The sequence below is a fragment of the Chelmon rostratus genome, chromosome 3, assembly GCF_017976325.1.
Source record: "Chelmon rostratus isolate fCheRos1 chromosome 3, fCheRos1.pri, whole genome shotgun sequence".
Lineage (NCBI taxonomy): Eukaryota > Metazoa > Chordata > Actinopteri > Chaetodontiformes > Chaetodontidae > Chelmon > Chelmon rostratus.
This window is the reverse complement of record NC_055660.1, coordinates 2,312,947-2,456,216: the sequence shown is the minus strand read 5'-3', so window position 1 is coordinate 2,456,216 and position 143,270 is coordinate 2,312,947. Positions and strand designations below refer to the sequence as shown.

Below are 143,270 nucleotides of genomic sequence, written 5' to 3'. Positions count from 1 at the left end.
TGCGTGTTGTGCCTGTTCATGCATGTGTGTGTGTGTGTGTGTGTCATGTGTCTGTGTGTCAGTGTTGCAAGTGGGGTTGTGGGGTTGTGGGGGGGGGGGGGGGGGGGGGGGTCAGGCTCATTCTCAGTTGCATTAGCACAGGAGCAGGACTGGGACACATCAACATCTTAATCAATATGCGAGAGTCAATTACTGAGGAAGCGCGTGCTTAAGCAAGATCTGATTATTGGGTTCATGTTCAGTCCACCAAATGGACCGAATCAATGCGATGCGATATGTGCTATATGCCCCCCCCACCCTCGACACACACACACTCTCATCCCTCCTGTCACCTCACCCCGTGCTCCCTCTCCTCCCGCTGTCCCCCACCCTCTCACATTCCTCATGGACACTTGAGGGAAGGAAGGGGGGCTGATCAAAGTGACAAAGAGGAAGGATTTATGCTCTGGCAGCTAACAGGACTGCACTGAACTTGTCTAGACAGCACAAGTGTATTAGGATGAAAAGGCTGCAGGAGCTTCAAGCTCTCAACGAACCTCTGAATAAGTCATATTTGGACATGATTCATGAAGTTATAAGAGGGTTAAAAAAAAAAATCACCTTGGAGGATATCTGAATGTGGTCACTGCACTCGACTAAACCCAAACACTTTATGGTGAGTCCCACCACCCAGACGCTGGCTTTGATGAGCCCTGTTCTTTCTAGTGGAGGCACGTTGAATCTTAATCACACTTTGCATGCACTGTTTCAAACTGTGGATTTGAATTTGTCTGCCTCTGATGCTTGCTGCTGATGTTTGGGAGTGCAGCGGCTTCTGTTGCTTTTCATCATGTCACTCCAGCACAGTGTAATGATATCCTACATTCTGCACCTCTTCTCAACCACCCCGGTTCAATAACGAGTGAAACACTAGTGCTGAGATCTGCCTTTCACTGTAGTATTTTCAAGGGCTTTGTCTTTGTGTTTTAGATATCGGTGGGTGTGTTTTTTTCTCTTTTCAACATTTGGCTGTCATATTTGCTTTTATTGAGGATTCCGTTTGGTGTGCTGCTCCTGTCTAAAGCCCGTCAACTCATCAACATGGATCACACGGCGGGTTTTGCCGAGCTTCCTCGCAGAGAAACCCCCGCCACACCTCAGGCCCCTCCTTGGCCCGGAACCCCACCTCGCTGTCGGACCACTTCTTTATTTACCTGACTGAAAAATTACACCTGGAACACGGAGGACACAACAAAGGAGAGAGTGAGGAAAAAGAGGGCGATGAGAAGCCAGGTGGTAGGGAGAGGACCAACAAGGCAAGAAATCAATAGCCCACAGATTTTTAACTAAGGGTTTTTTTTTCCTCTCACTCTCTGTCTTTTTTTATCTCGTAAGCTGCCAAACATCACCAGTGAAACTTGCACGAGGCAGTCGTTGCCAGAGGGTGAATCATAGCAATATTGATTTGATTATGTAAAAGCTCGGTGGAACCTCAAGCCAGATGCAGAAATAACTCCTCACCTAGGTCCTGCGGGAGAGTACACACACTGGTTTGGAGGAGAAAGAGAGAGACCGAGAGAAAGACAGAGAGGAGAGAATGAGAAAAGAAAAAAATATTGTTGAGGATAAAAGCATAATTACTTCCCTCACAGCTAAAATACATTTTTCTTATTTTCTGAATAGCTCTTCCTTTTGTGGCCCCCTGCCTCCCTTTCTCCAGCCTTGCTGGATGATAATTAACACTGCTCTACTGTACTGAATTAGGAGCTGACAGTTATTAACTCTGCAGAATAATAGGCAGCTACCTGGAAGCGTGCTACCCTGCTCTATCAGATCTGTGCATGAGTGTGTGTGCTACCAGACAGCACCGCGGCAGATAGAAAGGAAGGCAAAAGAAAAGGCAGAGCGTGCTTGGATTCTGATCTATGGCACCCTCTTCTGGACCCACTATCTCTGACTATCCTCTCCACAGAGAGCACAACTAAATTTGATGATTTGCAATGCTTTTCCTATTGAGTGTGAAGACTCTTCATATAGGAATAAGAAGCTCAATGTATTTTTCCTTTTTTTGATGAGGAGGACTAAAATCCTGTCAAATGTTCAGATCTAAGCACACGTGTAATCTTATAAAATGTGCTGTGTGATCTTTCAGGATAACGTAAGCGTGACAATGTGTTTGCCGTTAAAGGAAAAGAAAAGGAAACAACATCTTGGTTTGCAACTTATAGCAATCATGTTGTGAAATTACGAGGGCTGTGATGGGCTACGAAAGATTAAGAAACCTCCGTGTAGGATTTGGCGACTAATAATTTTGCTGCCGCACTTAAAGCCAGGTTAGAATAAAAGCGCTCCTGGGCAGGCACTAATTGGGCCACCCTTTTTTTCTTACAGTGCATTATGGGAGCCACTGATCCAGGGGTCTGTCTTTAACTGGCCTAAATTATGATTCCACCTCACTGAACCTCCACCCCATCGAATGACTGGAACATTGTGGTCAGCTCTCATAATTGGCCTGGGCTGGTATCTCATGTAAAATACTAATCAGATCACATGAGTGGTGGGAGTGTCTTCAAAGGGAGATGGGGTTTCACAGAATCTATCTGAGCGTGTGATTAGGTGGGTATAAAATGGGCCAGAATAACAGATCTCATTAGACTGAGACTGCATGCCTACCCTCGCTTTTTTTTTTCCTTCCTGAGCATTTTGCTCATCTGGACTTCCTGTGAATTTTAAAACGCATCTGTGCTTGTTGGTACTGTAATGCAAAGCAGATACGTCTGAAATGCTAGTGTACCCTGTTCTCCTGTGCTCTCTGCAGGGCTCGTACAGTAAAAGATAAAAATGAGGCACAGACACAAAAGATGTGCTGTTTGAGAACAATAGATGGTCTTCACTCCGATTTAATGGATATTTTAAAAATGTGGTGCACAGATTATCTCAGGCTTTTTGACCACTGAATCACCTGGACTTTAATGGGTCATTTAAATTACATGTGCTCCACAGTTGTTTCACACATTCTTCTCTCCAATAAAAGCCCCAATTAGAATAACAAGTGCTAAGACTTGAACTGACCAAAGAGGCAAACCGAGTTATTTTGTTAAAGCAACGGAGGATCATTTTGTTAGAGGTTTGGCTTATTTTGCTTTGCAATTACAATAAACAGAAACACCACAAACAAAATTCTGATTCCTTTTTTCTTTTTGATATTTTTGCAGGCCCATTTATTCACACAAATATCAACCTGAGTCCAACATGCTATTTAGTTTAGAAAGGAAAATTGTAAAAGCTACCAGTAGCTTAAACTGAGTTTGTCACCAATTGAATTTCTCCCTCATTCTGGATGATTAGGTATTAATGTGATTTAGTGTGAAGGAATGCATGGTTTCATACCTAAATGGCATTGACTGGTTTAAGAGTAAACGTCAATTCCAGATGCACATAATCATATTACCGGGCTAATCGGCATTGATTTTTACTCGAATCAAGACAATAGAAAAGGTTGCATGCAAATAAAATAAAAAGCATTTTAACCATGAGAAGCAGCGCACACAGACACTCTGAAGGACAGACTGCACTTGAGGTTTGAGGTGTGGACATAAAAAAAAAAAACTGTTCCTTTGTTCAAAAGGATAAAAATGAACAAACCCTCCGTTTCAGCCCAGCAAAAATCAAATTTACCTACTACTGTCTCCAAGTAACTTTAGTGTGAGAGGAATCCTCGTGTAGCAGAGACTCTTTGCTTCTGCTTGATAATAATATCGGAGCACTTAATTAAGGTCTGTTTCAGTGAGAAGCCCTCACTCCTGTAAGCCCCCTCTTCAGAATAAGGATAATTCCCATTCATTCGGAGGATCTCTTAATGATCACTCCCACACTGGACTCAACCCCCAAATAATACCACACCTCAATCAGCATATTCCACAATCAATTCTGAATGGATTTCCTTTGCTGCTGATTGCTTTAATAACTTCAACATATCTATTAGCACATGTGCATGTGAATCTATGTGATGATTATCATTTAGGTATGAAAGGGGAGGGGTATAATTTAATTAGGTTCCAATATTGCTTTGCTCAATTATGGTACAGCAATGCATGTTCCTTTTTATTATCTAAATTGTTGTTTCAATATAGTCAAATATTGTGGGGGAAAAAAGCATGGGAGTAAAATCACTTAGATTATAATGTCAGACCGACTTGCTTTTGCTGCTTGGCCCACAAAGGAAAGACCACTATAATGTGCTATGTGAACCAATCTCTAATTACATCAGTGGTGCTCCGAAGATTTGAGCTCTGCGAGGGCTCGCACACTCCAGTGGGTACAAACTCTTCTAATGAGTTCCGAGCACACGATAGAGACATATTTTACAAGGAACTGAAACCTTGGAGGGAGGGAGGAATTTCTTGGATAAAATCCCACCCATCATAGATTTGTTTCGAGCTCTGAATACCTGTGTGACATACCGACTGGAAAAAGGGTGTTAGCGTTCAAATTCACACAACGCAAATTCAACTGTAGTATAAATGTTTACAGCAAAACCTTACGTGACATCTGGTATGAAAGAAACATAACATTGTAAGGAATATGAAAAAAGGTTAATCAGTGCCAATTTAGTATTACTGATTTAGATTATTATTGATGTAGTATGTAAATGTAAGCTACACACATAGCACAAGTTTGCATTTATGGATAATGACAAAATGTCACACATGTTTTAGGTAGATTAAGGTCTTAAAATCTTCATCAAAGAAATCTGTTTGTGCAGATTTTAATAACATGAGATATGACTTGAAACTGATTATGTCTCGTAGAAGTCTCCATAATCTGCATACTTTGTGATTTCAGACTGTATGGTTTGGATTCATCGTGCAGAAATCATCATCAGTTTATTTAACACATATCTTCATAGCATGATGTGACACCAGCTTGAAAGAACGAACAAACATTAAATATTTCAACAACTTTATCCTTTTCCGCTCAAATCTGACGTTGATCTTTTCTGTCATTGTTACCGTCTGAATATTTAGAAGGGCTAAAGGAGAGATTACTCAGTCTAAATGTGATCCAGCAACACCATCGCATTACATTTGACGAAACGTGCCAAATAACCAGAAGCGGACAGTTACTGAGGACTTCACTCTACATTCATGCATCGGCTCCACCGCATACAAACACACAGCTACATTTGTCATCCCTGCTGACAGAAGCAACTGGAGAGTGTCATAAAATGTGCATTTGTCATGGCACATACTGATTTGTCAGGAGAGCATCATTCACGGTTCATAATGCTCTCCCTTTCTCTGCCTATCCAGCAACGTTAATGTTGTTTAAATGCCCCACGGAGCTGCACCACACCAGATAGCATCCATCTCCACCAATCAGTCAATCAGTACCTGGGAGAGCCCCAGAGAGCCTCTGGATTAGGTCAGTTAGGGTGCTCTTTGGTCTGGTTAGTGGATTAAGGCCTTCTCTCAAAAGACTCAATAGGGCAAGCCACACAAGAAAGGTAGCGTAGCTGAAAAGTAGTATTTCCTCTGAAACATATTTTGTGGCTTGTGGTCTCAAATGTGTTCTTAATTCCTAGGACAGATGTAATTGTTGTACTGTTGGCTGAATGTGGTCTGGTTCTGTGTGGAGAAAGTCTGTGTTTTGTTACACTTCGTCGCAGAAAAGCTGGGAGAAATGTGTTGTATTTACAGAGTAGCTCTGCTGCTCGTGGATGTAATCACATGGAGGCGACGTGTGGAATTCCAATTATTCTCCATTAATCATACAAATAAACCAAAGCAAATACAAATGCTCTGGTCTGACCCTTCAACCTGAGCTGTTATCATTTCTGATCCAGAGATCTTTATCGTATCATCTTACAGCAAACCCTGTGTGCTGCACTTAGCTGTGGAATAAACAATTCATGTCTTGCTGCAAAGAAAAAAAGACACTGAAAGAAAGACTGAAGGGTCAGCAAGTGAACACATTCAGACTGCCAGCCGCTCCCCCTGTGAAATTAGTACCAATTATGAGTATAACATTTTGATGGCAGAGGGTTTAAGATAGGACACATCATTCTGTTGGGGGAACTCATGGGGTCATTGAAGGTACACTGGCTTTTTCCCCCTGATGCACACAAGCATTCAGAAATTAAAAAACACTGCAAGGAAAAACAAGCAAATGCTGCAATTAAAGGCCAATCCTCCTCATATAAAGCAAAATAAAAGCACTGTACAAATGGCAATAAACTGCGGATAATGACCTCAGGATGCCAAAGTAATATTTTTTCCCCCCTTTTTAATTGTAGTTGTATTCGCCCTCACCGTTTCATGTTATGGGGTCGGCTTTTTAAACTTTTCACAGCTGTGTGGAAGGGAAGGGGACAGCATCCTGAGGCGCTTTCAGACCCTGGTGAGGGGAGTCGCTGTGCCAGCTCCCAAGACTTGGATTCATTAGCCGCTTTAGCAGTGCAAACATTACCTTAAATGGTGAGGCCATGTGCTGGCAAGGACCCACTCTCGCCTTGTTTCAATTACATGGAATCAAACATTGCAGGTATGCTAGGCACAGGGTCTTTATTGAAAGAGGGGAAGGGAGGGAAAAAGTGGTTTACAAAGCCCTTGCCCTCCCTTGCCTGTGAATGCCGGCCGTGTTTTATTTGAAAACTATTGTAAAACAAAAGAAAGTGGTAGTTTGGCAAACAGTCGTGTTTTCAGTAACAATGTGATTTCTTTTCTTTTATCTTTAACAAAGCTGTGCTAACTATTATATGCAGAATTTTATAGTGAGGTTCCTTTGATTTTATGTGACTTGTCAGCCTTGTTAAAATGTCTGAAAAGATTAGGGTTGGATTATACGTGTCACTCCCCACATGTATGTGTTTCATTATGAAACTTGGACCGATCCTCGATATGCAGAGCAGCATTCGGGCTGTTTGCATCGTTCCTGGGACTCCTGGAGTGCCCACAGCTGGTGCCAGAACAAGGCCTTGTACCTCATTGCCCATACTCCACTAAACAGCTCTAATGTGCTCACACAACCACTACAGGTCTTTACAGGTAATGAGGTCACCGCATTGGAAAGGGATCACGAACACATTTCTGTAATGTGACCCAACTGGAAGGAATTAGATGGTGTGGCAGGTCAGTACACTGAAAAACAAGAAAACTCACACTCAAATAGAGGGTAAGGTGCAAAGCTGAGGAGTTCAGAAAATATAAAAATGACAGCCAAGTTTAAGATACGGTGGTGAGACCATTACAGCGCATACATTTGCCATGTGTTTGTGGAGCCAATCTATCATCACAACCTGCAAGACGAAGCATGTGCTGGTCTGAAGTGAGCAGAGGTTTCTGATATATGCCCCGTGTATGACGGTAAAATTAAAAAAGGTAATGTGTTCTCTATTAATTCTTATTACATTAACTTGGACTGTCTGAGGAATGAACCCCTCCATGAACTCAAGTCAAGCACGCTCCCTACTGTGCAAGCATTACTCTCCACTCCCCTGTTGGGTAAAACTGCATCACCTGCAGTGTGCAGACTCAAAGAAGCTAAAACCAACTATAGAAAACACTCACACACAGAAGAGCATTTATCCTGTTCACATAGTGCATATTGTATAGCAATGCTTTGCTAACACTCAATTCCCACCTAGCATCACTCTCCAGTTGTTTGACAGGACTTTAAATAGAGCATAAAAGAGGACTGAAAAATGTGGACGCTTTGATGCAAACACATTCAAATTGGTGAGAGCTCTATTGATGGCCTGAAAGTTTGAATTCACTCATTAGGCTTGGGACTAAGACTGAAAACAAAGTAAGTTTTCAGTCAATTGTATGAGCCTTTAAACATTCATCAGGGCCACAGTTTTTATAAGTAATGACTGAGTGCTGGTCTTTCCTCGCTGAGACACTGACATGAAGCATTCCTACATCTGACTGTGTAAATGCATCGCTCACTCACTGGGCTGTGGCTTGCATTCATTCGGTTTTTGAAAGCAGAAACCTTGTGGAATATCTCTGAGGTTTCTTCTGGCTATGGACCGAATATTGTGACAACACGCTAACGAAGCATAAATGTGCTGCTTTACGTTGAAGTCACAGCAGTGCTGCGAAGAAGTAAAATCTGGCAGCATTAAGATTCACGTTTGTGATTCCCTGCAATGCAGTTATTCTCTGTCCCACATTATATTCAAACGTGTTAATTTTATGTGAGCAAAGTACGGCTATGACACTGTTATAAAAGTTTATAGAGTGTCTTGTCAGCTCTTTAGCAACATCACTTATACCTCAGCGTGCCATCCAAAATCAATACAATATTTTTCTCCCAATAAATAATGTAGGCCTGAAAAAGGTCCAAATGCACGCATCGACAGTTGGCTGCAATTAGGGGGCGGCGGCAGCAGTAACTGATGACAGTCCCTCCCTCCCTCCGGCTCACACAGGATCAGCAGAAAATGAAGACGCGGAGACCACTTTGTCACCGGCTGAGGGTGGACCTGGAAATGACTCCTAATGGAAAAAGGGCTCCCTGAGCCGCCACTGCATCTGCTGCTCCAAGCACTTTCTCCGGGCCGATGGGCCAGCCCCAACCAGTTTCCAGCTCCCTTTATCTAAGCCTTTAATATGCTCTGGGCAGCCAGCAGCGACCGCAAGCTGAGGTCAGGAGGCACCGGTGGCTGAGTGTGTGTGTGTGTGTGTGTGTGTGTGTGTGTGTAGTCTCCACACATGTGTGTTGTGAGAGCAGATGATGGCAGAAAATACTCTTGATACAAGGCTACCAGACTGGGGGAAATGATAAAAGTAAACTGTTGTGATGTCAACACCAAACAAGAGATATGAAAAAGGGAGGAGCAAGATGGTAGATCAATTAAAGAAGCAGAAAACAAAGGAGCAACTTATATCTTTACGACTACACGGGCAACAAAATGTAAAGCTTGGTATGAGGCCCACGTCAGAATAAGAGCATCTAAATCAAAGGGATTCTCCAGCTCTGTCTGTCAAGCTCAGCTCTACATTCAGACGTTAAACAGTCATCATGCTAACATTCAAATGCTATAATGCAAGTTAACGAGTGGGAATGATAGCACAGTGTCTGTGTGTGTTCACGTCGGTCTAACAGAACTTCCTGTTTACACTCGCCCATGCAGCTGGGTGTAAAGACCCCGACACGGCCGTGTTATCAACAGTCTGCCTAGTCTTTATATGAAGAGCCTTTCAATGGGACACACACTGACTGCCCAATATAACATCACTGGGAACAACATGATAAACTCTTGTTAGCTTTTGTATACACCATCGCTGCTCTGTCCTCCACACCACTGTCATGAGGCTTTAGCGTTACGGTTGGCGTGTTAGCCTGCCATGTTGGCATTAAGTACAGCTGAGTTTGAGTCAATCATTACTTTTACATGCATGTTTAGGGCATCCTTTCTGCTGGCCTCTCAGGGACCACCAAAATTACATCCTCTGTTGGCCATAAATGTCTGTTGCGCATTTCATGACAATCCATCGGGACATTTTAAGCAATGTGCCAATCAGAGACCCACATTCCACTCCCTGAAGCCGTGCCGCTGGTGTGGCTGAAAAAGAAGGTACTGCTGGATAAAACTGCTCCTGTCACTTGGGATGCTGTGTATACTTTTTCAGTTTTCAAGACATGTTATCTAACTCCTGTGGCTCCCCAGCATATTACTCTCAACGGACTTTTTTTAGCTCTTCAATTACTTCAGGAAATTCGGCGAGAGATAAAAGTAAGTAGCAAAGATAGGAGCCACACTTGCAGCGCCGCACAGGCTACATTCTTGGACAAAGTTTCTGAGGAGGCAGCTCTGGGGGGGGGGGGGGTGACGGAGATGGTAGAATAGAGCCTCCCTTTGTGTCACTGTGCCCGAGCCTGCAGGTGTCTCCAAGTGATGGAGAGGGCTCTGGGAAACATTTATATCTCAAATCCACTTTATCGACCGTGCCCCTGTCAGAGCGGAGCTGGGGGGGGGGCGGTCGGAGGAGAGCAAGTGGCTCTTAGTACACACACTGACACCGAAGGAGCCTCCAGCACTCACTCTTCAGCTGTGAGCCTGGAACTCTTTATGGTGATTGTTTTATCAGCGTTCCTGTCCGTCCCCCGGGAGGCTGGGGCCCAAGGAGGATGACCCTCATTTTCTGAAAGCAAAGTGTTCAGTATTGATCAGTAGGAATGAGCGGCCCGTGACATGGGTTAATTTACTGGACCTGGGAAGGTTCATTGTTTCCTGTCATTCCTGAACTCATCGCACTGACCTTTACCGCCCTGTCCTGCCACGCGCTGTGTGTGGGTACACATGGACACACACACACACACACACACACACACACACACACACACACACACACACACACACACACACACACACAGAACTACAGATACATACTGCTCACATGACTCCACTGCTCACTGCCGAACCACAGAAAGAGAAAAAGTGAGACAGACACATTGACAAACAGATGGACGGATAAAGACAAAGAGCAAACATGCTTCCAGCTGTGCAAAAGCAACCTTGAATTAAATAAAGTTTCACGTCGTTTTCCATAAAAGTCTCTTACCACAATACCCCAACGGGACAAAGAAGTCCAGTATTATTGCAGCAGGTGTAACTCTGCCTGTTGGTAAACTCTTAAATCAAAATAATGAGGTTGATGCTTGATTAACGGATGAGACCCAACTCACAAACTTACATCATAGACCTAATGCGCCTTTATTATGACACATTGTCTAGGTCAGACTTAATTCACTGAATATATAATCTCCCATTCCATCCAACAAACTGAAAAGGGCTCGATATGTGAACATCTTGAAGACAAGATATAATCAATACTCAATTCATAACCTGTGCTCAGAGTACTGTGAATGACAGGGGTCAAAGGTGAATGTCTGTGGGTGAAAAGGCCAGTTTAGTTACACTGAAAGGTCAAAGCCTTAATGTGAGGCTCAATTGCAAAACTTATTAGGGGCATGGCCTAACAACAAAACGCACAGTGTGGGGTTAGATCACTTTGGATAATGCAAACTACACCTGAACAATAGAACAAAAGAGGGAAGATTTTTCAGTGAGTAGCCCCAAGGCTGTAATTTCATAACAAACAGGAAAATGTTCAGCTTCCTTCAGAAGGCCAATATAGTTTTACACAAATGCGTTTTCTTCCCATACGACTTTTTAAACCGTGTGCCTATCCACAGTATTACTTTCTGAGTGTTAGTGTGCACTGAGCATTTAAAGTCTAGATGGCTAATGTATTTACTTTGCGGCTGAAACAGCACTAATTGGCAGCTATTTTGATTTTAAGTCAAAATACCATATATCCCATGCTTCTGGGCTGATAAGATTTGCTGCTTTTCTTTATCTTATGTGATCTTTACTGAACATCTTTTGAATTTGAATGGTTGATCAGACAAAACAAGGAGTGTTATGAGACCACTTTAAGCTTTAGAACAGGAAATTATATATACTGTCATTTACTCTATTTACCGATTACTTTTCACCCAGGCCAAGGAACAAATTAATCACATTTTGTTGGTGCACAGTAGAGAAAATCCAAACGATGAAGGAGCAGTAACAACACATTGATAATAATTCATATATGCAAAACAGCTAAATACAAATAGCTTCAGCGCAAAGGCGAAACTCAAGAGGTGTCTCTTGATGCTGAATTTCCAGGGCTCACGTTTGCCATGTTTGGTTAACATGGCGGTTAGCTTTATTTATTTTGCCCATGTTATGCAGGATTCTCCCAGCTCAGGATGGAGACTGGGAGGTAATAAATCCGTGAGGTGTCATCTCGCTCCCCTCCCCTTTGCCTGGCATCTGCGAGTGCTACGCCACTTCTGATTAGTGCCGCTTTTCCCTCCCAGAAAGCCAGCAGACAGGAACAAACTGATTACTGCCCATCTTCAGGGGATAGGAGACACCTAACAGGAGGATTACATTAACATATTAACGGACGCCCCTCACCTGCAACTCTCCTAATATCAGTTCCATGCTCCTTTATTTTTTGTGGAGGGGGTGTGGTGTACGCGTGGTGTATTTCATCTTCAGATGGAGAGCAAATAAATAAAGAAGGATAGTGATTCCCTCTCTCTCCCAGGGTGCGCAGTCTGTCATTGATGATAGGTGAAGAGGAGAGGGGCGCCTTTGAAGTTTTTCGACATAAAAGGCGCAAATAAACGCAAACACATCCTTTCAGCTACTCACATGAAATTAGGACCTGCTGAAGACGGGGGTAGGAAGCTGGCCTCCGCAGCCACACCTAATCACTCTGACGGCAGCAAAGACTTCAGTCTCTGCTCTACTGGGAACGGCGGAATTAAGAATGAGGAAAAAAAAGAGAGTGCTTTAATCTGCCTCAGCTACTTTTCCACTGTTTTTAACAATGTTCTGTTGAAACAAAACAACAAACAACAAGCAGAAAAAGAGAAAAGTTCTGCCGCCCTCTGAAATAAATATGAGGAAACTTCGAGTTGGTTGACAGAAGTGTGGATGAAGTTGACTCTGGCTGTGATATCTTCAGCCTTTGATATTTTCACTGTGGAAAAATTATAGCCTGACCCCATGTATCAATTAGAAAGGTGGACGGGATAGTCCCTCCTATGAACTACCTCAGAGTACAGAGCAACGGCACAGACAGTGATCGCTATCAGAACTGTAAGTGTGAGGGGGCTCTTTCCACATTATTATTTGAAGCACTGCTCCAGACAAAATGAGCTAACTGCCAAAGGAGATGAAGGGATTTAGAGATTCAAAAGAATAGAGATTTAAAAATTAATGGTGGAAAGGATTTGCCTTCATGTTTCAACAACTTGTAAGCGGAACATGACTTATAAAGAGTCAAGGAGACAAATTGCTTTTTAGAATAAAGTGATGGTGAAAGGGAAAAAACAAGCAGTGAATATTTAATGGGCACCACAGCCTCTTCACAAACAAATCAATATGGGGATAGTAAACATAAGGAGACTCATACTGTGGCATGCAGGCCAGGAAAGGAGGGAGGACAGGTGTCAGCGGCCCAACCACAGCGTTTAGGTTTATCTTGACATTTCTGAAGGTTAAAGATTGTAACTGTCTATCTGTGTCAATCACTTGGCTCAAAGGTCACAGCTAGTCTATTTTTCATTAATTATACCCCCAGATGTCTTCAGAATGCACAGACACCTAACAATCCCAACTCCCTAAACAACGGCCGCAGAAAGGTTGTAAGAGAGGAATACATACATAAATTTGTAATTCAGCATTATTTATTTGAGAGCTTGGTCACATCTGATTTCAGGCAATGATTTATATTTGCTCCCTGCAATTAAAAATCACATCCTTGCTGCTGCATCTACATTATAAAACAATTAATGATTAATACTTTCAATGATACCATCTGATCAGAACCAGTCTGAACCCATTCTGCCACTTTCTCTGTGGTTATAAAAGGTGCAGCTGCTGGTTTTCTTTTAGTGGTCAACATGGCCAAAGCAGCATTTTATTTCATTTTGTTCTATTTTAAACAGCTGTGCAGATTTGTAGGGCACACAGCCTGGGAAACTAAATAATAGAAAATAAGCTCTAATGTGTCATCATTCACATTCTTATACATCTGGATGAAAAAACATTTGAAGAAAAGACTCTACAAACATGATGCTGGATCTATGATGATATCAACTGCCATCTACGAGGAGCCATTAGCCCTAATGACTGCTGTGCAGTGTCATACAGCAGAACTCCGTAAAGAACTAGAAAACCATTTTACACCATCAGTTACACCTCTTGATGCTCTTCCAGGAATTCAATTACAAGGGTGGTGTAATGACCACAATGCCTTCCACAGCCTCCCAAGTAATCAGATGTAAATATCAATACACTTGTATTAGATGCTCTGGAGAATGGCCATTGTACATACAAAAGAAAATCCACGCATGCTGAAACTGGACCATCAGCATTCTGAGCCTAGTTTTTAGAAACGCATTAGTTGCAGTGGACAAGCCTGTAGAGGAAAAAAATAGCAATGTGAGGCACAATGCAAACTTTCACTCACATGATCGTTGCGTACAGAGTAAGGCTTTGACGAACATGAAGTTGTCCATGGGACTGTAGATAGTGACACAACATCTGAAAGGAAACTGGTTTCTAAGTTCTGCAAACTGGTCTGAACCCTGGGTTTGACAGAATCAGACCGTAACAGGTGGACTGATATTCTAGGGAGCCTCATGGAGGCTAAATGCCCTCTGGAGAAAAGGCAGGACTCCACTGAAACTTGTGCTTTATTTGGGTCCACCTGTCCTTCTATTGTCACTTTGTCACCAGACATTCTCCAAAGTGTTGGGAGTCATGCTGGGCGATTAATTCCTTTTTATTTTTTATTGCAATTTTGTCTTCCAACTATAACAAAAACAAGATAAACAGGATAAAACAATTATTGTACCGCATTCTGTTTTGTAATGACGCTCTTGTTTTTCTCGTGTTATAAAGCCTCTTTCCTTTGAAGCGGTGCGTTTTTGTCCCTCCCCAAAAGCCCAAAGTCACTCTGAGCCCAGCTGCGACATGTTTAGTTCAGATTGAGCCACGATGACGGAAAGAGACCCTTTTGTCAACAAGAAAGGTAAAACCAATTCAGCGGTTTGGAAACACTTTGGTTTCAGGAAGTCAGATGAGGAACAAAAACAAATACTGTGCAAGATTTGTTACACGGTGGTGTCTGCACCACCAGACAATACAAGCGATTTGTTTAATCATTTGAAATTCAATCACAGAGTGGTCTATGACCAAACAATAAAGGATTGAAATAAAGGAACAAAAAACAGAAAATTAAAGCTCCCTCGACTTTCCACTGCTTTCCCATCCAGCTCTCAAAAACATAAAGAAATGAGATCCCATCATCTTCTTCCGAGCAAACGACATGTGCCCAATTAGCACTGCTGGCAACCAGGGGCAACCATCACATCACCATTTCACCAGAACTGCACTCCAGGCAGACACACTGTACGCTGAGGAGGACCCGGTTGTTTTTCCTCTTCAAAGAGTCTTTAGCACAGGTGAGAATGTTGTCACCTGTCTGAACTCATTTCTGAAGCCACTTTGGATCTCATGAAAAAGTCACAGTGTGGACAATCCAGAGCCTCTTTCATCACAAAGAACGCTCAATCTTGACCAAGTTAGAAGGATGTCTGCAGACAGGACAAGCTTGAGATGCTGTAGTTAGTTAACGTGGGATTTTAGATTTGCACAGTTGTCTTTCCTCCTGGCTTTAATTGCATTCTGTCTTTTTGGATGTGATTTATTTGCCAGCTGGATGTGACAGTCACAGACAGTAATCAGAATATTACTGACTGTATTGTGCTTTGGAGTCTTGTTTTTGAGTCTACTTTGTTAGCGGCTGCGTGAAACTCAGAGTTGTTTAGTAATCAGATTAATGTGCCTCACAGAAACTTTAAGAAAAGTCTTTGTTGGTATGCGTGCTGGGACCAAATAATCCGATGGAACGCATGTGTGTTTTTCACGATGTCCCTCCCTTCAGCCACAATCTCTCCTCCCCAGCACTCTGCATTGCCCTCTCTCCTTCCCTTGCTTGCCCAGGCTTTGTACTTCCCTCTTACTCGGCCAGATGCCCTCAGATTTTTTCTCCTTCCTCACTCCCACTCCCAGCCACTCCTTCCTGCCCTGCACTCGCATGGCTTCCCCGCCCACCTCTTCACCTGCATCTCATTTCCACGTCAGCCCTGCAGACAATTAACTGGTCCGTTCCCACTCTGTCTGCTCATCCCCAGTTGCTATGTCGGTTTCTTTCCTTGTGTTTTACCTTTCAAGCTTCTGCAACCTGTAACCTGAGCTTTAACTTGGGTCTGCCTGCCTGCACCTGCCTGTACAGCTTCTGTATCAATAAATCACTGAAGTCATCCTGCTGCCGCCTCTGTCTGCATTTGAATGCTATCCATGTAGCCCCTCATAATCAACCGAGACATGCACCGTCTTGCAAAAAGGCCTTTGTAATACTTTAAAGTTCGTGAACACAGTCATAAAATTTACATTTAAGCACTTGCAGTTTTCATATTGTTGTTGTAATTTAGACTTTATTTTGTTTTACTTATTGAAGGTAGGCCTTGTGAACAGGGTTTTACAGTTTGCTTGTCCATTACTCCTCCTGTCACCTCTGACCTCCTCTGGAGCACTAAATGCTTTTCTTGTCTTACCATGCGAAACAAGGCTGAAATAACAACGCGTCTCTTCCGCTCAGGGGGCATGTAAGAAAATGGCACACAACCTGAAGTGAACAATAGTATGTGCACTCAGAGCACCTCTCAGAGCATTCCCCGAGCAGGATGCTCCACCGCTGTGACCAAGCCCTAAAGTGAGCACTGGACTCTTCTGAGGCATGAAATAATAATAACATCCCACTTCCGTCTCCCTGCTAGAGAGGTGGGGAGGAAAGTATATGAGGGCCTTCTATTGTCACCATCCACTAGAGAGATACCAGTATCCCTGAGACTTTAATGGGAAAGACAATAGGGCTGGCCTAAAAAGGCTTCCCATTAAAATTTAATCAGAGACTTTTGTCTCTCACTATATGTGACGATGTGTGTGTCTCTGTGTGTATCTCAGTGTAAACGACTACAGGGACAGGTAGCTGCACTCACGGCCCATCTTCATTCCCTCTCGTGTTGTTTGTTTCAAGTTCATCCCTCTCCCGTACCTTGGGAGAGTTATTTCACTTTCTCCCAGGTGTGTCACTATCCTCCTTTAACCACCCGACCACATGGCAACTGCTCGAAAAAATGTTAAGGGCAAATTGGATTAACACCACGGTCTATGGTCTGGGCACTTAACAAACACAGATGCACTTAAGGGAGCCCACAGAATGATTTGTGACTGAACAAAGAACTGGAGAGATGGAGCCTGGGCATGACCACAGGACTGGTGTAATATGTCATCTACCGGAAGAGCTATCAGCTCAGCCTACTGGAAAAGGAGTAAACTCCCAAGTGCTGAAGGTAAATTATATTGTGTCAAGTGCTCACGTCCTACTTTTGTGGCGGAGACAAACATATTTTTTTGTCATCAAATCACAAGGCTTTTGCCTAGTGAAGTTTTGGAGTTTGAAGCTTTCTCTCTACGACAGACAGTTTCCACGGAAGAATACGTCTCAGCTAAACTATAAAGGTGAAGTGAAATAGAAACTTTTTATTTGAGCAACAAAAGTTTGTCCTTGAATTTAGTGGTTTTCAGATGGTCTGATGGTTATTTGCTAAAACTTTTTTTTTTTTCATTTTTAGACTTTTATCATACATTTTCTTCTGGGGCAAACAGCGTAACAAATCAATAGTGGAGGTTAACATATTAGTATGATGAGCGCGTTGACTTACAGTAGGGAGGCCTGACCCAGTGAATAAATTCTAACATTATGCAGTTGTGGCCTGTTGCATCAGAAGAATTCAGAAAAAAAAAAAATCAAGCTCATTACTCTCGCTCTCTCCCCGCGTAACGATCAAGCTGTAGGTGTGTTTAGAGAATGCATTATTGCATATGATTGTGTCAGCCAGTTCCAGTATCATTCTAATATTTTAAAGGGGTGATTAGATGAAACACTGTATTAACAGCGGAGGGTTAATCGGTAAAGAAGAGAGTGCTGTAAGACAGCAGCTGCTAAAGGGAATTGATCATTCATTAACTGAGGTTCTGCTCACTACAAGTGAGGTTTAATTTACATACACATATATGTTTAAGCTGAAATGGAACGTGCAACTCTTCACTGCCTTTTGTGCAATCTGTATTCATACATTAATTCCTTCATACTTTGGCAAAAAGCCATTAATAAATGCTGATACTACAGGGCCACATCAGTTCCATCTGGTGACATTTCATGGCGAGGCTTAGCCATTGATTACCTCTCTATGCTTTGTAATTGTTTCTTCAAGGTACTGTGATCCTGCGCACAAGTGAAGTTCCATGTATGGATTTCTTTCCAATTAAGGCTGGAATTATTCACTGGGGGCTCACCCTTGACGGCCTGCAAACAATGACATAACATTGGAAAAACATTTTTGAACCAATCGATGAGAAACAACCAAATGATGTTGGCTGAATGATAAACAGCTCTTCTCCCTGGATCTACACCATCAGGCTCTTAAGAGGTTTGATGTCAAGTAAAGTGACACACACACACACACACAAACACACACACACACACACACTTCCAGCAGGACTGATCTTGCAGTCTCAGAGGCAGCTCGTTCTGCAAGGATTCTGCACCGCCCGGAGATGGAGAATGAGCAGGTAGGGAGTCGAGACCTGCGGGGAACACTGTTCCAAAGGAATGGCTTTATGGAAATGAGGGTTAAAGGGAGCATCGTCCGTCCTCTGATACGAAGCCTATGAAGCGCTGACACATGCCCCCCCCCTCCCACCAATCTCCAACATGAAACCATGTTATATGAGAGGGGGTCACCGTTCACCCTAATCACGGCCGTGACATGACATGCTGTAGGTTGCCCCTCTGTGTTAAATATTTATGTCAGCACCGCCGTATTGCCTTGATGGCTGTCAAGACTTTGACACGTGCTCTCTCTCTCTTTTTCTGTTTCCATTAAAATTCAACAAAAAAGAAAAACAGCAGAAAAAAAACACAAAAACACAAAGGCATAAGCTAAAGGTAGAAGCTTTCACGTATTTATAACAGCAACCGGCCATTATTCTGATGAGGCACTGTCTTAATCAAAACTCTATGCATCAGTGTGTGTGGCTAAAGACCGACTGGAGACCGTCCCAAAGACTGTGGACAAAAATGATCTGTCCAGCCATATCCATTTACAATTCACCAGACTTATTGTACTGCAAGTCTGTGTTTTAATTAATGCTGTCTCTGTGAAATAAACTACAATAAACCAAACTGCGTATGCAACATATACATAAAACCCCTTTGATTAACTTCCGCTGTTTAGCGAGGAGTGATTTCGCTCACATGACACAATCCAAAAGATTTTGGGGGTGACTGAGATCACTGGAGACAGTGTTCTCCTCCTCTAGCCTTGCTGGCTCCCCCATGATAGGTGTCAAAGATATTCTAATGAATGTCAGAGTACATTTCAGGGGGCCATGCTCCGTACAAACCACTGGAGTGGCCCATCTTATGGGGCTGCCAAACCCCCTCCACTCCAAGCTCCCCACTACTCTCTTCATGTTGAAGAGGGTTAAGAAGATTAATCAATGTCAATGTCTTTTCCCTTTTGAAGCCAATAAGGTGCACACTGTCTGGCCATGCCCAACAGAACATCACTTTGTTCCGTCGCACAGCCGCCCCTTCGCTGCCCTCACTGACCCCCCAGCAGTCCCACTTGTCAAAGTCAAGGGGGCGTTTGGCGTTTGGTAGAGACTGGCCTTCCGGATAGCACTCAGCTCCGCCCTGCTTGACCTATTCTCTGATATTTGACCACTCGGTTGCAAGACACTTGCTCTTTCGAGCTGAAATGTCACTGGGGCATCTTGTCAGCTCACAGACACCTCGGCCTGACAAGCGATTTTACTTTGGTGTGCTACAAGGCAGAAAATACAGGGCCGTGGCCTTGACGCGCACAAACTGTCAGCTAGCCAGCGGGGCTACTTGATACTGACTTACTGGCCCAGTGTTAAGACACAGGAAGTGTTTAAAAAACTGTGTGGCCGGGACACCATATCAATATCTGCAACATGATGCAGGCCATGCATGAGACATGAAAGCTTGCTTCAACAGCATGAGTTGAGAGAGTACACAAGTCTAATTGGGGTGTTCGGTTTAATTAATATGATGACAACAATCTTAAAAAGCGGGTGTCCTGGTAGCTGGACATATGGTTCAAAAGGTCAACTGATAACCTTTGACTTCCTCTGCCCTGAGCTTCTACCTCCTTTTACCTACTCTTTCTCCATACGTTCACCCTCGACTCCTCATCCTCTCTTTTCTTGTCATTTCAATGCCCCTCTTGTCTATTCACCTTTAGGGTTTTTACTAAATCAGCATGTTCTTCAGTTAAATGAGGGAAAGCACACTCCTCTCCCCTTTCTTTGACCGCCAGTGGCATTGCAGCATGAAAGAGAAGGATGGGGATTGGAAGTAGCAGTCACATCATTTCTGGTTTGCGCAACCTGCTCAAAGTTTGCAACTAAATGCTTGTCTTCAGTCGAGCTGACAGGGGAGAAGTGGGCGCTCAGTGAACCATGGCCGGGCTGCCATGAAATGACAGGAATCATTGGCATACATTTCAAACAGCCTCGCGCTATCCTATTAAAGTGCCACATCCCCACTTTAAAACAGACAAGAAGGAATCCGCTTTGATAGATAGAGACTAAAATGGCTTATTGATTTTCTCACCCCTTTTTCTTTGTTAGGAACTTTTCAAAATTAGGCCAAAAAACTTCTTTTCTTTTTTTTTTAATTACAACAGATTGGAAAAATAAGAAAGGTGGTCTCTCGTGACATCACAGCTTCAGTATAATCACATTCATTGAAATGCTTAAATTGTTACATAATTAAAGAAATACCACAGCACAGTGTTCTAACTATGGATTGTCCTGAAATTACAGAATCTACATATTAAATTAAATGTTGGGCAGTAGGATAAAGAAACCATAGCACAACCTTATTATTAATGATGATGATGATTGTTAATGTTCAATTATGGTGACCTTAAAATTATTTTTTAATTGTTTGTACTTTTACATTGTTATGTGGTACTTTGTGTACAGTTTCAGTGGTATTTTGGCTTTAGTAAATTTAGAGTGCAGAATAATGTTTTTTATTATGCTTTAATTAGTAAATTCCCCTAAAGACAAGGACTGATCCAGTGTGTCAAAATACAATCACATGAGTAACTGAGAGACAAGGTGAACTGCTGAGGTTAAAACAACCGTACAAAATATCTACTTTTATGTGATAATTATCATTAATAATGAGCTTTATCATGTAATGTTAATGATTCATCAGATTATGGAGCTACTTGGTCTACTGTGAATATTCCATGTACTGTCCAAATAGATATTATGCACACTGAGGGGAATTTGCTTTTTCATAAGGTCTAGATTTCTAGTTGTTTCTATTAATATCTGCATTATAAAAAATGCATAGAATACAGAGCTGGCAATGAAAAAGAACTTTATCACAAAGGTACTGATCACGACTTGACTGCTTATAGCCTTTTAACTTGACTCCTTATAGTACATTTAACCCATTATGGCAGAGGAAGTAAGGAGACGTAATGGTCCTTTAAGCAGTTTACAAAGCTGTTAGCAGAGGAGCAGGGAGTCTTGAGGTAGAATCAGACAGGGAGCAAACATCTGAACAATGCTAGAAATGTTTGAAGAATTAGATTTTAAAAGTGTATCTGATTACATTAAGCTGATGCTCAGGTTTTAGGTGATACTCGTGAGGCTATCGTAGGAACAACTGCACAGTTTATACGAAACGTTCAGTAATGGCTAAAGACCAATTAGAGGACTTCTCCAATGAAGCTGATCCAACTATTTTGTTCCAAAAAATATTTTCAGGATCACATTTACCTTTAAAATTCAGCAATGTGGTTCACTTAGATGTGTTGCTTTGTAAATATTGTACTGTTGGAAGGATAATCAAATTAACATAATTATTTCAGAGCTGCCGGAGGCAAGTGGTGGTTCATTCAGTGTCAAAGGGCTTGTGTCTAGCTGCAGGGTTGGACCTGATCAGTAATATCCCAAACATCCTTATGCTAAAATCAACTACCTAAATTTTGATAAAAAAAAAAAAATATTGCATTCATGACTTTTTGATTAAATTGAAAATTTAGAAACACCTTGACGCAGAGCATGTAGATTTAAACTTGGGGGCAGAGCTCTGAATGTCTCTTCTATGCTTGTGCACTGCTTGATACAAACATGAATCCACAGGATTAGCCTAATCGGTGACTGTGGCCGGACAAAGTCTTAACAACCTTGTCAAATGCTTTGTGCCTTTCAGAATAGAGACTGTGTTCTGGCCCATCAGTTTCATAAGGCCTACATTATGGATCGTTGAGTATGTTGAGACACCCATAGCAGGGGATCTGCTGCCATGCTTGATTCCCACACTGCTCAGGACAAATATTACAGCCATGGACATAACATGATGTAAAATGATCTCGGGGCCACGGCCATATTCCTCTCATCTATCATTCAATCCTCTCTAATTAGGGTCTTTTTTGTCATACTGAGAGAGGGGCACGGTGTAGTACTTCTGGGGATGTGAATGGTACAAAAGAGAGGGTCTCATTTCCATCTGACAGTGTGATGGAGATTGAATGTGAGCTTTAGGAAGATAAATGGGCATCCCGCAACCCTCCGACACTATCTGCAAAGCTGTTCTATAACCCTCCCCAGGGAATCGCTTAACGGTGAATATTTGGGGCCTCTTTCGTTAAGTTCTGCTTAGGTTTGTCAATAACTTGTCAGACCCGCCACTCATTGCCTTTAAATTAGTGAATGCATTGAGGGGAAACCAGTGAAAATGGGGGTAATACAGTCAGTGTCATTAGTATTCAATTACAGTTTTGGAATTACAGAAAAAAAATGATGATAAATGAAATGAAATGAGAATTTACAGAAAGTCACATGGTATGTCGAATTTTCTAAGTTATTTTTTTGGAGATATTATGAGTATTTGACATAATTATCTTTATAAATAATCTTGTAGAAGTACTTCAAAACTATTTTTCTGTTTCCCTTATGCACCAGGAACTGCACATGGCACAAATCGTTCTTTAAAAAAAAAAAATACTTGTTAAAATATGACATTTATATACAAATTTAAGAAAATAACTTAATTCAATAACTCCAAAATAATTGCTCAACAGTCAGTTATTACAACAATCACTTTATGATCACGGCAATATGAACACTTTACGATATCGAGTTAATTCTTTAACGTAAGAATAGGTCGTTATTTAACTCTTTCAAATAACCTTTACTTGTGACAGTGTGCACCAGAGGCAATGAGTGAATGTAACTGGGTGTGCGTGTCAGTGTGTGGAGTGTAGTCTGTGTGTGCGTGTGTGTGCATGTGTGTGTGTGCGTGTCTGTGTGGGGAGGGGTCGGTCTCTCTCCCTAACAGCCCCAGCGGCCCTGCTTTAGGCCCGGTGACAGGGCTCTGTCTCTCAGCCACACTTGACTGGGTCCCGCTGACACTCAACTGTCAAGCCGGCAAGCCCTCAACCACCGCCCTAACATGCTCTACAGCTTCACCCAATTAACTTGCTTTCACTTGACATCGCGGCAAAGAGCTTCATAATAGGTGGTCAAGGTGCAGTGTGTCTGCTTTCGCCCCTCTCTGACAACTAGCAGTGCGCATACACACACATTCAAGCGTTGCCCCCACCGTCCACCCCCCCCCCCTCTACTGCCTCTCAATGCTTTTGTGCCTCTGTAGGTCTAGCAGGCCTCCCTTGGCTGCCTCTGCCTGCTCACTGCACTGTGACAGCAGGAGAGCATTGATCCAGGAGAGGGGCTGCAGTGGGGTACAAACAGACTTGCATGGAAATCTACGTACACTAATCCTACCGGACACAACTCAGTCTTTTCACTTTAGAATATAAAACCGCGTATGCAGATGTGCACATCTGTGCGCATTTGTCCTTGCATGATCGCTTGCAAGCACGTGTTAACATGCGTCCGTGCACGCTTTGTAGTTTGGAATGCGTATGTGCATGGTATCGGTGTGTATTTCCAAATGCGACTGGGCGAGTGTGTGTGTGTTTGTGAAGCATTGTGTGGCTATCTCCGGCTCTCTCTCTATTAGACATTCAGCAAGTTGGACACCAAGCCAGACCGGGCGAAGGAAGGAAAGCGATTTGACCCCCAACTGTGCGTTTGGGGAAGAGGGTCTTGAAGCATGTCAGCTCCGCTCAGGCTCCACTTCCCCTCTGTGTCCTTCCTATTTTTTCCCTAGTGCCAGGCCCAAACTTTGAAAACATCCACCTTAATAGGACCTAGTCAGTGAGAGCTACTCTTCCGTCTATCAAACTGTGATCCGAGGTGTCAGCCTGGGCTGGCTTTGACAGAATGTCTCCAAACGAACAGTACAATGGTGTTTCCCTCCCCAGCACTCGGCTACTCTAGTGTAGCCCCTTGGCTGCCTGGCCTCTCCATCTCACTACACCACCTCTCCCCTAGTTCGCCTGCTTGATTTCACCTCATAGAACACCTTGCAACAGCGGGTTGACTGACAGCCACAAGCCGGTCTAATTGTCTTCTTTCCCAATTTAGAGTCCATTGGAACACTTCAGTCTTATTTCCCCTCTTAAGGAGATGAACTGTTTCCTGAAGACGGAGTAAGTGCGAAGTAGCTCATCATTATTTAATCACAATGCCTTAACAAACATGTACTGTTTTGCCAGAAAGTGCATTGATAGGTAAAAGTAAAAACAGAAGTCTTACGTAGCTGGCATTGTATATTTCTACATTTTATGTGGAGTTGTTACAGAATTTAGGAGCTAAAGTTTGAGCGCCTGCAGTGATTTGACCCAAAACAAATGCCTCATACCCCAAACTCCAAATCGTGTACGTACAGAAAATAAATATTGGGCTTAAATTCCCACTACATAACAATCCCACTCCATCCATTCTTCACTCTACCCAAAATAATACAATTCATAGCTGTCAGGCCCTATGGCATCCCAAATTTGAACAGCATCGATCGAGGATATTGACCATTCACAAGATGCAACTCCCTGTGTCTTAACACGGTGTGCTGAAATTATATCTGCCCTCCCTATTAAACAATAGGCTCCCCAGCGGTCCACATTACTGCATGATAAGTAAAAACAAATATGAGGGGTGAAAATTAACATTAGTAACTATGAGACATGCATAAATTTGTACCGCTTGCAATACCCAAATGGAAATTAGAAAAATGTTAATGAAGATAAGTATTCCATGCAATTACACCACCTCATTTTGTTTGGATTTTGTAACACTTAATGCTCCTGAACCTTTACATCTTCAATGCTGCGCCTCTAGGCATGCTGTTCACTGTGGACGTCCGCTGAAAACACTGAGAGAGCAGAATAAGAGACCCGGAGAGCTGACTGTTACTGAGGCCTAAGTGTTGTTTGGTTTGGTGATCTGATTGTGCTGTCGAGTTTTAACTATTAATACAAAGTCCCGGCTGCATTAGAGTACGCTTGAACCGCCAGAATCTCTCTGATGACTTCCACAGCTGAGGCTTTGTCCAATAAATTAAAAATAACACAGCCAGCTATGTGTGAATCAGAGCTTCTTTTGCACCACAGACCATTTTAGGTAAGGGAAAATAAAGTCCTTTCTCAAGGCCCAGAGTCCAGGAGCACAACTGGAGAACAGGCATGTGGTTTCATCCAGAGTCTCGCAGCACACCTGAGCTGCAGTATAGTGCTGGTCCCAGTCTCACTCCTCTCCTCAAACAAATGTGCCCTAGTTGGCCCTTTGGCTGTCAGTGAAGTTTGTCATTCAAATTGTATGAAACTACTGTGGATTACCATGAACAGGAGGCAAACTGCACTCCAGCTATACACTGCAGCCTCTTAAAAGCACTATTTGATGTTGTTTTCTCAGTGTGTGTGTGTGTGTGTCTGTCTGTCTGTCTCCCACTCGGCTGTGCTGGTGTTAAGATGGCAACACTTGCCCCTCTAACCATCACTGAGTCAACAAATGAGTCCACACTAGGTACTACTGGAAAAGCTCCCAGTGGTTTCCCAAGTTCCTGCCAGAGTTTGTGGAGACACACATACACATACTTACACACACACTTGTCCAGGCACACGCACACACACACGCACACACTAAAGAACTCGCTGGTTCCAAGGACACTCATGCGGTTTCACATCTAGTCAACCACCCAAACAGACCATTTTGGTCTTCCAGCTCACTTAAACATCCATATCCACAAAGAGAGCACTGGCACAATATTGTTAACACTTAATCATTTCCTCTGACCTAAATGATTTCTTGATGGCGCTGTGGAAAGAGCAGCCAGAGTCATGAATTGGGTTTTAATCTGGCTGAATGTCAGAAGTGTCTTCGGCGAGCACACAGGCACATGAACACACGCAATGGCACACACAGTCGTCGCATAATGAAATACGCTCCTGACGGGCTACTATGCATTTTAGTTTCTGTTGCACTTTCCCTCTAGCTTCTCTCAGACTCAAACATGTAATATAAGTGAACCTTGCTCATATGTATATTAATAATAAAACTGGAACTTAGTGTAAATATTTCTGCATCGCCCCCTCAAGTATTACTCGCTGTTTTATGTTTCAAATTTCATGCCATGGCTGCTTCCTTTAGTGAATTTTCAATTCATATCAGGATAAGCGGTCTTTTCTCAGGAGTACCATTAGAATAAGATAAGTATTTAGCTTCAAGGAAAAAGCCTTTGAAATGAAGCCCTCGCTGTAATGGTAGAAGTAGCAACATATCTGAGAGGGAAAGACTCATTATTTGTTGGAGCGGGATGTGGCTAAGAACAATTTCAGGACAGATGTTACATCCAGCTGCCTGTATTTGTTTGTGGTCCCAGTGTTTCTCACGAATCACGTTGTTCACTTCATCCATTGCATTAAATGTCATTTTAGTCCAGCTGAATTAATTATTCAGTTCCACATTTAATTAAAATATGACCATGTACTATACATATCTTAACCGAGACTTGGCTGTAACCCTGTTTTCAAAGAAGAAATAGTCTGGAAAAGAATTGAGCAAGAGAGGGAGTACGGAACAGAGACGGGTGTGAACGGGGAAGGGGAAAGCGGGGGGGGGGCAGTATTTTAATGCCTGTTGTCACCACGTAATGTCCTCACTACGACAAAATGCTGAACCAGAGAAACCGGAGAAGACTTTTATAAAATCCCCCTGCTGCCTCCAACATATCTCTGGGATATTCCAAGAGCAAAACGTATAAATCTGGGTCTTTCCACATCCAAGTCCCTCTCCTGAACACTGAACTCACACACATTCACACACACTGAGACGAACAAAGTCCCTCAGGGCCTATGACTGCAGTTTGAATGCATACTGCACACTACTGGGCCCCAGTCGGAGGCAACGTTGGCTGGGTTATACTTGGACTACAATAATGTGCTTTCAGTAAGATAAGGTGTCGGTCCTCTTCAGACTGTCCTGTTACCACGTTAAATTAAGAATCTCATGTCTTCTTTACTAGTACGAGAGTCAGCAGAATGAGGCACATGTCTCAGGTTAAATCTGGACTATTCCTGATTATTGTTTAACACAGATGGGGGAGCCAGAGAATCCCATGGCCGTTGTTTAGTCAGTTGTCTCCGCCGTTCGGCAGTTGCATTCCATGGTCGTGCCATGATTTGTTTTTAATTTACTTTCTCTTCCCACAGCTTACATTTTCTCTCCATCTCTCATCTTGTTATGTGCTTGTGGGGTGTGCGCCGACCGTTTGTGAATGGATGCGTGTTCTCGTGGATTTATTTATTTGTTTCGGTCAACCACAAGCCGGCGAGCTGAGGAGGAACCGTCATTTTGCGTAAACAGTCGTGGAACGCGAGGGAGGGGAGCGAGGAGAAGACAGAGGGAGGGGAGGGATAGGAACAAAAGGAAGACAGAGGTGTAGCGTGTTCGGTAAAGACAGCGACTCTCCTGCAGGGCCTGGGGGCACGGCGACGGCGAACGTGGCCCGTTTCCCCACCTGGAGCTTGTCAGCAGGAATTTAATGCCGGCTCTAACGTCTGAACCGCACAGCAGGAAACGGAGGAGGAGGGAGGAAATACTCTCCCCACCTTCTTCATGTCAAACACAAGTCTGTGTGTGACTGTGCTGCTGCTGCCACCTGAGGGACACATTAACATCCTCCCTGCTCCCCGTCAGCCTCGTTCCCCTCCTCAAGTCACACTCACACACACACACACACAGAGACACAGATAGAAAAACATAAACAGACTCTCGTTCTCGGACTCACTGACAGTCTTTGTTGCCTGCCCACGGGTTCAATTAGGTCGCAGGACCAGGCCTGTCCCCATATGGAGGCTTTTGGTCCCACGCCCAGTTTGATTTCCCCTCTGCCTCCCTGATTAAATCAAGCTGGACATTTCTGTGGAGGTGGGAGAGAAGGAGGGGGAAAAACAAGGGAGGGAGAGAGGAGCTACTGCCAAACTTTAGGCGAGCAGCGACACACTGTTCCAGACAAGTCACACAAACTCGTCTTCCTCTTTCTCCGTCCGTCTTTCCCTCCCTTCCCTCTATCCTTTCTTTCATTTCCTCAAAGCGTTCCACACTTGAAAAATGAATCGATGTATACTATATGACTCGGAGAAGCAAAAATGTCATCTGCAGAGGAAGGGAATGGCAAAGTCTTTAAAAAGGATATAAATCTAAATTAGCCCGAAGGACGTGGTGAAAGGACTCAGTAGTTGCTAACACATTCATGGTCACCAAGCTGGGCGACGCGGCAGGGGTGCAGGAATGTGGAACAAAATCTGCCAGCTGGCCTCAGGCTGCAGGACGTTCAGCAAACTCCGCTCAAGTGTCCAGTCTAATATACTGACTTCAGTGGCTCGACGTTTCAGGCACGTCTATCGACGCCAAGATATTTTTGCACGGACATCGATAATGCTGCCATACAGGCACTGATGCTGCTGATAATCAATATAAGCAAAAGGGATCCATCTATCTAGCTTTGTTTCTCTGCACGGTCCATCAGACGAGCCCCATGTAATGCCAGTGAGTGATGAGTCAGAAAGCTGTGGTTTTTGTGGGGATGTAAAAAAACAACAACAAGCTGCTGCAGCCCAGTATTGTGTGTCTCAGGATGATGACATCATGACACAGTGAGTAGGAGGTAAAGAGCAGAACAATAATCATTCATCCCCATCAACCTCTGGCTCTGTTACACATACCCTCATTGATCTTCCTTCCCACTTTCTGACAGCCACACTGGAATAAACAACTAGATAATGCTGTTAATGCACACATACCTTGATAGAGTGAACTATCGCACTGTAATTTCCTGTTCTCAAACATACACAGGTCAAGAAAAGCGCATGCAGATGTCCACACAATTAAATTATAAGCTTTGTGACATTATAGAGATATTTGCAAGTGCATGTGACGTATGTGCATAGAACTCTATGGGTCCGTGTGTGCACTTGCAGATAAGATGAAACTCTAAACAGCCTCCCATTGTCTGGCTTTTTTTTTACTCTGGAGGCCTTAAACCAATTTACACACCAACTCCTTCCACCTCCTCACATACAGCCCCATGATGTTTAAATTAAAGAGGGGGGGGCAGTGTAAAGGAGAGAAAGAAAAAAAAGTTTCCTGAACATAGTAGAAAATTATTTTCTCTGGACAGTTTTAAGAGTCGACATCCTGTGCTGGAGTTCTCTAATCATCACCAGCGCAATTTACAATCAGAACACACAGCAAGCCAGTTCAGACCAGCTCATCTGTTGACTTTGGCCCCAGCTGAGCTCCGCGTCCTGCTCTGCATGTGTGTGTATGTGTGTCTGTGTGGGCCTGTCTATGCGCTGTTGCCATTTGAGACTTGGTGACTCGGCACTGGGCCTTGACAAGGGTGGGGTGAACCTCTGTGGGGCTGAGGCGACCGCACACATGCACATGTTCAGTCTCTCTTTCATATACCCATTTGCACGCAGTTCGTTTTTGTACAAAAGGCGCACACCATGAAACGTCCACTGAACAAACATGGAAATGCACTTGAGCACACATGCGTGCATAAGTAAGATTTGGGCATAATTGAGCACTTGATAAACACAGATATTCACGCCATCAGAGTCTATTGCAACACACACAGCCTCAAACACAATTTGAACAGAACCACAAAAATCCCCCCCCACATACACATAAATATACTATAGATCTATACACACGTGCAGAAATGCTCCCTCTGCATATCTGTGCTCACTGTGGCCCTGGCTCACAATGCACAGCCCTTGTGAACATTTGTGTATATGTGTGTGCATGTGTGTGTGTGTGTGTCGCACTCAGGATGCTCTCCCACCCACAGTTCCCTTGGCTGGCCTCCACCAAGCCCAAGCCCAGTGCGGTGCTGCTGCCTTGCCGCAGGGCTGAACACAGCTCACTGTGTGTCTGCCCCCTCACAGGCCCAGACTGTCCCGACCAATGTGCTTCTGATTAGGTGGCTTAATTACAGCTGTAAAAACAATGTTGATATAAGCCTCAAAATTGCAGTGTGTCAGATACTATTAGCCAACCTTGGACTCCAGCCATTGTTATCCAACTCCTCCAGCGACCCTCCCCACCTCACCCTCCCTCCCTCCCTCTGGTTCCTCCCATACTTTTCCTCACCCCTATGATTTTTTCTCTCCCTTTCACATTTTCTTCACTCTTTCATGTCACAAGCTGCAACACAGGCAAACTCTGAGAGGCCCTTAAATACACAGCAGTGGCGTGTCCACTGACCTCGACAGCCAGGAAAGTCAGAGAAATCACTCTGGCATACCAGCATGCTAAAAACACATGACAATAAAAGCAAAAAAGAAAGAAAAACCATCCACTTCAGGTGATCAGGTGCGAATTGCACTTCATGTGTTTAACTGGCTCTTTGGCCTGGGGTGCTTGACCTTTTTTAGTGGTCTGTGGTCGTTCAGAATAAGGGCTCTGGTCCTGAGGCAGAGTAAGAGGATATTCTATTAGCAAACATTGCAAGGCAGTGATGGCTTCCAGAGAGGAAGGTCAGACAGTCTGGGACAGGACACAAGGCTGCGTGTTGGGCTCTTTGTGTTTCAGCGACAGTGACTAAGGAGCGGGAGTGCTAAGCATGCCAGAAGTCTGGTCCAGGGAAAACTCAGCAACACCGTTGAGTGGAGGCAAGGAAGAAAAGCAAAGTTAAAACCTCAAGTATGCAAATCCTGGGTGGTCCAATTTTTGGACTGGCCTAAGAGAAAGTCCCCTTTTTCCTTCTGTCTCCATCCTTGAGGCAACTTCAGCAGTGATTCTCCTGAGAACCAGGTGTTGTGGATGAACTGTGGACATTCATCAGATTCACTTACAACTAATCATGTGAGTTAGGACAACAGGCAATGGAGAGACCAGCGGGAGTTGGTAGAATTTGACAAAAAGTCAGCGGAGTGAACTGGGGGACATGCCAAGGGCGTGTTTCCAAACCCCTCAGGCCTCCATGGTGGCCTGCCTTAGCCCTGTGGCCTTCTCAGCAGCTGGCACTTCAAGGTTTCCCAAATGTGTAATGCCAGGGCCACAAATTCACATTGGTATGAAGAGCGAGACAGACTGAAACGAAAGCGAGAACGCTAACAACCCAGGCCTGTATTGATTCTTGCGGACCGGGCAGGGTGTGTCTCTGCACTTCCCAGCCTTGAAAGGCCGTCTTGTCACTAAAGGTGGAGGCAATACAGTATGCCATCGTTTGAATAATTGATGACTGATTCCTAAGTAATCAGTGTCCTCACAAGACAATGCATTCTCTCTCTCCCTGGTGGAGAGAAAGAGCTCGGCCTGTTTTTGTCCCGATGCCTTTAGAAGCAAAAGGTAAAAGCTTTAATGCACTGAAGCCACTGGAAGTGCTGCCTCTGAAGGACTCCCCCTGGAATCAGCCGGGATGGTGTGTCTCTCCTTATGAGGGGGCCTATCAGAGTGGCCTTCCAGTAAAGGGAGTGAGAAAGAAAGAGAGAGAGAGAGAGACAAAGTAGGAGAGGAAGATATAGTCACTGAGTGTTGGAGCAGGAAGGCATGTGCATGCATTTAGATATGCGAGTGCACGCTCATGCATTTGTGCCGTAAAATGTATACTAAGTATAAAGTTTGTTCAGGTGGTACATGTGAAAGTATTTGTGCTCGTGTGCAAGAATGTCTTCACAAGTGCCCATGTGTTAGTGTGGCCTGGAATGTGCAGCCCCTTCCCCTAAACAGGAAAGGAGTGCAGCTAATAGCATCACCACCCTTTCCCCTCGTACAGAACGGTGGCCAGACCAGAAGAGCTTCCACTGCGAGCCAATCTGATCCTGTCCTCAACCCTTTTCACAGTGAAATCCCACACGACGTCTGACTTCCTCAAATTTCCGTCATATTAGCTCTCTACAAAGCACCTGGCGGAAGGCATGAAAACATCCCTATCAATCTCTTTGCAAACAATTTCCCTGCAAGTTACGTGAACAAGGCAACAGAAAATAGAAGAAGCCACAATAACTCCGCTAGAGCTTATCTAGACAACGGCAGGTAATTAGTAAGTCAGTGTGTTGCTTCTTCAGGAGAGTCGGGTCGCAAGGTCGGTGCTGCTGTGTCTGTTGCACTGGTACTCACACTGGGCCTGTGTGCATTTACCATGTGGACTCCATGTAACACAAAGACACTTTTATCCACAGATAAACGGTGCTGTTATCACCTCATAGAGTAACCCCGAGGGTCACACAACATGCGTCCTGAAAAGACACTAAGCGTGAAAAAACATGCAACGCTGTGACTCCTGGGAACCAAACATTATTACATGTGCGGTGTAATCACTGTATTTGTCCTGTCTGAGCACATATCCAACAAAAAGTATGACTGAATTCCTGCATTTACAAACCCCGGCAGAAACAAACTTTTGTAAAGAACAAAATACAAAAACTGTCAAGCACCTAAAGCTGGAATCAAAGGCTCGCTCAGATTCTTACTCAGATTCAGCTCTGACTCTTTACTTTTCATTTGATCAGATAATTTCTGATTAAAAATGTGAATTTTGCCAAGACTGCATTGTAATTTGCTGTCGGTCTTGTACAGCTGCTTGTGTTTGGACATTCAACATTTGAGTTTTTTGTTAAATGAAGAAAAAGGGATTTTGTAGAAAAAGATGTTCATATTCCTATACGAGACTGAAAAATATTGTTTTATAGCTGAAACAATTAGCCTACTAATCAAGAGAAAATCATCTGCAAATATTTTGATAATTGGTTATTCATTTAAGAATGTGACGGTTCCAGCTTCTCGAGTGTGAGAGCTTGTTTTTTCTTGTCCTACATTATAGTGAAGGAGTCTTGGACTGTTGGTTGGACAAACAGAGACATGTGAAGGTGGAAATTGTGATGTTTGATAAAACCAGTCGATTCATCCAGAAATAATCCAAAGATGAATCTGTAATGAAAATAATGGTTAACTGCAGACTTATAATGGTTTGGTATGTTATCCAACTGTTATACTTTGATGTAACGTGAGTGAACCCGTCTTGAACTTGTTTTAACATTTCACAAAACAAAAAAAAAAAAACAGCATAATTCTGCTTTTTGGTTATTTGTAGCTATAATATTAGTTGTTTTTCCAAAAAAAAAACCATTAACTCAGGGTCCCGATGAAGCTCGTGGCCGTAGTGAGGTAAATGTAACTCACAGTGAGAAAGTGCACACACAGTTCCAATTTGTCTGCTGAAATGTTTGTAGGAAAGCAGTAAGATCATTTCAATATCAAAGGCACATATTCACTTCATTTGCATTAAACAGGGGAGGGGGGAGGCACTTTTGGAGCTAAGAGGAGGTCCTTATCCCAATCAATCAAGACATGTTACTCGTGCAAAATCGCATAATTAAAAAATGCACAAATATCGTAACTTTTCAAAAATATCCAATTATGATTTCTTTTTATCCCTTAGCACATGCCTCTCCTGTTTTCATTATGTTGTGACAGTAAAGTGAAACATTATTTAATATTTAGTGATGAAACAGGCAAGAAACTCTCTCCTCTAACTCGTGCTCGAGAAATAAAATTGGAGAGACAGTGAGACTCTCAGAGAAATATGCTGAAAGTGTCAGCGCTGCTGCTGGAATATGGCAAAATTGCTTATTTTCAGATTCAGCCACATCAAGCAGTTTTTTTCCCGAGCTGTTTGTGGAAGAGCTTGCATATTCATGGCCCGCCTGTTTTGAGAACCTGTCACTGAGCCTGTTATATAGCTCTCCCTGCCTTTCTGTTCAGGATGGCTTCGGAGGCAAAAACACTCCATCAGACTTAACGCTGTCCAGCTGACACAGTCAGGCAGTAAAACTGACAGCCAATGGGTTCTGGCCTAGCAAATGAACCGGACATAATAAACCACTGACACAGGGGTCACCTTCTGTCACTGCCTATGTATCCACTCATTCATACGCGCACATAGAAAAGCACATATACACATCAAAAGGACAATGCACCCCACATCCTACTGCTATTAAATACCCACACACTCACACACACACAGACACAGATCATCACTTGCATCCTCCCACTTCTCTCCTTTGGCTGGGTTAAATCCAGCAAAACCCCAGCCTTGTATTTGACCTGCCTCCCACCTCAGCTGTAAAAGAGCGAGTGCAGGAAGGAGGAGCTGGTGAGCACCGGGCTGCCCACTTCTCAGACAAGAGCAACTATGGATTTATGACTTAAACTCGGCTAGTTATAAGGTCAATATAATATTGAAATGCATGGGAATAATTCCCCTTCTGCGTGGACAGCTACCTTCATAAGTCTGAAGGATTAATAAAACAACTGGGTGAGTGTTTTTGCTGCTATGAAAGTTCTCACTGACAGCATATCCCCCCGTGGCTCTGAGAAACAGAATAGGTGTTCGATGGGAGATTTATCAGCACGGCTAACACTCGGGTCAGGAGCCCTTCATGTTAAAACCGTTCGCTGACAACATTGTATGTGAATATGTGTTTGCGTTTCTGTGCGTGTAGGTATATATTTACTTTCCATGTGAAGACAGCATTGTGTAAATGGTGTGCGTTATCAATCCAGCTTCCTCCTCCCACGCTATATGACTGCTGTGTTCCCCCTCCTCCCAACCCTTCCCTCTGCTGCACAGCCTCTGTACACCGAGAGCTCTGCACAGTCCCCGTGGAATCTCCCGTGTCAGTACATTACCTTATAAGTGGAGGCACTGACTGTGGGGACTCTTTGATACGCATTCACATACAGTACAAACACAATTGATCTTCAGCGGGGCATTGAGAGGAGGGGGATGCGGAAGAAAGATCTACACACGTATAGCAGATCACAGGCCTTCTTGTGGAATAAGAACTCTGCGTGCAAGAAGGAACAAAACACTCCTTTGATAAGGATGTGACAAGGAGCAATCTTTCCCTGGAGCCAGCCGCTGAGCACTGAACACTATCAGCAATCTGGTAAAGGCTCAGAGTGCCACAGCAAAAATGTAATATTACCCTATTATCTGTGCAGCCTCACATCGGGCATAATGCCACTAGCTGTATTAATTATACATTTCTTTTTCTTTTTGCATGAGCAGATTTGCCCCTAAGGAATGCTAAAATAATGACTCTATCTTTTGACATAATTTGCAGCTCAATTAAAAAGTGTTTATGTCAATATTCTCCTGTGTGGGCGCTGCCGGTTCACCATGTACACGCCGGTAGTAGTGGGATGCTGTCATCTACTAGCCATGGAGTGTTAGAGACCTTGGGTTGTCATGACAATACACAGGGTTCAAACTTCAGCACTGACTTTCTCTAAAGGCAAAATAAATATTCCATCCAATCCCCGCACTTATTGGTAAAAGGAATTATTTACTCGTTTTATGTTTTTTCAGAGATGGGGGAAAAACATACAAAAATCAGCGAGTGACTAATCGATCCCTCCTCCATTTATATTTAAAACTGTTGAGGAGAGGGCGTTTGTTAGGTTCAAATAAATACTTTCTCTTAGATGTGGATGCGAGCTCAGACAGCAGTCAATGATATGTTTGAAATAAAAATAAATGAATTGGAGTGTTTTTGCTCTCAGTGAGAGGAGAGCCCTAATGAGAGTGATCACAGATGCCAAGACCAAACACTTCAAACAAAGGCAGCTTGTTCTTTCATACATGAACTGAAAAAACCTTTAAAGATATTCTCTTTAAAGAAAAACAAAACAAAGAGAGTGACAGAAAGAGAGATAGTGGAATTATATTGTCTGGTGAAAAAAGTCTGAACTGAAGAATCACAACCTATTTGCTATCTTTCTGGGAAATGGTCATAATTACATAATTTGTAAGTGTTAAAGCAGAGGAATTTAGAAAATTACGAACAACAATTTGCTGTAATTATGGGTCTCCCCTCACAGTACTTACTCTGCACCCGCACACTGCTGCATGCAATGCACACTATATTCTAAATGCTTTAGCTGTCCATATTTAGATGAGTTCTGCATATAAACAAGTGAGTGAAAAGTCCTTCTTGGTCTATTTAAACCCTCCCCTGCAGGCAACAGTATTTACAAGGAAACGGTTATCATTTAGTCTCTGTTGCGGATCAAAATGTCAAGCTCCACAGAGAATCTGAGCAGTGCTGTTAGGGCCAAAAGTGCAGTTTTAGAGCCCCAGGATCTGAGGGAAAAAATGATTTGCAAATGCCCAAATATGTCTAATTGACCTGAAATATAGCCTGTGTGCAGGAACTGTTTGAAATCAATACGAACAGCGAAAAGAATATCCTTGAAGGAACATTTCAGAAGATCACACCGCATGTCTTTCGGAGCAGCATTATGAAGTATGCAAGAATTATGAAAACAATCAAGAAGTCATGAAAGGTCATGTGAATTAAAATTACAACGGTTGCAGCAAATTAAGAGAGAGTGAGGAACAGCAGTTTTTCACCTCGAAGACCAGCATAATAGGAGTACACTGAGCGCTACTGTAGATTATATGAATATTCTGCGGACATGGAAGCCATTTGTGAGTGAATTTACACATAATGTATTCCCTCTGTATTTATTTATTGTGTGTGTTTAGTGAGGTAAATCAATAGGCAGTGTTCCCAGCCTTGATTGGATTCACAATTAGCCCTAGTAAGAGCCTCCCAGACAGTGGGCATGTTAGATTCAGCACAGCCAACCAACCTGATTGTCTTTCCCTCACATCAACCGCCACTCCACGCCATCCTCGCTGCCGTCCAGGTGACTTGTGGGTAACGAGGAGGACTGCAGGGAAGTTCCTCCCGTGTGGCAGGCGGGCCGTGACAGCTCCCAGATGCTCTTTGACCTGAGAGGAAGGGAAAACAACATCAATGGTAATTCCCCTTCAAACACATTAACTGGGATGAACTGGGTCCCACCGAGCCCCTCTGAGTGGACTCGCATTGATCGCAGAAATCCATGAATAAATTTAGCACTAATTGATTTTTTTTCCTCCTCGGAAAATAAATCTCTAATTCTGAACAGAGGCAGTGAAGGTAGCAGATTGTGCAGCCACCTTCCTTTTTTTGTGAATCTGTAGGAAATACATTTTGAGAACTAACTTAATAAGCTACAAAAATATTCAGCGTCGTCTCGTACCATCTGATCCGGGGTGCCTGTTGTTTCCATCGCAGCCACAAAGTTTTACCATTTTGTGACTTTACAAGAGTCAATAAAAAAAACTCCACCTTGAGCTCCGTTGCTAAACAAACAAAGAGAATTCGCTGTGTTAGGATTGCCGAAGCAACAAGCCCAGAAATTAACCCATTAGATCCTCTGGATTTCAGCTACCATTTAATTGCTTTCAGTGGGGATTGAAGTAATAGTTGGAGGGGAAATGGTGTCACATATGCATTTACAAGCGCTCCCTATGCCTTCACCCTGCCAGCTGGAAGAGTGATACCGTCAATATCAGAAGAGAGAATCTGCAAAAGATTCCAAGCATTAAGTGTAAATGCTGCACTGTTGTTACAACGTGGAAGAAGACGTTAAAAATAAGCCCTCGTGAAGGTGAACTGTCGAGGCAGAAATTGACAGAAGGAAGGTGGTTTAAGATCAGGGAGCATTTCTTTATATTTACAAAGGGCAAGAAAATTCCCTTACTGTTTTTGACCAGAAAAAGAGCAAAAACTAAACGTCAAATATTTTCTAGAATTGTGGCCAATTCAAGAAAAGTATTCTAAATATCTTAAACTATAAGAACCTCTTTAAGTTATATTTAAAAGATACAGCCTAAAGACAGGTGTGGTTTTTAAACAGAGTACTTTAGTCTTACTATATAAAGCTGACTGGAAACACTCTGGAGCGTGCCGTTCAGTTTAATCACTAAACCCTAAAGTTTAGGTATTTTATTTTATATGTTTTTTTTCCCTTGACTTTTCAATTCATTGCTACAGCTGATATCACTGCACAGTAAAAAATATCATAACTTTGTGGATAGAAAGAGCATGTTTATATTCCACACTGTGATAAAAATGCTAAAAAACTTTGAGTTTGAATATTGATGTTTGATCTGTAATAGTATATAACAATGACTGTTCAATATACAACTTTGTATATAACAACTGCAGCAGATTTTATTGTATATTTCAAGTTGTCAATTGAAATGGTCAGTGGTGCTTATTCTTAGTAATGATTGAGGAGTCTTGATTCGGGAAGTTGCAGATTCAGGTATCATACTGCCACCTACTGGTTGAGACTTGTCTAAAAGATGTTCAGTTTGTGCACTCAAATGAGTTCCTCATGATTAAAAATTATTCTGTAATTTCAGGAAGGACAACTTCCATTTCAACGACATCTATGGAAATGGAATATTACATTTAGTTTTACTTAAAATGATAGATAATATCCTCAGACATCTGCATTAACTAGGAGGGGAAATGTCCCATGGGTGCCCTGACTAAACATCGTGCCCTGGGCCCTGTAGAGCACATGTAACTGACGATGTGGTTATGGTCTATCAAGACTCCCCTCACTGACAAACCTCAATTGCTCAGTCGTGCAAAGAAAAAAGCGTTCCTGAAATGTTCCTTTTTGTTTGATGGATGAGCTGCACATATAATGGCTGGGCATTACCTCTGCAAACAAACCAGACTTGACATTGCCCTGCGCTGGAACATCTGGGACGCCCCAGAGACAGGATCAAAGGCCCTGCGCGTCCTTGGACTCTATCTGCGCCAAACATGCACAGCGAGCTCAGGAACGGCTATCCAGCTCATTTCAGTCATCATCATCTGCACTGGCTGTGCTTTATTAGTCATCAGCTATTTCTGTTTAATTTGTTACAGTCATATTCCTCGGCGTTTTCGTCATGGTAATAGCAGAGCTGAGCGTGGTGCAGCTAGACAATACAGTAAATCAATTTATGAGCCTATTATCCCACAACAAAATTATATCTTTAGCTAAGTGGAAACATGAATGTGATGTTGAAAATCAAGTGCTAGACTGATTGATCTTTCTAGCTCTTTTCCAACTGACACCTCAGTCTGAATAGCATATCAGCTCCTCTCTCATCTGCACTATACTGTGGGGACTGCGCTACAACACAATCCACATTACTTGGGATTTGTTTGGAGAGAGCCAGCCAACTGCATAACCTTAATTAGTCAAGCTGTATTCATTCAAGTGATTACAATGCCCTGCACAGTAGTGAAGAGGAGCATCTGTCACTTAAACTCAAATGATTTCTCAATCTTTCCACTCGGTGGAATAAATTTATCAGGTTTGTATCTGTATATAATACGTTCTGATGATGATTTCGTGCCAAAATAAAATACAATCTTGTCTGAGGCTGCCACCAACAATTATTTTCATCATCGACTAGTCTGTCAGTTATTTTTCTGATTAATCAATTAATTGTTTGGTGGACAAAATGTTAGAAAAGAGTTAAAAACAACCTCTGAAATTGCTTGTTTTTATCAAGGCAACAGTCCAACACCCCAAAATATTCAATTTGCAAAGATATAAAACAGAGAAAAGCTGCAAATCTTCACATTTGAAACCCTTGAATCAGCAAATATTTGGAATTTTTCCTTGCAAAATGACTTATACAATTACAGTATAATTAAAATTGCTGAGAATTTATTATGCTGATTAACCACTTACTATTTGACCACTGATCTTGTCGACTATACTCTGACGCGCTAAGCACATTCAAAATGCAAAAAGCATGTATCTTTAGCATTAAGTTAATTCTGCCATGGCAGAAAAGAACAAAATGAGGTTTATCTGGGATCGCTTTTTTTCCCCCCATGTTCTTGAGTTTCATTGTGTTTGCCATTTCTAAATCTCCTCAAGGCTACGCATCTGCTGCTCTCCAGTGTGCACAACTGGGGAAAAAAAAGAAGCACGTCACTTTTGTGAACTAGCTGTGGTGGAGGGGAGGGAAAATGACGCAATCACCAGAAAAGTAGTTTGGGTGGTGAAGCTGGGGCCTTACGAGGGGCAGGTTGCAGGGATCGCTCGCACCTCGGCAGATGTGCCTTGGTGTCACTCCGCATCCGCAGCCGAATGAATCACCCGACAGATGTTTAACGTCAGGGCCGGGCTGTCACGCCAGCCAGACGCACGCATGCACACGTCAGCCACGCAAAGATATGCACACACATGCAATTTATCACTGCATTAGGAAGAGTGGCTCCACGAGGGGTCAGAGCAAGGTGCGGATGTTCACCTTGATGTGACTTTGACCAAAAAAAAATAACAAAAGAGATTTCACTGCACCTATAGAGAAGTGTTCATAGGGTGGAAAAAAAAAGCCCTGTGATGTGCACTTAATACACACACAACACACTGACTGACTGAAGAGCAGTTCTGCTCAAACTCGCTGAGTCTCATGAAATGCTTCTACAGTATAATGTATTTCCAGACGCTCTTTTTGATCTCTGGCTCGCATCATCTGAAAACAGCCCGTCAATATTGAAAGAGAGGAGATATTTTAGACAACTCTACACCAACATCCCTCATTCTATTTTTTGTTGGGCCTCTCAAAGCAGAAAAAAGATATTTTGTCAAAACTCATTTCTACCAAAAAAAAAAAAAAAAAAAAAAAAACTTCTTACCACGAATGTAATTTTTATGACCTCTTTATTTCAGGGGTGTTTTTAGGATGACGAAATGCAACACTACAACAATTTACTGCCAATGCTATAAAACAGATGTTCTTAACCTTTGTATTGTCACACCATGCTGTACGCACCGCATTTCCACATGTGAGATTTTATTGAAAAGAGGAAAATTAGAGTTGAACAAGACTACAGAATTTAATTTCAAACATTTACAATTTTTATTCCCCTGGAACAGCTCCTGTACCCACCGTCATTTAAGGTGAACCATTACTCAAGGATCTGACTGATCTTCTCACAGGATCAATCACTTTTGTGCCGTGGGTGTATTTTTTCTCAAAAGTGTGCCTTGGTACCAAGAACACTGAGCTGTGCTAGAAAAGACCAATTGAAGGTAAGGAGCTTTTAAGAAAGAGTTGCTGGATCTTTGAGAACATTCTTGAGGCCCTTTTCCCCTCTTTTGGAGAAACCCAGGCAGATAAAAGGAAACACTCGGGTGGATTAAAGTGTTCAGAATGTATCAGCATCAAACCACTAGAGTTTTTGCCCTCTACATTTTTCAAACACAGTCAATAGATCTAAATATTTTACTGTGCCCTGGCCGATTTATTGTTTGATGTTTAAAAACTTGTGTGGAATGAAAGAAAATTCATTAAAGAAGATGGCCCCAGAACGAGGCCCTGCGATCAGCTTTGAAAGTCTAGTTTAACTGGGATATTGATCATTCTCTTTCTTCTGTGACAAAGGCCACCAGGGACGCTGGAGGTGTCGGTGGATGAAGGCGCGCTGCCAATAACACCAGACGTGTGTGTGTATACACTGTAGGTGAGGCTGGGAATTGCGTTACAGACACTGAAAAATCCAATAACTCAAAAATGACCAAACAAACATCACATTCTTGATTTCTTGCTGGTCAAAAGCAGATTCAGTGTGCATTCTGGTTTAGATGGATGAGTGTGGTGGCTTTGATTTTTGAAATGCATGATCGATAAGTCTGTGATATTTGTGGACTTAATTAACTGAAAGAAATTTAAAGTCAAGTGTTTCTCTGCTTCATTGAGCATCCTTAAATTCGTATAGGACTTTAATCTGACGACACTTTTAGTTCTTAATCAGGAAATGTAATCAGGAAACCCCATCATGGTGTAGGAGCAGCTGTTCCTTCACTGATTACAAATTGTTCTGCTTAAGAAAACTCACAAATCAGAACTATCATAAGAGAAACTTAGTGTTCTGGAGTTTTGTTTTAGGGTGGATTTTCCCTTTTGGTCACCCAATCTCTGTATGCCTGAGGGTAAACTTTAAAACATTCAAGCTTTCCTGCAGGTGTAGCTATAACCTTCACGGCATAAAAGTCTTATGCACAAGCTGGAGACACAAGGGAGATTTCTGACAGAGGGGCGATGTCCATCACAGAATTTTTTTCAAAATGTATTTTAGGGATATTCTGCACGGTAAAGCAAAACTTAATCTGCTTGAGTTATTCAAGCTTAGATTGCCATCAAAGACTCGTACATTTCTGGCAACTTTCTTGACATCAGGAGACAGACTAACCACAGCATAATTAATTAAATCTTTGGAATATGCAGGGCAAAGAGTTCTTTTCCCTGAGCTGCAAAACATTACACAAGCAGGACTTGACATCTGTCAGCAGTACTTTGGAGATGGCCAGGCTATTTAGACTGATACTTTAAAGACAGATATAACGACACATCATCAGTGTATCAGTAGGAAAGAAAAAACTGCTGCGAGTTGGGCCGTTTGCTGAAGCTCTGAAAATGTTCAGATCACAAACCCTATGCCAGGGCTCCAGACTAACTGTTTTCACTGGCAGCACTGGTCTCCCTACTGAAAATCTTAGAAGCACGAGCACAAAATTTAGAAGCACCGCTTCATCAACATGCAAGCTAATGCACATTCACTTCTTTCTATCTTAACTGTGTTACTGATAACACTTAAGTAATAAATACACAATTTACAGAAGCAACAATGCGCTGTTTATGTTAAAGGAAAAGTCACAAAGTGAAGCTGTGCTTTAAGAGAAGTCATTTTCCATTAATTTAAAAGGGGGGCTACAGCACCTCCTAAAACCAGATTATTATAAAAACAGTTACTACAGCATTTTGCTCTCTTACTGGGATACAAGCAGAGTAGTACACAAGTATTTGTGGTGGGAAAGAGGATTTGCTTGTCTTTTTCTCCATTTATTATCATATGTATTATTCCATTATAAGATTCCATGTGGTGCAGATGCTATGGCACACAAACACATTGAGGTGCTTTAGAGCAAGCTTTTCAAGTGTCTGAATGTAAGTAAGAGGCGTCAGGGTCAGACAGAAGCCTGGAGAGAGTTCATGAGGTAACTGCAAGTCTACAGTGACACTCGTGGGCAATTTGTACAATAGGATATATAATTTGGTTATAGCTCTTGATTATACAACAGATCTGGCAGCTAGAGTATTAATTTAATAATGTGAGGTTGGGGAGTATGGACAGAAGTGTAGTGATACAAAAACAAGAGTTAATCCACAGTTCTCTGGTTTATGAGTTTATGAACTACAGTGCAGAGTGGATTCTCTACTAACAGACAAACAGAGTAATGTCTGACTCACAGGTCTAATGCACATCGGGTGGTTTGCCTTTTATACGTTGTGTATGAAATGGTTGTATCCTCACTGCACTGCTTTTTTAAAATCATGGGTCACTTCAATCGCCTGCGTCCCGTGTTAACCATGAAGCTAACCATAGCAAAAGAAGGCAATGTTTTGTGTCAAGATGTATTTTAATTTAACAGACTTAAACAACAAATTACATTACTACCTTCATCATCCATCCTATGGGCCTGCACAAATAGGTGATTAAGCTGGTTTCCTTTTGACGATGCCATAGCGTGAAGTTGCAGTATCCTAAAAACGTCATGAAAGCCATGCTGACTTTCACTTTAGTTTACTTTTGGAAATGTTTCCTTAATTTGATCAGGCCATGTTGGAAAACCAACCAAAAAGAGTTTGGAAGAGCTCACAGAGATATCAGAGGATCAAATAATGCGGAGCAAAATATCACATTTCTCTAAATGCTTGAGAATTTACATTCAGTAAATTTATAGTATTACAATAAACGTCAAGGGAAATTAATGTATATTCAAGGCTACAAGTCATAGTGTACAGACAAATGGACTGAATTTCACACACATCAATGCCAGCTCTTCTTCTAACTCAGGAAAAAAGCAAAATAACACCAGATTATTTTATGAAAATGTTTTAAAAGAGACATGTGGGTATGCAGAAATATGAGATGAAGTCAACAGAACAATCCTTCCATTTTTGACAACGTCAACACAAAACATGTTTGCAAAAAATAACCCTTCTTTAAAAATGGAATCAGTTCTTGGCACAGCTGTGACCATACAACATGGTCAGTTTACATAGAAATACATCTCTTCTCTTTCCAAGCATCAGTTACTGATTTCCATATTTTCCTGCTCTAACCAGGACTGGACTACTTACTGGATAAACAGCCCCTTTTGTCGACCACTGTGTTCAGCAGCGTCTATCTCAATCCCAGTCTGTTTTCCACACTCTTGTATTTCTCTTCCTATCTCTCTGAATATCTGTCCCTTTCTCTGCCTTATTTACCACAAGTGAGTGAGTGGAATTACCACTCTGCAGCTGAATGAGCAACTCAGTAAATATCGAGTAAATAAATACATTGACCAGAGGTGAAGCAGGTCCTTACATTCAAATGCAGGCAGACCCGCTGGGCCATCAACTCCCAGGACCAAGTCAAACCGCTCACCCACTGGAGACGCTGGTTTCTTCAAGTGTAGAAGCTGAATAAAGAGAGGAGTTTGAGGCATGTCAGCATCTCTGTTTGTCCCAGCGAAATCAGGTACTTGAAGTCCATGAAGTATGGCATCGACTGTTAATAATATCATGAGCTACAGAGCTGCTGGAAAATTTGGTGTAGCCAGCAGGGAAATAAATGCTGATGAATGATCCCACCACCCTCCTGCTACTAAGCACACAATAACACTTTGACACCTTTTTGGGACCTTCACTTTCACCAGCAACTCCAAACTGTAAATCACGAGGTAGCACACGGCTGTGTCAAGACGTGACTTTTTCTGCACATTGTTCCTGTGGACAGTCTGTGAGAAGATGCTCCCTGCACCAGACGTACTGCAGCACTTGACTGAAAACTGTCAAGAATGCTTGGCTTGCAAGAACAGGGGCAAGTTTCCAAGACAACATCTACCTCAAGTCGCATCAGTTCATCAGCAGCAGCAGCAGTGCTTGTGTCCTTTCACTGCCCCCTTCGTAAATGTCTCTCTTCCATTCAACTCATAGAAGTCCTACCAACACTGAATTTAAAGTCTATAGACTGTAGCACTGTAAAAACCCAATTTAAATAGATTTCTGGTATAGTGAACTATCTTTTAAAATGTTTAAATATTGCTGTGACCTGATTTATTAAGAATTGAAATCACACCAAGTAGTTTTAAAGATGTACAAACGGTGTAGCACATTCTCGCATAAAACTAGTCAAATTGGTTGTTGGTGAATATACTTTTTACGTCCTCTGTGCAGCAGTGAAAATGTCTACCAGCACTCTGTCCTTCTTTCCAAGTGTGTAAATCTCCTTTGAAAAGACACACAGGACACAGCAGGAGGGGAGGTGTGATGTTCTCTCTTTTTATTGACTGACATGGCTGATGAGGGCCCATCCTGCACTTTGGCAGGAGGGTAGGCCAGCATGCGGAGGTGGCGCCCACCAGGGTGCGAGGAGGGGACGGCATCGTCGTCCTTCATAGATATTCCATGCGTGGCTTTACCCTCGGCTGCCCTGTCAAGGTCTGTGTATGCCCCTCCAAGGGGGCTGAGACGGGGTCATGGATGACACCCGCCTCTATGCCAGACGTGACAGCACAGCTGGGCCGCTTAATGACAGAGAGGCCTGGCCCAGCACACACCTGCCCATCCTGGGCAGGGCAGGCGACCTCACGGGGAGAAAGAAGCGCCGTTGCCACGTTCGATGGACAGATGTTCTGGAGAGGAGACAGCAGAGACAGCTGCACTACAGGGACCCCTCCGTTTCTCTCCTCTCTCCAGTAATTGAAAATCATGTAAAAGGTCAATTGTGTGATACTGGCTGTCCCTCACTGCAAGTTGTTCCTTTCAGCCAGAACATGACAAAAACAACACTGACTAGATGACAGCTTTTGCTTCAATTACTGCCTATTTAGCTACGGATGTCCGTATAATGACGATATCTGTAAACATTCCCAGTGAATAAATCTGCATATACAAAGAGGCGTAGGCCATCTGTTGGAGGCCGTGAACAGGGGTCCCTGAGAGAAACCTAATCATTGGGTACATTACACAGACATTGTTATGACACTTGGACTCCAAATGAAAGAGGGCTGTAAGGGGGGATGTAAATAACACTAATTCTAGACTCTATCATCATTTTCTAAATAGCAGACCCTGTGTAAAGGGTCCACTGTGGTACGGGGGGTCAGTGCCTGTCCTGAATACCAACAGAGAGCGACTCTCTTTCTGGGATTCACTCTGATGAGAAGTGGCAAGGTTCTAACCTCCACAGAATTGCTCTCAGTTTGTGGTTGTCTTAAACAGAACCAGCTACAGAACTGTCACACACCATCAGCCTCTGTGGAATTCAGCAGAGATTTCTAGACCGTCATAGACAAATTAGGACAATGAGGACTCATCAAGTAACCCTAAACAGGAAAATAAGTTAAACTTTAGCCACTTTTGTGAGAAATTTGGCTGTTGGCTGTACCAGAACCTGAGCCATGTGTTTGAGAAGGTTTTTTTACTTGACCTAGATAAATGCCAGTTTTATGGGAACTGGAGAAGGTACAAAAGGTTTAGATGCTCAGACTGTGAAATACAGTATTTAAAGAGATTGTGTCAGTGTTGGATAAAGAATGGCCTACATAAATATGACGTCTCATCACACATTTATTTCAATAATCTAAAAGCTTGAAAAAGTTGTTACTTTTAATGAGGAACATCTTAGGGCTCACCCACAAACATGTGGTTTCGAGGGAGCGTTTTAAAATCTTAACAAAAACAAGTGCTGTGACTTGAGTACGAGCACAAACAGGAAGGAAACAATATATTCCATAAACTCCCCCAAATGAGAATGTTATCAATTACACTTGTGTCTGCAGGAAAAACAAAACGAAGCTCTTCAAGATGCATGTTTCTGGTTTGACTGACCGTAACCCTTTGCCAATAACAATGTTATCCGCAATCACGATCCAAACCACACGCCCTTGGCACGGCACGCTGTCACAAATTATGTTTTGATTCTGACCAAATGCAACAGCTTCCTGTCTGGTGCTGTTTTCTCTTACTGTCTGTTTTATTATCTTCAACCAAATGCAAAATAAGGGGTGCTGTTTTCACTGCTGGGAGGACATTTAGGAACTTATCAAAATTGCTGGATGCTGCAGATGACAAACTTGGATAAAAAGCATCCTCATCAAGGAAACAATGACTCAAACTTCAGAACTTCAAAGAAACCAACACTATCTGCTCTCATTAAACCCAATGAAGATTGCATTGTTGTTCCATCGTGGTCCAAACTGTGTCTCACATCTAAAAAACGCATATCTATAATCACTTCTACAACTGCTGGGCCTCTTAATTAAAATGTCTGTGTGAGTGTGATTGTGTTTGTGTGTGTGAAGAGTGTAACTGTGCAACTGCATGTGTGTAGCACACCAGAATGCACATTTCAAAGGCAAGACAGCTCCTGGGCTTGCTGAACTTTTGCTTGTTATCAGGAGCTGAGAGTGAAATGGAGAGAATTGATCTTTTGTCTACTGGAGGTGCACTCCCTTGGGCTGGGCCGCTCGCTTGCTCACTCGCTTGGCTGCCATGCAGAGGGCTCTCTTTCTCATCCTACCCCCCACCACCACCACCACCATCCCCTCACCCCGCCGCCTTGTTCACTCACTCTCTCTCTCTCTGCATGGCGGCTGCCTCTCCTCCAGCTGACACTTGTCCTGCCGTTACTGGGAGAGATGTGCGGTGAGCTGCTGACACCAGGATTGATCTTCCTCCTTTTCCCCATAAGCTCCATATCAAGCTCCTGGAGACTCTGGAGGAGACAAAGAATGGGCGGAGGGGTGAGAATAAGGAGTTGGGGAGGCGGCCGGAGTGGATGGGAGAGGAGGGAGAATATTGTCAACTCACATCACCTCTTCAAACTAACAATGTTTGGTACAGCGGAGGAATAGAGAACACAGAGTTGACAGTTTTGTTGGTGGTGGTAGAAGGAAGTTCAATCTTTTTGCTAAATTGTTGCTCACAGTTGCACCAAAAAACCAACAACTACATTTCCTAATGCTGCTAACAGCAGTAATTTTTCATGAACAAGTCTCAAATGGTGAAGAAGATGTGGTATTAAAAATAAATCAGTTGCACCATTCTGGAAATAATAGACCTCAAAACTTGCTTGATTACAAGATTTGCAGAGTACCACTGAAATCCTCAGCAGTGTGTAATGGCCAGACGTCTCAGTAAATAAGTGTGTCCACGAGATGATTCTGAGGTCACACTAAACACAAATTAAATCAAGTTTATGGCTTATGCCAAAAGTAGCACTAATTTAAGTATAATTTGCTTACTTTAATTTAATTTCTTTTGTACTGATTTCTACTTAAGACAAGTTGATTATTCTTATGAAATTGAAGCAACAATTATTTGCTGCATCTTGCTGTGACTGAGGCTAGAGCAACGCGTGGTGGTCTGATTGAGTGGTGACAGGAAAAACAATCTACTGTTTAACCAAACCGTACACTGTTTAGTCTCCAATGCAACAGACGTAACCATATTTTTGGCAATATCCCTTTAGACAACAATTAAGTCACAGTCTGAGTCACCAATATCCTTTTACATGACAAGAAAGTTGTTACTTTCACAAGGTCACAAGGCTTCATTGGAGCGAGGCATAATGAGGAACACATTTTTTCACTCTTTGGTCTCGTTTACATTATGCCTCTAATTACATATACTGCAATACCTGCATTAAGACCACATTTTAAAATGTGTCTGGTGCTTACACAGCTCACGTACAATGCCCATGAGTGGAGAAGAAACGGGGGGAAAAGCTTTTTACTGGAAACGGAACCAAGCTAAACTCTAAATTGGACATTGGGTAAATAACCCCAGACTGAGACCCCTGTCAAAGGATATGACAGATCTGCAACAGCCCTCTTACACTTTAGAGCTGGTTTTTCAGGTATTTCATAAAATACTTGCAACAGAATGAATTCTAAATATTAATATTAATATATGAGGGATAACGAAAGTTTCATATATAGGTGTATGCAGTAAAGGCCATATAAACCTGTCAATCAGTGAAAGTACTACATTTCACAAAAAGTGCCTTAATTGATTAATTAATTTGTGGTTTGTCCATACCCTCAACAGAGCTGCTGCTGCGATCCAACATTCACAGTAAGTTCAACCACTGTACAGCTCTTTGATATTCTAATTTTGTATATCGTATTGATTTATATGTTGTCACCGTTATGAAATCAAAAATAAACTTTACTGGTGAAATGTAATTAACAACAAAACTAAAATGAAAAAATAGTTCGATAGAAGTTCTGATTACACTTTAAAGTCCTGAAGATACTGGCAGATGCCGGATCTGACCTTTCCCTTAACCAAAACTAAACCTACATCTACATTGGCCGTACTTTTATAATATAAAGAAACTACAAAACATCATCACTTAACAACAACAGCCTGATAAACGTTACACTACAAAATACCCATCCTGCAACGTTAATAAATCCTTCAGTAAAATTCCTCTGCACCTGGACCTGGATTTGTACTAAATAAGAACATTTCTCCAAATTTCACTGATATCTGTAAATAGACTTTTCCAGCATCCCACTAACCAACAAACAAACCAACAGAACTACAAAACACAGCCCTCTTGTCAGATGCAATAATTACAGCATCTGCATCTGAATGAACTGGTTTAAAATGAATCTGGACTCATAATTAGAATGAACATAAAGACAGCGTAGTCATAAAACAGAGTCAAACATTAAACCCTTTCATCAAATGATGTGTGCAGTCATACAGTAAAGGATGTACTCTCAGTGGCTCTTGAGGACTTCTGTTGTGATTTTAAGCCCAGGCATCTGAGTGGATTTGACTGGGGATCTTTACAGTTATTACTGTGTGTTATTGGCATCGTGAGGAGAGCAGACCTGGGAGGAAGGGTTCAGGGGGTGTGTGGGGGAGGTGGGGGCAGATGGGAGAAGTCTAGCAGCAAACATGATAATTTGCGGGTTAGCCAATTTCAGGAGGCTGGATGGCCCGATACCCTTGGTAAGCATCCGAGAGCAGCAGAGACCGGAGCAGAGCAGGGCAGAGCCGTGCAGGAGGAAGATGAATCAAGTTTAATAACAAAGGGTTCTAATTGCCCCCCACAACCCTGCACCCCCACCCCGGAGCTGAACTCTAATTACGGTGAGAACACAGTGCACTGTCACCCAATATTAAGTTGTTGAAGAGCGGGACGAGATAATCGATAAACACTTTAGTTGTGCAGGGGGAGAGGCGGGGGGCAGAGAGAAGAGAGAGAATGAAAAAAGTAAGGTGCCCCTTCCATTCAGTGGGAACCAGCAGCACCCAAAGCCCTCCTGGCTCATGAGAACACCACTGGGACAGTCCAAGAATGATTGCAGAGCAATAATCCAGAGCACCCCCCAACCCCCCTCCACCGACCGTCATACAAACACACATACTCCATACGCTCGCTCAAACGCACAAACACACGCGCACACACACACATACACATCCATGTGAGCATAAAGCACAGTGTAGAGCCCTGCCTTCCCTATGGGCCGCGTGAGCACCCGTGCGTCTGAGAGGAAAGGTGAACACGGTCACCCTAATTACAGGGGCCCCAGCTCTCTCACACACTAACACACACTCACCAGGCATAACTAAAGACAGGCCAATTAGGGCGAGAGGGAGATAAGGGAAGTTTTATTTGTATACTAATTAAGCCCCTGATGAAATTCAAAAGGGAGGTGGTGAAGGGGATTGGGGGAGGGAGCGGACGGGTAATTGTGTGTTTGAGAAAAGGTTGCTTTAGGTGCGGTTATCTGAGAAGCACAGCCTTGAGATAGTTGCCCCCTAATCCCATGCTGAGCCCTGGCACTGCACTGCAAGGTCTCTCATAATTTTATCTGTTACATATGAAATGGCAGGCTCTGACAGCGAGATCATCAGCAGCGTTTATTGTCTTTTAAGTCCTCGTTTCAGCTAAACATAAAAGAAGTTGTCATGCCAAAGAGACTGTTTTCCCTTTCACTTTTTTTTTTTTTTTTTGCTTGGCTCGAGTTAGAGCGAACAAAAATCTCAAGATCTGCCATCTTATTTGTTAAGCAAATTCACCACTGAGAATATCTGGCATTGTGCCTGCACATATGCTAAGTAATATTTGAAGTCATAACCTCTGATCACGCAAGTATGAATTAAAGTGGCTAAAAAGTTAATTATCCTAAATAGATCCTTCTTGTACATTTTCACTTGTCTTTGTTACCTAATTATCAGCAAAGCCTCTGTTCTATTCAAATGCCCCAGTAAACAGTTAGAGTGAGCCAGCGTGCACAACACTAGGACCCTGCAACCGTCTCACCGAAATGGAATGCTGCCATCGTAAAGCTTATTATTTACACCTGTGTTTTTCCTGCTGTGGAAAGTGAAAAAGTCTAATCCACATGAACTATATTTTGCTCAGCTGGTAGTCTGATCATTACAGAATATCAGTAATAAAGTGTTTTTATCAACATTTTTACCCCGTGACCGTTAAAAACAAATCAGTCTGCTCACGGCCCCTTCATCACAAGCCGTGTATATCTATGGACTGTGAGCAGGGTTTCCTTGTTACGCTGTTTCATTTAAATAGTAACGAGGCCTGCATTATTCACAATTGCACACTGTACAGGCAAAGATTGTCAGAAAAAATAAACACTTTTTTTTCTCCTTCCTGTTTCTTATCTTATTAATAATCTCACAACTCCTCGGATTTCTCTCACGAGCCCTTGCAGTAGTCCAGACCCACGGGTTCAAAACCACTTGAGATAAATACAGAAGTAGAGAATATGCATTCATATTTTTTTACGTGCATACGTTTTAGCATGAATTCCACCCAAGCAGAATATACAAAGCAGAATATACATATACTTGATACACCACAGTTGCCAGTTTATTAGGCACACGTAAAGCTACAACTAATGCAGTCTTAATGCAATGGCCATGCAATAGAGCCTCCCTAAAACCTACCTTCATTTATATAAATGGAGTGGGGGAAAAAAACACGTGTCAGTACAAGGCAATACAATTCAACAGCGCCAGACACAACATCCCACAAAATTACCTTAAACAGTCTCAACAGAAACTGAACATTACAGCCTTCATGTAAGTCGGACTTATCTCAGGACTGCTGCATTAAACTGCAGCAGCTTTAGCTAGGCGGACTTAAACTTGCAGCCGAGTACACTGAATTTAGTAGAAATAAATCTGGGCTTCAACACCGAACAGATTTAAGCTTTTATTTATGTGGCTGATGTCCGAACACGTCAAGTGTTACGAATACAATTATGGTTACTTAGCAACAAGCAGCTGCAGCCATGGCGAACTTACGTTACAACATCACCTGTTAGCTGATGGATTAACTTCCAACATGCCCTAATGTATATGATAAATATAGTTATTGTACGGTATCACACAACTGGAACAAAAATAAAGTTAGCTAGCTTCGTCTGCGTACTGATTTTTTTTACAGAAATAGCAAGCTAGCTAGCATGATCTTACTTTACGTTAGCTATAGCCGACTGTAAAGTTCATCACAGGTTGATTACCTGTCCAGCAAGTACAACGCCAACTCCGTGTCAGAAGTCCAGAGCTGCCTCCTCCTTTCAAATCTGTTCCGAATTTCTGTTCCTTTCGTTTAGAAGAAACAAAAACCAAATAATGAGAGCATTCACTTCCAGGTAAAATGTTTGTTATTCCCTGACGTGTTCTAATCCCCAAAACAGCCAGAGAAAAAGATGGCGGCCAACGTCAGCGTCCGTTTATATGACGTCACAGCAGTAATTTAATTTCACCGAATTAAAAATGTGTAATTTATTAATCAATTAATTGTGTTCTGCTTTCAGTGTCTCACAAGTTGTACAGCAGTTTTATTTTCTTGATGAAATTAAATAATTGAGTCAGTACCTTCTATTGCTCATAGGCACGAATGTGTGTTTAGTATTACTTAAACAAATATCATTAAAAAAAATCATACACACAGGTAATTTCAGGTAATTGTATTCACTTCTACCTTTAATCGACCTTTTAATTACATAACCCCACTTTTTATCTTTTGTAAATCAAGATAAACAGGGAAGAGCCAGTGAAGTGATGGGCTGTTCATTCACTCAGACCAAAACTATAGCTAATACACCGTTTGTTTTGTACAATTTAATAAATCTACTGCTTAACTTGTTTTCCATTATTGTTTTTTGTGTAATAACTACATCTTATTATTTTGATATTATGATCTGACATTATTTCTCAAGAATATGCAACTAGGTCATATTTATTCGCTCACTGAAAAATCAATCAAGTGCTTCATAAAATAAAAATCATTTTTAAAAAAAAGATAAACAACAGCAATATCTCCGTGAGCAGGAGTAGAGGGTGGAGGTCCATCATTAATGCTTCTACCTCCACCATCTTCAGACATCATCATTAACAGCTAATCTTAAATCAGCTCTGTAAAGATCAACCTGGCTTTCAGCCACTTCATCAGAAGCATCGTTTCATCCCTTATTAGAGATTAGCTTCAGAGAGACCCCCTGTGACGTGTTGTCACAGTAAGCCATGTTGGGTTGGGTATCAAAGTGGGTGCCCCACCGAGCTTTAGCAGAGCTCCCTCTTTATTGGCTCGAGAAGCAGACCACATGTGGCAGGATCTTCAAAAAGTCAAGCAATCTGGATGATTTGACGGTTCACAGCAGGCGGCTGTGCTGCTCATTTCTCAGACCAATTCTTCACTGATTCTCCACCATTTTGCAAAGCTTTCGCCTTTGAATTTGCCAACCGGCGGATGAAAATATTAATGATGTAATAATTCAAGCCCATATTCTTAGTATGTGCTATATACTGTGTGATGTCGAGTGATAAAGGGAATATGATATAACTCTTATCAGTTAAGAGACATTCTTCCCAGCTTGTTCATTCATATAAATGCAGTATATCTTAAACTTGTGGCTTATATTCGGGTAAACCACAGCAGAAAGTTTGGAGATATCATCCGAGTACAGATTAAAATTCAAACAGTGAATTGTGTGTTGAGACAGACTTTGATGACTGAAATATTCCCACTGTCACATCCAACCATCAAGTTGAGTACACTTTTCATTTAAATCATTTGGATTTAATAAAACAGTCCAATGGAAAAGAGTTTGCAGAAGTCTGGATTTCTATTGACTCTCAATAGTCCAATTAGTTAGAGAAAATTTGGATCAACTTTCAGAAGACAGATTGCAGTGAAAAAAGAGACCAATGAAGATTGAGAAGAGTGATAACATTTAGCTATGACCATTTGTGCGATGTGGATTCACTTGCCAGAGAGAGGCATTGGGGGAAGATTTGAATAATTCATCCAAGTTAAACCCATTAAGAATATCCATGTGGACACTTTTTTGATGTTAAAGACAGTATATGATCTCAGGGTGCTTTCAGACTATATCTGGCCATGCTTGTGGTGTCTGTTTTCCCCTGAAGCGACAAAGATCAACTGGCTCCTGTGTTAATTCTGTAGAAGTGTACAGTACAGAGGTCTTTGCTGCAGAGTTGGCAGGCTAGCCTCCCTATCAGCATTTTAGAGCGCTGCACGCAGCCAGTAAAGGGTCTCTCAAAAACCAAAGAATGACAAATTACTTTGTACATCTTTCACAAAATGTATTTCACGAAAAAATAAAGCAAGAAGGAACTCTGACTGTCAAATGACTTGACAAATGACACGAGTCATCAGCTCAAAACTTTGATTAATATCCCACTTTTACCTCAAAAGTTTATCAGCTTGATAACCGTATCACTTGGAAAAAGCCCACGTGAGAATTGCCACTTCCTACTTTCTTATTAATTCATATGAAATTAATGTTGTTTACTGATTTTCTGCAAACACATCAGTCCAATCTTCATCCATCTGATAGGTTTCCCCCCTTGAATTTCACAAAAATATTTGGAGGTGATGCAAACTCCGGCAACAACCACAGGGTCAAAACAGGGTTGTGAGATCGCAGAGAAACATAAATCATCAGAAATGTCTGAGTACTCCGCTGTGAGTAGCAGACAAAGAGCGTGCATGTGAGCATTTGAATGAAAGGTAATTCAACACAGCGCTTGTCATGGATCGCAAAGAAAAGCAGCGTCTAGCAGAACAGCTGTCAGAGCCTTTTGGTGTTTGCCCAGTGGTCACTTCACTGTTCAAGGCAGAGGGCTCGTCTAAGCCCCCCCACAGTGAGGGTGAGAATCAGACTAGGAGGTTTGGTATGTGAAGCAGGTGAGGCAGAGGCTCACCTTTGGGGCCTGCCTGTTTCACCCGACCTACCCATCATGCTTTGCTCTCAGGCAGGACCTCTTCAGGCCTAAGGCGTATCTTGAGTGTACATTTTGAACGTCCATCTTCCAGCGTTAGCCTCGACGAACTCCAAAAAAAGCCGATGTGCTGAAAATTACTGCTTGTCAAGCACGTAGCAGAGCTGGAGTCCACACATTCCTCGCCGCGCGATGAGGCCAACTGGGATTAAAACACGACAGTGCCGACACTTGTGACCTCGCTGTGATTCCTTCAGCGGTTATTAGCGAGGGGCCACTAAGGAGGGCTCTGGAGAGCTTCCCACACAAGAGCCAGCGACAGGCCCAGCACAGAAAAACTGCCAGGGAAGCACAATAAAGATAATTAGCAATGAGACCACTGGCCGCCCGTAGCCCCACCACCACCGCCAGCAGCCCTGTATCCCCTGGATATCTCACCCCCTTCATCCTCAAACTGTGCTTAACTCATCCTCTCCACCTCCTCTTCTCCGTTTAACTACGTTCTGTTTGCTATCTGGCAAGCCAATAAGCATCTCATATGAGAGGAGTAATGTCTCCTGCTAGTGGAGCAGTTTACTGATGAATGAATACTTGATACTTCAGATTGAGATGAGACTGACTGTCCGACTTCTTTCATCTCATGTTCTATCTTTGTGTGTTCCATTCACATAGTGCATCATGTATTTTCTTACCTCTCCTTCAGCTTGTCCCTGTCTCTGTGTTAATGTGAATTTGCCACTGCAATCAATTAAATCCTATTTCTTATTGTAAATATGAAGCTGGAGCTAGCAGCCAGTTAGCTTAGCATAAAGACAGGAAACTGCAAAATGTCATTTTAACACCTTAGTTTACAGATTAAAAGTATATTAAGCAGGATTTTTTTTGAAAAAACCAAATAATATATCGATTATTTTGATGTGTCCAGTACGTTTCTGGGCTTTAACCTTTGGACAGTGGCTGTGTAGCCCCCAGCCAATAACAGCTCGCTAAAAACATAGCAATGTGGATGTATAAAAAGCTGCAGGTGTGTGTGTCCTTTTGACTGAGGCCAGGGCAGACCTGCACTCTCTCACACACACACACACACACACACTCACACACACACACACACAGGGCTCAGAGAGGCGACAGCAGACAGAATGAAGTGTGTACTTCAGGTGCACTCTCACAAAATACGGCAATGCGGCACCGTCCCGTAGGGTTGTGCGGAGGTGAACATTTGTTTATCTGTGCTTTAGAACGTTACTGCTGTCCAGCAATGAGAAAATTAAATTCTATTTCTATGACTCACCGCTTTGTTCTTGCTGCTCTCTCTCTTCATTTGCTCTCTTGCTCACTCGACCACCGCTGCCCCCTCTCTCGGTAGTTAAGCCGAGGAGGAGGGGTCAACTCTGAATGATGTGTTCACAAACAACAACAGACAAATCCTGCATAGTATGCCTTCCAACACACAAGCTGTAATATGTTGATTAGTGAGCTTGAGGGCTGCTGACAGGTGGATTTTGTTACCTTTGGAGAGACAAAGCTAGCTGTTTTCAGTCTTTTTGCTATGCTAAGCTAACTAGCTGCTGGCTGTAACTTCAATCAATCCTCTAAGCCAGCTCTTGGCAAGAAATACTGTAAGTGAATTTCCCAAAATGTCAAACTATTGCTTTAAGCTTAAAATAAAACAGTGTGTAGCGTTACACATTGAATATTAGCACTTACTTTCCAGGCCTTAAAACTGAACCCCCACTCTAGACTTTGTAAGAAGCCCAGGGTAAAATCAGTAAAAAAGCAAGGTCGTCTGGTGTTTAGCAACCCATTACTGGACCCACGACACTCCACCATTATCCCAGCCCTTCAGCCATGTTACTTCTGTCTGAAAACAAGGTAGTGTAATTTAGAATGCATTTCAGGGCAATTAAAATTTCTCAGGCACAATTACTTATTCCCCCAGTGGGGCTGCCTCAATCAGTCTATGTGTGTAATGGGTTTACGGCCTTGAAGCGGCAAACATGTCCTGCCTATCTGCCTCGTGCTCTTCTCAAGGCTGTGGTTATTAATTGTGGCTAAAGTTGATAAATAAAATCACCAGTGCTCTTAATGCTAATTAGTGTTTGAGATAATATTTATGATTTCATAAGCACATATTTCTCCAAAGGCTCAGGCATTGTGCCCCCTATCCATCGGTCATAGGCTGTCTTGGATGTAATCTATCTTTGGGGAGAGGAGAGGCCGAAAGAGGGGCCAGAGGAAACACAGGCAGTAAATACTAATAGTACTTAGTGGGTACTTTGGGAGCGGGAGTATTTCAGGCTATTTATTGAGCTGGGCTACTAAAGCAAAGACACAGGTTTTTATGGAGAGAAATATATGATAAATAAGATTGTCCTTAAAGAAGGGAAACATGCAACACAGTATTAACAAGTACGAGCTGCCACAGTGAGTTCAGACATGTGTGTAATAACAGGACAGAGAGGACTGAACACTGGATGTTTTTAAACAGCAAAGATGTGTAAAACAGTTCAAAAATTACATTTTTGGAGCGAGAGTTGATTTTAGGGATTAAACCTGCTGCTGCTGAACTGGAAAATTATCGCGGGAGGTGTAGTTTTTTGCATGTTCTCACAACAATCCTTTAACTTCACTGAAATCATGAAGGTTTAAATTTCTAATTGCAGCTGCTGCAGCCGCTGCCAGTTTGTTTGAGAATATGTAAAGATGATCCAGGAAACATGGGTTATTTTTTCAGAAAGGCAAAAGAAATCTTGACTTTGCTACTTTATTAATGCAAACGTTGCTCTGTATCTGCAGGATGTGTAAAAAGGCAACTTTATATGGTGACAGATAACGTGTCAGTGTCAGGTTTACAGCCTGTTTCTGCTGCCCCCAAGTGTCCAAAAAGCATCTGTTACTGCAGGTTTGATATGTGTTGTTTTTTCAAAATGATGACTTTTATTAAATGTAAAGCTGATTTCTTCTACTTTAAAAATGTTACAAATGTGACTTAAGTTATTTTTTATCTGTTTTATATCTGTTTCTTCGTCATTTTCACCTGTTCACAGAGCAGCTTTGTATGCCTTGATCCATTGTGTCTTTCCAGTACTTTGTAGCCTGCAGTGTGCTGCTGAGATGATCTTGACAGGAACCGCTTCCTCTCACTTGCCTGGCGCACAGGCATTGAGAAGCACTTCAGCTACTTTTTAACATCACAACATGCTGGTGCCAGTGGCTCACTGGTCTGACTATTGATCCAAGTCACCACATCAAGGTGAGCATCAGTGCTGCAGAGTCCATTGTGGGACCTCATCCTGAAAGAGCAGAGCTGTCCACAGCTCTAGGCGATGCCCGAAAGAGTGACAAGTGCTGAAACCACTTCAAGGGGCCTAACAGTGCCCTCAGCCCTTTCTAGTCCCCGCTTCAAAGCCGAGAGCAGCCTCTGGCAGTTCGCCCCCTCCTCATTCTCCCTCCTCCCTCTCCCTCTCTGTGGTCCTCTGGGGTAGCCGGTCCTATTCTCCTCTCTCTGGGCCGTCAATGTCAAAGCATGAGTGAGTCCAGTCAAAGCTAGTCCCCCCTCAACACACACACACACACACACTTGTTTTTTCCCCGTTTTCCCTTTAAGTTTTCTCTTTCCCTCTGATGCACAGGTCCCATCCCCTCTGCATGACTGGCCCTCGCTGACAAGTGGAAATCACAGAGATCCTACTGGCAAAAGATGGAGAGTGAAGAAGACTTCAGAAACGTGTACCCTACAGCTATCAGTGTCCTGAACTCAAGAATGAAGACACCAAGCACATCTTCTCCGCCATATACTATAAAAACTAGTGAGAGCACGCTCGCAAAAAACTAAAGGGGGGGGGGGGGGGGTAGAAAAAAGCGATTGCTGCATGGTGATTTTTTTGACTTTCTAAGATAAATAAGTGATAGAAAAGAGGGAAGAGAGGGAGCTTTACTTTGCCAAAAGGGACCTTGGGTTTTGCCCTGTGGGCATGGCAGCTTTCATTCTCCTCTTTCCTCCGTTCATATTCCCAGCCGGTTTCCGGAGTTATGATTGAGTTTCACATATTGGAGTTATATCTAGCAGCCAGACTTGTTTATCTGCTGGGGCTGATAACTGTACTGGCCTGAGTATGAGGCAGAAAGCGAGGGGGAGGGAGAAAGAGAGTGGGAGGGAGATACAGACAGACAGACCGCTCATATATTCTCATCTCCTCCAGTCTTTTCTCATTGATTTAGCATGTCTTCATCAACAGTCTGACCCAGGTACGGCTTTTTTTCTTTATCTCACGCTCCAGCTTAGACCTCTGGTATGGGCTTGACGGGAGCACCTGCCAAGCGCGAGTCAGTCAAAGCGGCCGAAAATGAAATAAAACAAGGCCAAGGACTTAATTTATGGGGACACGTGGACGCCGCATTAAAACGTTTTGACACATTTTTACTCAAAAAGATGCATTTCTGATGTCTGCTTTTCCTGAGATCAAAAAGCTGGACGTGATATTTTAGGGCCTATTTTTAATATCCATTTATTCTTAATGAGATACAAACAGACATGACTTAAGTCGAGGGGCGCTGCCGGGCCAGCTGGAGCAAGTCAGAAGTGAGACCAGATTTTTAGCACAAGGGCATCAACTGGAAAATAGAAGCAATGGGCGATGGAGGGCGACGCCCAATCTGGCTCAGTTATAATCTCACTAAAACTACAGTGTCACAACATTTTCTAGACAGAGTCTGTCAAGGACTGGCTGTTGAAAGGAAAGTGAGACAAAGAGAGTTAGGGAAGGTTGAGAGAGGGGGAGAAAGAAAAAGGAGGACTGAGGGAAAGTGAAAGAGAGAGTGCAAGCAGTGCTTGCTGGACCCTGACTGCGTGCAAGGCCTCAATTATTCATGCGGCAGTGCACATGTCAAGAGCCCACAGACAAGCACAACAGCAAGGCCGAGCGCAAATCAAACAGCGCATCCGTGGGCAAAGCCCACAATGCACCTGGAGGAACACACCTCGGCCCATTTCTCAGTTGTTCTCGGATAAACAGAGAACAAGGCTACCTGAGCACTGCCTGATTCTCCTCAAGAGCCAGGAGCTGCTGGAATAGTCTTTGTTTGTTTTTCCCCCCCCCACTTTATTTACTTGCTTCTTTTTTTGGCAGAGATGTTGGCGCCAGTGGGTTCCATCTTTTCATGGCTCATTAGTCCGCTGTTTCATTCACTTTATTTCTGTGAACTAGCTATCATGCCCTTAGTGTTGTTTAAGTCCACTGCCTCTCTTTGCCGGTCCCCAACATGTCTACATTAACTACGGCTGAGGTTTGCCTCCTCAATTGCTGGAGGTTACCGGACGGCTCCAGACTTCCCTTCTCATCTTGTCTTAGTTTATCGACCACTGCCTCTCTGTCTGCTCTTATTTTTTCTCCCCACATTCTCCCTAGCCTGATCCCAACACTCATGCAGACTTTTTTCAATATCATTATTAAATTGTTCAAGGCTCCAAAACAAGCAGTGCCACAAGTTGCAGCTAATCATTCAAGAAATACTCAGAGCCTCTTTGGCTTCATTGCATCGCAGGATGCTGTATGTTCAATGATTTGTGGATAATTGTCTTAAAATACCCCAACAGCCAAAGGAATATGCTGATTGGAGAGTTGTTTTTTCTGTAAGTTGACTTACAACAACCTGTGCAGCTGCATCGATCTCAGCCAAGGACGCTGTTGAAAAGAGATTCTTAATCTGAATAAGGATTTCCAGTTAAAGAAAAAGAGGGGTCAAATAAAAATAATCTGGGCCGCAGTTCAGAGGTCTGAAGGCTTAGAATAATGTACAGTTAAAAAACAACAACATAAATGTAATATTTTGACAATTTTTCTAGTATTTTGGATACTTGAGATTGATGTATAGTACATATTGGCGCACTTAACCCAAATCTCCTCTTCACATCGCCTGAGAGGGCTCTCAGCAACTTCAAAGCTCTGATCCACTGCCACTCTCACCCAAGGGTCAGCCTTTTAGAGTCCTCTTTGATTGGCTCCCTGCTGTCGCTGACAGGGAGCACCCACAGGTCACCTCAGGCCGGCCCCAGGCACATTGCATTCTGGGACAGTTGCCCACATCATCGGGAGGACTATGAAGCCACACAGACAGCAGTTTTTAGCTGCCACATGTGCCTCTGTGTGCAGAGCTGGGCTGAGCTGGCTTTGGCCAGGAACACCTCATTTACTCATATCCAGATTGATTTCTATAATGTGTTACCACAAATATATATCTTAATCAAAAATAAATAATTCCAAATACATCTGTGAAAACAGACTCATGATTACACAAATAAATTGCTGATATAAATGTGCTCATAGTTAATGGTGGTGTTGAATTGCATTATACTGAGAGTATGCCTGTAAATAAGGAGGACATATAATGCAGTCTAGAACCACCTTTAACTACGACCTCAGTAATAAACATAATTGAATATAAATGTTCCTAACAATGCGACCAAAAACTGAACACTATGAGCTTTATAAAGACAGATGTTATGGCAGAATGATGAGAAGGATTGGTTTGCAATGGGTTGTATTAGTGTACCTAATAAAGTGGCCACCGAATGTACATTATGCGTAGTTTCATAATATAGATTTTTTTAAGTAGTCTTGATTTCTGCAGGTGTATTTGCAAGGCATTGCACATCCTTCAGTATATTTGTACACTTGAGAGAGTACAGTCGAGTACAGTTTTCCTCTAAACATGAAATACATTATTGGTCCAGTCCCTCTGTGTTTGTATGCTGAACTGAATTTTCACCGGCTTGACAGACATGAAATGTGCATGGCATAGGTTTAACTGAGGAGCACAGTGGCTCAGGGAAAAAAAAAAAAATCACTTTCTTGAGACATCATTTTACCGGTCAGTGAATCCCATTTCTTCCCTCGCAGGCGATTCTAACCTGCAGTAATGCAATAATCTAACGTGTTTCCTTTGGACCTGCGCTGCTCAACATCAGTTTAGGAGTGTTTTCAAGGGAGGGCACCCAGGCTCTTTTGGGCATTTCTGATTTTGCTGTGAATTTCACTTCCCCTCCTTGGTTACCTGGTCATGCAACATTAATACATTTTATGGGTGAAATGGCCTTTTGTTTTTGGAGGGTCAAGTTGAAGCAGCACCAAAAGAGGAGTGTGAGGATGCAAACACTTGTGCAAACACGCCACAAGGGACTGCTTTTCTCCCCCCTGTTCAACAGTAAGACAAGCTTCACAGGAAATTACATACAATAGCATGGCTTCGGTGTGTGTGTTAGAAACCCACAAAGGGGCACTGCCTCCATGTTTCCAGTGTTTGTTCAATGATACAGCAAACATTTGGGTCTGATGGGGAGTTCGCATTAGCTGAAAGCCTTCCGATTGTAAGAAAGTGTTTGAGAGTTATCCTCCTTTCCTGTCCGAGAGTGCAAGCTTCTGCTTGTGTAGGTGAGTGTCTCTGTGTACACAAATACTGATATTCACTCTTCATTAAAGTCCAAGAACATAACTCACACTTTCCATCTGCCCGCAGTGTGGAAAATGAGGGGGATACAGGGCCGAAACAAATACAAGCTCTAATACTTTCTGGATTGGATACCAAGATTTATCAGCAGGTTGATTTTCCCCCCTCAAACCCCGAGCAGCCAACCACGATGTTCTCCACAGAGGCAAATAAGACAACGGAATAGTGTGAGTTGAATATTAGATTGTGTTTATGTTTTGACATCTATTGTCAGCACTGCACACACACTCGACATCTGCTCGGACAGCTGCTGGTTAATGAAGGCTGACATGCAAAATGACAGGAAATGTGGGTGGAACTGTGTTATTCTGTGTAGAGCTGCATTTCAGCAGCTTATACGGCTTTTTAATGGATAAGATCACATTTTATCAAGTTGATCTTAAAACAAAACTCACAGGTCTGGACAGGAGGAACAATTACAGCCATGTGAATGTTGTTTAAAAGTGGCTGGAAAAAAGGTGAACTTTTCCTTTAATACTACACTTTATGCTGTTTATGAAGTGCATGAGGCTCTTCTGGGTCAGATATGATGTGATTGTATGGAAGTGCAGGCCTGTACATGTGTGTTTATAGTAAATGATCAAGCATTTTTGGTTGGACTTTCACGAGAGTGGCGTCAATCTTCTCATCTAACTCTTTGCAAAAAAGCGGATTTCCACCGTTTTTCTGCTTCCTGTATGATTCATATTCAAAAGCGACTTCTGCTTGTTCTTGTTTAGCAAAAATAAATGCCTAAAACCCATTATGATGATGAAAAATTGAAGATGGAAGGATGGCGGGTCTGCAGTGAAATTATTAAAATGTGTGCAGCAGTAATTAGCACAGCCTCAGTGAACTGCCAGGCTTGAGTTAATCACACCCTCACTGAGGTGGCATTGGCCAGACATAGACGAACACACACACACACACACACACACACACACACAGCTCTTTCCCACATCTCTGCAAGCAAGCAAAACAGACTCACTCCACCAAGTAAACACAGTCGGCCACGTCGGTCTGCTGTGTGGACAGTGAGAACCAGCGCAGTGGCGTGCTGGCCCGCGATGGCACCGGTGACTGCTTTATCAGCATCCCATCATTTATGTTGTGTTAATTAGGTCCCTGTGGCTGTGGCTGGCTGGTAGCAGTGGCTGGTCCCACGAAGGGAGAATGGGAGGATGGAGAGAGGAAGAAAAGGAAGGGGTGGTCCTCGCAGACATAGTCACATTAACATGCCCTCAGCAATGGCAGCAAACTGAGATCCAGGCATGTCATAATTAATGTTAGTGAATTATTAATGCGGCCGTCCTCGGTACGTCTGTGTGCTTGTGTGTACAAGCCCTTGTGATTTTGCATGTTTGCTTTCAGCCTCCTGTGATTTTGAGAGTGAAACATTCACTCTGCGCTGCCTCCTTTGCATTCCTTCAGCGAGGAGGACGAATGTCATCATGTGGAACCCGGAGCAAAGCTCAGCCGCTGCAGGGCCCCAGCTCAGCCATCCTAGCTGCTCATTAGCTCGGGCCGAGGTCAGCGGGTCAGGCAGGGGAGAGCTGCGGCGTGCCGGCACCACGGTGCACGGGGGCCGACAAACAGGCAGTCCTGCAGGCCCCACTGCTGCGTTATTAGCTCACGGTCATGCTGCCGAGGGCCGGCGCAGGTCGCACACTACGGCCCGCCGCGGCTCCTGTGAGGATCCTCCGCACACAAGAGCACAAACACACACTCACGCTAAGCTGCGAACGGTAGAATACAAAACAGAGCACACTCGTAGAGAGCGCTTCCCAGACAGGGGGAAAACCTACATGCACACACTCACTCACACACATAGAGCCAACATAAAATGGAAAGGCTGAGTGGTATTAAGATCCATATTGACAGAGTGGAATCCCATAAGCACCCCGGTTCTCTCCGTATGTCAAATATTCCTCTAGGTGCGGATCATTCAGTTTTATTACCTTGCTTTAAAATTCAATTGCACAAGAGATTTAAGTCTTTTGGTGGAATAAAGCACACACACACACACACACACACACACACACACACACATACTTGCACACACTCTCTGGAGTTATTGTTACTGACACAGTGAAATACAGATTAAAGGACCAGTCCTTATTTTTTGTGACCGTATAAATTTGAGTTAAATCCACAAACATATTCAAGGAGTTTGAAAAAATATGAGGTACCTTTACTTCTAGTTGAGTATTTCCATTTTTATGCTAATCAAAACTGCTATTTGCTCCATTTTAGAGGAAAATATTGTACCCATACATTTATTAAACAGCGACAAAAAAAGATCTTATATGCAAAACATATGACAAGCTTGTAAAATTTGATACGTCATCGTAGATTAAACTACCCACCAGTGGATAGATTTCAACCAAGTACAACAGTAAAATGCTATTTCTACATGCATCAGTCAGTAATAGTTTATTAGTAACACAACATATATGTTGTTTAAAAGTGGCTTGAAAAAAGGTGAACCTTGCCTTTAATACTGCACTTTATGCTGTGTATGAAGTGCATGAGGCTCTTCTGGGTCAGATACGATGTGATTGTCTGGAAGTGCAGACCTGTACATGTGTCTTTATGGTAAATGATCAAGTATTTTTGGTTGGACTTTCACGAGAGTGGCGTCAATCCGTCAGTAATAGTTAATTAGTAATGCAACATATGATAACTTAAAACTAACAGTAATGTTGAAAGCACTAAAAATGAGTACCTCTGATACTTTAAGCTCATTTATCTGATAAAACACATGTACTTTATCTTACCGGTAAGTAACTGCAGGACCTTTACCTGCAAACGTGGCGACTAAAACCAATCTGAGATGAGTTTTCTCTCTCTGTCATGATGTTTCCAGTTTTTTATGAGCACTTTATGGACTCAATGGCTTAAATTTGAGGTTCAAAGTTTGTTCTTGGTGACAGCGGATGAGAAAATAATCTCACCACGAGGTCCATTTAGTTGTTGTGTTAGAGATGATCATTTTGTGGATGTTATAAGTTGTCCCATTCCTTGAACCTGTCTTTTTTGACTACTTTTGGATTTTGTATTGTGCCTTAAATGTCACATATTAATTATTTACAGACAATGAATCTGTGTTGCTGGTCAGTGGAGAAAAAGTTTAGATCTAGATAAACCTGTAGAGTCTGAACAGAGCCATGGTCACCACTGTTAGGGTCTCATGTTCTTTAACTTATGTAATTTCATTTGATCTTGCGTTGCAGTGTTGCAGCACTTGTGATGCATTTCAGAAAATAAAACAGTTTTGCACCCAGTCAACTACATAATTTATGCATCTGAAGCAATGAGGGAATAAATATGCCTTTTGAACACACATTACAGAGGCATAGCCTGACAAGTAGCAGTTTTATTTTTCCTTTTACATACCCTATATAGAACGTAATAAAACTTCCCCTCAAGACATTTAAATTGCTAATCACCACATAGCTTTAATATCATAGAGACAATAAATAATTTAGACAAATGTCCAGTCGGCATAATTCATTAACTCTTGCTCAAATCCCTCTTTATTTCCAATCTGACCAACCTTGAAACACTTTAATCCAGCAATGTTAAATGAGATAAAATCATAATTATGGCAGCAGTGCCTGTTATTTAAACCAGATCAAGGACAAGAGAGACTGCAGGGATGGAGGGGTGTAGCATGGATAGCCATGTGGTAGCAGGAGGAGTAAGAGAGGGCTGTAAATGGGCCAAATCCTCCCAGACCCTCGGCACTTTGTGGAGGGTGTACTTTAAACTCAAAGACCATGAATGTCTTTATGAACTAAAAAGTAACCTTTTAATACCCAGATAGGAAAAGTGTTAAAGTAAATCTAGACTTGGAGTGAGCTGAAGCACATGACCACTGACGTTGCTAAACAGTATTAATTTGAGACAGCTACTACAACCAAAAGCCTCCGCCCTCAGACCATTCGCACTGTCAGGCTTAAGAGGCCTTTTGTATTTTACAGTCACATCAACATTCATGCAATTTGTCTGATAGCACCGCTGGAGCCGAACGCAACCCATCGCAACACTGTTTACCATTTGTGCATTGGTATCTGCCGCTGTCCAAGCATTGGAGCATTTTGCGTCACTCTTGCATCAGTGAGCTTTGAATAAAGAAATAATGTTTGTCTTCTCTCCTGCGTGTGTCTTGAGCTACAAGTGTAAGCAAGAAGTAGGTGAAGAGAGTGCTCAGACCAAAAACAATGTGCCCACGACTGTGCGGTCAGGAGCCAAGGAGTGACTGATGGAGAGGAAACTGTTATTTGATAGCAGTTCCAGCGTGGGTCTAGATGACTTTGGCTGGGTGTGGACGCCATGAAGAGGTGTGTTCGTGTGTGTGTGTGTGTGTGTGTGTGTGTGTGTGTGTGTGTGTGTGGCGGCGGTGGATGGTGGCCAGAATAGCTGCCGTCTGTGTTTGTGCAGCAGCGGGCCAAGACGAGCGTTCCTGCGTCGTAGCCACAACCTTCAGTGCCCTGCCCAGGCATGGCCACCTTAGCACGGCTGCAGAAGCACAGGAAAACCACTGCAGGAATAACAAGTCCAAGATGTTGGATAAAATCAAGTCTCTATCCACAAAAGTCAAGAATCAACATGAAGAATGTCAATGTTTGCGCAGAGAGAGAGAGAGAGAAAAAAAAGGCTTCTTAAAATATACATTTATTCAGAGCCTGTGCGAGATCAAACAGCAAAATTGATCTGCTCTTCCTTCAACCCTTGCTCTGCTCCCTCCCCTCAATTCCCCTCCTCACCAAGTATCGACTTTCCACACGGGCCATCGCCATGACGACTCCAGCCTGGCCTGCTGTCACCTCTCCTCAGGGCAGAACCCTGTTTATTATGGGATAGGGTTCATTTGACTGCCTTGGGCAAAGAAGTGTTTGGAGGAGAGCACAGAGCCCCATTCACACACACACACACACACACACACACACACACACACACACACACACAAATAATCATAAACATCTCCACCGGGCCCTCTTGTCTTACAGTAGTGAGCCACTGTTTCTCAGGGGCCCCCTTTAGACCACAAACTACAGTCTAATCAAGACCACGAATGGGAGCCAAACTAATGCCACAATCCTCCAGGATCCTCTTGCATTGATCCAACAGGAAATCAGATTACTCACAGTGACCCATCAAATTTAATTAATCTGTCTGTCTCTTTAAATTGCTTCCTTGCCGACACTTTTAAGAGTACATAAATGTCAAGAAACTTCCGGAACGCCAAAGAAAAAGACAGGAAACGAGCCAAATCTGAAGTGACAGCCTGTCCTGCAGTAACATTTCAATTCAATTAGACTTAACAGTATGAAAAGTTTTTAAATATTCTTACCAGAGAAGAACATGGAGAAATATCAAGGATTTAAACAACAAAGATAACAAAGACAATAGTCAGAGAGATTTATACACACAAAAAAAGAAAATGAGCCAGATGTTAAAGGATGTTCTGTACTTTTGTTATTGTTAACAAATCACATGAAAAGACTAAAACCAACAAGACTTTCTGACGTTCATATAGCCTGTCTGCTTATATAAAAAAATCTAAATATAATTTCATTTCTTGAAATGGTTCAGTGAATACCTCATAACAGTATATATATATACTCTAAATGTATAAAATACTGTCTCATAAATGTGTTTTTAGTAGTTTTTGAATAAAAGTGGAGTTCTGTTGAACAGAGGAATAAGATATAACAGATCAGGTCAAATCAGTGGACTTTATTGGCATGAAAAGGTTATGGAACATTATCGCCAAAGCAAAGCAACATGGAAGTGACAGGACAATTTAGCATGAAACAAATTACATGAAAACAATGATAGCGACAAAACCCAAGTCATTTCTACTCCCAAAAAAGAAGCATGTGTCAGCAGACTAAATACATCCACTTTAGAATATACTACATGTACCTCATAGTAACATAACACAGTTTAGAGATATCTGTACATGTGCAGCGGTATCTTGTGCCTAAATCAGTGGTGAAATGTGGAGTCATAGTTTTCAAGTTGTGTGTAAAGTGTAAATGACACACAGCAGGAGTAAATGTGAAAAAGTGTAAAAGGAAAAAAGGGATTCTTAAGACAGGAGAGGATGAAACATATTAATGGAGGAACACAACTTAATCAGAAATTAATTTTATTCAGCTACTCGGTGTAGTTTAGAGGCTTCAGAGTCAAGCCCAAAATACAATTGATTTGATGGCAGCAGTGAGGAAGTGCTGCTGCGGCCGGCCGGACGGACGCTGGGTTTGGTCCAGTGGTGCAGATATGGATGCAACAGCTCCTGTGGAGGCAGATCTCAAATTGGTCAGAGAGGGGGATCAATACCACCAGGAGCAGATAGAGAGAATGATGGGCATCCCAGGCATCTCACTGAAGTAAATTACATTAGAAACTCAGACGCTGATTCATGATGAAAAAAGTGGAGGACGGGAGAAAAAACAGCCAGGGGGAGTTTTTCCAGGATAAGTTAGCGCTGAAATTTATGGACACTCAGTACCAGAAACATCAGGTTAACGGTTGTATAAAGTGTAAACTGTGTAATTTTTCAGTTGAGGATTTCCAATGTTGGCGGTTCTTTGGGTGTAGAGAATGCTGGATATTGTATTTGCTGCCACGACTGTGCTTTTATTAAGAGTAATGTGACAAAATTGCAATGAAAAAGAGTTGATTCTGTTAGGAAAACGTATCAAAAGTACTTATAATGCAGAAAAATTCCCCTGTCAGTGTGATGCTATTACATATTATATTACTGGATTAATAAACCTGATGCATTTATATGTAAGCAGCATTTTGTAGTTTGCAGAGATGGAGCTAATTTTATGCACTGTTGGGGTGTTTAATGTGTAAAAATACACCATAAGATCATCATATGTTTTGTATGTAAAATTCTGTGAAGCAACAAGTAACTAAAGCTGAGTTAAAGTATAAAGACATGAAGTGGAAGCACTGAGTACTTGAGTAAATATACTTAGTTACATTCCCCCACTGGCAGGAGGTGAATCAGAGTGTTTTGTGAAATATGGGCCACAAATGTAATAAAGTGTAGAGTGTTGGTGCTCCAGTTTCTTGACCTGAAGCTCCTCCTCTGGCCGGAGCTCATCAGCGCCGGGTTTCTTTTTTATCGGCCGTCTGCTGCTGATCGTGATCTCTGCCTCGCTGTCGTCCGTCATGTTGGGTATCCACCCCGGCCTCTGGCGCGATGTGACAGTGTAGAAGTAGGTGACCGGTGGGTGGCCCCCGTGAGAGCCGGCCCCGAGGTCAGCCGGTCACTGTCCCTACGAGGCAGCCCTGCCGCGGGTCACCTGCTGCCCGCTTTCCCCTCGTTATTTATCTCTCCCTGACAGTTCATTCCTCTTCCTGTCAAAGCCCCTCCTCTTCCATCTCCCCATTTTCTCCTCTCCTCTGCCGAGTTTGGCACCGGTCCTCCGATCCTTTCGCCAATACCGGCTACCGGGGCCAAGGCGTGCTGAGTCGACCCCTTTGCATCACCCCCGTCCGGGTCATATGACATCCAGCTTCAGGGGCCTCCCTAACGACGTGGGCCGGGCCACGTGCCCGTAAGTGAAAGTCCACAGTGTGGGTGTGTGAGTTGCTCTGGCCGGCAGCAGGGCCTCCTCTCAGCGGTCCACCAGGGGGGTAATTACTTCCCAAGTTGGGCTTGGAACTGGACTTCTTGGCCCCTCAAGTCTCCCTGGACTGGCCGGGACGCAGCACTCCCTTTCATTAGGAGGGCAGCTTATGGAGGGAGAGCCGCGAAAACAGACAAAGTGAAGGCCCTCTTTTGGCCGGTGATAAATTGGTTTGCCTCGCAGACTTTGGGGGGAGGAGAATGACACTCAGAGGACATGAAGGGGATGAGGAAGTCACAAATACAGTGCAGGGGAGGAGGGATTTTGCAGGTAAAAATATCTAAGCTGAAGGTACAAGAAGAGATGAGACGCGGACGCAGCTTGGCCTCTATTTCAGGTGTATCACCTGGGGAGCGCACATCAAGGACGGAGCCCAAAGTGTGAGCAAGCGGTGGGCATTAACATCAATGTAGCACATGGTAATCACAGGAAAATAATTGCTCTCATCTTCACTCGGTTACTTAGACATGATTATCCCAAAGCCAGTTACAGGTTTCTGTACCTTCCAGTAGCTCCCAGCGATCACAGCCAGCATAAAGTGACATAGCGAGGAGAAAAGGGAGCGAAGTGAACATGTAATTAGCAAGTGGTTTCATGTAAGTGCTCTTTGATTTATAATTCAGCATAGCGAGAACCCCCGCTACCCAAGGCTAGTGCTCCTCTGAATTAGCCCTGCGACTGGGAGAGGCTGCAGCAAGACGGGGGAAGAACTGGGCTAATTTGTGCTCTGTTTGAGGTGGGTTTAAAAAGGGAAGGAGACGTGAGGTCCATACCTAGACCTGGTAGGCATCACATCATAGGATGTGGCGTATCGGTCTGAGGATGACCTGTTATGTGGGCATCTCTCAGAGTTTGTCGGAGTTGTAAACGACTTTGCAGCTGAACTTTAGAGAGAAAAAGTTTGATATGGTGAAAGCGGCTCGTTTGTGCTTTGACTCAGCAGTAAAGCGCACGGTGGCAGAGATTAAATGGCAACACACACTCAAGACAATTATGCTGTTTTCAAGACAAACCTGTGTATGAAGTTATTTTCTATGGGAATTGAGCAACATTATTCACACTCTAACTGCATCTTTGATGGGGGAGGCTTTTCTGTCAGCAGTGGCCTCATTTTTCTTCCACTCAGCTTGGTACATACTGGATTCTCTTCGGTTCCCCATGGGTCCAATGATCCCCTGATCATCCTATATTCTGACGCCCTTATAAAGCTAATGTGCTGATTTTACGTTTTCAACCTGCCGTGATCCCCCACAATCCCCTCTGTTCCCTCCGGTTCCGCTTTCACACTCAAGTGAGGATCCGCCGCCGCTTTGATCACAGTCCCCCGTTAAAGGTTTAAAACGTCTCAATTCCTGACGATTGTTGGGGCCTCTGTGGTTTACTTTTAGCATTTCCCCATGCCCCCTGTCCAAATTCACCACTCCTAAATGAGGTACCCTCTCTCCCAGCTTCCCATCCCAGCGCTGCTTTCAAGTTCCCCCGATTGGGTGCCGCAGCTGTAAGCCCTAGATTTTGTCTCCTCCATCTTTGTCAAGCCCATTTGCCAAATACAAAAAAGACCCAATAAGCTAGGTCTTCATTGCTGCTCTCCAAAGTAATCCCCAGATCTCCCACTCTCTCAAAAATCAATGCAAAGGTTGAGATGAGGTGAAACTCCCTTCTTAACTCATCGGGCTGGGAAGTGATAAAGTCTTAGGATCACTTTTTTTGTAATCATTGTGGCTCCATGATGAAACTAATTGTCCTATTTCATGCAGTCTCGGGGCTTTTCTCGAAATGTCCTTTATCAACACACTTCAGCAGTGGAAGTGAGGAAGATGCTCTGCTGGTCGGCTTAAAATAAGTTGCTGTTTTTAAAGCTGAGTTAGACAATTTTTTGACAAAGAGGCAGAAGAAACACCCAAACAAACTGTTACCTTCGTATTAAGCAGTAACAGAGCAGCAATTGCACTCGACTGGACTCCTCTTCGTCACCACCTGTCGGACATCGGCTCAATATTCACAAGCTCAATAATCAATTCAGCACCTGAAAAAATTATGTGGGTCATTCTGGCTTTGGGATGTTCAACTTTCTTCTCATTAATTTTGGCTCTGTGCCATCGCACACAGGGCAGGTATCTTACAGCTGGCTTCTGTGAGCTTGTTTGCTGGAACTGGTTCCCACAGTTTACATGGAGGGTTTAGTGAAAGCCATTGGAGTTTGAGTACACAGACTGGGAAACCTAAACAAATCATTTTATCCAAAACGCTCTCACTCAGAATTCATGAAACACGGATGCTGGGTCAGGACCCCTTAGCTTCACCTTTTTAAGACACCGGGCACCGCTTTAGCATCATTCTTTCAGGGTAGTCAGATAGACTTCAATAGACCGCTTGTTCTCACTCCAAACCTGTCAAATGATGTAGTTTAAAGAGCCCAAAAAAAGCCCATTTCTGGAGGAGGTTGGGGTGGTTGGATGGGACAAGTACAAGACCTTCAGCATTTGTGTCCCACAAGAAACCAAGAATGAAGGTTGAAGCAACATAATGTTCATAACTAATGTATTTATTGTAAGCCAAGCAAGTATCTCTCGCTAAAGCTAACCAGCAGCTTCAATGCCTGAACCTAATTTAACCTAAACAAAGTGTGACTGTTTCACAACATTTAACATGTTTATCATTGTTCTTGGCTAGCTTTATTTTGAAAGTCTAACCAGATGTTATATTTCTATTTATTATTTACTTGAATGCATTGAAAGGAAAACTGAAAGTGACAGTATGTTGTTTTATCTGAGTCACTTGATCAATATTACAAATGTTGTGTAAAACTGCAATAATTGTTTCTGCAACTTGGGGGCAGTATAACAAGCTGTAAACACAATATTGACATATTGATGGTGCACTTTGTTCACCAACTACAGTCTCTAAACTTCATCTGGTTGTGTTTATTAATTAATTTTCGTAGGATGGCGATGGAATGACCGGCCTACTCTGCCTCTCATTGGCTGAACCTGACATTCTCACCCTAATCCTAGCCAATTGTCACCCATCATGTCTAAACCTGCAAACCCAACAGAAGTTCTAGCCAATCAGAGGCAGAATAGGGCAGGTTATTCCATCGCTATCCATGTTCGTTGCTAGGCAGGTAGCATACCGTCGGTTTATTACAGATTTTACAGCTGCTGTTTTTTGAAACGCACTGAAAAGCTTCGTAAAGATTGTAACGCCTCTTGAGGTGAATTTGTGACTTGTGATATTGAGCTATATAAACAAAAGTGACTTGATTTGACGTTGTCAGCCAGAGGGAAACTGCAGCTTCTCTGTTACGGCCAGCGTTCACATTCACATTACACGAAGACATTTTAACCACCGTTGAAACGGGAAAGTTCATTAAAGCAGCTTTAATGGAGCTTTAAACAGTTCTGTGTTTCTGTTGCTTTTGAACATCAGTTCAGGCGTGACTGTTAGCCAGGTGTGTTCAAACCAACCCAAACTGCTTCCTGCACATCAGTGAGGTCTGGTTGAAAAAGAGGGCCAGTGCTGGGACAGCAGTAAATCTGCCAGCCAGCCTTGGCTAATGTCAGCCTGATGGAGGCTCCAAACCAGTGGGGTGGGATGTTCTGCTACAACCCTCTGCCCTATGGTCTACCGTCATAATTAATATGTTGTTGTATCAAAGTTGAAGCATTTGCCTCCGAAATGTCCCGTGCTCAGCCCCCTTATTAAAGACCTGACCTCCAAGCAGCTGAAGGTTGCTCTGCAAACTTGGCACACCCCCGAGCGAAAACATCTGCTTTCCTCACAGGCAGGACCGCCACGGACCCCGTGTCTCAGCTGGTTCCCACAGCTCAGAGAGAGAGCCCTTCCCCTGTCCTCACGCGCTGACCCCCACATTTATAACCCCCACCCCCACCGCCTCTGAGACCTCCTCAAGCCTTGGGCCCAGGCCTGGACCTCTCCATCACCTCACCCTCTCCCCCGTCCACATGTAGCACCGTGCCAGTGCGGTCACTTTACTGCTGAGAGGACTGCTCCTGTCTTGTTATCCCCACATCACAGCCTGTCGAGAGGAAGGGAGGGATGGAGGGGGAGGCAGGGATGAGAGGGAGGGAATGCATGGAGGGAGAGGGGGAGGAGGCATCTGCGCTGCTCCCACAAAGCGGCGACTGTTGGAACGCTGACAGAAGCATCTGTCATCCCCTGCCTTCACACACTCACCTGCTGTCCGAGGGCCCAGCTCTCTCTGCCTTCCTCCTCGGCCCACCCCCCCTCTTCCTCTCCTCCTCTCTGAGCTCTCCGGGTGATCGTGTGAAGCTCGTGGACGCCTCCTTTAGAAATCCCATAAACTGTGCCTTCTCTCATCCTCGGCCTTAATGAATCGCAGCCCTCAGTGTCAGTCCAAAGAAGCTAACGTGCAGATTTCTGTTGAATGCGACTGCGCCGCCGTTATTTTTAACTTGTTTCAGTAACTTTTTTTCCATTTTTCCTCGCTGAAGATGGCCTCTGAGCAGCACCCGCTCACACGGACATGAGATTTTGCCAAGTCCTTGCCAAATTAAGCTGTATTTATCAACAAATATTGCCGTGGTGTTAATGAATGTACTGACCTGTCTTTTGCGACTACTTTATCATTCTCCAGTGGCACCCCCGTCCATTCCCCTAACATGCTGAAGGGTTGCCAGCAGTAAGGGGAAAGATGCCAATCCATGTGTATGACACACACATAAAAAACACACACAAGCTCAAGGGCACCATCGCTCATTCAAGTCCAGGAAAGGTGCCCTTCAGACGGTGCCACACAGGAGAGTGTAAAAACCTAAAATCAATGATTTTGCACAAAGTGTGAAGCAGAAAAACATTTATATGTTTTCAACAGTATTCATACTTAGACTGAGAAACGAGCTCTTTTTTTCACTTTCCCTTATTCACTTGACTTACGGGTTATTTCTTAGTAATGTATCTGTGTAGTTTCATTCCAATCAATATCTAAAATTGCTAATTAAAATTCAATTTAGTTTTACTGGGATGTTTTCTGTCAGGTGATCAGTATGCTTGATCTGTGCTGGTCAAGCTACAGCATTTGTCTGTGCAGCAGCTCTATAGATCTACTTGTGAGGCGAATTACTGCCCTTCCTGAAATCCGACTGTTCCCTTTCAGGGTTGTCTCATTGCCGTGATGGCCAGAGGGCGGCTCTGAAGTAGGGAGGTGATTTTGAATGGCACTGGTCATATATAAAGTAGCTTCTCGCAGCGTGTGAGGGAGGACGCTGTAAAGAAGTGAGGCAGGTTAACAAATGAGTGAGGGAGGATAGCAGGACTTCAGGGCCCTCAGAGACAGAACGGGCTGGGATGCTCTGCCAACACCTCGTCTGCCAGGGTGAAGGATACACACACACACACACACACACACACACACACACACACACACACACAGACGTTGTCATCTCTCTATAGCTCCATCCCTGGCCTCTGTTACAGCCGTGTGTCTGAACAGGAACCCCACTAAGCTGGCTGGGGTCCAACACCAAGGTCTCTCACCTCGCAGCCTGGGCGGGGGGCCTGGTTGCTCCTGTGAGTTATTCCTGGGCATGGACCTGGGTTCCACCTCGCTCGTCTCCCTTTGTCTCATCCACTCTCCTCTGGCCCATCCTGGCCTCCTCTTCTCCCTTATCCCCCTCTCTGGGACCCTGTGGCTGATGAGCCTGTCCTTCAACTATCAGCATCTTCTATTGTCTTTAACACACACACACACACACACACACACACACACGGAGGCAGGCAGTAGACTTGGATTTATATAGCTTGCTTGTGTGTCTGTGTGGCCACAAATGTTGAGGTCACCTTCACATACTTCCACTATCTGCAGCGTTCTGTTAGTATGAAGCACTTCAGAGCCTGGTGGCTGACTTACGTAAAGACTATATTTTTAGGAATAAATAAACAAACAATTATTAAGAGAAAGTTTTGGATCCTGATCCTGATTAGAACTGAAACAGTTTGTTGATTAACTGATTAGCTGATTGACAATAATAATAATAATAATAATCAACAACTATTTTGAAAACAGATTAATCATTTAATTTAACAGTGTCTAGTTCCAGCTTGTCAGATGTGATAATTTGCCTTTTCCTGTCTTTTATATCACTGTAAATTAGAATTAGTGGTTTAAATTATAATTTAAACTACAGACATACAGAGATTAGACAACATAATAGATCAGCTGTTGAAAGGGCTATTACAGACACAAGATGCACTATAGCAGAATCAAAGTTAAATAAATCACAATGCCAGATAATGAGTTTTAATGGCCATTCACACCAAACTCAACATCAACAGCTTTGTAAATGAAACAAGTGGGCTTGCGCTTCTAATACTTATGCTGTTGATTTATGGAGTAAACATCAGGTCCCGAAACGTGTACTGCAATCCATCACTTCTGCAGGCAGTTCATGTGTTAGGCCTGATCTTGCCACTAGAGGTCACTGAAAGCCAGCCAAATGCAGTCAGGATGCCAACAGTGCAAAAAAATAAAAATAAATATTTTTGTCCATAAATTTATGCGTCAATCTTACAGACGATGTAATGCAAATTATTAATAAACTCATACATAGATTGTGTATTTCACTGAATTTTTGTTCAAGAAGATCAGTTTCCTCTGACAGGGATGTGAGCCATATGCTGATAACCGCGAAAATAATTTCAGATCCCACGTTACATCAGTCCTGGACCAGAGACAAACACGTTTTTGTGAAGGCTGGATCCTGGATCAGCCTCAGCATCAGTACCAGGTCGGACAGAGGAGCAGCTGCGGAGCTCCCACTCTGATCCTATTTTCAGGTACCAACTACATCCGAGATTTAAACCTATCCACTAAAACACACAGAGCAAAACGTAAACATGTTATGAGTCGTGTATTTTTAGAAAATGAATGTTCTTGTAGGACTGCCCCAAATTGTTTCTATGACAACGACGTTTAGCGTGGTTATATCTATTTGTAATTTATGAGGTGAGAGCGCATGCGTGGAAGTTGACGCCCACTTTTTTTTCCAGAAACGCCAACGTAGACGATCTTTGGAGGGGCGAGATGCTTATCATGGTTACTTCCATTAATACTTGCTGTAATAAAATACGTTTCGGCGTAACTGCGAGTCACAGTTTCACCTACTTAATAGTTTTATAACGTGTCTTAAAGCGTTTGGTTGTTCTTCTCCAGAGCAAAAACAGCGCAGGTGACGATGCGTAAATAAAGTTGACTCCCCCGTCCTGGAATGGAATGGTACAGCCTGGCGACGTCCTGCGCGGGAGCGGAAAACGTGCATCCGACTGTGAAGAAGAGGAGCGGTGTGTTTTCCTGCTGAAGATTTGTGCTGCAGCAGCCCTCTGCTGATCTAATAACAACAATATTCCGCTTTGTTGTTGACGTCTGCACAAACCAGAGGTCAGTGAAGGGAATCGCTGTAATTCCGGAAGCGCCGAACAGCTACACGCTAGCTAGCGAGTCCGCTTGTTGATGAGGCGTTCTGCTCTGCTGAACGTGTTAATTTAACGTTTAGCCACTGCCGAGTGTCATTGAGATGAGCTGCAGTGCATTCAGTGTCTGTGCGGGACTGTGTTTGTCAGACTGAACACAACTGTCATGTTGGGATGAACTGTGGACTCGAGAGGATGTTGGTGGTGGTTAGGGGGAGGGGCACTGAGTCAAATGTGCACATTTTACATGTCTGACTAGATGCACCTCAACAAGGTGAATTTCTTAGCAAATACGAACAAATATGTCAAGATGTGTATTCGCTTGTCTTCATTAAGGTAAGACCCTCAGCATGGCTCGAGACTGGAAACCTGGTGATCTGATCTTTGCCAAGATGAAGGGATACCCACACTGGCCTGCAAGAGTGAGTGTGGGCCTCAGTCATGGCCACAGACATGAATATACAATATTATAAATTAAATATGATTCACATAAAAATGCAAACACTCATCCACCAAAAGACAGCAAATAAATCCCAAATACAAACAGTAACTATTGACACACCTGAGAAAAGTGCTTGTTTTTGAATGTGGACACTGTGTGATGGGGTTTTGGCGTTAAGTCAGTAAATACCTGTGTTTCTCATGTCTGTAACAGATCGATGAAGTCCCGGACGGTGCTGTGAAGCCATCCAATATCAAGTTCCCCATCTTCTTCTTTGGCACCCATGAAACGTTCGTAACAGCCACCAACAATCTTTACTGTTTCCTTCAGTTAAATGGTCTTCATCGTGGCCAGAACAAGTTCACAGTATTGCAGAAAATGCAGGAAAACCTAAATCCGTTGATTTATGATCAGGTACAACTGGTACAGAAAATTTTTTTTAGCACACAGCCAAAAAAGCAACATAAAAGTTATTTTAAATGGTAAATGGCTGCATTTATGGAGCACTTTTCTCCAGTTTTTGAGCTTTCATTGTGCTCCATTGAAGGTGTTTCTTTAAATACATGCATGTTTGATGAATGGCTGAATAGTTAATGATCTGTTTTGTCTGTGCTGCTGCTGCTGCAGCTGCATCTCACAGTAAACGCATTGCATAACGACACATTGTGGATTATCTTCTTTCAAACAGTGCGTTTCTCGGCCCAAAAGACATTTTTCCGTACCTGCCCAACAAAGAGAAGTACGCCAAGCCCAACAAGCGGAAAGGCTTCAACGAAGGATTGTGGGAGATTGAGAACAACCCAAAAGTTGAGCTGACTGCACCCAAGGTACATCTTCAGTATTTACCATGCAGGCTAACATGAAGATAATTCACAGAGTGCAACTTCTTTTTTGAAGTTTTGGCACTTGTACACCACAAGAACAAAAGAGTTGAGCTCGGTTTTACCAGACTGTGCAGTATTTCTGTCATTTTGGAACATTGGAGCAGTTTCTTCTGACGAAAGTTGGGCTCTGTTCCAATCCATTGACTCCTGATTGACAGGGCTCTGAATTCAGCGGGCTCAAGCTTGACAGACAATGACTGATAATTGATGACCATCAATCTGAGATCATTATTTGGTCATAGCTCTTTGATGAAAGACTTGTAAAGGCTTACATCTGTTCATATAAGAGAAGACTTTTTTACATTTAATGTAACATTATCCGAAAGTTTTATTGTTGTAACCCTTGCTTTCGGTTTAGCGTGCCCTACGACAGGCTGCTTCGCTCTCATTGGACTATTTTTGCCAGGGAAATCTGGCAGCGCTGGCTGAGAATGTCTCCTCACATATATTTCCAAGGAAAAAACATCTAATCCATGTCCAGCATCGCTGTATGCTGCCTGCACCCGTCCAATCCTCTAACATCATTGTATGTGCATAGCTGGTATGCAGCTTCCTCGTTATTGTGTTTTTCTGCCGGTTTATTTCATTGAATAATTTTTTTTTTCTTTTGTTTAAAGCCGGTCCCCCCAGAATCTTTCACCGACAAGGATTTGGACAGCAGCCCAGAAGGAGGAGAGGAAGCAGATGACAAGGGGATAAAACCCAAAGTACGTTTTTTACTCCTCAAATCTGTCTTCCGCAAGTAAATATAGACACAGTCGCTTCACTGCATTGACATGCTACTGGTGCATTCTTGTGTTGTCAGCTTCGCTCTTCTTTTGCTGTTTTCTCTGATCTTTCTCTAATGTGTGTCTGCTTCATGCTGAATGTCAGTCCAGGCATTAGACAGAAGGACACTCGCTAACTTTTCTCCCTTTCAAGACTCGTTTACCCCACCACACTGCGTCCTATGCTGTGTCTTGGGTGCATTCAGGTTCCAGGAAGTGAGGCTGAGCAGGAGAATGAGAATGAGGAGGAGGAGGAGGAGGAGGAGGAGGAGGAGGAGGAGCAGGAAGGGTCTCTGATCTCTGAGCAGGGTCCTCAGAACCAGGATGTACGTACTATGCATGCTGGGTTCCTATAAATCGGTGCAGGTCACCTCATCCCCTCCCCGTGGGAACGCATGTGACACTTTGGTGGTTTTTCAATTGGTGGTTTGTTTCTGTTTGATTCAGAGTTCTTGTCGGCGGCCACAAACTTGTGTCGATGCTTGATGTTTTGATTCGAGTGCCTCGTCTGGGTTTGCTGTGTTAACGCCGCTGAGGTGGAAACTGATTTACAGGCTGATTTGTTTGAGAAAGTAGTCCCTGTGTTGCCACAAAAAAAATGCTTCATAAGATTAAATCATATCAGGTGTGCGACTATAACAAAAATAATTGGAAAGAGTGTTTTCTTCCTCTCTGCTTTTCCTCTCTGAGGCCACCCTGACAACTTGTGTTATTGCATTCCATTTCCTGCCTTTCCCTGTCCACATATTCACCAAACTAATGTTTGCAATTAGTTGATGTTATTTTATTTTTGCATGGCTTTCTGTGTGCTTTGGAGAAAGGTAAGTTGGGACTCAGTTTATGTCTTTATGTTTTCTGCAGGAGAGATGGACTGTTTCTGCAACACTTTCACAAGTCATAAACCGTGTCCCACCTCCTTACTTTGCACACCAAGTATAACTAAATAAGCTAGTCTGAATACAAAAAACATATGATTTTGAGTGTGCTGTTAATTTACGCTGTTCTTCCTGAATGTGACACATGAAGGAAATGGAGAGGCTGCTCACAGCTGCAAAAAAAAAAGAAAAGAAATGCGAACAATGATGAAACAACTCCACAAAGATCTCAGAGAACAAAAGCAAGTATTCTAGTGCCATAATTTATTTGGCGTTCCAAAGTCAGTTTGATTGGTGTCGTGTGTCATCTCTGTTCAGTTAAAGCAACGTATATTTAAATTTGATGATTTGGCATTTTTTTCTATCAACTGAAGGATTAAGTGAAATCTTATTTCTTTAAATTGATCATTAAAAAACAGTAATATAGACAAACAAATGTAACTGTCACAGAGTGGATGAACAGTGTTAAAGTTTTGGACATAGATAGTTTTCACATGATGATGATGATATATAAAAATTATATACTTTAAATATTACCATATATTGTCTTCAATCACTGGCACATGTATTACTGCATAGATTGTATTATCACAGTCATCCACTAGATGGTGCTATTGATCCGAACATTTTAATTGTTCTTGTCAAGAGGAGGTTTAAACAGGATGGATGAAATCAGCCAAGAACCACTGAATTCATGCTAAGTTGTCCATTGTCATGCCTACACAGCTTTCATGTTTGCAGCTGCTGACGCTAAATTAAAGAGAAAACAGTTAAAAGTCAGGATTGCAGACTGGAATGAAATTAACAAAAGGTGTCGAATTTTAGGGCTCGGCACAGAAAGAATCCACAGATGTTCCTAAACCCAAGAGAGGAAGAAAGAAAAAGGTCGGTCATATTTATTAATGGGTTGACATTCAGTGAGTCTTTTTTGGAACATTTTATGAGATGGTGTTTGGTCATTTTTTTCTTTCCAGAGCGATGCCGAGCAGGAGACTGAAAAAGACGACGCTCCTGCTAGTCCTATTAGTCCCTCAGGTAAGCAGCATTCCCAGATCGTGGATGGATCTATACATATACAACACATGCATTAGTCACATTGGCACAGCTTTACTTCTGCATAAACTGGATCTCTGGTGTCTGTGTGCGGCGTGTCTTTGTGACCATGTGACCAGGTGCAGAGGGTCCCAAACGGAGAGGCAGGAAGCCCAAAAGTGAGAAGTTGCTTTTGCTGCAGCAGCAGGAGCAGCAAGGCTCAGGAAGTGAAATGTAATTACATGAAAATAAACTCACAATATTCACACACGATGCAAAATTCTCACATGAGTGTCACCCAGAATGATCTGTTCCTGCCAGGAAGCAGTAGTGCTAATAAACTTTGTCAAGAGCGAGCTGACGTCTAAACTGTCTGCTCTAAACTTACATCTATATAAACGGTATGAGTCGGTGTGGGAGTGGGCTGTTCTCATGGGTGCTTGCAGCTATATTTAACCTATCGCAGCCGTCACAGTTATAGTCTCCTATTCTCCGGCGTGAGCAGTCTGTAGTCTGGACTTTCTTTTGTCTGAATGGGCCTTCTCTCTCCCTTTTAGGGACGCTGCTGAGTCAGACAGAAAGAGAAAGAGGGCAGCAGAGGACAAATCCAAGAGTGGAGAGGAGGAGAAGAGAAGGAAGGAGGAGGGCAAAGGAAAGGATGCAGAGGGGAAGGAGCCTGAAGCCAAGAAGAAGAAGCAGTCCAAGGATGACTCCTCTTCAGGCTCTGACGATGAAGAGGTTAGATATCAGTTGGATACTGTCGCTGTGTCTAATGAGGAGATTGAACAGCCGGTGTGATGCTTTCGATTTCTTTTCATCTCAGAAAAACAAAGGCAAAGTGGACAAAGATGGACGGCGGCGGAAAGCAGATGAATTGAGAGAGTATGTATACAATCAGTGCTCATCAGAGGTGACCTCATATATCCTCAAGCTGCTTATTGTGGCCTGACCAACAGCCAGTAATCCAAAAGCATTTCATTTACGATTAAATGAAGAGAAAACCTGACATCTGTGAAGGACAAAACGGAACATGTGACATTAAATTGAATGTTAATGGAATAAATTAAATTAGATTTAATCTATCAGCTCCCTCTGTTGCTGTTTATGACATTTCACCACAATTAATAGATTCCTGACAGGTTGGTTATTCTGATTTACAGGCCGAACAAAGACGATGGGAAGAAAAATGACGAGAGGACGGGAGTCAAGAAAAAGGGTGAGAGCAGCAAATTCACATGTTAGAAGGCGGAGCTGAACTCAAGCCGAAACACAAGCATACGTTTTAATTCAGTCCCTCGGTTTGACGTGCTGATGAATGGAAGTGAATGCAGAACTGAGGCTCTTGGTGGCTTGAACAGCGAATAGAAAAATGTTGTTCCAGCTAAATTCAAACATCAACACAAGCGTATTAAATTCACACACAAGTTGAATCATTTCCATCGTCACGTCTTCTCTCTTCCTTTCCACAGAAATATCAACTGACTTGAAGCTCCAGAGGCTGCACAGTGAAATCAAGATTTCACTGAAAATTGACAACGCTGTAAGTTCAGTTAACACTCCGCTGTCAGATTATAAATGTCTCACTCGAGTCCTGACACAGTCCCTTTCCCCTGGACTCTGCGTACTGCACACATTTTCACACCAGCTGTCCATAAAATGCTGTGAAGTCATCTTTAGACGTATACTTTCCTTGCATTGCTATATTTGATGCATCCCAGAGGCCCCCCCCGTGTCGCGGGTCTTTATGGGAACAATGCTGTGATAGTATTCTAAGATGAATGACCGTGTGACTCCCATCCTGTCCGTCTTTTCTCGCCTCCGTGCTGCTTTTATTTCGCCCTCACCTCGCCAGGATGTGAAGAAGTGCTTGGATGCGTTAGATGAGATTGGCGCCCTTCAAGTCACAACCCAGCACCTGCAGAAACACAGCGAGCTCATTGCCACGCTCAAAAAGGTAGATTAATTCACCCGAAGTCCGTTTAAAGCAACGCTGATTCAAATCGAGTCGCCCAGGTTGCACCTGGATGTGTTTCTAAGCGCTTTGCAGAGCGATGATGATTGCGTGCTTTTTCTAGATTCGCAGATTCAAGGCCAGCCAGGACATCATGGACAAGGCCACCATGTTGTATAACAAGTTCAAGAGCATGTTTCTGGTCGGAGAAGGCGACTGCGTGCTCAGCCAGGTGCTCAACAAGTCTTTAGCTGAACAGCGGCAGCACGAGGAGGCCAAGAGAGGAGCGCTGAAGAGGGTGGAGCAAGCCAAGGAAAACAGCTCAGGTACTATTTATCATACATGCAAGTTGGCTGTAACTCACTTTAAAGAAATGCCGTAAACAGGAAGTTATAAAACAGTAGTATACAATTTAGAGGCACATTCGTCAAATTTGTTATTCCAGATCATTCCATGGCTTTATGCATCCGAACACACACGATAATGACGTCTGGAGCTCACGCTGATCGTTATTCTCAGATGTTCTGGATGTTTTTCAGTAATTCTGTTTGAACTCTTTGTCGTTGAAGGTTGCACACATTAACTTCTCACCGCAGCTTGTGTTTGACGGCAGTAACGGCGGCTACAGAGTTCAAGGAAGGTCTGTCCGTCCTTCGCTGAAACCCCTCACTGTCCTCCTCTACCTCAGAAAAGTCCTCCCTACTCACAGTTTTTCACCTGAGGCGCTATCTTGAGCTCTAAGAAGCTTTGTGACTTTTATTTTTACTGGGATCTAGTCTTGAATTTTAAAAAACATCATGATCTCCAAAGCAGTTTCTTAGAATTAGAAGTGAGAGTCCCCCCCCCCCCATCAGCCTGATCAGGTGTCCCCTCTGAGTGCCTTCGTCCGGACGCTCTCCCGTCTGTGTGACCGGATGTTGGAAGGCCTTCACATGTAGCGTTTGAGTGCGTCAGCGATGCATCACTGATCACGTTTACCCCCCAGGCCGTGTTCATGTGTAGGTCACCGCTCGTAAATAAAGACGCCTCAGAACCCAACCTGTGAGCTATTTAGATGGTTATAGTGTAACAGCAACGTTAAATGTTGGAATGGTGCGCGTTGGCCAGATCTGGTGATCCAGTTGCATAAGAAGGCATGTCTGCAGGTTATTAGGAAATCAATTAGGACGGACACGTTGAAGCTTTGAGTCAGTGTCTTCCATCGTCTCCAGGAGGATGTCACAGGATCTCTGTGGTTAGAAGTCTTAATAGAAACACTGATCAGAGGTCTGCAGCCACATCCTTGCTCTGTTGACTCACTCAACTGATGTACATACTGTACTTCCACTAGAATGGCCGTCTCTGTGAAAGGTCTCTTTTCCACAGCACGGCATGCCGAATGGACGGAAAATTGTCTTTATCTCAGCGAGGTCTGGAGCTCGGCATGTGTCATCACATGCTCCTGAGAGCTCTCCTCTCTGCGGTGGTTTGGGTTTGGGTCTGAGTCTGTCTGTGTGTCTCTCTGTGCGCCGCCCAAAGACAAGATGACAAACGGAGACCTCAGCCCCGAAGAGAAGAAGCAGGAGACGGAGAGAGAGAAGCTCGTCGAAGACGCCTCGGCGGGAGAAAATCACAGGTGTGTTCCCCTTTAACAGCCCCAGCAGAAACTGAAGGACAACACTGGAGTTAAACTACCACACGTCTGCTTTGTGTAGTTTTGTCTGGGGTTTGGTTGTAGCATAAATACATGACCATTAAAACAAATTACACAAGCATTATAGAAATAAATACATTTAGCTGGCTAAAAAACATTATGTTGAAGTTCAAGGCCAGTGGCGTGCCGGGGCGGGGGGGGCGGGGGGGGGTTTGAAAAACGCGCACTAAAGTGCCCTCTTGGACTCCAAAACGTGTGCTAAAGTGCCCCCCTGGGAGCCAAAACACGTGTTAAAGTGCCCTCCTGGACGCCAAAATGCGTGCTAAAGTGCCCTCTTGGGAGCCAAAATGCGTGCTAAAGTGCCCTCTTGGGAGCCAAAATGTGTGCTAAAGTGCCCTCTTGGGAGCCAAAACGCGCGTTAAAGTGCCTTCTTGGGAGCCAAAACGCGTGTTAAAGTGCCCCCTGGGAGCCAAAACGCGTGCTAAAGTGCCCCCTGGGAGCCAAAACGCGTGCTAAAGTGCCCCCTGGGAGCCAAAACGCGCACTAAAGTGCCCTCTTGGACTCCAAAACGTGTGCTAAAGTGCCCCCCTGGGAGCCAAAACACGTGTTAAAGTGCCCTCCTGGACGCCAAAATGCGTGCTAAAGTGCCCTCTTGGGAGCCAAAATGCGTGCTAAAGTGCCCTCTTGGGAGCCAAAACGCGCGTTAAAGTGCCTTCTTGGGAGCCAAAACGCGTGTTAAAGTGCCCCCTGGGAGCCAAAACGCGTGTTAAAGTGCCTTCTTGGGAGCCAAAACGCATGTTAAAGTTCCCCCTGGGAGCCAAAACGCGTGCTAAAGTGCCCTTTTGGACGCCAAAATGCACTCTAAAGTGCCCTCTTGGACGCCAAAATGCGTGCTAAAGTGCCCTCTTCAGTGGCGAGGACATGCTATATGTGCCCTTTTTTTCCTTTTCGCCCCTGCCCTTCAAAAAGTCTGTGCACGCCACTGTTCAAGGCTGCCTTCAGAGTTATCTGGTAAAAACATTTTTTGATTTGCCGGGAACTTCTGTTGAAGTCCGACATATTTAAGTCTGATGTCTGGTGACACCTCAGAGTTAGATGTGAAAATATTCCGGCTCTACACGCTGCTTCTCTGATGTCCGCCCTCCCTCTCGCTCCTCTCCCGATATTTTCACATCTATCTCGGTTAATTTCATTCAAACCACAGCTGGTGGTGATTGTTGGATGAGCGGGAAGGCGAACCGGGAAGGTTTTGGTAAGTTTTGTGTCGTAAAATTGCTGTTTCTGTAGATGGAGTCTGGTGGCTACAGCAGCTGCGTCTGGTTAAACAGAAAAGACCTTACTCTTTAACGAAAAGGTATCTCTGCAGCGATCCTTTCCATCATGTCGTCAGACACTTAGAAGAGCGATCTGAGCCCGTCACTGGAAGCAACAAACTCTTTCAGTGGACGTACGTTGACGGTGCACAAACAGGCCGCAGCGCTCTCGCCCAACACTGGACCGGTTCAAAAACTGTCGTCCCAATTAGTCGCTTGGCCACAAAAATATTGACCTCACAGCCACTCGGCACCGAGCCCACTGTTACAAGTTTAGGGTCTTTTTCAGTGGCTTCGTTTTTCATTGTAGTTTCCACCAAACGTTGCTCACAGAGCACTAAATCGTGCTTTTGTCGGGAACTATTTTAAACTGCGGATTAATACACGGTGACTGGAGATTAACTACAGCAACCATGTTCATTCCACTAAAGGAACATGTCAGCCGGTGCCACAGTGCGGCTCATTGGTGTGTTTGAACAACAGTCCAGGTCTATGGCACAAAGGAAGGAGCTGCAATATAAAACATGTGTTTTCTTTCATTGTAGTGGCCCAAAAGCTCAGGAAGAGTCCACTTGAGAGTCTGACCTGCCTGAAGAGGAGATATCTGCTGCTGTACTCATACATGACTGACGATGATGACTGGTCTCCAGTTTACCGACCGCTTCTGTCAGCGTTGCTGCTCAAAGGTTTCAGAACATCGAACCCCTCCACTCCCCAGATAAACTGACTGAATACATTTTATTTTTTTACTTTGTGTAATCTTTACCTTTCAGGTAGCTTTCGTCACATGCTCGTGCCTCAGCTGTTTAATTCGAGTGATGACAGAGTGAGAACTTGTAGATCTGCAGCACTGTGAACTTAGATGCTACAGTTTGTTCCTGTTTTCAGTTGAAGTAGATCCTTCTGATAGTACTCAACATTTCATGTGCATTTACATAGTTTTTGACTTTTACAGCACCAACAGTTTGATCAGGGTCTAGCCTTTAGTCTACTAAAGTCTAACAATATTGGCCACATTAACATTTTCCAGATGCATTTTCACTTTCGGTGCACAAACGGGATTCTGGAGTTCGCCAAAGTTTATTTTGTTTTCTCAACCATGTTCAAGTTTTTAAACGTTGGTCGTCTTTAACATAGATGTAAATAAGAGTATTTTTTGTGCTGTCTGATGACCTGTTTCAGCATCCAATAATAAAGTAGTGCATACAGTACAGTCCTCCTCGTCTTTGAATATTCACACTGATCGTACAGAAATCTCAGTCATCTCAAACATCGTGATCATGGTGGAACAGAGCGCCTCATGCTGGTCTGCACACTTGTGTTCTTCCTGTCAGGTGTTTTATCTGATGTCTGCTGTCATTCAACCACCAAACAGTCTTAATGAAGCAGAGTAACTGAGAATTTGACTGCTAAAATCTTAAAATATAACTTAAGAGGAATTTTAACATTGATTTTTGTGCTTTTATTAACAAATGTTTAATGTTCCAGAGAAATAACCAAAACTGTTCTCGGGGTGAGATTAATTAAAGATCCACGGCCTTGTAATGATAACTCGGGTATCTCTTTACTAAGCCTTGGTGAGACTGATGATTACATTTATTTACAGACCAATAAATATAAATTTCTAGTAAACGTTGGGGTTTATTAACATGAAAGTCAAACAAAAGTTTTTCTTCTTAAAGAAAATATAAGTTTCCTCAACATGAAACCATTTCTTTCTGAAATATAAACTGTATTATACAGCATAAATCTGAGCTCAGTTCACCAAAGAACCGCATTAGTTAAATGCACCACGGTCCACATAGGGATACGCCAGGAAGTCTCCCAGCTTGTTGCCTTGAGCGTCGTAGTGCAGCATCCGGAAGCACTTGTCACAGAAGAGGCACGGGTCGCTCGGAGCAAACTGGTCATTGGTAGTAAACCACCTGGAAAGAGTCGCGGATGTTAAGCTCGTAATCACGGTTTGAACGTGCCGAAGCCGTTGATGCGCTGCAGACAGTTACACACCTTCCGATGAAGACGTGGCAGACGGCGCACTTCTGCGTGGCCACCCTGTGCTTGTGTGTGAGGAGTGGGTACAGCTTCTTGTCCAGGCAGTCGTTCTTATGGGCCAGCCTGCGACATGCAGAGGGAGATGGAAAAGGCTCATTAAGAGTCTGTGAGTGATCAAAGCAGATTTGTCTCACATTCGTGATATTAAGAGCTGCTTTCATGAGCGGTTACCCTGCTCATGCATTTCCTAGTATGATGAAACCAAATTAGCAGGAAGGTCTTGTGAGAGCAGTCAAATCCTGTCTGACAACGAAGTGCTTTATTTTAAAAGCCTGTAGTGATAATACCGAGATTCAGACAAAATTACATCTTGTGACATTTTACACCATACATAACTGCACAGTAGTATAACATTATAGTTTATTAAGGTAGACGTTGAGGACGACCAAAATCTGTAGGATTAATCCTCTGGGGACCATGAATGGCTGCACAACATTTCATAGTTAATAACATTTCAGTCCAGATCAGAAGTGCAGGGCTGACTAACGGCAGCTCACAGACTGAAAAAATAAAGACGTGCCTGCGATGTTGCCTATACAGTGTGATACTGAAGGAACATTTTGACTTTATTATGTTCCCTATCAGCTACCGCAGCCACTAAATCCAAAGTTATCGCCAGCGCGGAGACATAAAAACAGTAAGTGCTATCAGAAGTGTACCACTGACACACCGATGGCCTTTTAGGTCACAGCCCAGCCGGCAGCTTTAGATTGCGGCTACTACTACTACGACTACTACAATAATGAGAAAAAAACACAGCACTGACCTGATGTCTGTGATGATGACGAGATGTTCGCAGTCTCCCTGATGACAGTAGAGGTACGGGAAACCCACTTTCACTGTCAGATCCACAAATCGGGTGTCCTCCATCTTGGCCTGGCTGTAGGATGGGAATTTGCGGGCCTTCGTCCATTCAATGGTAGTCCTGTATCAGAAACACACAGAATGTGCATCACACTGTACAAATATCCTCGCAAATACACGTCTGTTCATTTTAAAAGTTATACAGCACATTAAAATGAGGTCCAGTTTCTGGAAGCTTCCGTGTTTATTATTATATGTTAAATGGATAAATGACTCTCAGCAGAGGTTCACTGGGACCCAAACTTACAGAAATACATCATGAAGCACCATAACAGATTTATAAACTACTGATAAAGAACACAACAAACCATGAATTTAAAATGTATGTTATAGCATTTAAATATATAGAATAATGACAGGAGGATAAAAATAACTCTCACTTGTCATCACATTAGTCACACACACGTGTTTCGGACATTTTTCCAGCATGGCGACTGACACACACACACACGCACACACACACACATTATTGACTCTTCCACCGTCAAAACAATGTTGACTAACAAGCCTCCACGCTTGGAGAAGTGTGTCCACTTTGTTCATCTTTAAGCTCTCGATACTGAGCAGACCAGCACGGCAGAAAAAGAAATACTCGTTGCTGGATGTAACTCCAGTTCTATGAGTATACCATACCACTCTCTTCTTCTATTTTAATTAGGAAAATTAATTCACACATCATTGCGGCATTGTTTATGCATTTTACTCTGCAGATTGTTCTTGTGGTACCAGCACATCACCTCTCCAACAACTTTTCAGAGTATTTCAGAGCGTGAATGGAGGCAGGTCAAGTGCAATGTTCTGCTTCAAATATCAGACTGCCGTCTCTGATCTGCTTACAAGTGACTATTTTAGCAAATGTCAACATCTTTCTCTCAACGGAATCACAAGGAATCACTTAATACCCTCTAAAACCAAGATGTCTTTGTTCATGCTTCCGTCACTATTGACTGCATAAGCTACCGAGTTAACAAAATCACCGCAGTGATTCTTAGAAAAATGTTTTTGTTGAGTTTGCCTCCATAGAATTCATGGCCTGCCCTGCCGTGTACGCCAATAGATTGATCTCACACTGGATTCACGATAACGAAGCGTTTAAAAAGTTTTGAGTTCGTGAGTTTTAAAAACTTACATGCTAATGTCTTGGCACTCCTGGAACCGCATGTCGTTGTAGAAAACTCCCTCGAAGAAAAAGAAAGCCGACTTGAAATGATCCTGAAACAGAAAACATGAACAGACTTCAGGTTTTATTAGTTGGTCTTGTGTGCAAATATTGACAGAATCTGACCTCTCCATACCACTGCCACACAACAGAAACGTTCAATATTCATTCCAGTAAATACACAGAGACCACTTCCTCCAAGTGTGGATACACACACTGACAAAATAATTAAGTTCAGGTCCTGCAGGGGACTCGGGACTTGGGATGAACTGGACGTGTGCTCACTTTGCTGATGAAGCCCGGAGCCATGTCCGGCGTGTTGCTGAACTCTCCGCACACTTGCAAGTCGCTGACGCAGCAGATGGCGTCCCTGAGCTCTGCCAAGCTGTGCGAGCCCGTCATCAGCAGAGTAGTGTGGGGTCGGATGTAGCTGAACTGAGTGGGGATGGAGGGAAATATCAGTACCGTGAAGAAAAACATTTAAGAGAAAAAACAGCTAGAAAAGATCGGCTCACTTTCTCAATAACGGCCGGGTAGTAGACGTTGATGGTTAGGATGATCTCTCCTTCCGGGATCACGTCAGCCACTGAATCTGGTTTCCTGCCGACAGTTAAACGCTCCTGGAAAGTTTTATCGAAGGTTACACATCTGTCACCTCATCTGTCAACATGTATCCATGAGCCTACACTCAGACGGACTCACCAGCTCATCTGCGTAGAGGTCGTGTCTATTCTTGGTGACTTTTAGAAAAGCTTTGTCGTCTTGTCTCTTTTTTCTTTGTCTGTTAGAAACGAATCACAGAGCAGTGAATTTGAATGTGTCTTACATGCTGTTGGTTTATCTGAGGTTCAATTTAAATAATAACAACTGAGGAAGAGTCATACACAAGTGTTTTAAGCGTTGGATCTGGAGGCACGACGTCTGCATCGGGCTGCTGGTCCTCAGGATGGCAACGGAGAGAGTCAAGACTTGAAAGGAAAACATGAAAACAAACTCATGTAACCAGTTTGCAAAAAAAGGAAGCCTGAAATGGACAATTAAAAAACATTTCATTTGTTACAACATACTTTTCCTTACTTAGTTACTCACACACCTGTTGTCCAGGTGGTGTATCCTTGTGTTATCATTGTGTTCTTAGTGTAAATATCACTGCACAGCACATTCGTGGCCTTATTGATGGTTGATGATGGTGACAACTGAGGTTTGAAATACAAGCATCATGACTGTCTTCATCATCAGAGGAGGAAACCAGCTTTACATCAAGTCTCTGCATCTTATATATCACAGGTAAATATACACATTGTGCTTTGTCTATTGATTTAATGACAGAGTGAGTAAAGAAGTGCTGGAAGCGAGATATTCTGACATGATTTCAGCTCCAGAGGTGTCCACTCTGGACTGTTGGACTGAAGGTAGAAGTGGTTCCAATAAACAAGACAATACAAGATAATACTCTACAGATCATTGTCTCAAATGCCTGTGGATATATTTATATATATATATATATATATATATATATAGTAGAAAAAACATACACCACAGTAAAATCATTTGTAATATTGCACAAGATGCGGTGGATATGCTCTTATGTTAGCATAAAACAGTAGTGCAAACAGTAGGTTTGTGATGTTGTAGTGGGACACAACATCAGCACAGTGCTATGTTAAATAATGCTGGAGCTCAACAGTCTGACAGCTGTGGTAGAGTAAAACACAAAAACTGACTCAGTGTATTTCCATGATGTTTTATAGACACTATTACATGTACTGAGGCAGGAGAAGAGACACACTTCATCTAGTTTGTGTGAAAACCGTTCAAACTACTAGCAAACCGTTAGCTCGATGCTAGGCTAAACAGTAAACTGTAGGTTGGTCTGACCTGCAGATGGATTTCAGGTCGGCCATGGTCTCCGCATCGATCCCCATGTCTTCCGCAAAGCGCGCGTCAAACGAGTCCTCGTCCTCCTCCTGGTACGAGTAGTCGCTCGGCTTCAGTCGGTTCAGCCACTCGTTTCTGAAAGAGCCGATGTGAAACGGTTTGGTGTTAGCATCGATGAATTCATAGTCAGGGATGTTTTTATCCGACGACTGCTTGGACGCCGCCATGTTTGCCTCAATAGTGACGCTGTGCGCAGAGCATCGTGGGTAATGTAGTTTGTAACCGTCAGTGGCAACAGGTCATTGTTGAAAGAGATGAAAGAGAAACTACTGAATTTGTTTGATATTATTTGCTACTAATAGTATAAGAATGAACTTATGTGATAAAAACATTAAATTATTTGTTTTTGCGACCATTTTTTTAATGCTTTAGTTTTAGTTTCATCCCAGCAAATCAGCAATGAACCCTTAAACAACCAGGAACTGCCTTCTGCCTTAAACAGGCTTTATAAGTTCAGTGGTTTCAGTAATTGTAATATTAATTCCCATGCGAAGAATGATTTGTCAATCATTAACATCCAATATGTGAAATAATAGACGAAGAAAAACTCATTAGTGTATGAAGCAGCAAAAGAGCACAAAAATGGAAATTCCAGCTCTACACAGTAAATAAATCACAACCGTTTATCATGAATTTCTTGGTTTCATATTTGACTCATCAGGTCGATCCTCTCTGTGAAGTCTGTGCAGCTAGAGAAAAAAGGCAAAGAGAAACTTCAGAGAGCAGAGAGAGCTGCCGCAGCACAAGTAGCACAAAAAAGCTTGACCTTACACAACATGCATGGCACTCTCTGTGGCCTGTATCTGCAGCTGTTCATTCTAGTCGCTTTGTGGGCCCCCCTCACACGAGGGCCATTTTTACTCAGTCCCATTCCCCCCAGGCAGGAGCATCACAGGCATGCGGATAAACCAGATATGAGTAAAAAAAAAAAAAACAGCCACTGTGCAGTCAGAGTGGAGTTAAAGGATTACTGACCTGACGTGGGGCAGCTTGTGATGGTGACGCCTTTCCTCTGCCCCGGGGGTCACCAGAAGAAACTGCTAAACTGCATCTGAAACAGATAAACCAGCCACACCTCCACCAGCTACACACTTAAATGCCACTCAGGCATCTTTGCATCAGCCTTAATAATCTCATGTATAATATAAAAGAACGATCACTCAAAGGGGTCATTTTCCATTCAGCTATTTGGCTCCTTTTACATTTGATACTTGAAGTAAGCCTACATCTAGTTGCAAATACGCGCTACTATCAATAAAGGACTTTCACTTGTAATGGAGTACTTTTCTATTGCTGTATTGGTACTTTTACCTAAGTAAAATACCTGGACGAGGCATCCCCAGTGTCTGGACCAGTATCTCCAGTGTACACCCTCGTTCTGCTCACCTGTCTCGTGTCATCAGTCTCGTGAGCTTCTACCTGCCTGTGCATCTGAGCCCTATCTTGCATTTTCAAGTCCATGACATTTCCCGACAAACTCTTTGAAAAGATAAGATTTGACTACAATCATAATTTCACGCACATCTCCAGTTTGTCCATGTTATTCATCCGTGTCCTCTCACCCACAATCATCGGCTTCACTCGCTTGCATCTGCACCACAGTGTTCGTTAATAGGCATCCTGTAGCCGCGGGGGCGAGTTTATCTTCTGGACAGAATTTTTCTTGTTCAGGATGCAGAAAGTGACTGCTCACACGGTCCTGCAATAACGACCTGTGACGTTCAGGGACACGTTTGTGGGTTGGCCTTGCAAACTCGACCACTCCCGATTCTTTACCTTATAAATATCGAGGATGCCAGTTCATCGCCCCGTCTGCCAGAGAAGAGGGTGTTATTCACACAGAAGCTGCTTCATTTCTGACAAGGGAACACGACCGTTTTCTGAATAACGCGCCTTATTATCCGACTCAAAGTCTGGCATTAAATGGAGACGCAAGGCAATTCTCTTCAACAGGTAGGTTATGTTTTACTGCCACCTGTTTGCAGGTGCTTAATGGTCAGAATTTAGAACAAAATTCTTTCCTTCAACTCTTAACTCTTTACTTCTTTATTTTAATGTCATCATTCGAGTGTAAGGCAGGGCCAGGAGGGAAGTTAAGTTGTAAGACGTTGTTTTTCCGCTCAATGCTCACCTGCAAAAAGCCAAACGTTGCCTTTACCTTGTGTTTAATATGTTGTGCATTTTTGCTGTTAATACTTTCTGGATTCTACTCCAGAACGAGTTTGAATGCAGGATTTTTACTCGTAATAAAGCATTTTCACAGAAAAGATCTGAGTTCTCTGTGGACCAGCATCACTGAGATGCGGACCAGTAGACTGTCCTACAGCTCACAGCGGTCTGATGGGGGCATGCCGACTGGGTTATCACATTTCACTTTAAGATAAATGAATAGCTAATCAAACCAAGTTAAATTCTCCTCTCACCAATCAGCTGAAGGATCACAACAATCCAGATTTTTCTCTTTTTTCCCCCTTTCTCAGGTGGACCTAAGCCATCCCAGTGAGGATGCAATGTAAGTAAAAAAAATGCAGTCTTTTGATGTTTTGATTGGTTTTGAATGGATGTATTTTGTGCAAGTAATAATCAGGCATATAGTTACAAATCCTACAGAAATATCCATCATCCTTGTAAATATGATGAAATCGAATCATTGTAATGCAGCACACACACAGCAGAGGCCAGCAGATCATTCATTCTTCAAACTGTGCGTATGTAAGCTTGTTTCACACACTTGCAAATATACTATAAACGTTTCCTTCTCATCCTGGTTAAATTATTCAGGCTAGAGAGTGTCTGAGGTGATTTTTGTTTCTTAAACCCAATAATACACAATGAAGAAGTCAAGCCTGAAGTTCTCCGGAGTGAAGCTTGTCTAGGCTTCCTGGCTTTGACACTCCTGTTCTTGCAGATACATATGTCTGACTTAATGTATGTCTGTCTGTTGGGATGTAGAAACCTAAATTAATTTGCTAATCTTTCATTCAGGTCACCTAAAATGGATTTAGAGGCTGCATTGAAGGAATGCACCACCGCCCTCGAGCTTTTTCTGAACAACAGGTTTGCTGATGCTTTGGCTCTCTTAAAACCCCGGTAAGTCACCAACACTCCAATAACAGACTCTACTTTTCAATTCATTTTTTTTAACTTTCACACTTGGATTATGCTTTTTTTTTTAAATTGTATTTGTCCCCATCAGGAAGAGTCAGAGCATGTACCACTCAATGGGCTACAGCAGCATCTTGGTGATGCAGGCAGGCATGACCTTTGAACCCAAGGACATGGATGCTGCCATGACATCACTGAGTGAATCCCTGCAGACATGCCAGAGGTTTCAACAATTCCTTAACAGTTTTTTTATGAAGGTTTAGGACGTTGTTTTAAGTTCCCACTTCAACACTGGGACAATGTGGTACACTCCTGACTTTTTACAATCACATACTGTACAGATGAATTCATTGATCCCCTTGTCCTAAAGAGTTGAGACACTGCTCACATTGTCTTTGTTGAATTGTCACCATGTACTGTGTGTTAATGATCTTAGATTTCGTAAGAAAACTGGAATAGTGGAGACTTTAACCAGCCTGTGGTATAGACAACCAGCTGAAGACCCAACTGAAGGTAAGATATGAGCTATACCATCTCCAGACTATGCACCTTACTGAATGTACATGTTCACAATGATGACATGCAGGCAACTGAAAAGGAATCTGGATGGCACATTAAGCAATGTCATACTCATTTAGCCACAGTACACATAACAGTGCAGTTATGCCGGCCAGGCCTGCACATGCAAAGTACCTGTGTGATTCTTTCATGCTACAAATATCATGCGTGTAAAACGGCTACTTCGCATTACTGTGTTTGAGATGTTTTGTCACCCAGCATGTGACGTTTTCTTCTCCTTAACAGAGGAGATGCATGCAGAGCTGTGCTATGCTGAAGTCCTCCTGCAGAAAGCAGCTCTCACGTTCCTGGATGAGAGCATCATCGGCTTCATCAAAGGAGGGATGAGAATCCGAAACAGCTATCAGATTTACAAGTAAGAAGCTTGAAGTCGGCCTCTGTTTGGGACGTAATGCCAGACACTGAGAAAATGACAAAAATATGTGTATTATCATATTTCAAGCATATTTTAATATTGTATGTTGTCTCCCCAAAAAGGGATTGCCAGGCCTTGGTGAATGTCAGAAAAGACTTGGAAAAGCAGCAGGACACGCACATTCATTTTAGGGGCGGTGTCAACATGGGCATTGGATCATTTAACCTGGTGAGCGCTTTAGAGAGCATTGCAGTCATCCATAAAACGTATTTCTGGCATATATTGTGCCATATTGTACATTAGTATGCACTTTTACGATTTGCACTTCTCCTGCAGATATGTGGCTGTAGACTGTGGAAAATAAAGGCTACAGAAATGTCAGAGTGAACAGAGTAATGCTATTGACTTGTAGTGTAATTCCCAAACTTTTGCCTGCCTTTTTGTTATCAGATGCTGTCTCTGCTCCCGTCCAGAGTGCTCAGACTGATGGAGTTTTTGGGCTTCTCAGGAGACAGGGTTGGTGCCATCAGTCTACATGCAAAGATGGAGCCCATGTCTCTTTTTCAGTAAAATTCATCATATGCTAATAGTGTTTCTATTGTTAAATCTTCTAAGTAAAATCCAATAAATGCTAATGATCTTCCAGGAAATGGGATTGTCAGAGTTGAGACAGGGGGCAGCCAGCAACAGTCTGCGCTCTATCCTGAGCACCCTGACTCTGCTGATGTTTCACCTCTACATTACAGTGATTCTGGGTGAGAAGAACACAGCTACACTCCCTCCCTCATTCATTTTATTTGTTGTGATTATTAATGGTCAGAAAATTATTTCTCTCCCTCAGGTATCGGTGAAGGAAACCTCACTGAGGCCGAAGCTCTGCTGAAGCCCTACACTGAAAGGTTCCCTAATGTGAGCTGTGTTTTTTGCTGATTCTGTCCGATAGCAGATGTCACCGTTTTATTGCCCCCTCCAGTGAAATGGCCTAATTTTGAATTAATTGTTTGCATCTTGTCCACAGGGAGCCCTAATGCATTTCTACACTGCAAGAATTGCTTTGCTCAAAGGAAACTTCACGTTTGTGAGTCCTGGAAAAGTGTCCCCAGCAGCCCAATGCTGTTTTTAAAATGCTCTCTCAGCTAGTTGTTGCTGGAGTAAAAAGAAAACTGAAAGTCTGCGTTTCTCTGCAGGCGCAGGAGAAGTTTCTGGCATGTATCGCAGCACAGCAGGAGTGGCGTCAGATTCACCACCTGTGTTACTGGGAGCTGATGTGGGCCTACTCCTTCGAGCTGAACTGGAGGGAGGCATATCGATACGCTGACCTGCTCTGCAAAGAGAGCAAGTGGTCACAGGTGACGACTGCAACCTCGCTTTGCCCTGCTGCTCGTGTCCAGAGTTTTTACCTCTTATGATGAGCGGGTTGCTCTTCTCTTGCAGGCCATCTATGTATTCCAGAAAGCTGCCATCTTGAGCATGCTACCAGAGGAAGAAGTGACAAAACTGGGAGAAAATGTGGTGCAATTATTCAGGTGTGCTGGAGGGAGCCGTTATTCATGCGTACAGTTCAGTTGTAAGTTCTGTGATCATTCTGCAGTGACTGTGAATGTGGTTTGCAGGCAGGTGGATGGTCTCCGGCTGAGGATTGCTGGGAAGTCAATTCCAACAGAGAAGTTTGCAGCAAAGAAAGCACAGCGATACTCTTCCTCCAACCCTGTGAAACTAGTCGTCCCTGCTTTGGTGAGGACGCACGTACACCCCTTTCAACGAATCAACACTGCTATCAAGCCAATTCTCCTTTTCAAACAACTCTCTTCTCCACAGGAGATGATGTACGTGTGGAATGGTTTCACAGTAGTTGGCAAGAGACCCGAGCTGACTGAAAGCATCTTGGCCACATTGGAGGCAGCAGAGGAGCAGCTCAGATGCGATTCAAGTGAGAGCAACAGCGCAGCTTTGAAGCACTGACACGTTTGTTTTAGCACCGATGTGAAACTAACAGCGTTTTATTTCATGTGTAGACGTATCGGAGCATCACCTGGACGACCAGTGTGTCGTCCAGCTGCTGAAGGGCCTGTGTCTGAGACAGCTGGGGCGTCTGGTCCAGGCCGAGATCTGCTTCAATCATGTCATTGCCAGGTGCAGCAATGCACACACACACACACACACACACACACACACACACAGCATTGCAATGAGAGTTCACTGCACAAATTCAAAGCATTTAATTGTTATTGGAGAATTCAAGAAGAAGTCTTTCAGATCCAACTATCAGCTGTTTTCCACAAGCTATTTGGTGCTGCGGCATCAATCTTTTGGCTTTATTAGGTGCATTTTTATTGATTGTTGAGTCCAGTAACTTGCACACAGTATGGGCCACAATAGAGAAGATTTTCAGAGAAGTTTGTAGTTGTGAAATAGATTTAGAATATGAAAGGTACAGATATTGGCCGTCTTTTTGGTTTTCTGTTCATCAGTTTTAATAGCAAATGTCTGTCTTGGATTAATCTAAAATTTGCAGACTGAACTGAAATATTGATGAATGTTCACATTTCTCTCACAAGAGCTGGTTGCAGATGATGAACCAGAAGTCAGATGAGTGTAAACTGACCCACTGAACTGCCTATTTCTGTCCTGTTAGCACCGGTCAGCAGTGCTAGCGGTGTTGGTGTTTTGCATCTGTGACACTGTCTGACTCTCATTTGCTTCATGTTCAATAATCTCTACACAGCCCTCCCTGCCTGCGTCTGAACAGACTCCATAAACTTTGATTTTAACTTTGCGTTTTCTTTTGCAGTGAAAAGGATATCAAGCATGACAACTACCTGGTGCCATTCACCATGTTTGAGCTGGGCCTGCTGCACAAGGAGAGAGGTGACATCGCCACGGCCATCACCGTGATAGAAAATGCCAAGTAAGTGTTTTTTACGTTTGGTTCCACATTTGTTTGTTGTTTGTTTTTCTTTAAATTTGATGCCTGACGTTGGAAGGTCAAAGTGAAAAATGCTGTGAAATTTGGTTCCAAGGTATATGCAGAAGGGAAGTTATTGTCTTGTTCAGAAAGAATATAAAATGATCCAACAGGAAGTGTATCCCATAATTCACTGCAACAAGATCATTGCACAAGTTGCTGTCGCTCTATTGAGGACTGAGCCTAAAAATGTTAGTGTACATGTAAAGTGAACATGTAGCTGTCAGTGTGTGTGTTATGTGGGCCGGTTGCTCTCAAAATGGCCAATAAGAGGCCTAAAGCTTTTGTTCAGCTCTGTGACGGGATGAAGATGTGCTGACATTACAACAAGAGCTAATAAGTGATCTTATTTGTAGGATGAACTACAAAGACTACAACATGGAGTCGAGGCTACACTTCCGCATCCACGCAGCACTCAACACCATGGGCACTTTTTCAGCCAAACTTCCCCCTTCACGTACGCCAGCTTAAAAGACGCCGTGGCGGGAAGCTCAACGAAACACAAAACAGTAAACCCGACACAAAGCCCCTCAACCCTGTTTGCTGCCTTCAGCCTCTGACTGTACTTGAAGTCCTCCAGATGGGCATCTTGCTGTCAGCCCCTTGATAATGGTGCACACCCACACTTGCTTTGTTTGTATGGTAGAGCAGAGCTCTCAGCTGCAACCCTGTGTAGTTTTGTAAAAATGCTGAAATGAGTTTAAAAGTTAAGCACGTCAGCGACGTTCACTCTGCCAGAGATTTAATGAATGGCTTGAAGATGATCATTGAATGACACAACAGCCTGGAGGGAGTCATGTGAAAGAAAAACATGTTGGACGTCTTCTTGTTAAATCTCCAGTAACGTGATTTCCAGTTTGAGACTATTCACGTGTCCCGCTTGTCTTTATTCACTGAGATTATACCTCTTTCAGCATTGTAAGGATGTTGATGTTAATGAACTGCATGTTGCTATTTTCTACATCAGTCCATGTCACAGATTTTAGAGGGATCCAGGTTTTTCTCAGTACAGTAATCCAGATAAATAAACCTACAGTACTTCTTGGAACTGGCCCTGCAGCCTAGTTATTTAGAAAGAAAATGCCTGTTACAATATGACTTTGGTGTTTGACAACTATAATTAATTTCATAATGAATTTTGTACATAAAAAAACAGATGATAAGACGATGAAATAAAATGCACTCTTAAATATTAAACCAATTGTTTTGGCTTGCTTGAAAACGCAGTGTCTAGTTGGGGTCCCCAGGTGTCTGAGTTGTTCGCAGTTAGATATGCTTTATTTATCCCAAGCTGGGAAATTAGAGTGCAGCAGCAGCATTACACACAGTGAAATAAGGGAAAAATTCTGTGTAGCGGCCCTTGGCATCAGTAATCATAGCGTTGAGTTTGACTGGTACGACTTTATTCTTCCGTTAGGATACCGTGAAACTAAAACCACATAGCAAAAGAAAAAAAAAACAAATCAATTCCATAATACATCAACATTCAATTCACGTATAAATTACAACAACAAAAACTAATATTTCGCGTTTCCTTAAAAATCACACACACTGCAATTGGTACAAAAAAAAAAAAACATCAATCTCTAATAATAATACAAAAACCCCCAGCAGCCCATTAATACAAAGATAACGCATACCTCTCTTCGCCTACCAAGGGTGCAAACTAGATACAATAGCCTTGTTGAAATGGTCAAATACCGGCGTCGGACCAACTGCACTCAATGATAAACAAAAGAAACACATTCACATAAATGTTGGGCTTATTGTCAAACATCACGAAATCCTTATTTTACTTCTATTCGTTTTAATTTTCAACTTACTTTGTACGATTCACTCTCCCGACCAGCTGCTCAGAAACATGCAAACCTGGCGTGTGACGTCACTATTTGATTTTCCCTTTAAACTTTCTGGGGAGCGCCAACCCGGGAACATGAATAATACACAAAAAACTCCGCTGGCCACTTACATTCTGAAATAAGACTATAAAGAGCTAACTATACATAATAGAATATCAAAATAGCGAGCAGTAAAAAGATTATATACATAATAATAAAATAGCAAAATAGTAAAAACAGTAGTAATGAAAAGTATTGCACAAAAAAGAATATCTACAGCAAATGGCAGTGTGTAGAAAATAAAGTGTACCGTGACTGTAAGCATAACACAGTGAAAAAAGTGAAAATTTGTGAAATAGGACTAAAAAGAGCAAACTATACAGAATAAAATACCAAAATAGCAAGCAGTAAAAATTATATACATAATAATTAAAATATCAAAAGTAGCAAACAGTAGTGGTACAAAGTAATGTATTTTTTAGCTGTTATTGTACAGTGTAATGGCATGTGGCAGGAAAGATTTCCTGTATCTGTCCCTTCGACAGCTGAGCTGTAGCAGCCTGTGGGAGAAGGTGCTCCGCTGTCTGTCCACTGTGTGATGGAGAGGGTGCTGATCATTGTCCATGATGGATAGCAGTTTATTCAGCGTCCTCCTCTCCACCACAGTCTGAAAAGACTCAAGTCTGAGTCCGAGTACAGAGCCAGCCTTATGATGATCTTATCAGGTCTGTTGGTGTCGCTGGCTCTGATGCTGCTGCCCCAACAAACAACAGCGAAGAAGATGGTGCTGGCAACCACAGACTGGTAGAATATCTCCAACATTTTGCTGCACACGTTGAAGGATCTCAGTTTCCTCAGGAAGTAGAGTCTGCTCATCCCCTTCTTGTACACAGTCTCTGTGTTGGATTTCCAGTCCAGTCTGTTGTCGATTACCACTCCGAGGTCCAAGTTCCAACAAAAAGCGAGTTCTTCTCTTTTAAATGGTTTCATTTCAATCAATGTTTGAGGCCCAAAGAAGTGAAATTCCCAAAAATGAATGCAAATGAGTGTGGCACAGCTTCTTTTTTTGTTTTTACTACTCTATTCATTATCCCATGGCACCCCAGAATCATCTTGTGACTGGCTGCAGGGGCCCTGACCCCTTTGTTGAGAGCCAATGGCCTAAACTAACTTACTTTATGTGTAACTGTTAAAACTAGCAGAAACAGTACAACTAGCCACACATGGATGCATCAGTATTAACATATCAGTCAAGGGGTCATAGTAGTAGAAAGAATGTAAAGGATCTGACCGCTCTGCACCATTGGCCATTAATGCATCTTTTCCACTTATTTAACAGCAGCATATAGGTGTTTTATATGTTTGACGACAAGAAAAGTGAAAACAGTGCCAGGAAATGTAGTAAACTAGGCAGATTTAAATATCCATCCCAGCCGCTGCTGTCAGAGCTGCTGACCACGTGTTGTGAGAGATGATCAGCTGACTCTGCCGGAGGAGGAAGAGGAATGAAGATGGAAGGGAACAGGGACGAAGCAGAAAAATGTATAAATATAGCGACGAAGGCCCTCGAAGCTGGAGACAAAGAGAAAGCGCTGAAGTTTCTCAACAAGGCAGAGAAACTGTACCCAACGGGCAGAGCCAAAGGTGAGGCCGTGTGTGCTGTCTGTTCCGCCGGCCACTGTTAACCGGACGGAGCGCTAGCTCGTCGCTGACGTTTGTTGGTATCACTCGCGGTTGAAGCTCGCAGCAGGTCACCTCCTGGCTGTTGTTCAACGCTGACAAACATCGGTTTTATTAGTTAAGATCAGTTAAAAATAAACTACGGATTAAACACAGAAAATTAAGCAACACACATCCGAGTTAGCGTTCGCTAACTTGTGGGCCTAGCGTAATGTTAGCTAACCTAGCTAGCGCTTCGCTGTAAGTAGTAAATATAACCTATATGGTGAAGTTAAGTGAACAACTGTTAACTTGTACGTGTGTTAGCTTTCAGTAAAGCTTTGTTCTGCTTCGGGGTACGAGTCAGCAGTACAAGTTAGCTAACCGTGAAACGAGCAGCCATCATTCAGTCGGTAGTTTAAGCTAGCTGTCAGTCACTGTAACGTCTCGAGGAGCAGCTGACCCTAAAGGTTCAGGCTTTAATGCTTTTTAGCGTTAGCAGCAGTTTTAATGTCACTTTCAGGAATAGACTCTGGTTAAGGTGATCATTGTTGCTGCTGCTGTGTGAAGGCCGTGGACTGTGAGGGTACACCGGGTGAGTGGAGCCTGGAGATGGATGTAGGTTAGCGTTAGTGGGGCTCGTCCTTTCTAGTCCAATCCTTTAATTGAATGATTGACGCGGAGAGAGCCTCGAAGCACGAGCTGATCCGGGACACACACCTGTCCGACATGACTGGAAACAGGTGTTCAGTTAGTATGGGGCTGATAGAAGTGAGTTAGGCTGTTGACTACATTATGTTGTGGGTGACTGTGTAATAGCTTAGATGTTGCTAAATTTTAGACTTGTCTGTTGAAATGGTGTGTAGTTAAATGTCCAACAGTGTCCCTGTGTCTGCATAATTATGTGCCTCACATGTTTAGGTGTGTGTGAGGGAGAGAAGCACTAATGACAGTTTTCAAGCTTCCCACAGGAATCCAGTAGAAAACTGGCTCACCAAGGCCGTACCTTGAAAGAACTGAACAGCGCTCAGTCGTGCACATGCCGCCACCAAATTGCATTTATGAAAAGCAAATTCCACGGTCACCATCAATTATTTCAGTTATTTGAGCAAATCAGTCAAGATTTTTAGTCTCCAGGTGCACACCACAGGATTTATACTGAAATGTCAAGTGATGTGCATCAATATAATGTTCAATAAAAAACACAAGTCAAAGAAAAAAGTAAGACTTTAAGCAAAATAAGCTCTATCTGAGTCTGTGTGCTGGACAGCTGATGGGCAGGAGGTGTTTGAAACTGTTCATAACTTTGCAAATATCTTGCTAGCAGACAGACTGGCATGATAACCTAAAAAATAGCCGTCCTAGAAGAAGTAATGTCAGGTTTTCCTCCTGACATATTTGGGAAAGATATTATCTTTTTATATTAAACGATACTGATAAGGAAGACGTGACAGACTCCTCTCACGGAAGTTTCAGCCTGTATAGAGCAAGTAAGTAAGATGTGAAAACAATAAGAAGAAGACTAAAAGTAAACATTAACACCTTGTATGAGCACCTTTGCACTCCCGCTGTGCAGTGCTGTTTGGCACCTCTGCATTTACAGGTCAGTGAGTTTATGAATCCACAGGCTTGAGATGTATCACCGCTCCTACAGAGGCCGTGACAAGGTTGTGGAGAGGGTTAACATGTGCACAGGTCTGGCACTGAGTTGCTAGGAAGTGTGTCACATCCCCTGATTTTGCAATCCAGGCTATCACACATTAGGATCTGACAGAAGAGGGCAGGCCGAGGCAGCACCTGCACACCAGCATTGTTCAAAACACTGTCATGTTTTTGAATTATTGTCTCTGAGTTATCTGCTGTCAGTAAGATGGTTATCAACCGGCTCATTTAACTCAGCATTTTCCAGTCTGCTGTGAGTGTGTTCAGATTAAAGATGGAGGATTGTAACAAGTTTAATGATATACCAAAATACAGCATCAAAAGGAGTTCACTTGGTAAGATCAATAGATTCAGCAATTGATCAGTGAGGGTAAATAAGGTTGTTGCATCATGATTCAGCATGGTAGAAGCTGTAGAGTGTCAGTACGCAACTAGCATACGAAGCAGAACAATATAATGTGTAGAAAACATGTTAAGTAGCCTGGAGTGCTATAGGAAGGAGGGATTATGGTTGTGCAAGAGGCAGCAGTTATGTGCTTAGATTGCATGAGAACAGCCTGTAGAATGATGAATAAGGTGTTTGTAAAATATTACGATCATTATAACAGTTAAAAGCTTTTGTACTGCAAAGCCACAGATGATTACGCTGCTCCAGTGCTGCTGTGAGTGTGTATTGTTGCGTTACTAACCATATTTCCTACATGGATAACAATCCTGAGTGTCAGTTTAAGACTGCTGAAGGGAGACTGCAAATAGTCTAAGAGTTCAAACAGAAATATAGAAGATACAGGTTAAATAGAGGTCTCTGTGACGCACTGAATAAAATACAGGGGGCACATTTCAAGGTTGCATTCTTTATAATTGAAAGTCTTATCGCTGCCTGCCGTTAGGTCACACACACTGCGCATATTTTAGATTCTGCAATCATCATCTCAACGAGTCTGTTCAGAGGGCTGCAGTGATGGAATAGAGCTGTCGTTTAAATCATTCGAGTTTCTGTCAAAGGGATGCTGTTAGAGAGTGTGTAGTTTAATATGGACAGTTATTGTATTGATCATTGACCTAGCTGTGGTCAGCTAGCTGCCTGCTGGGTGGGAATTAGCAACTGTATTTAAATTAGTTTGATTATGGAGGAGAAAATTAGTGCGTAAACAAAGTTCACTGTAAACAACTGTTTGTTTTCATGTATGTGCAAATCACATCTTCTCCCCCTGCGCCCGCGAGCCTCTTCATTGGCACTTCTTGTTCTGTGCCAAGCTTGATTTTGTTGACTGTTTTTTCTGGCTCCAGTATGGATTTCTCATTTATTGACTACTTTAAATTAATTAATTAATTTAGAGTTTTTTTCGGGCATTGTTCCAGCTGGACCTTGTAATGTAGAACCAACAACACGTCATGACACTGTCCCTGAGTGCTGTCTTTTAGGGTGACTTAATTGTCTTTCAGCTCTAAGTAACTGTAGTATTCTGTGTTTTTTTGAACAAATATTATGTTATAAAATCTCGATCAGTATTCACATATTTATGTTGTGTAGTCAGTGGTACACATACCTTGATGTTACCCTAATGTTAAAGCTTTTGCATGTGTAATCTCTCATGACAGTCTTTTACTGAAGGAGGTTGTTGAAAGCTTGTCCACTTTCAAGATAACGAAGGTCATAATTTGTCTCGTAGTTTATCTTTAGCTTCCTTCTCTCTTCCTCAGATTTGTTAGACGCGTTAACGAAGAATGGGAGCTCAGCAGGTAATGGTGCGTATCGTCGGAGACCAGCGGAAAGCTCAGAAACCGCCGGTGCTCGACCAGAAAGCGAAGGCCAAGAGTCTGGAGGAGGCGAGTCTTCTAAAGGCTTCACCAAAGAGCAGGTGGAAGGTGTGCAGAGGTGAGAACTTTAGTATTGACCCGGTCTTCTATTTGTTTTTCCACTCCTTGGCACTGATTCTGCCTCACTTCACTTTTGACAGAAATACTGTTTCCGTTGTGCTTGAGTAGATTATTCGTCTACGGCTGCAGTGTTGTGCACACACAGCTGTTGCCATGGGAACCTCTTCAGCTTGGTGTCATGCCCAAAGTGAGAGACGTTTAGCAGTGTGAACTAGATGTGAGGTAACCACTACATGCTCTAATTTTAGACCAGAAGACAGGAGTACAGAGAGAGAGGGAGGCGGTCTGTGCATTTTATCTGCAGCAGGCAGCCTCCAATCAGATTGTAGAGAGGTGCACGTGGCAGCTTCATTCAGAGGAGACGCATGCAGCTCGTCATTACGCAATCCTGACAGTGTGTTGCACTGACCGGTGTTTTTATACTCGATCCTTTGGGGAGACTTCAGTGGGTTAAAAACTGAATCACGTCTTCTAGGAAAAGGTGAGACCGGTTGGGCACAATGTTTACATCACAGTTGCCTCATTAGCAGTCCGGTCATGATTCAGTGTCGGGTAGGCTGGGCCGTATTCTCCACTTTTAGTATATCATAATGTTCTGATCATATCATTAGCAGTTAATACAACTCTGTTCTCCAAATTAATGATTGGCACACACTTTAATTGTTCTATATGTGATTTATTTATCACATCGATATCTGGAAAAGATTGATATTAAATTTGTAATATTGTTTCCCGAAGAAGGACCAGGACCAGAAATGTCCAGGGGAAAACATTTTTTGGGGACAACAAAAAATATAAATCGCAGCAAGGTACGAAGGAGAAATGTCTGCACACTGTTAGCCTTCAAATAAATGGTTCAATTCTCTTCTTAAAAGCAATTCAATCTACAAGGTTTTCCTCAGAGATACCTGTTGCCTCTAAAAGAGAATTAAACTGTTATTTAAAGCCTAACAACAAGCAGACCTGCAGTCATGTTGATTCCCAGCCATACAGCCCAGCCTTAATGCCTAATGACAGACCGGAGTATTCGTCACAGGCCAGCGTGCACCGATCAACCGTCCATCATAAAGTATTGACTCCCTCCCGCCTGTGCTTGATTGAGTTGGCATTTTTCTTTTGAAAGAGGTTTTAGAGATGAAATATCCTAAATACAGTGCGTAGAGACTCTCAGTGGGTCTTTCTAAATGCACAGTTTGCGAATAGAAACTTCACATTAGTGTACTACAGGGGACGTAAAGATGGCTGCTGTGGCATCAGACACTTGGTAAAGGGACGAGAGATTTCCTCTGCGGGATGTGTGAACAACGTCACTCAGGACCACCAACATGGTACCTTCAATGTGTGCATGCACCTGTTGTTTCTCAGAAGGTGACACTAATGAGACAAAGATGATGCAGCTGATTGACTTCCTGTTCCTGTTTTCCAGAATAAAGCGGTGTAAGGACTACTATGAAGTGCTGGGAGTCAGTAAAGACGTCGGAGAGGACGAGCTAAAGAAAGCCTACAGGAAACTAGCGCTCAAGTTCCACCCAGACAAGAATCATGCACCTGGAGCTACAGAGGCCTTTAAAAGTAACTTCACCCGATTATGATTCATCCGCTCCCTGTGTTTTACTTGATGTTATGCGTTCTGTGTAATGTATATTTTATTATTATGCATTGTCTTACTTTTACCGTCATTAACAAGTGGGTTTTATTCTCCATCCACTCTGTGGCTTTTCTATGTGAAGAACTCACTTGTTGCACCCTGAGCTTTGAAATGCGGCTCACGTGTGATATACAAACACAAGCAATGCAGAGTATCTAAGCGTTGCATTTTAACCACCGTGTCCTCCCTCAGAGATCGGAAACTCGTACGCAGTGCTGAGCAACCCGGACAAAAGACGGCAGTACGACCTGACGGGAGGGGAGGAGCCGAGCAGCCCGGGTCACTCGCACGGAGGAGGCTTTGATTTCCACAGGGGCTTTGAGGCTGACATCACCCCTGAGGACCTCTTCAACATGTTCTTTGGAGGTGGCTTCCCCTCCTGTAAGTGAGCTCGTGTGTGCAGCCACTCATCCGTCCATAATTTCCCACTGAAATTTCAAATATATAGATTTTAGTCGTACATTCTTGTGATATCGCGTCTTATGGGTTTATCAGTCATGATTGATTTTGTCTTTTAATTTTAGAGTGTTTAGGTGAGAGATGTTATTGTAACAAAATGAATATTTACCTCTGCGTTTGGGTCTGTCAGTCACATGGAAACGGTCCTTTTAGGTCACTAAATTTTTTTAAATGCCTTCTAATGTGCAGAGTTTGCATAACTTTCTGTGTATCCACGTGTGCATGTCGAACCGAGCTTTGTATGATGTCTGTCAACAGCGGCTGATTGCCGGTTAGTTCACTTGCAGTTTTTACTGTGAGGCCAGAAAGTACCAGAAAGGTGTTAAATAACTACAAATAAATAGATAATTAGCTATTATTGCTTGCTTTTAAATCACAACCACCAAAGTTAAATAAGCTCACTACGGATGCTCAGAAGGGTCTCTCTCCTCCGACAGTCCCAGCGTGATTGTTTGAATTTGTTTGTTGTGTGGAGCTCGGTCAGTGAACTAAACTAACTAAAACTGCACACCAGGCCTGATTTTCTACATAATATGGAAGAGCATGAACATATCCTGTGCATAGATTTGAATCCTGACTTGAGCGTAGGTGTTATTGGTGAATAATATTTTTGTCTACAGCAAGCGCGCACACCTTCAACAACAGCAGAACAAGCTACAGCCATCAGACGGACTACCGACAAGAGAGAACGGAGGAGAGGGGAGACGTATGTAGACTGGCTCTGCTTCTGTGTCTTATGTTTCAAAGGTGTACTTTGCACAAACTGTTTAATCACAGAAACTGTATGATGTGCCTGAAGTGAAATGAAGTCCTCATTGTACTGTGTTTGCCTCCAGGGGGGTTTCTCAATGTTTATCCAGCTGATGCCCATCGTGGTCCTGATTTTAGTGTCGATACTGAGCCAGATGATGGTGTCCCCTCCACCCTACAGCCTCTACTCTAGACCGTATGTACACACACACACACACACAGTAGGAGTGGGTGAAATGTGGAGTGGAGTAACCTGCCCAGTAAACATAATAAATGTAATGTGATTCATTCGCAGAGTTACACAAGGAGAAGGTTCAGGCACCTCAACAGCATTTATTTGGCAGAAAAAAAAAGTTTATTGTATAAGTACAGCAGTCAGTGGACCACAGGGCTTGTCTTTAAAGTACATTTACATACTGCAGCAAGCAAAGGAGGCTTTCCTGTAACAGCAAAACCAGCTGAGCGTGTGTTGCCGTATGAAGTGTAGCGCTAACGTTAGCGCTGTCTCTGCGAGACGACACAAAAAGCCACATTAAAAGAAAGAGTTTCCCCACATCCAAGCTGCTTCTCTGGCTGTTTAACCGGCTTCAAATGAGACTTAACATTCACACAGTTTCTCTTGACTGTCCCTCAGTATTAAATACACCAACACTGCTCCAGCCGGGGGCTACAACAGATGCTACGAGCCACATTATCTGCAGAAGGTGCTAACGCCTAATGCAGCGGGCTGACCAGCAGAATAAACAGGTTTTGTGTCGGCCCTCAAAGCAGTCTGAAGTAAAGAGTTTTCCAGGAGTTGTTGTGTAGACATTTGCATCACGTTACTCCACTGGGTCTTCACTCCCTGGGGCGGTGGGAGTAAATGAAGTGTTATTGGAGTCAGCATCTTAGAGGAAAACTGCGATTACTGGATGCAACTCCAGTTCTATGAGTACACACATAGCTCTCTACCTGCATGTTATCGCAGCCACAGTGAAGCACACGGTTTTTATATACACTAAAACTTTTATCACAGTTATGACAGTGTTGCAGCATCCACGTAATGACCCACTGTTAAGGATTGGGAGGGTTCAGGGAAAAATTATTATCATCATGGGGCATCGGTAAGGATGCATGAGCCAGGAGAAGTGCTTATAGTCAAGAATATGTTGATTTATTTCAGGTCTTCAGTTAACACACACAACAACAACAAAAAACACACATGGACCGATGTCTCTGAAACAAAGCAACCCAAGGATTAGAAATTATCAAGTCCATTAAACTTCTCTAAAATAAAGATTAGGATAAATAAAGATCTAATTTAACTTCATGGAAATGCTAAATGTGCAAAACCAGCTCTTACCGGTGCTGCCGCCCCGTGAAATGGTGAAAGGATGGGTGAGCAGGACTTAAATAGGGCGTGCATAGGTGAATGAGTTGAGAGGCAACCAATGAGTGAAGAAGAAAGGGAAGGAAGTGAGGTAAAGGGAAGTGAGGTAAAGGAAGTGAGGTGAGCTAAACAGGGTGGGGAGACATGAGAAATAAGAGTCTTTACTACACCCCACCGTTGACAGTGATGAGACTGGTACACCGCCCACCTCCAGCACACACTGGTTGTGTTGAGAAACAGCAAATATTTGGTCCATCTTCTGCCTTTTTAACCTGTTCTATGAAATACGGACATCTCAACTGGTGTGTCAGTAATCTTTGTGCCATGCATGGTTTGCTTCTGCCTTTCTGGCACATTTGTATTCACTGTGCAGTGTGATTTCACAACAGCGCGTACTTTCTCCATCTCTTCCAGGTCCACAGGTCAGACCGTAAAACGGCAAACAGAAAACCTGCATGTAGACTACTACGTCACCAGAGATTTCAAGTCGGAGTTTAAGGGCTCGGCGCTGCAGCAGATTGAGAAAAATGTGGAGGAGGACTATGTATCTAATGTCCGGAATAACTGCTGGAAGGAGAGACAGACAAGTGAGTAAACATGGTGGTAATACAGCCTCAGAACGAGCTGACTCAAGTCAGTAATAGCTGCTGCTCTTTTGTTTTATTAGTCACATTGCTTGTGTGCTCCTCTCATCCAGAAACAGACCTGCTGTATGCTGCTAAGGTGTACAGAGACGACCGCATGCGCAAGAAGGCAGAACTGATGACCATGGATAACTGCAGGGAGCTGGACAGACTAAATAACCTATTCAGAGGCGGATGAGTCGGACGCTTGTAGATCATGTAAATGTATATGAATAGATGTGTATGTTCATGTTTTTTTTAAGAAAAGAGTCTTTACACTAGGAGCAAACAACTTAATGAAAATAATTTAGCTCTATCGTTGAAGTTTTAAAATGCCCCTCCCCTCGTGTCCCTCCACGCCAAACTCCTGTCCTTCCTCACTCCAGCCTGACCCCGGGACCGCCTTGTTGCGTCTTAATGAACCAGTCTACACACACTGTAGAAAGACCCAGACTTTTTCTTTTTTTTACTCTGCTTTTCTTGTGTTTTCCTGAAAACAAGAAGGACAAGGACACTTGATTGTAAAGGCACGTGCTTCGAGTAGTGAGAACCCAAGAGGCATTCTGCACAAACAAATCACGGTCTAAAGATCAACAAACGGCTTTCGGCATCATCTGCTTGACGTAACTATACGATGGGAGACTTTGTAGGTTCATCTGGAGGTTCATCGAGAAAAAAAGATGGAAATAAAATAAAACATAATGCTTCTTTTAGCTTCTGGCTCACCTGCGAGTGTGGGTGAAGATCAGCGGATTCTGAAGAGACACCTGTGATTTTGCTACTAGAGAACATTTTATGTTGTCCACTTCAAAATGTGAAGTTGGTTGGGACTAACCGCGGAAGGACATTGAAACTGTTATTCATAAATGGTTGTACATTTTCATTTTTGAATGTTTGAAGTTTATGCAGTTATTTAAGTAACTATAGAAGAAACACAGTTTTTCTTCAATGCTCGCCTAATCATTTAAATAAAGTAAAATTATTACCATAGACTGGATGTATTTGTGTCTCTGATTTAGATGTCAAAGGATAATTCACCATAAATTTTGGGTTTTATTTGCCCAAATTTTGTCATTTACAGTGGAGGTGAATGGAAACTGGAAACGGATTATTTCTTTGGTACCAAGTAGTTACTGTTAAAAGTGTCAACAGTGAGATTTGTGGATTATCCAGAGTAGCTGGGTCATTGTTGACACGTTGTATTGGGATGTAGTCAAAATTTAGAAAAGTCCTGAGCAAATAGAAACAAAACTACCTGCATGACTATATAATACTAGCATAATTAAATATCTTTTTTTGTAATGTAGGTAAATTCATCCAAATCTTGAATGTTGTACAGGGACGATGTATATCCCCATCGGTCGACAACTAACTCTGAGTTTGTTGAAAATGGGCAATGTGTCTTGTATCAGTGACTGAGTGATTTTATTTTCCAGGTTAAAAATGAATTTAAAATGAAAAAGCGTTGTTATGTTTTACTCTGAGTTGATGTCATGGTCAGATTAGTCCACCAGAGGGAGCACTGCCTTCAGAGATGAGCGCAGTCCTCTTCGGGGGTGGAAGAAGTCCCTCCATTCATTGAAACACTAACCAAATACAGTGAGCACCATTGGTGGAATAAGCCCTCAGATTCTTTATTACAGTGAAAGCAGAAACACCACAGTGTAAAATATACACAAATATACTCCATTACAGACATTCAAAATCTAAAATAAAGTGTTTCAGCATCAATGTTGAATAAATGAGTGAATTCTGCTGTTTTGACTAACAAATCAGAATTTTTCTAACTGCTAAAAACACATTGAATTTGCATTTGTGTATAGAAATGAAATTAATATTAAAACACGGCAGTATTTTTTGGTTGCAACTTGCAGCATCATCTCCATTGGTTTATCAGCGGTCACGTGACAGCGTAAAACCCGGAAGCGAAACACAGCTCCGGTTGGCTCGTGCCTCCTAGAAATCTAGTTAGTGAAATGAAAACAACCAGAAGCGAAACTTGAGATGTCATCAAGACAACATTTTGAGGAATAATTAATCCGAAATTAAATCAGGTTGTCGGGAAACGCGGGTCTCTGGCTCTGACGTGAAGTGGACTATGCGCTACAACAGCTACATCTATGTTTTTCTGTCGGCTTTGTGCTCCTGCGGATGTTTCCCGTATGTGTCCGCCTGCAAACAAGAACCGGAGACTCCAGACTGGAGGATGACTCTGAAAACTATCCGGAACGGGATCCACAGGATTGACACGTACCTGAACGCAGCACTGGACTTATTTGGGGGCGATGACGGGCTGTGCCACTACAGGTGTAGTGATGGTGAGGCGCTTTCTGTTCTTCTCTCAGTGCTCACCGGCACACCTGAACATCAGGGATATTATTCACACATGTGCTTTTCTGTGCTCCAGTCAGAATGAAAGAAATACAGATTAATAGTAGGAGAGAAGCTTAATGAAAGCTGAGTTCATGCAACACTTTGGAGCCAGATGATAAACATTATCAGCTCATTGAGTGGCACAGTGAGCCATTAAATCATCTGTACTGATGTGGTTATCTCTGACAGGAAGATAACCGACAGTGGCAGAACAAGGAACATCCTCACCTTTGCTCCTCTCTCACAGGTTACAAGCCGGTGCCTCGTCCCGGATACAAGCAGCCTCCGCCCAATGGATGTGGCTCCCCCATGTTTGGATTTCAGGTAGTCTGGCAGAGTCTGGGAGGTTGGAGGTTTCCTACATGTCTGCGAAAACCCAAACTGGTTTTATTTGAGCTATTTTAGCATGTTTAAACTTTGTAGTTTGAAGGGTAGATATTTTTAAACTGCAGATATGTACACACACACACACACTACAACAACATGTTTAGTTCACAACACAACAAGGTGCTTTGTGGCTTATTACAGATGTATTTGTGTCTGCATACAGTACAAACATAAGAGTTAAAAACATAAAAGTATGTCCTTTAAACACGTGCATGAACATGTGCAGATTGTTAAGGTATGCAGATGTAAGAAGATGTAGGATGAGCTCCTGTGCTGCTCGGGGGAACAGCTCGAGAGTCCTGTTCGACTCCTCCTCCAATCACTTCCTAAATAGCTTGCTGAGCTTGTTGGCATTAGCAGATTTCTAACTTTCAAATATTGATATCAGTATTGGGCTGAAAAATACATCATCAGAAAGAATACTAAATGCTAAACAAATAACATACTTTATTTAATCTCTTCTCCAGGCAGTGTCATTTGAATTTCTTTCTAAAGTGACAAATCGTTTTTGTTTTCCAGTTTGACATAGGCATCCCGTCCATGACCAAATGCTGTAACCAACATGACCGCTGTTATGACACCTGCGGCCGCGAGAAGCACGAATGCGATGATCAGTTTCAGGACTGTCTGGAGACCATCTGCAGGAATGTGCAAAGGACTCTGGGATTGGCCCATAGTGTCCAAGGTAGGAATCTGAGCCAGTGTGTTCAAATTAGACGCACGGTGAGAGGGGGTACCTGAACCAGGTGATGGTTGGTGCTTGCCTGTACATGCACAGTGTCAGCAGTGAATTTGAGAGGGTTTTACACATAATATAATCTCATGCAGGTCAGGTGCACCTGAGAATGGAATCTTCTTAAGAACTGGTGGTCTGTGGCACACATTTAGAAATACGTTCAGAAAAGAGGGTATGCTCCAGTGCTAGACATTTGTAAAAATGTAACATTTTCATCTTTTAAAATTAAATGTTTTTCCTCTGTGGTTCAAAGATAAATAGGAAAGTCACAGAGTATGCACGTCAGTGAGTGAGCAAGTGGTTGTAAAACCCAGTATGTCCAGCAGAGGGCGAGACAGAGCTAAGTTTAAACACTAAGTCTTGACTCAGTGATCTGTTATCTGGATCAGAAAGACCCTCATCGACAGTCTTTGTTCAATACAGATTCATAACCACAACATCAGGCTCATCCTGTCCGTCATAAATGAAGTTAGAGTGTCTGTATTGCTCTGAACTTTTAACTTTAAGGTTTAAAATTTTCCCATGCTACAGTAACGTGATAGCAGATACCTGTTTTTAAAGCAGCTCACCTTTCCCCTGCTCATGTTTTTCTTCTTCTTTCTGTCCTACCTGCAGCTTGTGAGTCAGCAGTGACTCTTCTGTTTGACGCTGTCATGCACTTGGGATGTAAGCCGTACCTGGACAGCCAGAGGGAGTCCTGTGTGTGTCAGTATGAGGTGAAGAGGGAACTGTGACGCCGCCGCAGGATCAAGACTGTGAAACGGACTGATTCAAAGCACAACACTGACAGAAGGACGCCAGCAGTGAACTTTTCCTCTCAGATTTTCTCAGGAATGCAGCTTTTTCGACCTGCACTAACTTGTGTCCGCCGCCTCCTTTTATTGGAGTTTTAACACGTAGACATGAAGAAGACAAAGTAAATGTGAAAAGAACACGTTTTTAGAGTTGACAATTAATACCTTTCCTATGCAGTTAATTATTTATATTTTGTTAATACTGTGTAATGTGCTTATCCTGTGACGTCTTGTCCTAAGACGTTTTGTAATTTGACACTGATTAACAGGCAGCAGCAGCTCAGCTAAACCATGTGTAAGCACACATATATGGAGAAGAATGTTTTAAATAAGTTAATGATGAGTTCATGTGTGCTTGGTTGTAAATGAAGCTGTTTTTCAGTTCTCGAAACCAGCAGCTGTTCTTAAACTCAGCACAACAAACTAAACTAACTGTCTAAAAACTTTTTTTTCCTGTAATTACCACCAAAGTTACAGAGTTCTTTCCACAAACTTTAGAGGATTTTTTGGAAATAATGGATAAATAAAATTGGATGTTACTGCCCAGTCCCTCCATTCATAACCCTGACAGGAACATGTGATAAATAAATAAGTCAACAATGTCTTTGTTTGTGCAGCATCGAAAACATTTGTGCTTTTCTCTTTATGAAATTTGTAATATATTTGTAAACTATCACGTAGAGGTGAATATGACGGTGAACTGAAATGTGAAGAAAACTCTAATAAAGAAAGAAATAAAAATGAAGAAACATGCTTTGACTGATTGTGTGTGTCAGCTGAAGCAGCAGCCTTTAACACAGACGCTCTCATTGACCCCAAAGATAAAACATCTGTTTTCTATCATGTGTTTGAAGTTGATGTTTTTAAGAAAAGGCCTCTGAATAAAGTCTGGATTAGATGTTTTCTTCTCCTGATCTTCGGCTGTTTAAACTCTAATCTCACTTTTATTGTTAGTCATTTATTAAATCCCTGTTGTTATATGCAGTCGCTGCTGCAATGTGGCAAACGCGGAAGTTCTGGATGTTGACCTTTGACTGACAGACGTCAGAACCAATCGGCTTCTCCAGTCGTGACAATCAACCAATGAGATGGCGGGGGAGGAGCTAGATCGCGGCTCCTCGGGGCAGGATTGACGGGGCAGATTAGTTCAGTAGTATCAGTCGGAGCGAACCGTGGACATGTCTAACACGATGGAGGACAGATGTGGAGGTAATAACTTTACATCCATGATTTTAATTCAAAGTAGACAAAAGTTCTGGACTCCTGAATGTGGCGTTAGAAAAATAAACGCAAATACTTTAAATCTCCCATGTAAACAAGTTGGTGCAACATGTGAAGGAGGTTGTGTTACTGTAATGAAAGTGTTGTCAGCACTGAAGTCTTTGTCTCTCCTTCCCAGGAAGTGTTGCTAAAGACAACAGAACAGCAACAGACAGGGCGGGTGAGTGGTCCACACTGGGGGACGGGCCGGGTCCCGAACTCATGGTTTCTGTCAGGTTAGAAAGGGGACAGGGGGACAGGTTTGATCCCAGCAAAGCAAAAATGAAACAAACAGGGTGAAGCTGTGAAGAATGGGTCAAGGTACAGTCATCACAGTTCAGGTGAGATTAATCATCAACTCAGACTTCCTGGATTATTATTCCCATATTCCCTGTCACCTCCGTCTTCTAGAAACTGAGCAGCATGGAGCCATGAAGGTGCTTTTTTTTTGGGTGGAGTGAAAACTCAGATGTGAAAGATGAGACAGAGCAGTTAGATAAGTGGCTTTGTCTCGATTCAAAACACATTCATGGCATGTTTGTAAGGTATGCTGAGCTAAAAACACAGCCGCCCTGCAGTAAATGCTTCCTTCATGAAGCTCATCGTGTTCAGGTTGTGCTGAGGCTGTTTTGCAGACCTTTGATTTATTGTTCTGGCCAATCAGAAGGCTGCGTTCATGCTGCTGTTCAGTCAAACTAAAGATCTCTCAGTGTACAGCGTCCAAAATAACCGTGACGATGAATGTGCACCTCTTTCAAACTGAACTTTATGAGCTTCATGAAAAGTGGGATTTGTTGCCAGACGGCTCTGTTTGTAGCTCGTATTACTCAATAATTCTTACTCAATAAACCGGGAACTGAGTGTAACGGCACACAAGTAAAGATATGTGTGTCTCTAAAGTCATGATCTACCTTCAGACACCAAGAGCTGCAAAAATTAATTAGTTGTCAGCTATAAAATTAATCTAAAAACTATTTTGATCATCAATTAATTGGTTTGAATAAGTTTTTAAGAAAAATAGTTGCATTTTGTGATTCCAGCTTCTTAAATGTGAATATATTCTGTTTTATGCCTCAGTGACAGTAAGATGACGTCATCTTTTCACCAAACAACTAATCACTCGATCCAGAAAATAATCAATAGATCAATGGACAATGAAAGTGATGGTTCGCTCCGGCCCTACAAACACGCCTGAGCCGCTGCCTTTAGCACACGCATCAGGAGGGTGGGGTGCGGAGGTGTCACTTTTGGCCTCTGTTCTTTTGCCATCTTTCTCCACCTGTCACCCAGCTATTGACGGCAGCGAGGACTCTAAGCTGACGGAACAATGGCCGCTCGACCCCGTACCGGCAGCGCTGGGGCGTTCGTGCACCTGTAGCTGTGCAGCCTAACAAAGAAGCCTGAAAAGCTCGACCCTCTTGTGTATTTTTAGCAACTTCAGTCGCATATTTAGAGTATTTGTGATATTTCAAACAGCTGCAGGATTTTCCGCGCATTATTGTCTAGTAATCATGTTCTTTATTCCTGTCTGTGTTTCCTACAGCTTGCACGGAGAACCTAACAGAGACCGATGCCTTCATCAGAAGGTAAATTCTTGTTTGTGTGGTTGCAGCAGCAGAAGAATTCTCACTGGCCTCTCGGCCAGAACTCCGGATGACGTCTCTGTTTCTGCTCTGTCTTATCATCGAACAGCTCTTTACTCTTGGATCCTGCAGAGGAGTACAAGATGGACAACAAACGACGAGGCCTCGCGCTCATCTTCAACCAGGAGCGCTTCTTGTGGCGCCTGGGGTTGAACGACAGGCACGGGACCAATGCTGACCGCTACAACCTGGAGAAAAGGTATTGCCATCCAGCTGCTGCAGAGGAAACGCTGTTTTTGTATGACTGTGATTAAGAACTTGTCTGTACTCGTTCAGCGACTGCAAGTCTTTCCTGTAAAAGCATTTTGCAAGAGTTTCTCATGTGTTTCGTTATGTGCTGAAGTTATTTTCACTTCTCTTTTAGACTGAATGAGCTAAACTTTGAAGTGAAGACTTATGATAACTACAAACTGGTGGAAGTCTTAGAAAAAATCAGTGAAGGTAAGCACACCACCTCATATGGAAAGATAACGTATCCAGCATGCGATATGCTGCAGTGCCCGCCACTTTTACATGTTCCGTAGCCACTTTAACAAACGCCTGATGCCCCACCAGCCGCAGAGGCCGACCATTCGGACGTAGACTGCTTTCTGCTGGTCTTCCTGAGCCACGGCGAGAATGACCACGTTTACGCCTACGATGAAAAGATCAGCATTCAGGACATCACTTCCCTGTTCAAAGGAGACCGGTGCAGAAGCCTTGTGGGAAAGCCAAAGATCTTTATATTACAGGTACATGCGAACAAAAGCCAGAACCCAGTCACGTCTACGAGGATATGTCACAATGCAGTGTCACCTGTTCTTTCAACGCTTTACTTTGAAATCCATAAAATTCTTAAAAGATGCAGTCGAAGTGAACGCCGCTCTGTCCGTCTCTAGGCGTGCCGCGGAGACAAGCACGACGATCCAGTGACCGCCTGCGATGCCGTGGACAGCGAGTTGAAGACGAATGAGGTGGTGGTGGACGCCAGCGCCGTGCACACCCTCCCCGCCGGGGCCGATTTCATCATGTGCTACTCTGTGGCTGAAGGTGAGCCGGCCGACATGTTTGAAACCTGATTCCAAAACAGCTGGGGCGCCTCATAAAACAGAAATGTGATCACCTGCTGATCCTATTTGACATAAACTCACTTGAAAACAGCATTTTTGCAAATATCTGTTTCAAACCAGTTGAAACAGGAGCAACTAAAGACTGGGAAAGATGTGGAACGCTCCAAAAACACCTGTTTGGATCATTCCACAGGTAAACAGGTTGATTGGTAACAGGTGAGAGTATCATGATTGAAAGGCTCAGCGGTTCACAGTGAGGATGGAGCGACATGATTGGATAAAGAGATTAATACCTGGACTCAGGAACACTTTGTCAAACCGTTGCTTTCTGTCTTTATTTACATTTTCCTCAGCGTCCAAATGTTTTTGGAATCAGGGTTTTGTAACATGATGAGCAGATTCACACGTCCTCTGATTCAGTCGATGCTTTGAAGATGTAACAATAATCTCACTTAGAGACTAGAGGGAGTTATTTGAGACATTTAAGCCACCTCAAACGTCCTTGTTGCTGCTCTGTAATAACTGTCCCGCCCCCGGTGTTGTTCGTTAAGGTTACTATTCCCACCGAGAGACCATAAACGGCTCCTGGTACGTCCAGGATCTTTGTGAGCTGCTTCAGAAGTACGGGAGCTCCCTGGAGTTCACGGAGCTGCTCACGCTGGTCAACAGGAAAGTGTCGATGAGGAGCGTTGGGAGCAGTAGCGACCGCAACGCCATTGGGAAGAAGCAAGTGCCTTGCTTTGCTTCAATGCTCACCAAGAAACTCTACTTCCGACCAAAAAAGTAACAGCGTCAGACCTCAGTCAGAGAGTGAGCGGCTCTTCTGTTACTGCCAGGCAGAATCAAGGCAGGTCCTCAAGAATTTAGCTGTTTTTCTTTAGTCCTCTACTGTATGTCGAACACTATTATTCACATATGCATTCACTAATCAGCTAATTGGCAGCATACAGTGAAATACATGGCTGCAAAATAGCAGGAACGACTTGAAGAAATAGGAAAATTTCATTCATGAAAAATCTGGTCAGTGGAAATGGTGGTTTCATTAATCATGTAACGTTTCCTCTGGAGAAACCAGATTTCTTAAACTAGTTTATACTGGGTTTTCAGGTTTTTGCATTTGCATGACAGAGAATGAAGATGGGGGAAAGCACCTGTGGCAGCAGGAGGGGGGAGGTGGAAGAGAAATCTGATAAACATGCTGCAGTATCTGATTTTCTTGCTTGTTTGAGTCAGAAACCTCAAATCAAAATCAAAGGTAATTTTTGAGACATAACTTATGGTTTTGTTGTATTGGACTAAATTATGTTTAAGGTGTTCCTGTTATTTTGTCCAACCCCTGTAGATCATACACATTTTGCACTTTGAAGAAATTGCCTTTAAACTGCAGGATAATTATGGACCACGCTCTGTGTTAGCGACTTTTCTGAGCCGGTTGTCACAATTTTTTGCTTGCTTGTTTATTCCACTTAAAAACTCTGTGGTGCGACCCAAGTGTTGCCTCAGACTGCAGCTGGCTGGTTTTTCTTAGAGGGATAGTTTGGATATTTTGAAATGGGGCTGTATGAGATACTTATCCTAAGTCAGCGTATTACCCCCAGTAGACGGCGGTCAGCACACCCCCAGTTTGGAGAAGCAGCAGGAAGTGGGAAGCTAAGTGATGAACTGTTGTGGACGGAGGCAGCAGCAAAACACGTTTTAGCCACCTTAAAGAGATCAATATCAGTTGAAGTGGATGATACATTGAGAATATTTTCCCTGCTTTACCTTTGCTGTCAGACATTTTTTTTCTGATGACAAACTGAAGCTGTTATGTCTCTCTCTCCAAAGCCACCAGACCTCTTTGACAAAACAGCAATTTTACTTTGCAGAACATGGGATTCACTGGTCTACAGCTGCCGCTGTCAGTTAGTTTGTTTGTGTTATTGTGTGACTTTGGTGTTTTAAAAGGTTAGTTCAGATTCCCCGAAGTCACACAATAACACCAACAAACTCACCACTCGAGGCAGCGGTCAGCCGAAACTCCTGTGTCCTGTGAGGTAAAATTACTGCTTTTGTCCAAGGAGTCTGGTGGCTTTGAGGAGAGCGATGTAACAGCTTCAGTTTCCCCTTGGAAAGAACTCTCTGATGGCAAAAATACCTAGCATCCATTTGAACTGACATCTGCTGCAGATAATAGACTAATATGGGTGGGTACCTCATACAAACCCACTTCAAAAAAAACTTTAATGATCCCTTTAACAAGCCAAAAAGACAGAACATTCCTGGTGACCCCACACAGGGAAGCGTTCTGTGGACTAAAGGAAGCCGGACATGTTAGCTGACTCTGTTTTTTCTGTAAAGTCAGCTGCATCTCTGTCTACAAGCCACACAAACACTTTCCAACTTACTGCACCGCGAGGCAGGTGAACTAACAGCACCACCAGGCACTTGTAATGATTGTGTTCACATCAGGATTCAGTAGTGAATCATCTCTGCGACTATCAATGATCAGGTAATCTCTCTCAGACTATCCAGGCACCGTGTCAACATGCTGTTTGTCTTCAAGCTCGCTCCATCAAAAAGGGAATTCATGTTTGTGCTGTTCTTTGTGTTGTAGCAGTTTACAGTACGACATTTAACGATGCGTATTTGCACCCAAAATGACAACAAACATCAGTGTGGGGAGTAGCTCAGGGAGGAGGGGTGTTATTTTTTTAAAACTGCACTGTGGACTTCAAACACTTCTAGCTGTGTCACACGATCTACAACTCAGGAAAACAAAGCTGCAAGCATACATTGATCCTGTGTGTGTTCTGTGTTCTGTTGTGACTTTGTATAATAAAATCTTGTGCAACACTTCAGCGGCTTGTTTTCCATCCTCTCAGACAGTCTAGGGTTATATGTGTACATGGAGTTCCATAAAAAGTCATCAGGCAGACGGGATGTTCTCCCAGTATTTGATAAGTACTTTTTATTTCAACAGTCCTCGCTATCTGTACTGTTCTCAAAGTTTAATTGGCATCATCATCAAGACTGTAAACAAAACACAGAATGATATGGATTCCTGGTAAAAAGGTGCTGTTATCAAAACAAAGCAGGAAAATTGTTTTTGCTTTGGAGCGTGTAAGTGTTTGTGACCGTTGTCCGTGGCTTGGCTTCGTTCATGGCTTTAGCTGGATCTGTTCAAGTGGCAGCTGAAGCTGAGTTGGGTTTCTCAGACGTCTAAGATCCTCCTCCACCTGACACACACACAAACGTATTATTGAAGATTAATTCAGCAGAATTTCCAGTCAGTATAATAACTTTAATGATTCCTTAACTTTTCATCTAAAGCAACCATGATTTCAAAATGTTAAATGTCCAGAGCTTTGGACTGTGGCCAAATAAATCCAAAACTACTGACTTGTTTAATACTAATTAGCAAATGTTATCTACGGTGGCTAACATGGTTAACATTATACCTGCATGTACAAATACATTAACATGTTGATATTGTTCTTATGAGTTAGCATGCTGATGTTAGCATTTAGCTCAAAGCACTGTTACAGACAGACAGAACTGCTAGCATGGCTGTAGATCTGTAGTCTTGTTTGCTAATATACGTACATACAGCAGCTGTTCTCATTAGAAAAATTAAAAGCTTTTATTTGATTGAAAAGCTGGAGAGAGAGTCACTGGAATCTCAGAAAATCAATTTCAAGTATAGAAATAGTTTGTAAATTGCAGCTCAGGTGCAGTTTACATACTGTATTCCTACATTTTAATGTGTCCACAACATATTCGGCAGGTTGTCTGTGACTCTGAAGAGTCTGTAACTGTGGCTACAGATGTAGCTAATGTGGGATTGTGAAAGAGAACCAGTCAACCAACCTGAAACAGTTCATCCTTCAGCTCATTGTATTTTGTCACGTTGAATTTCTTCTTGCTGGCCCCTTTATAAAAGTAACGCAGGAACTGTCTGTCTTTAACATCTGGGTATACATAATCCTGGGGGAAAGAAGAAAGTAGGACTGCTGTGAATGAGGGACAGAACAAACTGTACAACATCTGCACACATGTGGTTGACTGTGTACGACTAAGCTTCAGATCAAATAAAATAGAGTAGTCTTATGTCCCTGAGACTTGCCTGTTTGGTAAGGACATAGTAGGCGAAGGCTCCAATGCTGGTTGCGTAGGTGATGAAGTAAGTGACGGGCTCCATGACGTCCCACGAATACACCCACCAGGTGAGCCAGGCCAGAGCCCCACCCTGCACAGACAACAGGGCCATGCCTGTCCAGACTACTCTGGACGTGTGGAACTCTGCTGTGCGGCCCAGCTGAGCCTTCATCTGTCAGGCAGCAAGACAAGGAGGGACGGGTCACCAGCCAATTCGTACAACCCATTCTAACCAAAGCAACAAGTCATAGACGCCAGCTGTCCCTAAAAACGGACTGTCAACATGATGTAGCGAGGTAGAAAAAGAGGTTTAATGGCATACAGATGTTGAGGCACATCGGCTACCTTCTCCAGAGGTGACAGCTCCTGTTTGAGGTTGTCCAGTCTCTCCAGCAGCTGCCTCTCTTTCAGCAGGTGGTGTTCCGGCAGGTGGAGCGCTGTGTGGAGCAGATGAACAACATGCTTCATGTCCTCCAGCCCCATGGCATGCTCGCTGGATGTACCCACTGCAGCAGAGGGCAAAACAAGGTGGATGAGGATGAGAAAGTGAGGTGAGTCACGCCCGCAGAGACGATATCAGCAGGCCTAAGTTGTAATTATGAAGGACCATTTACGCCTGGACAGAAATGTGCCTGTACCCTTTTCAGGAGCGCAGACATTATAAACCGCATCATTGATGACGAGCTGGAAGTCCTTATCCAGCAGAGCGTCTATCAGCGTGGTGTTGGCTACACGCTCTCCATCTGTCAGAAGAGGACAAATCTCTAACTCAGTACTCAGTTTATTGTGATCATAATTTCACCATTACAGCCCAGCAAAACAGATAATTGGAACAGTAATTTACAACATAAAGAAAGATACTCATCACTGCAAAATGACAGTTCTTTAAAGGAATGAGACACCGAGGGAAAATAAGACTTCAGTATAATATAAAATGTATGACCCTCAGTTCTAACACGTCTTCTTTCCTGAAACACAGATATCTTCCTGTCAGCCTCCTTTAGTTGGTGATTTCAGAATATTTTTCAGCAGGTAATGAACAATGTGCCTGCGTGTGTTGCAATTAGGTGGTGCAGATGGATGTAGTGATTGCCACAGAAGAAGAATGTGAGTCCCATCCCTTATTGACACAGCAGGAGTGGCGCCTTACGGACCAACAAAGGATCCCTTGACTTGATTGTACCTGCCGTGGAGATACGTCAGCATTATGTTAAGTCATTAATAGTTGCAGTGGCTCCCACCTGGGGTCCCAAGATAGATCCAAGGGGTCACAAGATGTTTTCTTAATATTTCTGTTGCAGAAAACTATCTATTTTTAAAAACCTTTTCTGGAATTGTTGCTTTTTCTTGTGAAGTACTGGAAACGTTAACGCTCCTCTAACTCTGACATACGATGCAGTTTTTTTAAAAAAAGGATCAAAATCTTTTTTATTCCACACTTTCTTCTTCCTTGTCAAAGACTGGCACCCACATTACCCACAATGCAACTTGACTGCTGACAGTTTGGGCATGTTATGCTAGTAGCACCTGACGCAGCCTTGAGCCACATCGCCTCAAGCAGAGACGAGGAGTGGGCTACAGAGGTCTTCTTTCGAACTCCACGCACTCAGATTATTTTTTCTATTTTCAAATTTGTAGGCATCAGACCCGACAGACTGTGCCTCAAGACTTGAGGCGATTTATCAGACCTCACGCAGCTTCCTTTAGAGCCCCGCAGGGATTTAGACAACTTACTTCACATAAACAATAGTACTGTCATAGACCTGTACACAGACTTTGATGTCTAAATTTGGAGTCCCTTTAACCTGTGCTGAGGGGTCACAAGTTGCTTCATTTTAAGGGCTCACAAGTCAAAAAGACTGGAAACCACTGTCATACTGTACCACAAATGAGGCCAGTTATTGGCAATGCAAAGCACATTTCCTTGTCCTTTGTTTTGAGGTTAAAAGCAAATTACTTCTCTCTCTACTATTCAGAGCCGATTAACCTTTTAAAACCTTCAGGGTGACTCTCACCTTGTGAAAATTAGTTAACGATTTGTGAAATTACATTCTGCAGACATCCTGTCAAACTGTGCTGCTCGTCAGCTTTCACTTCGACCAACCTGCCAAACCAGGTAGCAACAAAAATAGTTTAACGCGTGAGTAAACCTGAACAATGTGATCGGTCCGGTGTGTACATAGCTAACATGTGTCGTATCCTACCCTTGGAGAGAATGGAGGCAGTGGCTCCAGGGTCCTCCCTCTGCAGATCTGTGATCAGGTCTCCTACACTCATCAGCATGGGCCTGAGGAAGAACAGACACTTCTCACTCCTGGAGGGCAACGGGACCTCCAGAACCAAACGACCATATTTGTACTTCAAGGACACATCTGCAAGACAGTGAGGGGGAAATCTGTTGAGATTGCATTTTTGTGCGATATGTTTTGTGCAGAGAAGTCAAGCTCGTTTAATGCGTTTTACCCAGCAGTCACCAACAGGGGGCAGGCATGCAACATAAAACAATGTATTATCAAGTGGATGTAAAGGCTGTACGTTACCACTGGAGGGTGGGAGTGTGCTGTAGAAAAGAGCTCGAGAAGTTCCAAGAAGGGGAGGCCTCTGCCCAACCTAAAAAAACAAGACAAGATAATAGATAGAGAGAAAAAGAAAGCATCACCATTGAGTTTGTTAAAGCCCTCAAACTGTCACATCAGCTGACAGTGGAGAGCAAACAGATCCTCAGCATCCTGAAAAGAAAGATCTGAAAAAAGATCTGATTGAAAACAGTCTGCCAACAAGCCACATCAATTGACTTTTTTAGGGCTTTGGGTTTGTTCTCAGAGTGCTTTTACGCTGGTATAAATTTCTTCCATGGCAGTTGAAGTGTGTACTCTGCTCAGCTGATGGTACAGATTCCTGATTAAACCAGCTCCTTTTAGCTGATGCACGACTTTTAATTAAGTTTATTAAATGTTCGGCTGCGGTCTTTAATTCTTACCAAAATGCCAGTCTCTCAATAAAAACGTACGATTGCTCCGCAGGGCCTCAAGTCTCTCCTGCTGTCCGGATAATAGAGAGGGCATCCATATGGAACAGCTGATTCTAGGCAGCAGGAGCTCTTCCCTGTCCTGTGCTTGACAGTCTTTGGGCGTACACTTTTCCTTACAGTTTAAATGCACATATTTCTACTTGTTATTTAAAGCCACTCAAACGTTCTACAAACGCGCAATGTTAACATGAAGAAAAACAAAAACACAAAGAACTTTACTGCGGACAGTCAGATTTTTCCATGTGAATAAAAATACCAAACAAAACCAACGGAATGTAATTGTACCATCAGCATAAATAACAATCATATGTTCAGATTCAGAAGAGAAATAATTCATGTTATCATGTCTTCCAGTTTCCTCCTAAAAGCTCTGAACACTGGCGTCCTGCTGTTAAAGCACTTGGGCCTTTTCAACCTCAAAAACAGAATCCATCCACAGTCTTTCCTATTTAGCCGAGAGTCACAGGGGTCCCACTTGAATACATCTCTCTCAGACTGACATCTGTGGATGTGGCAGACCACTCTCTCCCACCCCTTGTCCTCCAGCTGGGAGTTCGCTCAATCAATATCACATTAAAGAGGAACAAGGGAGCCGTCCATTTTCATGGTCTGAGAAAGCAAACGAGTCTTGTGGCACAGTGATGGAGCAGGAGCCAGATGTGCAGAAGTCCCTCACACTCCACTGGTTAGGAGATGAAACTTTAACAGGAAAAACAACACTCACATACAGCAATGACTAACAGTCCACATGACCAGAGGCTTCGGTTTTTATTGTAGAGACATGAACCATGAAGACGATGACAGTAATGGATCACAGTGGCCAGAACCAGAAGGCAAAACAGAAAGGAACATTAAAAAGCAGCTTGAAAGGTTTTTTTAACCTGGAAATAATGTACAAATCTGAATTAGAGGTGTTTGTTGGCTTGCTAATGAAGCAGTGCACCACACTGTGAAGGAAAACATGAAAAGCCAAATAAAGTGATCCCAATGAGACCAGATTTAGCAGTTCAGCTTGTGGGAGATCTCCAGATGTTATTCTATAGCTGAATGCTCACCTGCCACCGGGCTTGTTTACCACCGACGCATCAGCACACCAGAAAAAGTCGATTTTTAAGTCATATTCTGTATGTGCGTATTCTTTAACACCAGTGAAACAAACCATGCAGATGGATATAATCACGCAAGCATGGTGGCACATGAAGCTAAAAAAAAAAAAAAAATAGACATGGCTTAGTGACTGTCTCTGTTTTGTATTTTAAGTGGTGATACATACAGCGCAGTAGAGAGTGGCTGACATGGATAAAATCCTCTATCTCTGTGTATGTGTTATTTCTGATTTTAATATAACACATTTTCTAGAACAAAGAAACTATTTATGACTGTTTATGGAGTAATCCAGCCAGGGGTCTCAAGATAAATCTGAGCAGTCAAAAGAGGATTAAACAAATGAAAATACCACAATTAAGCAGGAAAAATCACTCTGGTTGAACAACATCCACACTGAGGCTCTAACCTGCAACAAGGGGTACAAACACTGCTTTTTCTTAAGGGGTCGCAAGCCAAAAAGGTTGGGAACCACTGGCCTGATGCAACCAGAGAGGTTAAAAGGGAAAGCTGCCATGGTATAAATAACAAAGATGAATCTCAGAAATCACAGAAATTTGTAATATCTTACTCACTCGTGTTGTCTATCTGTAGTACAGCTGTACATGGCCATGCTGCCCGTGAACCTTATAAGGGTACTGGTTATTCTGTGACTCCTAATGGCTAACCTCAGACAGCAAACACACTACCAGACCAGTATGTTAAACAGCCTGGAACAGCATTTTATAAGGCTCCCATACTGCTGCAGCCATCGCGCTTCATTAAACTGAGTGGTGAGGGTGCTGACTGCCAACACATACTGGAGCTGCGTGGGAATAAAATACCTGTCACCATGTCACTCTAATTAAAAAACACTTCATGTCAAAGCAGTTTCACAGGAGAGTCAGTTGAGCAACATTTGAGCTCACACTGTACAGTCTGAAAAAGCAGATCTGGAGCGAAGCATCAAGGGCAAGGCTGGACTATTTGTCTCTTTACCAAATGGGAGTGTGTGTGTGTGTGAAATCATTGACCAGAATCAATTCAACAGCTGACTGACTCTAGGCAGTTTATATGCTATGCGCACACATACCAGACCCATTTTAAATCAACAGAACGTGGCTACGGTGGCGGAGAATGCAGCTTGAGAGCTGTGCAGAAAATAACAGCCTGTTTCCTCATCCGTGCTCCTCGCCGTGCGTTATTACAGTGTGTAGCACACTGCATGATAAACACTCACCGTGGTAGTTCTCTCACCCTACACTTGCCGATTACAAATGCTCTTAAACAGCCGTACAATAACATTAAAGTACATTTTGGCTCCAATATGTTATATGTACTTATGTGTTGATGACAGGTGACCCTGGAGTTGAGTTTTTGTAACAGACTATTGAAAACAGCAGATGAGCCCCCGCCTCGTTACACTCAATGGCCGACACATACGTAAGGAGCAAGTGCAATAATGTTTTTTATGTTCCTTATGGGAATAACCTGGCTGCTGCTCTAAATGCACTACAAACAAACACAGAGAATCCAAAGACAAGAGTGTCCACAGCCACGCTAGCAGCTCTGTGAGGCTGCGCTTATATACAGCCGTCAGCCTTGTGGCGGTGCTGGAGGAAAAGTCACATAGAAGTCAAGAAGATTTTACCTCTGTGGTCCATCAATTTACGCACAAAAGCTTTATCTTATTGAAATATTTCATTCTGGACCGCTAACGTGGCTGGAAATACTCCATTAATAAAAGGAAAAATATTGTTAGTCATTTATCTCTTTCTATTGCTAATTCACTTCCATAGCATGTATCAACACCGACAATTACCAACAGCTGGGATAAAATCTAGAAAAATTAACTAAAGGATTTCGGTTTATTCAATATGGCAGATTTTGATGAATTAACTTTTTTGCTATGAATTGAAACTGAAATGGTTTTCAGTTGCTGATTAGTCAATATTTCTACCCGTCCAGACATGTAAGATGTGAGGTAGACAGAGATTACAAGCTCTGCACCAAATGCAGGAAAGGTCAGTCAGTGCATTGGAGGGCTACCAATTACTGGAGTAGATCCAAATTAAAAATGTCCAACCTCAGAGCTATTTATGATCTATAGTTTCATTGGGGCTACTCCCATTCAAAGTGACAGACACACCCACAGATTACTTAACACAATATGACTGCAACAGACTGCAGGCTAAAGACCGTACTGCCTGAACAAGCCCATACAAAGCAAACACAAAGGTAACAGGCAATCACACCCATGCCATCAGTGTCACCAGACACTCAAGCAGCCTGCAGAAAGGGGGGGCCCCTCTACTCCACATGATGACTACTGTCACGACTGGCTTCCACACTGAACGTCTGTCTGCTTATCAAAACAAAACACACTTCCCAATTACACAGCTAATCTGTATTTAGAGTGCAGGGTGGTTGCTGTCTATTCATTGTCCTTCAGTTTGTTTCAGTTTGGAGCTGCAGGGAACAACACTGCGCACCAGATCCTCTCCACCAAATAATTTCCTCAAACTGTTCTTTCTCAAAACAATCGGCTGAAGGTATATTTACCCCTTGAGCTACGCATTTCTTATTTATGCCATGGCGACAGGGAGAGAGCGAAGACGGAGAGTAAAATTGAGCACCCCGGTGACAAACTGCTATGTCCCTCCTCTGTGTTCGTGAAGCAGGCCGGGTCTTCCTCCTCGAGCAGTGAGCAGGGTTATCATGGTGACAAGCAGCCTCATTTTCCCTAGAGTCTCCCAGAATGTTGCTCCATTATGGATCCTGTCACAACTGAGCTATGGCCTGTCGCATCTAGACTTCCTAAAGGCACTTCCTCCCCCTCTCGTCAAGGGTTTCATACCACTAAGTAAAGCGACTTTTCCACATGTGCACATGAGATCATAGCGTGATGATTTGCAGCATCGTGCAGGCATGCCTTGAAGCAGGGAGATAAACGGCCTAAAGGCTGGGGGGGGAAACGAATGCCGCCATGATGAGAAATTGAATTAGTCCCTGTTGCCATCATGGCTAAGAACAGCCAGCACTGTACCATGAAAGTGATTTGCGTTGAGGCGTTTGTCTTCGGTTATCCAGTTAATGATCCGGTCGGGTTAGGAGGACAAGGAGGAATTACAATGGGATGAAGGCGACTGCAGTATGGTGGCATGGGGGTTGGGGAAAGACAAGGTCTGTGTTTGCATAGCGCTTATAAAATATTTGGTTATAGTGAAAATCAAGCAGTATAACATACTGTAAAAGTATGATAGTTTGAAATAATAATTCATTGAGGGATTTAAAAAAAAGGATGAATTGGATACTCCACATGAAAAGACAGATTTAATTAATTTAATGCATGCTGGGAATGTTAAGATGTCCTTTTATCAAACAGGGGCAACAAGCAGAGCCCTTCAGTTCCTGACAGCTTTCCCAATAGTTATTTCGCCATGAGAAGATAGTAACCGTCTGTTTGAAGGAACTTCTCTTCTGCGTCTTCACTCGTCTCTTAGTTAATCATACCATACTTATAAGAGAAGGACTTTTGGTCTTACAGTTAACCACCACTCATCCCAAATTGCTATATCTATGCTGACTTGTGATAACACACTAAGATACTCCGAGCTTCAATCAGCAAACAGTTGTTTGCCCTGCAGGCCAGCACAACACAACGCAAGAGCTGAATACTGAAAAGAGGGGGACAACAAGGGGGGTGGTGGTTTAGGAATGTAGTGGTGTCTGCAAAGGTCCAGAACAGACAGGTATAAAGGAGGAATTCTGAAAAGAGCAAAAACAAACTTCCTGAAAAGCAAAGCTGCCACAAAAACTTTACCAACACGAGTGAGTCATATTTCCCATTTGCTCTCACATCACAAGGTCACAGCAGGACAGGAAGCACACGGCGGATTAAAAGGTGCCCTGAAGTTACTGAAAAAAAAAACTTTCATATGCCAGGTTTCAGGTTAAGGACATGATTTCACTTGCTTTGTTTCACTGTTGAGATTCTCTGTGATTCTTTTGTCCCATGAACACAAAGCTTTCAGTACGTGTTTCACACAGGTTATCACACGGTGCAGCACCGTGAACCTCAGCAGGGCTGTTATCACAAAAGCTCATCTCATCATTATCACAGCAGTTCTTCTCTTACTGATCTCACAGCATATGTTGTTGACAATACAGAACACAGACCACAACATTAAGCGAATTATTTGTGTGTCTATTTTAACTACGAGGATAATGCACTGAATCTAACTGTCTTCACAGGAAAAACATTTAACTTTATCAGATATTTTTCAAGTATTTCATAACAGCTTATGACTGTCATTATGCTTACCTCACCATTAGATACGTGTACAGATAGTTGAGGCATAGGTGCCGTTTCAAGCTTTTCGATTCTACTTTAAGAACCACTATGAGGAGCAGGTGAGGTTTTCCCAATCAATAGCTGATAAATGTGACAGATTTCCTGAATTGGATCAGTTAAGCTGATAATATCACAGCTGCTGTTGTGTGATCTAAGTATTACCTTATCAGTGTAATAGTGCCTAATCAGAGGCCACTGCATTTATAGCTGATGCTAATGTGTTCTTGTAATGTCAACATGCATTTTGCTGACTGACTTGTGGATCTACGTTAGCAGAACAAGTGGGCGAACATGGGGGGTCCCAGGTGAAGGGATGCAATGCTGCTGTGTTAACTCTTCCTTATGTTTCATTCGCAGAGAAGAGCTTACCTGCAGACTTTTGCCAGTCCTGCTTGAGACAGAAGGAAGAGCAGATTGTGGTTTAACTTTATTGATTGCACTTACACCTGGCTCAGATCTGATTACAATGTGAGCCAGACCACCTCCAGGGGTGTTTTATCTGATAGCTTTGAAACTGCAAGGTGTTCTGAATGAATATACACCTTGTATTAACATTCATTTTCCCTTATTGATTAGATATCTAGCTACAGAGTGCATGTTTTTTCCTGTTATTTTTCATCTTTACAAAGCAAAGCAGACAGGAAACACCAGGGGGGAAGAAAGGTGTGTGACATGCAACAAATTCCCCTGCTGGTGTACTTACAGGGTGCGCATCTTAATCACTAGGCCACAGGACGGCCCACATCACATGTTAATACCAGGTGTGTAAGGCTCTGCTACACTATTTCTCTCACTATAGCTCTGTTCAGGAAGTTTCCATACTGCCCAGCACTGGTCCCGAGTTCAAGACCTTAATATCTGCTGAGTGAAAGAGTGTCAAACACAAGTCTGAAAGGCTCCCTGCGGGTGATATCCACAAGTGTCTTCAAGGGGTTCAGTCCTATTCTATTTCTGTGGATGCTACCCGAATGAAGAGCGGCTCTATGCCTGGCATGACCAATCCTGACACTGAGGCAGAAGCAGACAGCTGGGATGAAACAGCTTCCATCCAACATTGTAATGCCAGTCCAGACATTGAAAGTTACAAGACAACAGATGCAAGACAGCTGTCCGACAAAAACGTCAACCCCTCCAGTGACAAAGTGATGCTGGCTTCAGCTGTCTCGACATTTTGGGGTTTCCAGTTTCTCTGGAATAGCATACATTTGGATCTATTTCAGGAACAGACGTTCTTATTATTTCTGCACACTCAAAGTACAAACTATGAATGTGATGGACAGACTATAAGAACAATATGGTTTCCTCCTATGGATTTGTTCCTGAAACCCTGCTTGTGTATGTTTTACTTTCACACTGCAGTGTTTCCACCCCATACTTGAAGGAACAGAGTTATATTTTTGGCAGGCTGGTTTGCAATCCCACCAGCAGTCAAGTGAAGTGGTTCATCAATTATCTCAGTGCATCCAGTGCAAAAGGTTCAGTATGTTGGGAATATGTTTTACAGCAGGGGGAACTGCTCCCCTACCACTGTCAAAAAGTGGAAGAAAACTCGCCTATCAACACATCCAGAGCTGTCTATTTGTTGTCTCTTGTCGGGACGCTGGTAGTCACCAACACATCCTGGAGTCACAGGGGTTTTGTTCAGAGGAGAGTTATGACACAAACATGAAGACATGACTTTTAATATCATATGTATCATCATTATGGCCAGGGATTTTGCAAACAGAGGCCCAAATTATAACTGCTCCTGAAGCTGTTGAATATGTTGACTACAAAGGCAACCGTACTGTCTAAATAAGAACACTTTGGACCCGAACCCAATCATGATACTATCACCTGTTACCAATCAACCTGTTCACCTGTGGAATGTTCCAAACAGGTGTTTTTGGAGCGTTCCACAACTTTCCCAGTATTTTGTTGCTCTTGACCCAATTTATTTTAAACGTGTTGCTGCATCAAATTCAGATTAAGCAGATATTTACAAAAATCAATGAAGTTGATGAGGTAAAACATTAAATGCATTGTACTGCTTTCAATTGAGTGTATGTCAAAAAGGATTAGCAAGTTCTCACATTGTGTTTTATTCATGTTTACACAGAGGTGAGTTGTAGTATTACTCTTCATTCAGCCTCCTGAACCTTTCAATACTGAAACTGATATTGATCCCCTTATCTGACTCAGGAAAAAACTGCAAACAAATGTACTTCCCAGAATATCACAGAGCTCCTTTTATGTGTTACTGTAAATACAGACAATGAACAGTGACCGGCTGCTGCAGAACAAACACTATTCGCACTGAGTGAGCTGCAGGTCAGTCATATTGCTCTCGGCACTCCTTCTTCATGGAAGTATTTCAGCTCCATCATATTATGTTCACCTGTATAGCATTACAACACTGACTGTAGAAAAGAAACAAATTATCCGACAGCACCATCACTTACTGACATAAAACCAAACTCCCTAAAGTTTCTCTCATAAAAGTGAAAGACCTGCCTTAATAAAAATTTCCCAGCAGTAAACTGTTACTGAGGGCAAAACAAAAGCTACAGCAGATGGCAGAGTGTTGTTGGAGGGTTTATCTCCTGTGCACTCTTAGAAGATAATAGCTCATTTTATAATTATTTAAATGAAATGTGATAGAAATATGACACTTCCCATGACTACCAACAAGAGAACATAACTCAGGTCTGATCAGCACATGCTGTCAACTGCTCGCACAGCTCGATACTCAATTTATGTCTGCTCAAATTGACTGCAGTTGTTTATAGTTTCCATTACACAGGGGTATAGAACCAATGAATTAACAGAGTCAAAACCTCCATCCTTCCAAATCCATTTTCATTTTCTACTCCACAACCTCTAGAGTCCCCGTCTGTTTCACTGGCTAATGCTGCATCTAAGATTAGCTGAACTCACTTTCTCTATCATTTATTAGAAACAAACTCATAGAAAGCTTGACACCTTGCTCTCCGGATTCCTAAAACTGGTTTGGTATACAGCAGGATGCTCTGCCTTTCTTGTCAACAGCTCTCCTATTGCAGGTGTTGTACTCTCCTATTTAAAACAATCTGTGGTGCAGCCACACAGGTAAAACACTTTACCTGAGACTTAAATTCAATGTCTACATCTCACATTCTTGGGAGAGGAAACAACAGTTTTCCCCCCTGATCAATTTACAAATGTCAAATTACACAGCACTGACTCAGCCTGTGGGTTGGAGGGGGGCATCCTGGTGGTTGAGGGGTTAAGATGTTGGCCATGTAATTGCAGGGATCCCCTTTGTTGCATATATTTAAGCAAGCTAAATACACTGTTTCTGCAGCATCTTTAAAGCTTAAAAGAGGGTGAAACGGAACACAAAAGCAGTGACCTTAAGCATATTTTGGTGAAAATCTGACTTGTTTGGAACATACTGAGCATACCAATGAAGAGGAGTTTTATTTTGAAGTAATAATTGTGTTCAGTATGTCTTTACCCTTAGAGAGATTAACGGGATTTTGCTGTAGAAACACTTTTACTACAATATATCATCTGAAAAGAGGAAAGCTGCATCTCCAATTGTATATATGGTTGAGTCTAAAAATAGAAGTCTTACTCATTCTGGCATGCAGGGGTGACTCATGACAGCTTGCCCATCTAACAGAAAGAACGTTCTTCTTCCTCAGTCCCACAAACTGCATTTCAATATTTACTCAGTATGGAGACTATCACAGCGTTTAGCAATACAGTACGCCCTGCTCTTCCTGCACTGGCCGTGATTTGAGGCGTCCAGTTGGGAATCCGCTTGCTCACGACTTTGCTGACCTCTGCAATTTCTTGCAATGGATAATAAAAGACAGGCAATTTAAAATGGCCAATTTACCAATGGCCCACACCACAAAAACCTCTTGGTGATGCTCTGATGCAATGTGGACTTTGCGCAGCATTGTCCACCTGCGCTACACTCACAACTACATGCATTTACTAAGGTATGCAAACAGATATTTACCTGCATCTTTGACTACAGCTGACAAGCACCTGATGATGCAAAACACTGACATATGAGACAATGAGATAGTGACCTCTGTGCTCAACATGCTGCAGAATATAGCGAGCAAGTAAGTGATGTGTCTTTGTGCAGGACAAGGAAAGGCTCTACTAAAGTTCAGAAGTATATTTAGCAGCCTAATCATGGCCTGTTTCTCAAAACGGGGGCCTGAAGAGCTTCCTCAGGGGACTAATTAAATGAGCACTGCTTTAGTGGTAACGATCAGTTAGTCATGTTTAGACCCTCTAAACCCCTGCAGAGCTAGGTAATGCACTTTAATAATTTATTTGTTGTCCCGTAATTCCTGAATGAAAATTACAGGACACAGAAATAGAGAGCAGACACTGACAGACAGGGAGATGCCCTTTTCCAGTCATAAAAACCTCCATCAGAGAGGACGTGGAAGAAAACCGGATCATATTCAAAACACCTCGAACAAGTGAAAACAACCAATGTTCTTTTTCCTAAAGTTTTCAGCTGACTTTACAAGAAAGTTGGCATCAAGTTGGGGGGGGCGCGTTTAAACGGTGCACTAAAATGACGGAAGACTGGTCTTCAAACCGTCCGCAGTACAACAAAGTCCACAGTGTCGTGTTGACAAAGCAGGAAACCAGTTCATCAACTGTGTTAAACATACCGACAGACTCATGTTAGCAAACATACGAGTTAAATCCATTAGATACATGATTCATTTACCTGATGGAGAAATGTAACCGGACGAGTAGTTTTGAGACCGCAGTGAAGAGGCTGAATACTTCCCAAAAGTCTCGCTGTAACTTTGCCGACCATCCGTACGGAAGCCATCGTCAGCCGTGAACCGTGTTAGCTGTACCGCTGGGGCATACCGGGTGGAGCAAATACTTCCACAATACGTGCTTCGGAGCCCGGTGTTCCGGTTCAAAACGAGCTGTTGTCTGTGTAAATGACAGCAGATGAGACGATAGCTACAGGGCAGAGAGAGGAACAGCCCAGCCCGAGCTGCATACCATTTCCTCCTGACAACATGCGCGGTCGGTGCCAGACTCCGCTCCCTTTCCCCCGCTTTTCCCTCGTTGGTCTGTTTTTCATGAGCCAGCCAGCAGGGAGGGAGGGAGCAACTGAACGTCCCAACCCAAGTGGACCACACCCCCTGAGCACAGTATGCGTGGGCTAAAGGTGTGCGAACCAGTGAAACAGCAGCTGGTGTTCCGTGTTTATGTCGCTGATATCCGTTTTGACTCACCTATTAGCATGTGAAGTACCAACTAGCATAAAGTGCTAATACACAAGCACCAAACCGGTAGTCATCAAAATGAGGCTCGAGGACCCTCAGAGGTCATCTCGGCGCCAAAAGCCCCTGCACCGGAATCTACCGTTGGCTTCTCCTCATCCCAAATTAGCCCCCAAGACAGGTAGGTTTGCTATCTCTTGCGTGAAACTGAAAAGATAAATGCCCGAACGCCGTGTTTAAGTGTTTAAACGCGGTAAAGGAAAGGAACAAACATTTGTTAGCATTAACTGTTGTAATACAGCTTCCGGTCATCAGTGGCAGCACTGAGCAGCACTCTAATGAGAAATTATAGCCGCCATCTTGGATTTTATGATGTTAAATTAAGGGAATTTACTTCCATTAAAGTGTTTTCTGATTCAATTAAGCTTTTCTACATCAACTATGATTTTTAGGACCTTTTGCTGAGAACCTCAACTGTCTTTTGATGTTGTCATGTGTCTTTGCTCCTGGTTACTCAGCAGCTGTTTGCAACCACAAAACCACAGTTGTTTATTGTCTGCCTTGGTTGAGAACATCTTTGTCCGTGGGGGGAAATCAGTGTTTAAGTCCAGTATTTCCACAAACTGTGCCCAGCTTTTTTAGAACAGAACTACAAACACAACACCACTGTTCTCTCCTTTGATGAATGAGCTGTATGCTAATTTGAAGCCCTCATATGACAGTGATGTAAAAGTCAAGCAGAAACCTCCGGGCCTGAAAAATGAAGCTGAGGTGCCAAAAACTGCAGTTCCCTGAATAGCTTCTTGAGGCTAGCTCCAAAAGCGAGTTAATCCCCATAGACCCCCATATTAAAAAGGCCAACTTTACAGCAGAAATAAACATGCTTACAGCCTGGTACAGAAAACGGTTTTGGTCTGTGGCTAATTTCTCCGTTCATGACAACTTTACAGGGGTGGATTTTTATATAACTCACTCATTTAAATTATGTTAAGACTTAAAATTATGCACAATTATGGGCATAGCCGCTAGGTTTCAGCAACCAGGCCGCCTCTCCGCTCCACCTCTTTGCCCATTTGGATTAGCTTCATGATGTCTCTTTAGAACCCTTTGGGTGACACCATGAAGAGTACGTCCATGTTTTATACAGTCTATGGCAAGGGTCAGCAACCCGCGGCTCTTTCACCCCTCTGATGCCTGAAAATAATTAATGAGTATTTAATTAAAACTTATTTTATTTTAGTTTGTTCGTTTTTAAACAAATCGCTCGCGCCTCACAGGTGACAGCTTACGATCCTGTGTAAGGATGAAGGTGACGGCATGCAGCCCTGATGTGCAGACCCTGTGCGCTGAGGTTCAGGAGCAGAAATCACATCAACCAAGTTTGATAAGTGAAATAGTCCTTTATCATTCAGGTTGACAGCTGACTGCACGCACCAGTAAAAGGATGACGACACACAGAGAGTGGACGGCAGTTTTAGCTTGCTGCCGGTGGATAATTTAAGTTTGGTGTTTTTTTTCATAATTGCAAGAAGGACTCAAATAGACATTGAGAATTTTACTTGAAAGAACCTTCAACCCAACGTCTTTTTGACGGACTTAAATAAAGGCAAAAAAAACGTTATATGCAGCGTTATTTTATTTTACAAGTCGAAAGGGTTTTGTGGCTCCAAGTGTTTTCGTTACTGTGGGAAACGGGTCCAAATGGCTCTTTGAGTGGTAAAGGTTGGTGACCCCTGGTCTATGGTAAAAGCTTGCAAGTTTTTTTTTTTTACTGTGGGATCCTAAACTGAGAGGGTGTTTGATGCTGAGTATGATCTCGGAGGGACAGAAAAAACTATAATGAAGACCTCTTCTGCTCCCTGGACCTTGAACTTGGACTTTGGGAGCACACATGCAGTTGAATATTAGATTAGGTTTTTAGTTAAATAATGTTTAACTAAATATTTGAGAAAAAAATGTGCTTCTGCCTGTTTGTTCTTGTGTGTGTAATTTAAGTGTTTGTGGAACAGACCGAGAAAAAAAGGAAGCATTTTCAATTTTTTCTTTTATCACACAGCACGCAGTTTTAATAATATACTTAGGTGTATTGGTGTAGAGCGACTGTGCATTCACCATTACATTTAATCGGGCTGATTGATGTTTTAAAGGTTTCTCGAGCCAAACCTGTCATTGATTTATGGGTATGGATGTATTAGTTCTTTGCCTCTAATCATTGAGCCTCAGCTGTGTGGTCAATAAAGGAGTAATTCGCTCTTGGCTCGCTCTCCAAAGAATGACCAGTCATCATATGGTGGACAAAATGCCATTCATTTTCCACTGAGTCTGCTGACTGACTGCAGCTTGACCGTTAATACTCAAGCATTTTATAGATAAGCAAAGCATTTGACAAGCTGAGCCTGGTTAATGAGATTCATGTAACAGCGCTTCAGTAGGCGTGTTATCTAATTCACCTTCAAACCCAACAAAACTATACAACTGCTCTGAACACGCTCTTCAACACATGTCTCACATGCTGCATATCGTCATGTCTACTTTGGAGAACATTTCTGCTGCCTTTCTTCATACATAGAATATTCTGCAATAGGAACCTTTGTTTGTACGCTGTGCTGCTGTGGAGAGTAACTGTTTGGGTCTGTGTTCATGTTAATCTGTATTATGGCCCTAAAAAACATGTTTCCTAGACTCACATGAGTCGTCAACACACTGAGTGGATGCATATTGAGACATTACTTCTCTCTCCGAACCCCCCAGGGTAGAACAAATACCTCTTCCACTAAAACATAGTAGATACAGAGGAGTGGAGGTATGAGTCATAAAAGCAGTTGCCCATTTGTCAGATTGCCTTTCCTTATGCCAGGCTCTACACAGCAGTACACCGAATCCTGTCAGATTGGTGAGAGTCATCAATACTCCCAGAGAAAAGACAGAGAGAGATGACAGAGCAGCCAGATGCAATCAATATGCTTTTGGCAAGGAGGACGTTTAATTTTTGACACTGTAAAAAGAAAATGCCTCACTGGTGAACACAATAAAACAGGTGCCTCATTAAACAGCAGCGTATTATCAGTATAATATAATGAGTGTCAGTCATGATGCTCAAGCTTTCCACGATAAAGACACTCAAATGAAAGTACAGAGAAAATCTTCTGCCCAGATACTGTGCTTTTTTTTTTTTTTCTTGCCAGCCATGATCCATCACCTGCTGCTAGAGCCATCCTCTCATATTGGCCACAAGCTGACTAAGACTGCATTCAGCTCTCCTGCTGAATCAAGTTATTTATGGGAAGTGTGCCAAGTTTCTTTGAGTCTAATGAGTTGGCTTGTCTGCTTATCCCGCTGAAAGAAGCTGCACTCTAATAAAAAAAATCTGCTTGCACACAGACATGTCCACAGGTTATTTATTGAATAGCAAGGTGATGCATCTAGTAATTCTATATTTGTGATGATATCACCACATCTGGCTTTGCTGTAGACTCGAATGTGTTTTTTTCTTATTTAATGAATCATATTTGTCCCACTGGTCTATGTTGCAGGTTGGATGACTCTTTACAAGCAGTGAAATGGATATGGAGGACCTGCTCAGCGACATGGTTGCAGGGATAGACAGGCAAAACAGAGCTTGATCGGTGAGTTTTAAAGTTTTACACTATCTCCTCAATGGTCCACCTGGTTCAACAGACAAAGGCTGCCACCTCACGCACTTGGAATAGCATTACAAAACCATCATGCTCAATAAATGAAAAGCTCTGTACAGCTACTTCACACGATGCATATGCTGACCTTCAGGATTCACTACTCCATCGTAAAATTCTGCATGTTAAGTGTTCCCTGTTGAGGTCTTGCTGTCTAAATGAACAGACAGGATTTAAAAGCAGCATTACAGTACTCTCTATGAGGCTTACACTTTGTGGAAAAGTAGCACCACCTTGTGGTATCACACAGTCAGATGCTTTAAAATACGTCCAACTCCAGTAACAGATTGAAAATGATGCAACAACGTCCGAAATGCCCAGTAACCTAAGTGCGTGTTTGTGTGAACAGTATGGTTTTCCTGACATCACTGCTCACTGTCAAATATTTTGTATTTTCGGGAGCGCGAACAGTTTCAAATGATTTGATTAATAATTACATATGCTATAAAAATATCATATATTCTCAAACTGATTTAATCTACAGTTTCTTGATAATATTAAAAAAACGAAGCGACTAAAAATTTCTCACCAGTTTCCTGCAGTTCTGTCTGCATATCACATCAAATCCAAACCCCTGTGTTGAGAGACCGCTGCACACAGGGAGGCACACAGGCTTAGAGACAAGTTAACCCTGAATTTTTTATATCGGCAGACTGAATATCAAAGGCCTGTGGAAAATTATAGATGAACCATAACAAGTCAAATCCATTGGAGTTAATTAGACAGGACGACACACATAGAGAGAAATCTAGAACACGACTGTATAACCTTCATGTGTACCTATACTTTCACTCAGAGTATACTGTACCTACAGTATGTCATCCAGTGGGTCGTCTGGTCCATTTGTCTTCATGGTGGAGGTTTTGCTCCCACAATACTGACATTCCAGCTACATATACATTGATATTGCAATCAAATGAACTCCTTGACTTTGTACAGGTGACCTCAGTTTCACTTATTATGTGACTTCCGATTGGCTGCACTAGAGATGATTTAGGTTCTGTCCTATTAAAGCGAGCGAATACATATGAAAATGTGTATTTTGTCATTGATTGATTTTTTTGAGATTGCACATTACACTTTTCTGTTGATAAAGACACATAACAGTCCCCTTCATTTAATGTTGTGAAACATAAAAACTTCCAACTTTTTTATAGACACTGTGTCACTGTAGCATGAACTACTGACCTGAGAGCCTCTGCATGTTTAAGGTGCCCTGACATGTGATTCTACCTCATACCTGCCAATCACAAAGTGTTTTTATGGCCGTGTTACAATATACGAAGAATATCTAAACGTGTTATAGAGTTGGAGTGTGTGTGTGTTTGTGTGTGTGTGTGTGTGCGTGCTGGCAGAGCAGAGGCAGTAGAAAGTGGAGGGCTGTCAGAGTCAGAGGGACGAGCTGTTGTTTGAAGTGCTGGGGAGTGCGGAGCTGAGGTAATTGTGTCTGACGGGCGGCGATAATGATGAGGCGCAGATCAGATCAGCTGCAGATCCCCTGCCTCCACCCCCCGCTGCTTGCCTTCACTTTTCCCTTCTCTCCTAATTGACCGGGCCGCGTCTCCCCCGAGCCCCTTTGTTATTATTTATTAATAATTCATTGCTAAATAATTTACACCCTTGGACCCGCAGTGTTAATTGAACTGGGTGGGGTGGCAGTGCTGGTGGGTGTGTGAATGTGTGTGGGGGGAGTAGGGACTTAAAAAGAAGGGAGGAAATGGGAAGTTGGCCTTTCTCAACTTGTAGGGAGACAAAA

General features: G+C 42.9%; 7 protein-coding genes across 8 annotated transcripts; 5 read left to right on the top strand and 2 right to left on the bottom strand.

The window, feature by feature from the left end:
• The first annotated feature begins 77,771 nt into the window (after positions 1-77,771).
• Positions 77,772-88,043, top strand: psip1a (PC4 and SFRS1 interacting protein 1a). 2 transcript variants are annotated; one of them, XM_041933930.1, is made up of 17 exons: positions 77,772-77,903; positions 78,272-78,357; positions 78,591-78,667; positions 79,066-79,204; positions 79,879-79,968; positions 80,235-80,354; positions 81,729-81,788; positions 81,878-81,938; positions 82,076-82,169; positions 82,493-82,673; positions 82,759-82,817; positions 83,096-83,151; positions 83,405-83,475; positions 83,788-83,889; positions 84,011-84,212; positions 85,405-85,501; positions 87,378-88,043. In XM_041933930.1, the coding sequence occupies exons 2-17, from the start codon at positions 78,286-78,288 to the stop codon at positions 87,406-87,408; spliced, it is 1,512 nt and encodes a 503-aa protein (XP_041789864.1). In that variant the 5' UTR covers positions 77,772-77,903; positions 78,272-78,285; the 3' UTR covers positions 87,409-88,043. The 2 variants fall into 2 exon arrangements, with proteins under 2 accessions (XP_041789864.1, XP_041789865.1); XM_041933931.1 differs by lacking the exon at positions 80,235-80,354.
• On the bottom strand, positions 87,730-93,012 carry snapc3 (small nuclear RNA activating complex, polypeptide 3). The gene is made up of 9 exons (XM_041933932.1): positions 92,786-93,012; positions 91,792-91,875; positions 91,610-91,688; positions 91,423-91,527; positions 91,193-91,342; positions 90,878-90,960; positions 89,651-89,809; positions 88,840-88,947; positions 87,730-88,757 (listed from the first exon to the last, which is right to left on the bottom strand). The coding sequence occupies exons 1-9, from the start codon at positions 93,010-93,012 to the stop codon at positions 88,610-88,612; spliced, it is 1,143 nt and encodes a 380-aa protein (XP_041789866.1). The 3' UTR covers positions 87,730-88,609.
• Positions 93,013-94,768: 1,756 nt separating this feature from the next.
• On the top strand, positions 94,769-100,320 carry LOC121604214 (tetratricopeptide repeat protein 39B-like). Its single transcript, XM_041933667.1, has 18 exons — positions 94,769-94,798; positions 95,326-95,357; positions 95,831-95,935; positions 96,042-96,173; positions 96,387-96,463; positions 96,755-96,884; positions 97,007-97,112; positions 97,335-97,400; positions 97,531-97,639; positions 97,726-97,793; positions 97,903-97,962; positions 98,072-98,233; positions 98,319-98,410; positions 98,498-98,618; positions 98,703-98,814; positions 98,900-99,017; positions 99,676-99,792; positions 100,206-100,320. Exons 1-18 carry the CDS (start codon positions 94,769-94,771, stop codon positions 100,318-100,320), a joined length of 1,752 nt encoding a protein of 583 aa, XP_041789601.1.
• A 2,851-nt stretch (positions 100,321-103,171) lies between these two features.
• On the top strand, positions 103,172-112,728 carry dnajb14 (DnaJ heat shock protein family (Hsp40) member B14). Its single transcript, XM_041933145.1, has 8 exons — positions 103,172-103,331; positions 106,713-106,887; positions 108,316-108,461; positions 108,730-108,918; positions 109,617-109,702; positions 109,833-109,942; positions 111,530-111,702; positions 111,813-112,728. Exons 1-8 carry the CDS (start codon positions 103,193-103,195, stop codon positions 111,935-111,937), a joined length of 1,143 nt encoding a protein of 380 aa, XP_041789079.1. The 5' UTR covers positions 103,172-103,192; the 3' UTR covers positions 111,938-112,728.
• A 939-nt stretch (positions 112,729-113,667) lies between these two features.
• Positions 113,668-116,741, top strand: LOC121626891 (group XIIA secretory phospholipase A2-like). Its single transcript, XM_041965632.1, has 4 exons — positions 113,668-114,056; positions 114,359-114,435; positions 115,018-115,183; positions 115,850-116,741. Exons 1-4 carry the CDS (start codon positions 113,837-113,839, stop codon positions 115,966-115,968), a joined length of 582 nt encoding a protein of 193 aa, XP_041821566.1. The 5' UTR covers positions 113,668-113,836; the 3' UTR covers positions 115,969-116,741.
• Positions 116,742-117,162: 421 nt separating this feature from the next.
• Positions 117,163-122,815, top strand: LOC121626884 (caspase-6-like). Its single transcript, XM_041965619.1, has 8 exons — positions 117,163-117,237; positions 117,428-117,469; positions 118,832-118,874; positions 118,981-119,130; positions 119,296-119,372; positions 119,487-119,662; positions 119,810-119,960; positions 120,532-122,815. The coding sequence occupies exons 1-8, from the start codon at positions 117,207-117,209 to the stop codon at positions 120,765-120,767; spliced, it is 906 nt and encodes a 301-aa protein (XP_041821553.1). The 5' UTR covers positions 117,163-117,206; the 3' UTR covers positions 120,768-122,815.
• Positions 122,816-122,894: 79 nt separating this feature from the next.
• LOC121626878 (calcium uniporter protein, mitochondrial-like) lies at positions 122,895-137,678 on the bottom strand. Its single transcript, XM_041965606.1, has 8 exons — positions 137,309-137,678; positions 126,658-126,727; positions 126,322-126,489; positions 124,756-124,860; positions 124,463-124,623; positions 124,086-124,289; positions 123,830-123,946; positions 122,895-123,198 (listed from the first exon to the last, which is right to left on the bottom strand). The coding sequence occupies exons 1-8, from the start codon at positions 137,414-137,416 to the stop codon at positions 123,121-123,123; spliced, it is 1,011 nt and encodes a 336-aa protein (XP_041821540.1). The 5' UTR covers positions 137,417-137,678; the 3' UTR covers positions 122,895-123,120.
• Positions 137,679-143,270: the final 5,592 nt, after the last annotated feature.

Excerpts from the sequence above, each read along its gene's own strand:
- psip1a (XM_041933930.1), top strand. The coding sequence starts at position 78,286 with ATGGCTCGAGACTGGAAACCTGGTGATCTGATCTTTGCCAAGATGAAG. Across the intron at positions 78,358-78,590 it reads ACCCACACTGGCCTGCAAGA|ATCGATGAAGTCCCGGACGG; the intron begins GTGAGTGTGGGC and ends TGTCTGTAACAG. Across the intron at positions 83,476-83,787 it reads CACTGAAAATTGACAACGCT|GATGTGAAGAAGTGCTTGGA; the intron begins GTAAGTTCAGTT and ends TCACCTCGCCAG.
- snapc3 (XM_041933932.1), bottom strand. The coding sequence starts at position 93,012 with ATGGCGGCGTCCAAGCAGTCGTCGGATAAAAACATCCCTGACTATGAA. Across the intron at positions 91,689-91,791 it reads CCAACGCTTAAAACACTTGT|ACAAAGAAAAAAGAGACAAG; the intron begins GTATGACTCTTC and ends CGTTTCTAACAG. Across the intron at positions 91,343-91,422 it reads ACCCGGCCGTTATTGAGAAA|TTCAGCTACATCCGACCCCA; the intron begins GTGAGCCGATCT and ends ATCCCCACTCAG.
- LOC121604214 (XM_041933667.1), top strand. The coding sequence starts at position 94,769 with ATGGAGACGCAAGGCAATTCTCTTCAACAG. Across the intron at positions 94,799-95,325 it reads AAGGCAATTCTCTTCAACAG|GTGGACCTAAGCCATCCCAG; the intron begins GTAGGTTATGTT and ends CCCCTTTCTCAG. Across the intron at positions 98,815-98,899 it reads GCAGCTCAGATGCGATTCAA|ACGTATCGGAGCATCACCTG; the intron begins GTGAGAGCAACA and ends TTTCATGTGTAG.
- dnajb14 (XM_041933145.1), top strand. The coding sequence starts at position 103,193 with ATGAAGATGGAAGGGAACAGGGACGAAGCAGAAAAATGTATAAATATA. Across the intron at positions 106,888-108,315 it reads CAGGTGGAAGGTGTGCAGAG|AATAAAGCGGTGTAAGGACT; the intron begins GTGAGAACTTTA and ends CCTGTTTTCCAG. Across the intron at positions 111,703-111,812 it reads CTGGAAGGAGAGACAGACAA|AAACAGACCTGCTGTATGCT; the intron begins GTGAGTAAACAT and ends CCTCTCATCCAG.
- LOC121626891 (XM_041965632.1), top strand. The coding sequence starts at position 113,837 with ATGCGCTACAACAGCTACATCTATGTTTTTCTGTCGGCTTTGTGCTCC. Across the intron at positions 114,057-114,358 it reads CCACTACAGGTGTAGTGATG|GTTACAAGCCGGTGCCTCGT; the intron begins GTGAGGCGCTTT and ends CCTCTCTCACAG. Across the intron at positions 114,436-115,017 it reads CCCCCATGTTTGGATTTCAG|TTTGACATAGGCATCCCGTC; the intron begins GTAGTCTGGCAG and ends TTTGTTTTCCAG.
- LOC121626884 (XM_041965619.1), top strand. The coding sequence starts at position 117,207 with ATGTCTAACACGATGGAGGACAGATGTGGAG. Across the intron at positions 117,470-118,831 it reads AACAGCAACAGACAGGGCGG|CTTGCACGGAGAACCTAACA; the intron begins GTGAGTGGTCCA and ends TGTTTCCTACAG. Across the intron at positions 119,961-120,531 it reads GTGCTACTCTGTGGCTGAAG|GTTACTATTCCCACCGAGAG; the intron begins GTGAGCCGGCCG and ends TTGTTCGTTAAG.
- LOC121626878 (XM_041965606.1), bottom strand. The coding sequence starts at position 137,416 with ATGGCTTCCGTACGGATGGTCGGCAAAGTTACAGCGAGACTTTTGGGA. Across the intron at positions 124,624-124,755 it reads TGTCTGCGCTCCTGAAAAGG|TGGGTACATCCAGCGAGCAT; the intron begins GTACAGGCACAT and ends CCTCTGCTGCAG. Across the intron at positions 123,199-123,829 it reads TGAAGGATGAACTGTTTCAG|GTGGAGGAGGATCTTAGACG; the intron begins GTTGGTTGACTG and ends TGTGTGTGTCAG.